Source organism: Perna viridis, chromosome 9, assembly GCF_037379345.1.
Source record: "Perna viridis isolate PV_CMFRI_1.1 ecotype Kerala chromosome 9, ASM3737934v1, whole genome shotgun sequence".
Taxonomy (NCBI): Eukaryota; Metazoa; Mollusca; class Bivalvia; order Mytilida; family Mytilidae; genus Perna; species Perna viridis.
The window spans coordinates 13547389-13665921 of NC_142453.1; the positions used below are offsets into that span (position 1 = coordinate 13547389).

Consider the following 118533-nt stretch of genomic DNA (forward strand, 5'->3'; position numbering starts at 1 on the left):
CCAAGACGTTGATATCTAATCAAGGATGGCCCATGAAAGCTAAATAGCTTATTTACGATGGGGTCCTCATAGAGTAAATATCTTAGAGGTGAACAAAAAGTATAACAATTCAAAACTTTGGCAGGGTATCTTGAAAGGAAACAAATCACTAGTATTATAAATAAAATCTAAAAACTTTAAGTGTCCAAGGAAGAGTTCATGGCTGTTGACCAAAGGTAGTGTCCAGGCGGCAAGCGCCACTCTGCAACAGTAACAATGGTCCTCATCCAGTACTCATCTTCAAACATTCAAAGTACTGACGTACAGTAAAATCCACTGTATTACAATATAATAATGAAACTATTTATGCCGAGCTTGCTTCAATTGATCAAATAAAAAATCTTTTACTCCTAGTTTGAACGCATCTGAATTTTTTAAACTCTTTAAATTTGCTGGTAAATTGTTCCAGTCTTTAATTGCATTATAATAAAAAGATTGAACAGTTGGCCCCTTTATAATTGGAACATAAAAATTATTTTCACTAGATCTAGTAAAATGGTTATGACAATCTCGAATTCTTTTGAAATTACAATTCATATAAGATGGTGATTTTCTATTTTAAATATTTTATAAACATGGTTTAACCTCATTTGTCGTACCCTGTTTTCCACATTAAGAATACCAACGTCTTTAAATATATTAAAATCTATGCTATGTCTAGAGTCCAGGTTTTTAATAAATCGAATGACTTTGTTTTGAACAACCTGAAGTTTATTTTTTAATTTTTTATTGAGAACAGCATACCAAGATGAACATGCATAGTCGAAGTGGCACTGAATAAGTGCCACACTCAGTGACTTCCTGGACTGCTCTGATAGACATTTAGCATTTCGGTACAGGAACCCCAGTCTTGAGCTAGACTTTTGGACAATATTTTTAACTATAGACCCCCCAGACAAGTATTGATCTATGTTTAAACCCAAATATTTTAGGCTTGTCTGTGAATCTATTGTATGGTCGTTGCATTTTACACTAAACCGGGTAAGTTTCTTTAACTTTCTTTTGGAGCCAAACATAATGCATTCTGTCTTACCCAAATGCAACGACAGTTTATTGTCCACCAGCCATCGACTACAAGACTGGAGTTCCTGACCCAGTCTGGATGATATAATACCGGGATCTCTATGTGAGTATAAGATTGCACTGTCATCAGCGTATAATAAAAGTTTGCATTGTGAGCTGATACTGGTTGTCATATCATTGACATAGCACAGAAATAAAAGAGGGCCTAATATACTACCCTGAGGTACGCCACAGGTTACATTCAAAAATTCAGATTCTGTTCTGTTTATGACGACTTTTTGTTTTCGATCTGATAAGTACGATTGAAACCATTTTGTGGAAGAGACACCAAAAGATTTTAATTTGTGGCATAGAATGTTGTGGTCCACTGTGTCGAATGCTTTTTGTAGGTCGAGCATAATCATTCCTGTGTATAAACCATGAGATGTTTGTGTTTTTATATGGTCTAGTAGGTGTATTAGACATGTGTCGGTTGAGTAGTTAGATCTGAAGCCTGACTGTAGGTCGTATAATAGGTTATGTTTTACCAAATATCTCTCCAGTTGTGAATATATGGATTTTTCTAGTATTTTTGATATCACAACTAGTATGCTTACAGGCCTGTAATTACCGACCTCCAACCTGCTGTTTTTCTTATAGATTGGACAGACACGTGCTTGTTTCATGTCATCAGGGACAATGCCACTGGTAATAGATAAGTTTATAATAAATGTAATAGGTTTATTCAAAACGTGTGCTCCGTCTTTAAGAAATCGTGAGGGAATACCATCCAGACCCGTACTCTTTGTAATATTCAGAGATTGTAGTTCTTTAAAAACAAATTCCTCCGTAACAGGAGACAGTTCTAAACATAAATTATTCATGAAAACCTTTCTATAAAAAATTTGGAAAATATTTGAGCTGTAATTGTAAAACCCTTTAGCTGCTGGCAGTTTTGCAACTAGTTTTTTCAGCTACAGTAGTGAAGAAGTTGTTAAAATGATTGGCAATTGTGCGAGAATCATGACAGCTACTGTTTTCAATATTTAAAACAATTTTTGAAGTATCTTTTTGCTTATTACTATAACCCAGATTTCTAAATTGTTCCCATAATTTTTTGGGGTTATTTTTATTCTCTTCTATCTTATTTTCAAAATAACAAGATTTTACACTGTTTATCATTCTTTGCACCTTGTTCCTCAGTTTACAGTAATTTGAGTAGTCCTGATCACAACCTGATCTTTTAAAAATAGAAAAATACTGATCTCTCTCTGATATTAACTCAAGTATTTCTGATGTTATCCAAGGTTCAGTTTTCTTTTTAACCTTTATTTCTCTTATCGAAGCTACCTCATCTAATGTAGATAAAAATAAATCTTTGAAAATGCCCCAAGCTTTGTTAACATTTCTACAAAGATATGATTTTGACCAGTCTACTTTGGTCAGCAACTCTGTGAAAATATCTTTATCACGATGTTTTGTAGATCTAATCTTAATTGAGTTGTCAACAAAAGTAATGTCACTTTTTTTTATATATCTTTCTTGTACAATATGTCAATAAATGATCACTTAAACCAATGGGAAAGACACCAGATTGGCTTATATTTTCTTTTATATTACAGATAATGTGATCTAACAATGATGAATGTTTGTCTGTTATTCTAGTAGGTTCATCAATAATCTGTTTCATATTATGTAGGCTGAGGACACTGTTATAGTTTTTGTACCCATTGGAGTTATTTTGCAACCAGCATATATTGAAATCTCCAAATATGTAAATTTCATGTTGTGGGTTAAGTTTATTTAGGATTGCATCAAATTGTTCCAAAAAATCATTCTGCTTTGGAGGTCTATAAACACAGCCGATAACAATTGGCTTAGATCGTGGAAGGAGGATATCAACCCAGATGGCCTCAATATTGTCGGAATGTAAGTCATTTCTACCAGAAAAGGCAAGGTCTGACCTGATGTAAATGCAAACGCCACCGCCATTTCTACCCTTACACACACCATGACATTTTCCATCACTAGAATCATGCTATTAATTCACGTTATGATTTTATGTTAAGTGTACAAGTGTGGACACAGACTGGTATTGCCCGAGCGGCAATTATGGACGCAGACTGCTATTGCCCTAGCGGCAAGTATGGAAGCAGACTGGTATTGCCCGAGCGCAAGTATGGACGCAGACTGGTATTACCCAAAGAGCAAATTTGAACATACATACGTTTTGTGTTGAATTAAGAATAACCAATGGAACCAAAATTCTAGCGGAAATCAAAGGAATGTAATCCAGGGACAAAGATCAGACATGGAAAACAAACACAACAATTAACATAAAGTAACTAAAATGATACGAAAGTAAATGAGAAACTCGAACTCCACTTAAAACTGGGAGCATGGCCCAGATGCGCCGGTAGATTGAATGTGTTTTGTTTTTTGTTTTTGCATCGTCCAGAAAACTCGGCAAAGTCGGAATTTGGACATGCTCTATTTTCAATTCCCTAAAAAGCCTGTCAATTACTCTTCCTTAGGACCAAATTAGTAGTGTATGATTTGCTAAGAATTTACATCTTGAATGTCTTTGTTTTTTACATTAGTCCTAGTTAAACAGTTCTCTAGCAAAGGAGAATGAAACTGCATAATGAAAATTTTTCCCACATGCAGTCATGTACTCAACGAAAAACATTCGAAATTCTTATGAAACAAAAATAAAATACCGGCATATAAAGGACTTTAAGGCTAAACCCATCGGTACTGGTTCAAAATTGACACTTCAAAATCAATATTTCAACTAAATCTTGTAACAAACAATTTTATCAAATTCTAAATAGTTACATATATTTGTAGCCTGAAAAATGTTTCCTTGGACGAAAACCGTATCGTTGTTTTGCAATTGCATAAAAATATATCAAGAGGCACTGCCAGTATCATTTTGTTTCAGAACATGAGTGTGCTCTTGGTCGTGGATAATCCCTTTTCGGAATTCGGCACTTGAGATATTTTTTTGCATTTACCACCTCTGTCAAAACAATACTCATGCGCCGAATCCCAAAAGGGATTAGGCTGTGGACTAAGTCTATTACGTGTTTAGTCTTTCCATATTTGGTTTTCATCGTACCTTTATGACTTATTTCATGTAAAAAATATCAAATGAAAATAAAAATCTCTACCTACCGACCATACAAAATTTAAGAATAGTGCTCGAAACATAACATTTTTGTTTGGCCTTGGAAATATCTCATCAATTGACTGGGATGCACCAATAACTGTCTTACATGCACTTGAAAGTGTTGATTTTATCCCAAAAAGTATTTTGCTGGGTCAAAGATTCAGCAAATGCTGCTGTAGGTTATACAACACTGTATATAGCGTGCATATTACGAATTGAATCACTAGGTCACCGATCGACATTAAATCACGTTATAATACATTAATTTTAATGAATGTAATCAATGAGCGTGGTCACATGACAACTAATTTCCCAGAATACACAATGACCCACATTCACGGGTTCGACTATGCCCGGGGACTGTGTAAACGCTTTGATGCTTTACGCCGTCCGTGAGAGACCCCAAACGATATTGAGTATATACATGTATGTTAACACGACAACGAAAATTAAACCAAGTATAGGAACAGTCAGCTGATTGTCAGCGCCACTCCTACCGTGCAAATGATTGGCTACGAAAGATTTTTATGGATTTTAGTGGTTTCTATCCACATAGGAAGTCAATTATCTCCTATAAGCAACGATGTTCTAGCTTTATAATGCACGAAATAAAGGATGTAACGGATATACGGAAAGGGCTATCATTTTCAACTTTATTGTTATAGTGTTATTTAATAAAGTTACAGTTCTCATTTGTAGGGTATTCAGATTCAGATTTATCAACATGTCAAGGGTGTGCCATTCTGAATGTCTACCTCAAATGAGGGATGCAATGCTCTGTTTTTTTTTTTTTTTTATAGAATCAAATTATCTGCTATTGATTTTTACATTAGTTTAGGAGTGTTGTACCCTGAGTTGTCTATATTCTGTTTAGATATGCTTTGTGCAATATTTCAGGTGGTCTTTTGCCTAAACAGATATGTTCTGACAAACATTGGTAGGGGTAAGACTTTAGTAAAGTGGTCCAAAAAGGTAAAATTTCATATTTGCTGCAAAATCATACAGAAAAATCTGGTCGAAAAAATGAAAGTATCCTTATAAGTCCTGTGCAGAAGGTATTATAATTTCATTGACATCACTCAGATTGTACTAATTACATCTAGATAAACACTTTGAATCAAATGATGTAATTTTAAACAAACATATCATTAATAATGAAATATTGAAAGGAGTAAATCCCTTATACACAAAACTCTGTGCTTAGATAATTTTCGCTCTACTGGTTAGGTGAGGTTCTTTCGGCTATTTGTTCTCCATCAGTTCTTGACATATTTGGTCGTTCGGAAAATACATCTCACAATCATCTAGATACTTTTCGAAACTATCTGGATACTTCTCACAAGCATCTAGATGCTCACCACAACTATCAAGATACTTCTCAGAAGCATCTAGATGCTTCTCACAACTATCTAGATATTTCTCACTTTTCAAGGCTTCAAGACGCTTCTCAAAACTATCTAGATACTTTTCACGAGCACCTGGACACTTCTCACAAGTATCTAGATGCTTGCCTATCCACATGTATCAAAATACTTCATACAACTATCTAGACACTGCTAAAAATTTAATCAAATTACGCAAAACGGATAAAAAATTGGAATAATATTGACGTCTCTGCCAATATAATTCGCTGTTTCCTTATTCCGAAAAATAAGCTGATGTAACTTGGCTGTGATGTCGTTAATCTAACATGCCATGATCGCCATCACGAACTTATTGATAAATGCAGGATCATGTAGCGTTATCATATCTGCTTTGAGGACATACTTATTTGTTTCCTGTACCATAGTTTTCCACTTTGGATCACTAACGGACTTGACATACGAGCGACTCAGCGAATGATGCAAAAGAGCAACCCAGTAACACCAACCCCGGGATTCACAACTGTCTCCAAGACTGTCATTATCTGTAGAAGATCGTAGAGGAATCGTGGTAAGACAATGATTTTAGAGAGCTACATGTGCGCTGAGGCCAACAAAATACGATCGCAAACCTGTAAATTGGGGGCGAAGTCGGATACTCTATTATATTTTACGCATATTGAAAATGGACCTCTTAGGCACAGACCATTTTTTATCCTGGGGGTGGGATTTGGGTTAGGACTTGATGTCGGATAAGATTTTTTTTTCACGTGAATGCAAAATTGTTAAGGTTGCACTATACAGTTACATTAAGGCGCACTGTTTCGCAAATCAAGTTACCCCGGTCAAATTTTGTAAAACTTAAAGTTAAAAGTTGTAATTTGGTGGATATATTGTTTAAATGTAGTTAAGCATTTATACATAGACAGATGTAATATATGTTATGGTTAACAGATGTAATTTAAAGAAAGAATGGTATCCGGAACGTTTCAGTCCCCTGCCGTATTATGTTCCGTCCTCAGCATCAGATGGCTGATTTTCAAAATACCTTATTTCGCACAAACGTTTGGGACTAAAATTGTGAGAGAATGAATCGAAAAGGGTCTTATCATTTTTACCTTTTTTTCCACCTACTCCATGCATGCTTTCATCCTGTGGTAGTGTCTAAGTGACTGATATTTTATAAAACATAGTAATTGGCTGTTAGTTTTGGAAAGGCACCCCTGATTTGTAACTAAAACTCAGTAATATTTTTTTCAGTATGTTACCATGGCTACTGGATTTTATAAGAATAATCACTAAATTACTTATAAATGACTTGAACCTCCACACATCAAGGATTTCAAAAATATGCACTTTTTTATGACAAAACACTAGAAATTTCTGTGCGGACTGCCTCAAAACAGCTTTATTTCAACAAAATGTGACCAAATTTTCAGAAATGACCTAACTGTATTGTACTACCTAAGCAGTGGCTATTTGACCGGAACCGGTTGAATAGCCTGTCGTTTATGGACAGACAATTCAACCGAGGACTAAAAAAACAAACAAGTAGTATAATTAAGACATACGTATACAGCAACAAAAATACATTGCTGATACAATTTAGCTGTATCGTATTCATGTGAAGTACACGTACATTTACCAATATAATTGTGAGGATTATCTATATATGTGTGAGAAATATTAAGATAGTTGTGAGAAACATTTAGATGATTTTGCAAAGTATCTAGATACATGTGAGAAGTTTCTAGATACTTTTGATAAGTATGTAGACAGTTGTGAGAAGCATCTAGATGCTTTTGTGAAGTATCTAGATACTTAGCAAAACATGTAAATGCTTCTCCCAAGTATCTAAATATTTTTCACACATATAGAGATGATCGTCACAATTATACTGGTACATTTTACTTCATATGAATACGATACAACCAAATAATATCATCGATGTATCTTTGATAAACATCTTCATAATTGTGATAGGCATTTAGATGCTTTTTCAACTACTTAGATATTTTTTATAAGTATCTAGATGCTTTTGCGAAGTATCTAGATAGTTATGAGAGGCATCTATATTCTTCCACATTCAGAAGCATCTAAATGCCGTTGAAAAGTATCTAGATAGTTGTGCAACACATCTAGATGCTTTTGTGAAATTCTAGATAGTTGTTAGATGCATCTAAATGCTTTTGCGAGGTATCCAGATATTTGTGGGAAGAATCTAGATACTTGAAAGAAGTGTTTAGATACTTTTGATTTGTACATATGTATCTTGATATTTGTGAGAAGCATCTAGATTCTTTTGCGAAGTATCTAGATATTTTTGGAAGCATCTAGATGCTTTTGCAAAGTATGTAGATATCAGTAAGAAGTATCTAAATTTATAATTTGTTATAAGCATCTAGATAGTGGTGGGAAGTATCTATATAGTGTGAGAAGCATTTAGATGTTTTCACGAAGTATCTAAATACTTTTGATAAGTATCTAGATATTTGTGAGAAGCATCTAGATGCTTTTTGAAGTATCAAGATACTCGTGAGAATTTTTTGTGTATCTAGATACTTGAAAAAGCAGCTAGATACTAGATACTAGTTAGAAGTATCTAGATGTTAGTGCGAAGTATCTAGATAGTTTAGAGAAGTATCTATATGTATGTTCCTATAGGGGACCAATGGTCACCCAATGTTATATCTGTATATGTATGTTCCTATGGGTGTCCATGGGTAATCCAATGCTATATCTATATATGTATGTTCCTATGGGTGTCCATGGGTAACCCAGTGTTATATCTATATATGTTTGTTCCTAAAAGGGGCCATGGGTAACCCAGTGTTATATCTACATGTATGTTCCTATGGGGGACCATGGGCAACCCGATGTTATTTCTATATAATTATGTTCCTATAGGAGACCATGGGTAACTCAATGTTATATCCATATGTATGTTCCCATAGGGGATCAATGGTCACCCAATGTTATATCTGTATATGTTTGTTCCTGTAGGGGACCATGGGTAACCCAATATTATATCTATAAGTATATTCTTATAGGGGACCATGGGTAACCCTGTGTTATATATCTATATATGTTTGTTCATATAGGGTACCAAAGGTCAACCAATGTTATATGTATATATGTATGTTCCTATAGGGGACCATGGGTAACCCAACGTTATATAAATATGTATGTTCCTGTAGGGGACTATTGGTAACCCATTGTTTCCTTTAGATGTATGTTTCTATAGGGTACCATGGGTAACCAATGTTATATCTATATGTATGTTGCTATAGGGGACCATTGATAACCCAATGTTATATCAATATGTATGTTTCAATAGGGTACCATGGGTAACCCAATGTTATATATGTATGTATTTTCAAATGGATCATTGGTAAATAAATGTAAAATCTATTTGTATATTTTTATAGTCAATTGAGAAAGTTGAAAATTAACAAGGTATGTTATAAAAGTCAAATAAAATCCAACTGTGGAGCTGCACTTAACAGGCTAATCTTGCGTAATCAGCCAACAAATGATATTATCATTCAGTAATATATTTCAGGTTGAGCTACAAGCACAGCTTCTGTTTGTCTCTAAAAACTATATTGTTTTTCTTTTTTTTTATTATCTGCATGTTTTGTTGTTATTGCTATTATTGTATACAGTGTATACTGTTATGTTTATCTTTTCCCTACTTTCATTATCATTTGCACCGAACTATATTTTGCGTATTAAAAGAGGTCGTGATTAGGCGGAGGACGTCTGGTCACCGTTGAGCAAGAGAAATATCCTCCTGCAGACCCAACGGCTAACCGGAAGTAAGTAGACATGCGGAATATCTCGGGGTAAAAGCACTTACCTTCGGCGGAGCTCCATCCATTAATCCGGGCATTTTCAAGATGGACGACAAAGGTACGACATTCGAATTTTTTGAAAGTTTATTTCACAATGTCTTTGCATTTCACTCAGCTTTTTGAACAGTAAAACGGAATCTCTTTAAACTTTTGAAATTTTACCATTAATTACAAAAAAAAACATAAGCTCTGTAGAGCTTTTATTCCGACTTGCATAACAAAACAACACATAGAAGTACACAGAAGTCGTGCATACATACAGATATACAGATACATAATTCTGTCTGTTTATCTTCAGATTTCCGCACTCCGTCATTATACTGACAATTATTTGCCGTTTGCATGCGTGGCTACCGCTTAAATTTAAAAAAGAACTTATAATGTAAGTGATGGAAAATATATTGTCAAGTGTACCTAGCGTTTTAGCTGCAAAATCGTAGCTCTTGATCTTTTTTTTTTTTTGATTTTGTGATGTAGAGCTACGAATTTTACTCCTAAAAAAATTGCGATTACGATGACCTTGATCTATCGCACCTATTTTCCCTTCGTATCGTGGCTATGTGCTTCGCAGGCTGTCAACACACAGTTGTTTCGTTTTGTTAAACATTTTTCAACCACATTACCTGAATAAGCATATATGAATAGTCATATTTTTCTTATTGTAGCTCAAAATAACAGATAATACGTAGGGGCCGCCTCTTTATCGCCGTCATATTGGTTTAAGCGAGATCCTGTTTTTCGGTCACGTGACGAATAAAAATAGACCGCATTTCGACAAAACATGTGTTATTGTTTACAACTAAGATGCCGCCGGTTTTTCATTGTAATCGTTGTTTTTAACGGACTTCTAGTATTTACAATAAAAATATAATTATATACGACCATATTTCATCAATGTAATGAAAATAAGTTGTAGTTTCATTCATAAAAAAACATTTCATCTTGCATGTAATTCACCCCCCTCTTTATTGTCATGACATTGTGTCTATAATGGATATGGATTCCAAAAGGGTCAAAGCTTGGTACAGTGATAAATTTAAAAATGATTTTAAGGTAGAACTGAAAGAAGAACAAGCTAATGTAATCTCAAAAGTTCTTAATGGAGAAAGCTGTGTTGAAATTTTCCCAACAGGGTTTGGTAAAAGCATTTACTTTTATTTGTTGCGTTTGTTTTTTAATGACCTTCAACATTCAACAACAAAAATATGCATAGTTAAATTGATGAGTGTAAGCTAATGAGAACTTGCCAAAATATACATCTACTCGTATTTGGTGAGCTGGCGAGCGGTGGTTTCCCACACTGTGATTATAGCATACTTATTGACTGATTCAGCAGACAAAACGAGCAGACGTGATAATCTAGGGGTTTTCATTAAGAGAGGATGAAGTCCGAACGTTCCGAATAAATATACAACTTTTGTCCAATCCGATGACGGAACTAAAAATCCGCAAAAGCGGTTGACATTGCCGGTCAATAGTCTGAAAACTATGGACTGCTCAATAGTCAAACAGTGAAAAAGGAGAAAAATAGCAATTTTACTGTAGAAAATTTTGTATTGTTGTTAATATACTGAGGTATAATAATTATTCCTAGGTATTTAGTTGATGTTTCTGTTTTCAGTGTATGCCCATGAAGGATGTAATCATGGTCAACTGGTTTCTTTTTTGATGAAATTCTAATGATTGAACATTTGTCAGGGTGAAACAACATTAACCAGTCTTTTTCCCATTTCACGTTTAGATCTAGTTAAAGTTTACGTGCATCTTTAAGATTTTTGTAGATGATGCTATCGTCTGCAAATAGTCTTAATGTACTGTGTTGTAAGTATTCTGGGAAGTCATTTATATATATTTGGAATAATATATATCCCAAAAGGGATTATATATATTTATTATAATTAGACGCATGCAATACATATATCATTTAAAATTCTGACAAATTTAAGCACATGCACTGTTAAAGCACTACATAAAAAGCACATTGATGAACTAAAACAAGCAAGCTTAAAGCTTAATGTAATGAACACTGGCTAGTGGTTATATTAATAAATAACTGAGTAAAATAACTGTGAAAAATAAATATTAAGAACATACTAGAGATAAAGCTAAGCTATAGGGATACAGATGATTGAGCCAAGTTAACAAGATCTGCAGGAGCCACACTTGCATAAGCTGCCATTCCAGTTATTAATTAAACTCTTGAATTGTACAACTTGTTAAGGCTGGTTTTTTTTTTTTTTCAGACATTGTCAGGCAGCTCATTCCATAATGTGGCTCCTCCTTATCTGAATAAGTGTAGTCTAAATTTTGTTGTTTTTACCTGTGGTATTTCTTTTGTACATGTATGTAGTTAGCCTTCCCAATTTTGTTAAATGTTTTCCAATATGTTTCAGTACATTTGGCTTTTTTTTACATATTTCAGATACATGTTTATCATATATAAGTTGATAGTCTATTGTCACACCCAGGAGTTTGACCTCATATTTAATTTTATTATTGTCTAGATTGAATTTTATATCCCCATTTTTAGTCTTTTTCCCTATGGCATTTGCCTGAAATTTGTCAGGATTAGCTTTCATTTGATTATCTCCAAACCATTTATCAACATTTTACTTTCCTTTTCAAGAGTTTTGACTAATCCTTCTAGGTCTATTCCTAATTGTGACAAAGTATTATCATCTGCATAATTATATAAGGTACTTTCATTCACAAAGTTAAAAATGTCATTTAAAAATATATTGAATAATACTGGTCCTAGTATAGACCCTTGGGGTACTCCTTTATAGATATCTTTCCATGTACTAAAATTTACACCAAGTTTTACATGTACACATTGTTTTTGTTCTGATACATGTAAGAAACTTGAAACCAGCCTTAAAGCACTTGAAGACAGCCCATACGCTTGTAGTTTTAATAACAAAAGATCATGTGGTAGGCAATCAAAGGCTTTCCGCAGATCCATAAGCACAGGAGCAACATAGAGGTTTTTATCGACTGCTTGTTTCTAGTCCTCAATTATTTAGAGTGTTGTATTACAGCCATACCCCAGTCTAAAGGCAGACAATGACTTATGAAAAATGTTTTCAAAATGTCTGAGCTTCTGGTATATGGCCCTCTTGAAGAACTTCGATACCACTGGCAGTATACTATACAGTTCTTTTTATGTAGGGGACTACCTGAGCTTCCTTTAACTTATTTGGAAAAAAAGCTTCTTCAAAAGATTTATCTATCATAACTGTAATGGGTTCCACAATAACAGACTTACATATGTAACTAATTTTAAAACATGTACTGAAATACCATCTTCGCCAGTGGCTTTGTTGACATTGATTTTATTTATTTGTTTCTCTACAAAATCATTACTAATATCATGAAAGTACAATTTACATGTACCTTCTTGTTTACAATTTTCATATATACTACTGACACTTGGATGATCTTGATCTACCTTACAGCTGCTATTTCCTATATCTTTTCACATTTCCAAAAAAATCATTAAAATTTGCTGCTACATGTACCATGGTCTGATCTTTAATAATATTCTCATTACTATCACACAGCACAAACTGATTTATTCATCATGTCATAGTTTTCCTTTCCTCTTTCGTCTACCCTGGACTTGACTTTTTATGAGCAACTCAGCGGGTGTTTCTAGAAAAGCAGAGGATGCTTACCCCCATCGGTGCACTTGGTCCATGCTCCCAGTTTTTGGTTGAGTTTGTGTAGCTCATTTGCTTTTTTTACTTTGTACATGTATGTATTATTTTAGTTACTTAATGTTCTTTGTCCGCTAGAACCTTGGTTGCCTTGATTACTGTTTAAAACAAATTGGAAAAAGATATAAAAAATATCTTTTTTTTTTTTTCATATCAAACAAACCTTTTAAAGTTAGTACTTAACTATACTATAGCACATTGGGGTGTGTGACACTATATTTTATGTTTCTATACAATATCCCATCTGTCTGTTGATATTACGGGGAATCTAATCCCTTTTGGAATCCCAAAAAGGAATTCAGGGAAACCTGCTAAGACCACCTTTGCATTAAGTTAGGCTCTTATGAAAAATCATACCCGTGGAAACAAAAATAAATAACCTTTAATGCAAAATGCGCTTTTTATCAATGTAGATCGAAGATCAGAATTGATATAGCAGTCGCCAGAGCCTTCAGATTTGTAAACCTGATAACATCTGAAGTTATCATACACTACCGCAGGAAAATAGTTCCATTGGCATACCCCACTAAAGTTCAGATGCAGATAGTAAGGTCCACTTTATAGGTATTTCTAATATATGAAATTTAATTCTATGTTATTAATGCCAAGAAACAAACCTAATAAACAACTTTATCTGCGAACCTAATATACTGATTACTTTGGTTTGTATTAACCATGATTCAATGGAAAATAGTTTACCTCTATCCTCTTATTAGTACCTGTTTATTTCTATGCATTTATCCAAATAAACAAGTCATTCATTGTTGATATATTCAAGTTTATTTTTAGAAGCATAAAAACCATATTATCCTTAGCTAGAAATGAAAACCCTGCAAGATTATAAATAGTTATCAATTATATAATGGAAATATGTGAGCTGAGTACCAATTGGAATAACTATCTTCAGATACCTTGTGACATCAGAAGCTGTGATCAGACAAGTAAAAATAAAATTTTGCATAGACGATGCCATAGAAATTTCGATTATGCCTTTCTTGGGAATTGTGTCATTTTTTTGTGGTCTGGTGTTGTTGGTTTTTGCAATAATCATTCTATCTGGCTATTTTAGCCATGTGTATGTTATAATAAAGCTGTAGGTGCTCCAGGGCCTTAAAAGTGCATGGCAAATGTTTCCTGCACCAAACACGATTGGTGAAAATATACATGTATTCTAAGACTTTATTGTTAATGTTAATGTATGTGTGTCTGGAACTAGGTATCCAGCGTTTTTACATGACACATAGGCATCTGTGGAATAACTTGTAGCACTTGAGCTATAAAGCTAATCAACTGAGAAATGTAGCTAGTTTAGAGGAACATGTAATTAAGAATAATATGATTTATTTCAGTGATTGTGGCTTAATTTTGAATGATTATACAGACAGTTTTGACCTGGAGGTTGATAAATTGAATTTTTGTCACCTTCCCTCTTTGAATAACATCTGCTTTGTTTGGTGTTCATAAAAAGACACAACACAAAATATGAATTGAAAAAGGCCATTTATTATAAAATGACGAAAACTAAGTATCAAAAGGACATCAGCAAAACACAACTATATATACATTGATTTACAATACAATAGACAATAGACAGTATTTATCAACACAAACACATTTACATTAAACGGTTATGGAATAATGCAACACAAAACAAAGTGCAAATAAAAGTAATATGACATATTAATATGAACAATAATTTGATCAAGGTGCAACAGTGGTATACAGTTTAATAAATTTATGTATTTATTCTGATTTCAAAACATTCTTTCATAAATTTTGTAATTAGTTTGATTACATTGAATAGGCGACTGTTTAATAGGGAAACTATTTCTTTCATTGTAAAAAATGAATTGGAGAATACAAGATTATCAACTTTATTTAGTTTTTCTATTAATTTGTTTCTTTGTACATGTAGGTTATAGTGGGAACATATTGAGAAAAAGTGGTGTTCATCTTCAATATCACCATTTTTACATGAATTAGTTTTATTATTTTTATCTATTTTGCAATATCTCCCCATTTCTATTGCTAAAGAATGGGCACTAATACGGAATTTACAAAGAATGGATCTATCAGATTTATTTTTACAAATGTCTACATATTCAGGTCATTTAAATGGTAAATGTGTTTTTCGGAAAAATGTTAGTTTTTCACTTGCTGATATGACATTAATGATATTTTGTTTAGTTTGGTCAAGCATTCTTTGCTCAATTCTGTTAATGTGAGATTCAATGATTTTTATGTTTAGATTTAGGTAGCTGAATCCTAAATTATTCAACATATTTTTGATGTGAGACATCCATACACTACTTTCTTTAACTTTGTTAAAAATAGTATGAACCAGGGATTTGGGAGAGTTAAGTATGTGTACTAAAAACTTCAGAATATTTTATTTAACTTTGAGGTGTAAAGGTATCCTATTTAGTTCAGATAAACAGGCGATATCTGTTGCCTTGCAGTGAACCCCGAGAATTATTTTACAAATTTTAGGTGTAAATGTTCATTTGGGTCTGAGTCTTTGTAATTTTTAGCAGCTCCCAGACCTCACTTCCATATAAAATAACAGGAACTATTAAAATATCAAATAATTTCTCCATTAACTTACAGGGGTTGTCTAATGACAAAGACTTTATTTTTTTATTTCTTTCCCTTTTCCATTAAATGTGTTTTAGATAGGTTGAGGTTAACAGTATAATTAAATAAAATACCAAGGTAACAATAAGACTTAACTGTTTCAAGTGTCTCTGTATCTATTTTGAAATGGTTATGGAATGTTTTACCATTTGAATTAAAAACTATTATCTTGGACTTCTCTTTGTTGATTTTGAGTTTCCAATCTATTCAAAAGTTATTAACAGCATTAATAGATTTTTGTAGACCCTCAGGTGTTTGACCCTCAGGTGTTTCTGATAACACTATTATATCATCTGCATACATCAGAGCATCAGAGAAGTTATTTTTAAGTCAGAAATTGAAATTGGATCAGTACAACTTTTATCTAGTTCATCAGAAAGCCCATTTATAAAAAGATTAAATAAGGTAGGACTAAGTACATCGCCTTGTTTTACATCATAAGTGGAAGGGAAATATTTACTAAGACCATCTGGAAATTTTATTCTGCATCTTGTATTTGGATACATTGAATATATAATTTAAAAAATCATATATGCGATTTCATGTTTAAGTAAAATGTAGAAGAGACCCTCTCTCCAAACTGTATCGAAGGCCTTTCTATGGTAATAAAGGCTGCAAACATGTAAGTCTAGAATAAACTGAATTGTAAAAAATACTGAAAGTACATAACTAGCCCATGAATAATATCTGAGCTGAAAATCAAAGGTGAGGGGCAGATAAATTGAATAAAGATCTGAAAACTTAAAAACTGGGAGTGGCCAACTAGCAGTTTGTAGTTCTAATATGCACTATGTTGTAGAGTTTTGTGTTCATTCATCTAGGTGTTCCATGGAAACCGATATAGAACTTAAATATTACATGAACTGGCACACTGCTACGATGCATCAAGAATTTTGGTGTGTGTTTTTTAAATGTCCTTTGTAATCAGAATGGTGAAATTAAAATTAAAAACAGAGAGTTCAATAATAAATATTTATTACAATAAGCTTGTGTCACATTTGAATTCGATCTCTGTACTATCCATGTATTCCATGTATTTGCAATTTGACTATTATTTTAGGTGTAAAAATTTGAACAATCGATACAAATTGATATAGTACATGAGTACTATGATTTTAAAAAATCTTTGAATTATATGTGGATAGCAATCTTTCTGAAGGAAGGTTATAAGCAGACTATTTTTTTTTCTGAAAGCTTCCGATTAGCTTGTGATGTCACTAAGTTGGTTTGGTACTGATGCAAATACTGCATATTAATATGTAAACAAAGAATATTCTGTAAATACAATTTATCAATTAGTGAGTTGCATTACAAATAACAGAACCAATTTGGAAGGATTCATACCTGGCATACCACGTATTGGAGGTACGCCAGGTATTTATCAGACTACGCTGCGAGCTGTACTGTATTTCTGCGATCGTCTTTTTCTGATCACCAGAACATGTCAAGCTTATGATTGCACAAATGATCAAAGAGAAATATTTAACAATTTTTTTTTCCAGCAACACATACACTCTTCAGAAGTACACATTAGTCTTCTAGCTGCAAATTCCCCTGTTTGTCAGTGTTGTCTAACATTTGCTTACGCTTTGTGCCTCAACCTCCTGTATATTATGGGTTGAAATTATAGAGGAAAAGTCCCAATTAAAATTTGCACTTTCTTCTGGCATAGAATCAATTACCTACATGTATTTACAAAATGTACTTTCACTTAACAAACAGACTGTCACTTTAAATGTGACATCACAGTTAAAACAATCATGGTAGCGCCCATAGGCGCTGTAAATTTATATCTCTAATTACAAAATAGCGATTAAGTAGGTAAGAAAAGGAAATTCCTTTTTTAAAATTTAATTTTCATGAACATTTAACAGATTAGTTTAGATATTTATGACTTGCACAATAACATAATCTTTCAGTATATACACTGTACTTGTACATGTACATGTAGATACATTTTTTTGTGTATACACTGAATAATTAAAAAAAAATATTACATTTTGTATATGCAGGTAAATGAAAACAGCGAAAAAATTCAGAAATATCTACAAATTTTCAGGATGTGGAATGAATAAAACATGATTACACTATATCTTGATCAATTTTGAAATCTTTAAGTTCAATAATAATGAATATCTGTTGAAAATGTGATTTGGGTACTGGAGAAAACTTGGTATGATTAATGCAATTGATAACCAATCCTGTTCATGTTATACTTGTGAACTGTAATGAATTAAAGTTTTACACTGATGGCAGCTACATTTGTACATATACAGTTTGTAGGTACATGTAAATGTAGCTACATTTTCAATATCAAATACTACATATTGTCATATGGAAAAAGTCAAATAAATGAAGAAATAAAATTACTGCAGAAGTCCTGAAATACAATTTGGCAAACATTTGTTTTGTCATGATTTTATGATTGAGTAATAATTGGTCCCCTTGTATCCACTTCCCAAGTAAAGTCAAAATGTGGTTGTTCTCTACTACGAGAGTTCTTCCTGATGTTATCACTTACAATGTACCTGTGCTTTGGTTTTGGTTTTCAAAAAATCAGTGAGTGCCTCAGTGGCATGGGGCATCAACATTAAATCCGCAACTTTTTCATTTTTTAAGATACAAGAGATTTTGACAAGAGATTTTATTGATAGCCTTGGACACAGTAGGTGTACAAGAGGACAACAAAAACAAATAAAAACATGTACATACATGAAAATAAGAACAATACACAGAACAGTCAATATCATAAACTATGTGAATACATACAGATTCACATTTATATTTTAACACATTCACTTTCATATGATATTAGCAACTTTTTCGTAAAAAAGCACACTCTTTTGTATAATTGAACATTACAGATGATACTAGCAATTTTTCGTAAAAAAGCATACACTCTTTTGTATAATTAAACATTACAGATACACAATGACCCACCAAATTTACTCATATTCAGTTGCTTTGTATGGTAATCTGGGATATAACAAGATCTTAAATACTTAACTGTTGGATTATTACACTGGAAGAATATGTGAAATTCATCTCCCACCCCTTCTTTACAAAGATTACATATTCTTTGACTCCGTGGGACTCTAGACCACCTCCCAGTTTCTACGGGTAGTTTTTAAGTTGAACATCTTAATTTTGTCAAATGAATATGTTCTGCTGGGGACAATAGAAGAAGATATGTTTCAATTCTGAATTCATGATTAAAAGTGGAATAGTGTTCACCACGAGATATGTTGTCCATTTATGAAAACCAAGATTGATAGAATTGATCACATAATGTCTGTTTAACTGTGACCTTAAACCAGTTAATATTTACTTTAACATGTTTGTTTCATAAGTAACTAAGACCCGTATCATCCAAAATAGATTTAACCTAGTTTACCCATCTAAATTTGGTTGGATTATTGTCAAGCAAACTTATCATAAGCCGAAGCATTAGATTTGACAGTTTTGTTCTTTTTTGCATAGTTCTTGCCCAAAAGCTAACCATTCTTACTTTAACAAATATTTCATGTGGAATTCTACCCAAATCTCCATAAACATAAAATTTGGAGTGCTGTTTCTCAGCTTAAGGATATTTTTACCAAATTTAAGATGCACCTTTTCAATGTTTTGCTTATTTTCAAAACCCCAGACCTCAGAGGAATATAACAGTATTGGTGATATCAAAGTATCAAATAACTTCAACTGTAAATCTAGTGGCAGTGGAATGTTTCTTAGTTTCCTATAGAGAGCAAAAAGAGCTTTTTGGGCTTGATCTACTATACACTTTCTTGCAATATTGAAATTGCTGTTGTAATTGAAAACTGTGCCTAGATATGTTTATGACTGTTTTTCTATATTTTTGCTATACATTTGAAATTTACATGTACATGTGAACAATTCTTTTGGTTCCCTATTCAACACTTTTTATCCATGGAACTTTAAAATTTATGTTCAAAAATTAAACTAAATGAGTATAAAATTATAATTACAATTTTAAATGCAAATAAAGGTTTACATATGATTATCATTACAAATTTATTTTCCAAGTAAAAGTGATTTCACATACAAAATATGAATTATATGTATTGTATCTAAATTGAAACAATCTAGAGAGCCTAAATAACATACACATGTATGTTAAATGAGTATAATGATAATTATGTACATGTAATTATCATTATAAATTTATATTTCAAGTAAAAGAGTTTTAAAATTTGTAAATACATGTAAATGTACAAAATACAGGTACAAATGTACATTTATGAATTATTTTGTCCATAAGAAACATTTTACAGGACCAAATTTGATATAAAATAATAAAGTTATAAAGTTTTGAAAATTGTGAATCTATCATTAAATTGTCGATTGTTCATTTAGTTGTTTATTTGCCAACAAATTTGGCCCCGTGCAGGTCCGGGTGTTAAAAGAACAGGCCTGCAGCAGCGCTAAGCTTGTCGTAAAAGGCGACTAAATAGTGCTCAGAACCTTAGCCGGGAGCTAGGGCGCTCTGCCCACAGAGCAACTGGGATGTGTGCCCCAGGTGGTGGAATAGGGAACCCCTGGCGTGTTACATGCTGGGGTTGTCAGGCTATAATATGGAAAACCTGACCGCAAACCATAGTGGTGCACCATGTTGGGAAAGATGCCACGTTCCTCGCACGTTAAAGAACCCTACTGTGGTATTCTCCCGGAGTAGGAACCATAGGGTTCCGCCACAGGAGGCTAAATTGCCCGACCCTACCCACCTTTCCCTATTTCCAGTGGCAATCAAAATTTGTCGACCCCATTGTCCTTTTGTCCCATCACTTTTTTGTTTCATCATCATTTCATGTTCATTTTATCATCAATTTCATTTTCATCGTCTGAATATAGCTGAAATATTGCTGCTCGGACGTTAAACCCCAAAAACAAACAAACAAACAAAGCCAACAAATTTGACACTTAATGATATGCAAATTAGTGAATATGGCATCATTAATGAGATTGGGCGAACTCTCCTATATGAGAAAGGGATTTGCCTTAAGTGTGAAGCATTTTTAAAGTAGGTTCCTTTTTATATAAAATGGATTTCATGTCATTTACCATTTGTACAAAATTTCATGTACATGTGTGTGTGTGTGTGTGTGTGTGGTAGCTGGCAAAAGATATTCCAGATATTTGTAATTTAATTGTTAAAACAGTTCTGGTTTGGCAAAAAATACCTGAAGTAAAGTTTTTTTTATGATGTCAGAGGAGGTATGATCAAATAACATGTGGGTCTTTGAGTGAAATATTTTGTTTAGCAGATGTTTTGACTACATTTTAAAGCTTAAGTTATAAGGTAGAGATGTAGCGTTTTGCTTTGACAAAAGTTCCTGAAGTGGTCAGTATAAAAAAATAAACTTTTTTTCTTTCTAGATACATGTACTGTACTCTTCAGAGTCCATTAATAGATATCTGCATAAGGCTGTTTAGTATCTTCTGGCTCAGTCTGTTCCTTAAAACAGATTTAACCCTGCTGAGTGTAGGAAATGACTGTTCACAGTCAGCTGTTGATACAGGTGGCACTCTACATATACTAAGTTTAGCACATAATGGATACAGGTCTGTCAGCTTGATAATTTTCTTCATTGCAACAGTGTGGGTGTCTTGCTGCATTTCTGTTGCCATCAAGTGCCTAAGTCAGGTAAACTCTGTCTTGAGTGTCTCTAGGTCACCAACTGATGTAAAATGGTCAGAAAGCCTCTGTAAAAAGAAAGAACAACATAAGCTAGCTTGAATATTGAAATAGGAATTAAGACGATTAAAAATGCTTGAAATTGAACAATTGAAATCATTCTTGCATTGATTTATTTCAATTCATAATGAAAAAAATTTATCTACTTAAAAAAACAAAATTGTGATATAGAAAGTAAATAAAGTAAGTCTTTTTTTTGTCAGATTTTTTTTTTTTTTTGTAAAGATTTTTTTCTAATGAGCAATGTTCAAAGTGTATGTATAAGTACCTTTAGCTTTTCATGTTGAATGAATTCCTTCCTTCCTGGGTCAGTCTTGTTTATCAGGTCAGGATCAAAAACTGAGAAGGCATCCAGAAGGCTGGTGTCTGGGAACCTCTGATGAAGGTTGTCAATGACATTCTGGATGTACCTTTGATAAATCTGAATGAATGAAGGAAATGGTAAATGGAAACATAAAACATTTAAAATAGAAAAAAAGGTCCTGGGAATCAATTTGAATTTATTATTTTTTCAATGTAAATTAAGTTCTTTTATTAGGCATCTTTTTGTTACTACAACATGTCTTCTCGATATACACTTGTTGACATTAATCTATCATTATCACAATAAACATTATTGAACTTACTGTGTCTGCGAAAGTAGAGATGTCAGTCTCACTGCCTTTGACATCATACTTGACTAGTTGTTGGAACCTGCTGAGGGGCTTAGTCATGTTATTTGCAGGTTGATCAAGCAGACAGTGCGGTGTCATTTGAGTGTTGGATACCATGGGGTCTAACATACTAAAGTCAATGTTGGCTTTCTTGAAGACTTTAGATAATCTTGATAGGTGTAGCTTTGTCAAATATCTTTTCCTCTAAAACTGCTTGATCAATTGGAATGAACTTTGGCATGGTTGTTCCTCAGGGTATCCTGACTGTTTAAAGGAGATGTGACACAAAAATATAATTTTATAAAGGGTTTTATTTATGAAAACTACCAGTATCATATGTTTAGATACGACTGTAACAAATGTTTTCTCATCGGGTTAGCACTAAAAGTTAGGATGCTTTATTTGTATTTTCAATACTACCTATTTAATATGCATAAATGAAAACTGGAAGTAACTCAATTACCATATATTGAAGTGCTACGTCATTGGTTTGCTATCTCCATTTGGGTACATTGAAAATGTATACACATGCCAGAAAAAATTAATAAATCTTTAAAAAAAGCTTGTATATATGATGCAGACTGGTTCACTGATTTGTGTTACACAGCTTGAGTACACAGTGTATGGGTGCAATAATTGTGTTTAGAAAGTAAGTAGACAGAAGTTCTTGTTTTCTGTTAGCTTTTTATTTTCATTGGGCATACAATGTACATCCCCGCATGGCAAATACACAATTAACTACAAAAATAGTGACACTCTTTGTATCATTTTTTCTTTGCCGCTGGGTTATACATGTATTAATAACAAGCCCAGTAGACTTTATTAAGACCGAGCTTCTTTTATCTTTAAATTGTTCGGCTACCCATGACATAAGTGTCGATGAACGTGGATGACTTCGATAATTGAATTTCTTTTGTTTTACGGAATTTGAAATAAAAAATTTACATGGAGACTATTTGACACAATACACAGTATATAATAGGTGACCCTAGGTGAGCTTAAGGGAGCTTTTCTGGTACGGACAATATTATTTTATAGGTCAGTTAAAATATTGAATTTTAGCAAAAAAAAAAGATTTAGATTAAGAGGAAGCTTCAGCAAGAAACCCTTATGGGTTATCAAATAAAATTATCAAAAACCAATAAAAAACTAGTTTGTCAATCGTTTGTTAAACAATTGAAAGGTCTTTCCCTTGAAAACTATCTCTGTGTAATACATGTATACACGTAAAGATACACAAGTGTAATTGGTTTGACACATAACATGTTAACTTCTACTAAGGTTTTTTTTGCACTTGGTAACCTAGTCCAATGAAATTGTCGATGTTTTCATCGTGATTTTATAATGTAAACTTGACAACCTTTCATTAGATATTCAACAACCCTACTTTCTGTGAACTTACGCATTTTGAACTTGTTAACCCCAACTGGGTTCTTTTTCTGTATAAAAAAACTGATATTTGACATGTACATGTTGTGACCTTTTATTTGATATGCGACAATCGTAACTATATAAAAAACTGAAGTTTTGCACTCATTGAACTCATTCAACTCATTTATTTCTAGACAAAACATCGATATTTCGGATGAAGGCTTTAAGACCTTTCATTTGATATGCAACAACCTTATCCTTTAAGAACTTTAATTTTTTGCACTTAATGACTGTACTCTTCGAACATGTATCATTATAGGGTTAAGTGGTACCAGGAAAAAAAAATATAATGAGAATTCCAATAGAATGTCACTGCCTGAAATTTTGTATTCCAGTGCTGCCAAAAGAAGACAAATCAATATGACAATGCTTGGCAAGAAATTTTGACTTAATCAATCATATATTAATTTTGTTGTAATAAATTTGGGGCAGGGATAGAGGTATAGATTAGAAATTCAGTTTTATGAATATATAATACAGCCAATCATTCAGTCAGCAGGCTGATTTCATATTGTCCGAAATATTTAGTTACTTACACATGTAGCTCAAAGAAATCTCAATAAAAGAAAATAATCATATAAAATGCCTGCTTAAATTGTGAGCATGTACATGTAAGTTATATTTATAGCATAGTATTCCGAGTTAGACAAATAAACTTTCGAACGCGCAGCGTGAGAAGTTTATTTGGCTAACGAGGAAGGCGTTGCTATAAATGATTTGTAACATGAATGACACGCCCATGACAGTCAGTGCAGAAAAAAATAACAATTGGCGGGAAAATCTAATAACCCGCACAGTAGGCAGTATGGCAGACGCATTCTCCTTACCAGATTGGCTTGACATTGAAAATGTAGAAAGCGATGATTTGGTTCTCTCTCAGGTGTGTATTTTTTAATTGAATTAGACTGATTTATGCTAATTGTCTTTTTGAAGGCTTTTAAACACAACTATTCGGGGCATGGACCCTCTTTTTTGGCCCAAATGTAAAAAAAATCTATTTATTTTTCCATATTTACAATTTTCTACAATATGTAGGCATATAACAAGTCTCAAAACTCCATAACCAGTCGATTACAATACCTTTTCTACTATCCACACGATCCGTAAGTGAAAAGATTTTATTGTTTTACCTTGGGACCCAAAAAAGGGGGGTCCATGCCCAAAATACCTGTGCTTTTGATCGGAAATCGGTAAAATTTTTCTCCGATGTGATGTCATTTATATGCCCTATATTGGCCCTTAATTTTTGGAAATATAGATATTTCATTTTGTTAAAACGATTGTTTACTGTTTTGCAGGTTCTTCAAGATGTCGAGGAAGATATATCATTAGCAGATGCGTCGGCAACAATAGAGGAGAATATTAGATTGTCGCAAATTCATCAAAATATTGAACCATTTTATGACATGAGTGTTTAAAGATTTGTATTTTATATATGAAACCTAATAAAATTTACATTTGTATGTGTGCTTTTTTGTAGGCGTAATCTTTTCCCAAAGAGGCGGAGCTTACCCATGCAATATTGGTTTTAGTGTTTTGGTTATTTCATGGCTGTTTCCTCATTGCATTATATAGGCCCATGTGACCTTTCATGCAATATTATTTGGTTGCTTCAATTTAGAGCATACATTTTGGTACATGCTTGTCGTCTCTATGTTATTCCATAAAAAGATCAAAGGAAAAAAGAAGATTCATGTTACAAGTAACATATAACCCATATAAGTAGAAAAAGGCGTTCATAAATGATGCACATACACATTCACTTCTCCCTGATCACTCCCCACTTCTCTCTAGTTTTGAAAGAGAAGTCACTTCTCCCTGTATTTCTAAAGTAGTTTTAGCCCTGCTTCAGTTTTCATGTCCATGTTGTCTAAAGATGCATTTTGAAATATAAAAGCACAGTGTAAACTTTGCACAACTGCTGTTATTTCTGAACATACAAAGACAACATTCAAATCAAATCTGGGGGGTATAATGTATGTCACCAATGAAGTTTACCTACTGAACTCATCAGTCAGTGGGCTGTCTACCATACATGTATGAAAAATATTATGGCATCTATATGCTATGTATATGTTGTTTGGTTCAACTTTCTGAAAATTATTAACATAAATTGGCAGCTAGTGATCTTTCCAGAGCAGCCCTGAATATCATGATAACCTCTTTATTTATATTTACATGTTCTTAATGTATAATTTTAGGTACACCATCTGCATCTGTTTAGGGAGATAATTTGAAATGGCCACTAAAAGGTCTGCAGAGGACCAAGGAACTGGTTCAGGTGAACCTCCCACTAAAAAGAAACATGCCACTTTACAACCTGTCAACATAGGAACTATTGGAAATTTGGTAAGTGTATATCTCATATGCACATTTTTACCTGCGCCAAAAGCTGGAAGCAGGTCTAGGAGTTAGGTCACTCTGTCCCTCTGTCTCTCTGTCTCTCCGTCTGCAACACAATAAGATATCAGCTTGTCATCGCAACTCCTCTGAAACCACTCTATAGAAATTCCTGAAACTTAGTATGTAGCAAGAACATCATAAAATGTACATATATGTGCAAATGTAGTCGTGCATATTATCAGGAAATTTTGATTCTCTATTTTTTATGGGAGTTATACCCTTTTGAATTTAGAAATTTACCATAAACTCACCTTCATATGTTATCAGTTATACATTGTGCATGTTTCGTTTTTTTTTTTTTTTTTTACTAAAGGGAGACTAAGCATCATATAATGAGAATAGATATGATGTATATGTCAAAGAGACAACAACCCCACCAGGATGAAAATGGCAGCCCACACATTGGTCTTCAATGAACCTTGAGGAAATCCTCATACCACAGGGTAGGCCGCTGCTGGCCCCAAAACATCATTATACACAGGTACAGAAAAGGAGTTGCCCCTATATACTCAAGTAACACAAAAATTAACTAAAGGTGGAAACAAAACAAGACATACAGAAGCTAGAAATTCCTGACTTGGGACAGGTGCAAAAAAATGTGATTGGTTAAAAGCACTTTGGCATCATCACAACCCTCCCCCTTTAAAATCTGACCACTGTGGAAAAAATATGACACAATTAAACACATCTAAACTTCAGTTCAAAAAGGTCAGAGTCCCTTGTTACAACAGAAATTAGAAACTGAATATAAATTACACAAATGTGCAAACTAAGGATGGCATGGCAGTTGACTGACATGCCAGCTCCTGACCAGTTTAAACCTACTAGAAGTTATGTCTCCATCGTATGTAATCATATCAGCATTTTTTATCAATATTAAAGATAATATAAGTTATGTCAGTGAGAGTAATACAGGTGTGTATGGTCCCTAATTAAAAATATAATAGTATGAAGGGAGTTCCATTTTGATGATTAAAGGCTACATGTAGTTCTTTTTGAATTGAAGCTCTGCTCATGAAGTTCCTATTTGAATTGTCTGGGAAAACATTATGCTTAACATTTGACAAAAAGTATTGTGCTTTATTCATATACCATGTCATATAGTTTCATTTACAGCAGGTTGAATATGACAGGATATGAAGTTAACATTTTATGAATCTTGTCCAATCAGGCAAGTTTATGAAAATTCTTCATGCTCTAATTGAAATCTAAGTGTCCTTAAGTATATACATGTTTAAAAGTAAATATGTTTTGGTTGTCTTCAGGACAAGTATAATTAAACTTTTACTTGTCTGAATGGTAGTTTCACTTGTCCCTGGCAATAGGACAATCTTGTATGAGTGATTCCAATTTCAATATAAATTAATGTAGGCTACTGAGTAATTAAAATAGCTCTCTAGTTTCTACATAGAAATCTAAGTGTGTCCTACTTACTTACTACTGAATACTTGTGTGATCTTTTGGACACTGTCTTTTAAATTGAAATTTTTGAAAATCTTGTGTTCATCAAGGAAAATATTTTCTTAAGCTGAAATTGGTTTTATTTGAGTATAATTACAGTGTAAGATAATACTTTGTTCATATACATGTAGTTTTTGAATGTGAATGCCCATTAACTTTTGGACTGGTTTAACAATTTTTGGAAAAAATATGAAATGGAACAAAATTAGTACATGTGTGTGAAGTTAAATACAATTATCAATCAAAATCCTCATCCTTTCATCAATATTTTTTTTTATTAATAAACAGAAATTAACCAAGTAAAATTATTTGAAAAATTCAAATTGATGAAAAGTGTAGTTTTGAAAATCTTATATTGATCACAGAAATTATTTTTTAAGCTGAAATTAGTACCTTTTGAGTATAATTACAGTGTAGGATAATACTCTATTGAAATACATTTGAATGTGATTGCAAATTAACTTTTGGACAGGTTTAAAAAAAAAATGGGAAAAAGGTTAAACAAAACAAAATTTAATACATATAAGGAAAACAGTTCTAAATAATACGGGAAATGTAGATTTATGATAATTATATTTCACATCATGTTATCTTAAGTTTTGTTTATCCTACAGTTTTCACAAGAATAAAAATAACCCAGTGCTAACAGCACTTTGATTTACCTTTGGAACATGTAGAAAGCATGGTAAAGGAATACAAAACAAACACTTTGTACTATGTTATAACCAAGAACCAGGTGATGATTATCATTATATTCTCGAATGTTCCTCCTTTTTCGGAGAAATGCTTTCAAATTTTACCAAGATTGCAATACATTAAATTTTTGGAACTTGATGTCAACAAAAAACCCATGACTTCTTCTTAAGCTTCGTTACTTGCGAAAAGAAATATATTCCCACGGTACTCCTGTCTAAGAACCCACCCCTTCTGTCTGTGTCCTTATTTTTTTTGTATGACTGCAAAAAATTGCTATCGTATAATGGTATGGTGCTGTTATCTTTGCCTGTAGACACTTGAATATTAGTTTGTTGATCTTTTTGAAATATTACAACAAGGTTTCAAACAACAAAAGGAAGGTTGGTATTGATTTTAGGGGTTGTGGCCCCAACCAGTTTAGAATTAGGGACCAAAAAGGGTAATGAAAACAAGCATTTCATAGATTTCAACTACCGGCATATAACCCCAGTAATAGCATAGGAATGTCTATGATGTTGTTCCACAATATTCTAAGCCACAATGGTCTGGCTGGTATTGATTTTGGGGGTAATAAGACTTGGAACATTTTAAAAATAAGGGGCCAAAACAGGGAGGCCAGAAACGTGTATTTACCGATGTCCAGACAATAACTTGAATGTTAGTGAATGGATTGCCTTTAAATTGTATAACAGTGTGCCATAACCAATGAAAGACTGGTATTGATTTTGGTGGTTATGACCCAGTCCATTTTAGAATTAGGGGCAAATAAAGGACCAAAAACAAGCATTTCATAGAATTTAACTACATTTAGATAAGTATTGTTTAAGTTGTTTAATTAAAAGATTATATTAAATTAAAACTTAGATTATTATCAAAATATTGTTTGGGCTGTTTGTGGTTAATTTAGCTAGCTCAAGCAATCAAGTTTTACATGCATACACTATTGTAACTGTTGATTCTGAAACTTTTCTTTTGCAGGAAGAACTGGATAAAAAAGTCTTAGTTTTCCAAAATAAAAAGCTTGCAGAGAGAATAGAACAAAGGAAAAGAGCTGAAGAAGAGTTAAGAAAGCGTATAGAGCAATTAGAATTCAGGCAAAGAACTGATGATGCTGTGTTAATGATAGTTAACAGATACTGGAATCAGGTTTGATCAGCATGATCTTGATTAAACTAAAGCAACATTAAAATTGATGGTTAGAAGTTCGGTCATGATCACCATGACCTATTGCAATTTTTTTTAGCTACCAGATGTTTGGCAAAAATAAAAGGCTGCAGGCTGCAGGTCTTGTTTATCATTACTGAATAAAAAAAAGTCAGGACTTACATGTACTAACAGAATTAAGGGAGACATCATTTTGTGATTCATTAGACATTATTAAAAAGTTCAATGTACTTGCAAATCTCGAAATCTGTTTACTAGTAGTTCAATTGTATACATGTAATACTTTTAATGTGACATCAATTAAAGTTCTTGTCCATTTATGGTACATGCCAAATTTGAAAATAAATTGAAGAACTCATCTCTAAGCTGACTTGTCAAAAACTAAAATTTTACATAAAAACATGTTTACATTTAAACAGCTCAGACAATAATTCTCACTAACAGTGACTTTCAGGTGTACATGCCTACTCAATATGTAAATTATGTCATTGATATATAGATTTATTTTATCATTTGCTTATGTCACTAATAACTTACATGTTTGGCTTGAATTAGAAATTTTCTTTTTATCAAATTCTAAAGCCATGTTCATATTGAATGTTTATACCTAGGGTATATAAATTTCATACCTACAAGTAATGTTAACTGCTGTTATGTGAATTTTCACTACTTTGAATATAGCCAAACATTTACCAAAACTTAATTAGTATATATAGAGTTATACACTTTTCTTGATTTCAATTTTTGTTTGTACAATTCTTTGTAGTTGGATGAAGATGTTAGAGTATTGTTGCAGAGGTTTGATGCTGAGACAGCTGATGAAGATGAGACAAAAAGTAAGAAAGGTTTTTAAGACGCTAATATTATTAGCAACTTCTTGCACTCATAATTTTAGTACTGTACATTTGTATATCATTTGCATAATTATATATTACTACACCACATTATGGTGCAGATAGGACAAAAAAAATGTGTTTACGGTACCCCAACCAACCCTATTTTTCAACCCCATCCTAAAACATTTTTATTCGAAAAATGGGCAGAAAATAAAAAATTTCGGAAATTTTGGCACATCCGCATCCGCGTTTGTCAATTATTAATTCAAACAAACATGACAACCTCAGAATCTAATCATGGCCGGTTAGTTCTGTAACATAAAAACACTCATTTTATGTTTATCTTCCATGTTTCATCAGATATCAATAGGATAATTAATTAGAAAGAGTAAATAACCAAAATATTATCATGATTGCCAAAGAATGCCTATATTTAAAGAGTGTGCAGAACTTGTTCCATGCACGAATTAAATTCTCATGCATCATTCTCAATAAACAATTGATTATCCTTTTATTATAAAGATTTTCTTCATAATTTATCGATATTTTCAATATGAAGTTTAAATTCTGTGATTGGTGGATAGATATCAAAGTTGTGACATTTTGGCAGGAGAGTCTTGAGAGTGAAGGTACCGAATTTATATCACAGTGTGTATTTTCAAAAATTATTTACACCGGGAACATTTGATAAAACACTGTTATCTATATAATAATTTCATTTGTTGCTAAAGGCCAAAATGTGACTTTAATATGCATAAAACATCTGTTAAAGGGAAAGACCACCTTTGCATTAAGTTGGGCTCGTAAATCATAACCACGTAAACAAAAATAAATAACCTTTAATGCAAAATGCACTTTTATAAAATGCTCAAGGCTATGCAAAGTTCAAAATCTTTGAAATATATGTAGATAGCCATCATGCAGAACTCTCCAATCTGAAGGAAGATCATCAGCAGACTTCATTGATTTTTACCGATAGCTTCCGTTTGGCTTGTGTTGTTGGTTTGGTACTGATGCAAGTACTGCAAATAATATGTAAACAAAGAATTCCATAAATATTTCTACGTTTTTTGATGGGAACACGAACATTCTTTGGAAGTAGCCATTAGATTTTCCTTTGACATACTAGTCTTCTGGTTGCAAATCCAGTTGTTTGTCAATGTTGTCTGACATTTGCTTACTCTTCTTCTGTTTATTTTGGGTTGAAATTATAGGGCAAAAGCCCCAAATTTGCGATTTCTTCGGATATCATAATCAATTACCTATTTACTTTCACTTTACAAACTAACTTTGTGACATCACAGCTCAACCCATTCACTGTTTGTCGTTACACATTCATACGTGGCTCAAATTATAATCAGTTCAAGTGTTATCTTAACGGCTAATTGCAACCAAATTTAAAGGTAATAATTTTTTTATTGTATTTTGAAATACCAGGTAATATTGTTTATTAATTACTGCTCATAATTATGACCTATTCATCAAACTAATTTACCCACTAATTTCACATCTTGGTACCCAGGCTTGACATGTTTACAATTTCGTACACCTGAAAATAAAAAAATAATTGAACTGGTGGACAAAATACTCTTAAAAATACAGATGTTAAATTAATTCAGAAATACTGTACAAAGTAACATCACTGGACTAACATGCTGTGAAAAACAAACCATTCAACTTAAATAAATTCTTTAGAAATGGTAGAAAAAGGCAAAAAAACAAGAACCATAGGACAAAAACAGAACAAATCTTCGTACAAAAATGGCTAGAATATCTATACGCACGAGATATTGTTTTTGATGAAAATTGAGTATAAACCCAGCATATCCTCACAGAAAGTTGATTTATTTCTTTTGATTTTACATTTTAGATGAAAGTGATGAAACGAAAGCCTTTTTAACCCTCTTATCAACATGGGATAAACAAGAGCTAGAACAGAGGCTTGGGCAAAGAGTTGAATTTTCAAAAAGGGCTATTGGAAAATTACTACAGGCATTTGACAGACTTCTACAGAGAAATGAAAAACTCCATAAGTCTATACAGGAAAAGGTTGAAAAAGAAGCAGAAGAGGTGTTAGAATTAGGGACACTAAAAAAAGATGGTGAGACGAAGAAAGAGTTAGATGGAAAGAAGGAGATTAATGTAGATGTGAAGAAGGAAGGAGAAAGTAAGCCTGATACAGATGAACAGAAAGATGCAGAAGAGAAGAAAGCAGACGTTCCTGAAGGAGAAATTAAACAAGAATCTGAAAATACTGGTAAAGATACTTAAAAACACAAGATTTATTTCTGTTTTCAAATAACCTATGTCAGCTCACTTGACATCCATTGTCTTTTTTTTTCAAAACTCTTCTCTGATACTACTGGACCAATAACAACCAAACTTAGTATGAAGGTTTTTTTTAGGGTATTCTGCATAGAACTGATGTGGGGATTTTTTAACTGTCGATAACCATGGCAGCTGATACTTAGAGTAGAACACAGGGTCAGACAGCAGTCATCGAATATATCTCCAAACCTTAAGGTTTAAGCAAAGTCTGATATGGTTAAAATGTTCAGCATGATGAGATCTATCTGAGGTGAAATTTGCATGTAAATCTGTATATCCACAGACTTTTTAGCTTGCCTATCTGAAAGGGCCATGTGAGCTAATGCCATTACTTGGTGTCCATTGTCGTTGTCTTTGTTAACAATTTTGCAAAACTCTTCTCCTCAAAACTATGTGTACAAGACTAAATTGTCTGTTGCCATCATTGTTTGTAGTAGTCGCTGTTGTTAACAATTTTTCGAAACTTGTCTCCTCTGACAATACCAGACCAATTACAACCGAACTTGGTATGAATGTTTCTCATAAACTGTTCTGGGGATTTTTGATCTGTCAAAATACATGGTTGCTGTTACTAAATTAGAAAATAAGGTTCAGACAGAAGTTTTATTGCATATATCTCCAAAACTGTTAGATTTAGCCAAATTCTGATATGTTTAAAGTTATTAGCATCATGAGATCTATCAGTGGTAAAATTTTCATGTAAATCTGTTAAGCTATGTTTGAGTTATTGCATTTTTTAATGTTTTTCCATACTTTTAATGTTATTTCTTTCAAAAATCTTCTCCTCTAACGTTACCTGACTAATCAGAATCGAACTTGGCATGGATATACCTTAGGGCATAGAACTGATATGGGGATTTTTGATCAGTTGAAGAATGGCCCTTTACTAAAAATAGAACATACATGTAGGGGTCGAACAGAAATTTTCTGCCAACTTCTTGTTGAAGTTAATGTCCTAGAAATGCAAAATATGTTAGTTTTTGCAGTTTTCAGCCATTGAAAACTATTAAAGAAAGGAAAGAACTTTCATTTGATAAAATAATCCTTATGATAAGGCCTACAAATCTCTACATGGTTTGAAGTTGTTGGACGTTTCATTGTTAGAGTTGTTGCCCTTGAAAGGTTTATGGTCTCACTGACCACTTCTAACGTTTCCATTACTTTACATGTTAAAAAAGTAATTTTCAAAGTCTCACAGTGAATTCCCAAAGTTGCATACCGTTGTGGAGCTTGGAAAGTAAGGCTTCCAAAATCATTATGCTAATGGTACGATGATTGTAGAAATTTTTCACAAAATTTACTTGAATAAATAATACTGAAAATCCACATTTTTACCTGTTCTGGTAGCTGACAGCATGGAGGCAAATTACTCACACATGTAAACAATATTCATACACTTTTGTAGTTAATTACATATATGATTTTAAAGTACACATTCTCAGCTTTATTTTGACCACTTTTAATCATAATACACACAAATAATGCACTTACAATGCATATGTCCAGGTTCAGTGTGTTGACCTCATCACTGTGCTTTCTTGCTACCAGCACTGTGCTATAAAGTTTAATATGAGGATTAAAAATCAATCACGACAGGAAACATGTGTGCCCTGAGGTCATTAGCTCTCGAAACCGATAGCAGTAAACAAGCAATGGTCTTTCAATCTCCGCATGACCGTGCAGGATGCTTAAGGCAATTGCCGACAAGATTCTTTATCAGTCACCCCACCCGGCCACAAATTAATTGGGTTTTTGATCCAGGATCAAAATACCTTATGTAGCCGGCCCTTCAGTGGAACTTCTCAACTATTTCTGAACACTACATAAAAATATAGTCCAAATGTAATTCCTTTTTATATCATTCAATACCTCTTTTATAACAAGTAAATATGTTTCTTGCAATTAATCAGATCAGTAATATTCTATTATTTCTGCAAATAAAATTAAGATCTAGTCTTCATATCGACTCAAGATTTGAGGGACTCCTTTTTGGCCTTGAAAGATATTTAGTATTAAATTTGTATTTAGGGAATTTATTTCCTGCAGTAATGTGTCTGGAAGCATAAGATGTGTGAAGTACTTCTATTTTAACACACTTACAAGTCAAATTTTCAATCCTATCATTAATATTTTACCTTTTATAAATGGAAGTGAAGAGCATTGATTTTAACCAAGTGAAATTGGCAGGAAAATTCATAAAAGTGTCTTTTGAAAATTTTGTGTTATGGAAATGATTTTCTTAAATTGATATTGGTTTTATTTAAGTTTAATTATAGTAATAGGATAATTAATTGGAAAGAGTGAATAACCCAAATTTTATCAAAAGTGCCAGAGAACACATGAGTTAAATCTTATTGCGTTCTTGGCACGAGTGATCATATTTTGGTTATTCACGATAACCAAATGATTATCCTATTTATTATGTAGATTCCTGCATTATTCATTGTAATTTTCAACATAAATTTAAAATTTTGTGAACGGCGAATTGACATTCGTGTTGTGATGTTTTGGTGGGAGAAAGTGCGAGAGTGAAATTACCAAATTTATTTCACAGTGTGAATTATCGAAAAAAATTACACTTTGAACATTCAGCAAATCACTGCTATCTATATAATAATGTAGGATAAATACTGTGTTAATATAGCTTTTGAATGTTAATGCACCTTAACTTTTGGATTTAAAAATGGAGAAAAAGGTGAAATGGAATGAAATTTAAAAATATTAAAAAGTTGGTTCAATATACGTGGTATGGATTGACTTTCAGAATATTTTAAAGGACTGTTCTTAATAGTATTTAAAATGCAATGTATGACCACAATTTTATTTAACATCATATAATCTTTGAAATTTTGTTCATGCTACAATTTTCACAAGAACCAAAAATCATCAGTGTTATCAGCACTTTGATTTTAAGGAAGAAGTCAGTCAGATACACATATCCTATACTGAACTAATTAAAACTGACTATGGTCAAAGGTAACTCAACCCTGGCCAAAAGCACAGGACTATTTATAAATGCAAATCAGTTAAGAAATGGATCATAAAATCCCTAAGCCTAAAAATAGTATCAGAGGTGTGGTGAACCAAAAAGATGTGGACTTTTTTTGTAAGTCATGATATGGGGTTTCTGTAATGAATAAACTTCATTTTAACATAACAATAATTAAAAAAAAAATAGAAAAAAAAACCAAAACAATTAGTTTGTCAACTTTAAATAACAAGAATTAAGATCCCTGTTTATTCCTGGTAACTATTTTAGCTCCACACTACTGACTTCCTGAAAATTTTTGGCAACATGAATTTTAAAGACCAGAGTGATCTATTACATGTATGATTAGATAGTTCTAAATCTATAAATATACTGAAAGTTACAAAGACTAGAAAAAAGAGTTTAATAGTGAATAGTGATAATCAATTGAATATCAAATATATACACATTCAAATGAGCCTTTAAGGCCCCAAAACAAATGAAAAATTGTAATTTCCAATGGGTCTGCAGGCAGCAAACATTTGCAGGTAAAACATCAATGAAGAACTCTGGGTGTGTAGGAATAAGAGGAAATATTTATGAAGAATCACTTATCATAATTTGATAAAATATCTTTTTGTGTTAAATATAAAAAGGAAAAATAAAAAATGGTATGAAAGCTATGATTAATGCAATTAAAAAAATTTATATCTACCTATGAATATTTCATATAAACATAAACAGCAATGTACATTTTGAATACACAGATCAATTTTGAAATAATACATTATATAGGAAGTGGCATGTTTTGACATGGACCTATTAATGTTGTGTCCGCACACCGAATATGGCGCTATCCAAAAATCTTGGGGAGAACACTGGTTGAGGTGAAAGTACCAATTTATTATCAAGATTATGAAATATTTTCCAGCAGAAGCTCAGGACCTGCAGCCAAAAAAGGAAACTTCAACTGAGGAATCTGTAGAAGTGAAAGATGAAGTGACTGAGGCAGAAGAGAAAATTTCTTTAAGAGATACAGTGCGGGAAGAAATGACTGCATTGCAAAAAGAGAATAAACGTCTTCACAAAATTGTTACAGACTTGCATAAAAAGCACCATGAACATTCTCTTAAGGTATACTCTATTTAAATTCATTCAAAGCCATCACCTCAGTTCATTTTATTGAGTGATAAACAAAATTTACAACTACCCCAGCTTACATGTTGTACGAATTGTAAAACTTTGAAAAGATTATAGGATCGTAATTGCAAAGGTCATCAAGTTTTTTTAATTAACAGATCTTCTAGATAGGATTACAAGTACAGGAAAAACAACTTTTTCATGACCAGACAACATGTATGAGGATTCTGGTGTCTTGAGTTATCAAGCTTAAAATTTGGGTTTTTTTGCAACTTTATTTTTTAGCATATGTCATTATAATATTTGGGAGTGTCCATGTATTGTACATGTAATTGATTTTGTCAAATAAATGTTTATCCATATTGTTTAGATACCTGTTTGGTCTATCATGTTGACCTACCATTTGTGTATGGTCTGGAATATACATGTATCTTGCATGTACAAAAAATGTATGAATGCAGTAAATCCATTTTTTTCCCTTATAATCTGAGAATTTCTAAACTAAAATACACATGTATATACTAGTACTATGTAAGTTGTGTTGATAGGTAATTGAGTCTCAGGACCAGCTGACTTCAGCTGAAACTGAAATAGCTGAGCTGAAGAATAAAATGGATGATTTAGAATATAATTTTGAAAAAGCTGATGAAAGAGCATTAAAGTTAGACAGACATCTAGCTGAAGCTTTACAGAAGTTACAGAGTTATGAAGATACTGGTGTAATACAAGAGGAAGGGGGTAGAAAGATCACTGGTGTCTCAAAGAAAAAGGTAAATCAATGTTCTCAGAAGGCCATAAAAAACAATATGCCTGTTTACGTTTAAATTAATAACCAAACAAAAATAGGATTGAAAGGTTGACATTTCATTTTCATTTTATTTTTTCTGCACAAGTTTAACCTTTACTATAACCAAATCATTAGTCTTGGAGTTACATTTTGCAGTCCCCTTTCCCTTTGTGCCATTCCTGTACATCCTTGAAATAACAGACTAGCTGTCCATATGACATGTACTTCATTTCATTGCTGGTCAACAGTCAGTGTCATGCTGACTTTTTGATACGACTGGGTGTCCAATATGCTTTGATGAACATTGAAACACCCAGTTAACTCAAATGTGAGAATGACTTAGCTGAATCGTACTGTTGTTTTAAACAGAAATCACTGATTTTTTAGCTCGCCTGGCCGATTGCTGAAATGATCCTTATGATAAGGTCAACAAAAGTTTGCATTGGATCAAAATTGTCAGACCATTTCAGAGTTATAGCCCTTGAAAGGCAAAAAATTATGTTTTTAGCAGTTTTCAGCCAAAGTCTTGAAACCTATAATAGAAACTTTGAATTGATGGAATGATCTTTATGCTTGGTCCTACCAAAGTCTTCGTGAGTCAAAATTGATGGACATCTCCCTGTTAGAGTTATTGCCCTTGAACGGCAAAAATTAAACCAGGTGAGCGATTCATCTTGCAATTTTTTTTTACTTTCATTATACTCCACTTAATGAAGTTGTGGATGGTTTAATGTTTTTGACCTGTCTGTCAGTCCATCAGTCTATCTTCTGTTTTCCGGACTTTTTCAAATTTCGTTCTGCTTCAATGATTTTTACAGAAATAATATGCTTTGAACTTAGCAAAATTCACAGAAATAACAGTTTTCATCTTTTTTTCTAAATGCTTGCAGATATTGACATGACTTTTGGTGTATAAGTTCACCATGATAAGTAAGAAGTCAAGTTAATGTTTCGTTCCGCTCCGATGATTTTTACCAAAATTACAGGCCTTGAACTTAGCAAAATTAACAGAAATAACAGTTTTCCGGACTTTTTTTCTAATCGCTTGCAGATTATGACATGATTTTTGGTATATAAGTTCACCATTAGAATTACATGTACAGGTCGAGTGTGGATTTTGTTTCACTAAGATGATATTTACTTTGTATTAATTAAAACTAAAAGAAATCACAGTCTGGAGTTCGAAACTAACATTCTGATTGCAGAATTTAGTTAGAAGAAGAAAAAAATCATTGTCAAAAAGCCATGTGAGCTATTGCTATCACTTGGTGTCCGTCATCATCGTCATTAACATTTTTTTAAAAATCTCCTCTGACACTACTTGACCAATTGGAACCAAACTTGGTATGAATGTTCGTTAGGGTATCCTTCATAGAACTCATATGGGGATTTTTGATCTGTCGAAAAACTTGGCCGCCTTTACTGAAAATAGAACATAGGGGTCAGACAGTAGTTTTTCGCATGTATTTCCATAACCGTTAGGTTTAGCTGAATTCTGACATGGATAAAAGTGTGCAACACCATGAGATCTATGTGTGGTGAAATTTTCGTTTTAAACCATCCTGCCATTATTGCCTTTTTTCAATGTTTTTTTTTTTTTTTTTTTAATGTAATTTCTTTCAAAAATCTCCTCCTCTAACACTACTGCACCAATTGGAACCAAACTTGGTATGAATTTTTAAGGGTATCCTGCAAAGAACTGATGTAGGGATTTTTGATCTGTCAAAAAACATGGATGCCATTACTAAAAATAGAACATATGGGTTAGATAATAGTTTTTCGCATATATATCTCCAAAACCATTAGGTTTAGCTAAATTCTGTGGGGGGGTTTAAGTGTTCAGCATGAGAACTATGTGTGGTTAAATTTTCGTTTTAATCCATTAAGCCATGTTGGAGTTATTGCCCTTTTTCAACGTTTTTTGCTATTTTTAATGTTATTTCTTTAAAAAATCTTCTCCTCTGACACTACTTGACCAATTGAAACCAAACTTGGTATGAATGTTCCTTAGGGTATTCTGCATAGAACTGATGTGAGGATTTTGGATCCGTCAAAAAAACATGAGTGCCATAACAATTTTTCAAAAATCTCCTCTGACACTACTTGACCCACTGAAACAAAACTTGGTATGAATGTACCTTAGGGTATCCTTCATAGAACTCATATGGGGATTTTTGATCTGTCGAAAAGATTGGCCACCTTTACTAAAAATAGAACATAGGGGTCAGACAGTAGCTTTTTGAATATTTTATCTCCAAAACAGTTAGGTTTAGCCAAATTCTTTCAATTGCTAAAATGATCCTTATTGTAAGGCCTAAGATAAACATTTTTCAGGAATAAAAGTTGTCAGACGACTCTTTGTAAGAGCTATTGCACTAGAATGGTGAAAAATTACCAGGTGAGGGATTCAGAATCCTGGGAGACTTGTTTAAATTTTATTTTGTTGCTATCTTTTCTAATGCCTGAAAAAAAACCACTAATTCCTTTTTTATCGGGTCCTTCTATATGTATTTCTCTTATGAACAAATGTCCTTGAGTATCCAACATGGGGACACATGGGGTATGTGAGCGTGCTCAGAAAGGTTCTTTAATTTTTCGGATAAATTGGCTTAGGGTTGGGGTAAAAAATAGGGTTGGTCTGGTAACTAATTAGCACATATATACCCCCACCTAAGCCTTAGGCTAAGGTATATTGATTTCTGGTTCGTCAGCTTACTGTTCATCCATCCATCATCACTGCTGATATTTGGGTACAGCCTTTATTTCTGTCAGATTTTTTTCAAACTGTGATAAAGGGGTGTCAACCATAAAATCTTACGTGATATGAAGAGTAATGAGAAACATGATTTGCTTGTAATGTTTACTTACTGAGAAAAAAAAATGAATGGCAGAATCCCGCATACAAAAATATGTCACAGATATAGTGTAAATTGCACAAGTACCAGTATTGAATTAAACTGAAAGTGTACAACAGGCCACACTCCAAGCTTGCAAAATTGCAGCAAAAATGAACTTGTCAATTAAATTTTATAAATTTTGTAACTTAGAGACTAATCCAACTTAGGATTTTTTAATGTTAATATCTGATATGCTCAACTAATCTTAAACCACTGAATGATGAAATTTTATAGGAAGGTTTGGCATCATATGTGGATGAGTTTACACTTGGAGGACTTCAAAGGGAGATAATCCAACTTTGTTACAATTAACATTTAATATAACAAGAATAGGTATGGTGTATTTGTCAAAGAGACAATAACCTCACCGGGATGAAAATGTCTGCCCAAGGCCACCCATTGGTCTTCAATGAAGGATGAGGAAACCTTCATACTGCATGGCAGGCTGCAGATGGCCCCAAAACATCATTATACATAGTTACAGTGAAAGAGTTGCCCCTATATACTCAAGTCTCATAAAAATAAAGGCCAGAAATTCCTTATTTGGGACAGTCACAAAAATGTGGCAGGGTTTGTACTTTGGTGTGATCACAACCCTCCCTATTTAAAATCTGGTAACAGCAGAAAAAATATTACACTACTAAACACACCTAAATCCAGTTCAAAAAGATCTGAGTCCCTTTTCACAATGGAAATGAAGCTGCATAAAAATTGCACAAATGTACAAACTAAGGGCTACTAGCATTTAACTGACTTGCCAGCTCTAGACCAGTCTAAACCTACAAAAAGTTACCTCTCTATTGTATGTTGTTTTGATCCCAATTCTTCCCATTTAGGGGGGGGGAGTTGAGAATCATGGTACATCATCCATCATCAGTGCTTTCATTAAGAGCTGGTACCCGGTACTTTTACCCGGCTATGGTAGTGTCTGGTACCAGCAGAATAAAATAAACGCAAAAAAAAATCATGTGGACAAATCTAGTAAATAGATATCTAAGATCGTTCCATCTGTAGGCTACTGGTATGTCTCCAAAATCGTCTTTATTATTGTTTATATCAGTTGGTGTCTTCATTGAGGTCGGCGTCGGATTCTGATCGCTAAAGCGCTTTAACCTACGACATTTTAACGTAGTGTCTATTTATAGAAAACATGTGGTGACTTCACAATGTCAAAGCAGTCACGGAATATTTTCTTCTGAACAAAAAGCTAAACACTGGTGAAGATTCTATGAAAACGTCAAAAAATGCAGTTCGTATTTGGAATTGCCCCTTACTGGTCATTTTCCCCGATATTTGTTGTGATTTGTGCAGATGAATGCAGGAATTTTTAGTGCTGACGAGGCAACACATGAAACAAACTTTTACAGACTATGATTTAAGGGACGACCATGTGAATCGGCGGGGAGGGGGAGTTTTGGTAAAAATATTCTGGCAACCCTAAGTTTGAAAAGAACATGTCTGGCCTTTGCTGACAAGAATATAAAAAAAATATTGGATCCAAAATTCAACACTGCTATAAATAATAATAGAAAATAAATACATTATAATGTTTAAAAAATTCTGTCCGTCAAAAAGTCAACCAGACTAAAACTGCCAGACTTGTTCTTTTTCAGAAGCATAGAATTTCTTATCAGTCTGATTTTTAGACCAACATTTCACACTAAGACAGATGTATGGCAAGTCAAAGTGGACAAAAATAAGTATTTTCTAATATTAAAAAATGATTTTTTGTTTATTGACCTTCTTTACGTTGTGTGTATTTATAAGTAAAACCATGTGTTTCTCATCTATAAATAGTCAAGTAATTTCCTGACCTTTCTACGAAAGCAAATCCCATATTTCATATTTCAGGCAGGATTCAGTGTAATATTCATCAATGTTTGCAGTTTTTGGGCTTTTGAAATGGTCTGTGTGTTTTTATTCCTCTGTTCATTGTACATTGATAGTCTTGTATTATACGCGTCATTGACCTCGATATATTCCTATGAAGTGTGGATAGTATGGGGCACCTTAGGGTAGTTGAATTTCATTAGACATTGTACTGAATGAATGACTTTTAATTTTCGTATGATATTTATGCCTAGTAACCCAAGCTCACTCAAAACTGTTCAGCTCATGAAAGAAAATTAAATTTACATTGATAATCATTTGTAGTCGGAAGAATTTAAATAGGGACAAAAAATACCCCAAGCCGAACCTCAAACCGCATCATAAGGTGATGTTCGGCATGTCGTCAGAAGTCATTGTTCACCTAGGTGCTTGTTTATTTTAATGTAATTAGAAATCATTTATATTGTCTTTTATGTCCATGATTTTTTTAATCCATTATTAACACCTCCTGATTGATGATAATCTGGTTTTTACAACAATAAATATGATTGACATATTTATGACCTGAAGGCTTAAAATAGAATTTGGGAAAACCTGTCTTTACCTGGACGAGGCAAAATTCTCTATGCAATAAACCAAAATGCACCTCCAAGGCCTATGCAAATAAGCGATTTTTTCCCTAATAGAATAATTGGAAATGGTTTTGTGCAGGAGAAAATTATGCTAATAACCGAAATATGCAATAAAGCGATATGCAATTAAGTGGAGTCGACTGTATTACAAATTCATTTTCTAATATTACAAATTAGATTTCTTATATCACAAATCACTTTTTAATTGAATTTCTTATATTAAAAAACGATCTTTTAATATTAGGAATAGATTTTCTAATATAAGAAATAATATAAGAAAATGGATTTGATGTATTCAATTACAATTTTTTAATATTAGAAAATTATTTTGTGATGTTAAAAAATGTGACTGATTTTGCAATATTACAAAGTGATTTTCTAATATTACAGATTCAATTTTTAATATTACATTATGAATGTTTAATATTTAAAAATCTTTTGTAATATTAAAAAAAAAGATTTTGTAATTTTAAAATTCATTTTCTAATATTACAAAATATTGATTTTTGTCTCCTTTGGCTTGCCATACACATGCAATTGCTCTACATGTCACAGTAATAATTAGGCAATAAACAACAAGTTTTATTATGAAAATAATCAGCACTTGGAACCACCACATGTTATGGAATTTCATTTAATAAATGTTAAGTTTTGTTCCTATGCTTTTATTTCCATGTGTAAGTGTTCAAATTTTGTAACAAGTAAATAAAAGCCTAAGAACAAAATATGACATTTATCAAAATAAAAAAAATAAACAGTGAACAAAGTTTATCAGCAGTAGTCTAGAAATGGATCTGGTGGGAATCATGGGGAGCTTCTGGATTTCAGGATTTTGTGACTAAATCAGCTATGAAGCAAATATTGCAGACTTAATCCCATATCTTCAAGTCAAAATTTAAATCTCAAAAAGGCTAACATCCAGGAGCTTTCAGGAGGCTTGCCCCCCTCCCCCCCGGTCAGACCCCCAACCAAGGTGTTGCCCTGGACCCACTGTGGGCCTTAGGTGGTCCCAAGATCCCTTACCTCCTACTTTCTGTAAAGTACCTTCCTGTCTGAAAAATTAATGTAACTCCTGCATCATAAGTCATACAATGAGGACACAACCTATGTCATGCCAGAAACTGCTTTTGAATATACAATGTAGTGTTTTACAATGTAATTTCTATGTTAAAACCCTGTGAGCGAATTTATGATAGTACCACAAAATGCTATCCTTAATGATCTGACGGTAATATCATCACTATATCCTTTTCAAATATTAGCCTATTCAACGGTTTGTTAACTTATTGGATGAGTTTTGAGCTTTCCATGCTTTGTGTAGAATATTACTGTAAAACAAAGGGTTAGAGATATCCACACATGTTAATTCCTGACAAGTACATCTGTACTTGAGAATAATTTCCTTGTATAGGTTGAATGTTTTTTTGTCCTTGTGATATACTCCATTTGAAACAGGGTTATATATTTATTTTGAGCTTGGTCACTGTATTTCTAGTTCATTTTGTCCCTCTTGTAGTTCGATGAGATGTTTGCAGAGTTAGAGGAGTATAAGGAGATATCAACTAATCGTCTAACAGAACTGGAGAAACTGACATCTGAACATCAAGATGCTCTTACAGAAGTTGAGAAACTCAAAATGGATGTATGTTTTTATTCATATAAAATTTTAATAGCTATTTTTAGCTCACTGGCCTAAAAGCCGTGTGAACTTTTGCCAACACTTTATGTCCAAGTAATCTGAAATTTCATTCATTGAAAAATTGTTTAAAACAGACCATTAGGTATGACTGTCGACTAATAAATATAAAAGATGTGTATTAAATAGTTAGAAATGTATGGGTGAAAAATCAAGACAACACACTTATTTGAAACTGAGGTAGCCTTGATTGTGCCAAATTTTTTTCTTTTCTTTTTTTTTTAGGGGAAAGGGTATTCACATTATTTCTAGTTGATCATATAAATTTATTAAAAGCATAAGGACAAGTAAAAAGAGCAACGGGTATATCATGCGCTTAAAGCACAGCTCTTTATTTTAAATACTGTTCCGCCTGGAAGGTATTTTTAAAAACGATCTGAACCACAATTCGGTGCGTCCAAACACCGCTCAGGAGTCCTGGATACACACAGAATCAGTTGAAAACAATCTATTGACTAGGTACCTGTATGCGATGTCCATCATTATACTGGAAAAATGTATACAAATATTAATGCTATTTAGACAGTATTCCGTGCAACCGGCCCGGTATGTGGCAGTTATTATTACGATCGGCGAAGGAAAATCCGTACCTTAGCTCGTTAAATTTTAATGAAGTTTCACTTAATACATGTACATTGTAATTTGTATAGCATTTTTTAAATCAAAACATGACTTTTGATACATTTATAATGGTGTACCAGAGATGCAAACAATTTTAAACTTCTGTCAGACATTGGGGCCGACAGAGAAGCAAGTTCTCATGTTAAACTAAATTTAGACACACTGTCTAATTTTGTCATAACATAGAGAGAATTGTCTCATTGTCCTAGTTCAACAATGCAATGCTAGTAAAAAAAAATATTTATCTAATTGGCCATGACATATTTCCTGACCTTCAATTATAAAAATTATACCTACTTCCTGAAGAGCGTGAAAAAAAAACTGGATAAGAAATTGTTTTGGTTGAAAAGGATTTGTTATGAAATGACTAGATTATGAAAATACCGATTCCCAGTGTCAGAATAAAGCTAAGGCAACAATAAAGTTTACTTCTTAAAATTTATCATGATTTTTTCTATGATGAGGACTGACAAAATTTTAGTTTTGAAGGACTCTTGCAGACAAAATTTTGTCAACTATTAGGTCCTGCACAACAATTGTTTTTGTCGGACCTGCATCAAATCTGCATGTTAGGTTTGACAGGTCCGACAATTAGTTGCATCTCTGGTGTACATTATTTTGTCATGTAATTTGTCTTGCTGTGAAAGTACTGTTGTTCATGGGATACCAATTTTTGTGGTTTTGGTGGGTAGATCAAACCACAAAAATTTGGTTCCCAAGGAAATGTTGTAGCTCTTTTCCAAAGATGTGATACTGTGGTTTCATTTTTATTTGTTGGGTACTTATTCTCGGCTTTTGTCTTCTTCCCACTGATAGCAGTATAAGTGACTCAGGGTGTTACCACCTTCTGTTTATCATACAACTAGCCTGAAGTTTTCATTTACAACAATTTAGTCTTACCTGAACTTTTACTGATAATCTGGAAAATAAAAACAGGAGTCTTGATTCCCTGATACATGTATACATATGTATACAGTGTACATATGATATTCATTCAGGATCAAAGTAACTTATGCATCAAGGCACTTATGCATTTCAATGCCAGTGTGGGAAAATGAGCATCCTCAAAACAACTTTTAGGTTAAAATTTTATGCAAAAGTAGCATTTCTACAGTGATGATTTGCTGGAATTGCAGAAAAATGTGTTGATTTTTTTTATTTATTGACCCAGGAACCACAAATTCAAGTATCCAGTAAAACCACAGTAGTGAACAAAGTTTAAAGAAGTTTGCTGTCAGTTTTGTCTAATTCTTATTCTACAGTGCCTCCCAAAAAGTTTGCAGTGCCAGCAACTGATATCAAATGTCTGCAGTCATACATTTAAACAAAGTCAGAGCTGTATAAAGCTAGAAAAATTTGTCTGTAATTGCCCAAACTGTTCTGGGTTTTCTGTAGTTGTGTCATACTATGGCATATGAAGCATTTTATTTTCAATGAACATTCCAGAAAGTATGGTATTTGTCACAGTGAAGTACAAATATCTACTTTCCACTATTACCCATTTCTGTTTTTAAATTTTCATCTACACCTTTACAAGAATGTGTGATAGTTGACACAACAGACTGACAGAGTACAAATGTCTGCTGTCACCCATCTCTTTTTAATGATTTTCAGTTACAACTCCTTCCAGAAAGTGTGATGACACAATAAAACACTAATATCTACATTCACTCATCAGTTATGTGATTTTCAGTTACAGCACCTTCCAGAAAGTGTGATAGTTGACACAACAGAATACAAATGTTTACAGTCACAGTTCTCAGTCTTATACAATGATGCTTTACAAATTAGAACGTCACTGAATGAAACAAGGAATCTGCTGATGACTAGTAAAAATACACATTTACGTCATATAGAACAATTAGAGGTATAACAGTACACATGATCAGTTGTTATTTGCACTGTCTACTTTTAAAATAAGCATGAGTACATAACATCCAAGTAAATCCTTTGCCATAACGTGTTAAATGCTAACACAAGACAATCATATTTCCTTCCTCTTATGGCCCATAAAGTCTAAAGGTCTCACTAACCACTTCTAACGTTTCCATTACTTTACATGTTAAAAAAGTAATTTTCAAAGTCTCACTGTGAATTCCCAGGACAAATGACATCTTAAAGCTGCATACCGTTGCGAAGCTTGGAAAATAAGGCTTCCAAAATCATTATGCTAATGGTACGATGATAGTAGAAATTCTTCACAAAATTTACTTGAATAAATAATACTGAAAATCCACATTTTTACCTGTTCTGCTAACTGACAGCATGGAGGCAAATTACTCACACATGTAAACTATATTCATACACTTTTGTAGTTAAGTACATATATGATTTTAAAGTACACATTCTCAGCTTTATTTTGACTACTCTTAATCATAATACGTCTAGGTTCAGTGTGTTTTTGGTACTACATAGGGGGGTGGCCATTTGACCCAGAAGTGGTTAGTGAGACCAAATCTAGGGTGTAATTTTACCTGGTTATTTTTCTGTAATGTCAATAATGCACTTAGTATATCCCTGAAACTTTGCTAAATGCTTCTGAATACAGTATTCTACTTTCATCATAATATTTTTTAGTTAAATATATTATTACATTTTTTGTAAACTCCTTTGCATGTGATTTAACAATTTCATTAAGTTGATGTTTATTTTGTTTGTAGAGTGATGAACTTGATGCACAGAAAAGGCTGAGGGCAGAATGCATACAATTAGAAGATGCTTTGGCGCAAGTCAGAAAGGAGTATGAGATGTTGAGGATAGAATTTGAGCAGACACTTGCTCAAAATGAACAAACAGGTTTGAAGTACAGTAGTCCCTCTTTGAAACAGCCCCCCTGACCAAGGGCTACCTGTCTTATGTGACCACATTTCACTTTCTTTAACGACTTGTAGTGCTGACCCCTTATAAACAGCCACTCCACTGGTGGACAAGCCGCCATAACTTTGAATGAAAAACAAAAAACTAACCTCTCGTATCCGGCCATGTTCATCTTCTGGTATATAAACCATAGGTGTCAGCAGAGATCAAGTTGAGTGTTTTTCCCAAGTTTGCTTTCAATAAAGTTATTTAATTGATTGTCAGTTACTCTAAAGCCCTTAGATCAGGTGTACAAAATTGTTAACTGTCAAGCATGGGGCACCAAAGTGTGAAATTAGTTTGATAAATCAGTCAATCTTATACAATTGGTAATTAATAGTAAAAACTTTACCAAGTATTTCTAATTACAAACAAGAGTTGTTACCTTTTTAAGTAGCACTCCAGTTAAGAATCATGCAAAATGTGATTCATGGGTAAAAAGCCTGCATACTTTTATTTTTGATGTTTTGTTTGAATTGGCATAGTAAACAGAAATTAACATTTTCATATAACCTGTGATCTTAGAAGAAAAAAAATATTTAGAATGAACTGTAGATTTCCAAATTAAGGGAGATAACTCTGTAAATGACACTCAAATACAATATAATCTTTTGGATTTTCAATGTTGATTATCTCATATTTTCATAATATAGACTCATAAAACAACTTAAAAAATTAAAAATATGTAGCCTTTTTATGGGTTTATCACATTTTTCAGATTTTGCATGATTCTTACTAAGACAGCTTCCTAATCATTTTGAAATTAGCCATTTAGATCACAACTTTATTTGATTTTAGTTAGTGCCATGTGCAAATGTTTTACAATATACCATAAGGCCACAGTTTTTTTATTTGTTGGTTTACAGATATTTGACTGGATGAATTCAGGTTGGTTGGTCAAAAAAAAAAAAAAAGAAAATAAAATGGGAGAAAATATTTATCTTCTTCTTATTTTGAATAAAAACAATTTTTTATTTTCAAAGATTCCATTATCTAACCTGACATAGTTTAGAATGGGGATTCTAATTTACTGTACACTACACTCAGCGACTTTTGTTTAACTAACACTTAAATCAGAGTTTTAAATCTGGGTTGGTTGTTGAAACTCTGTGTCAGTTGGATTTTTTCATGGTGAAATGTAAGTGTTACACCCACCCATCTGGGACTTCGTATATTCAGGTTGTTAATTGTGTATGGAGAATTGCTGACCTGGGTGTGAAATCACCCAGCACAGTGAAGTTAATCTCAATGATCTTCGCTGACAATATAGACATTAGTACCCAAACTCCCAGGTCACTGACCTCCAAAATTCATTGGGGACCCCAAAAAATCCAGAGGATATGTGAAAATTCTTAATCCAATTGCCTAAATCTCTACTAATTGATTTGTCCAGCTTTAAACCAAGGGGTCAGCACAGTAACACAGTTGTTGAGACAATTAGTATGTGGTACCTGTATTTAAGATTGACAAATGTTATCGTGAAATGTCTGCTATTGAGTTATAATTAATTGCAGTCAATTTGATGACCAGACAAACATTGTAGACATTGTAAACAATGTGCTCATTTAAAATTCTAATAATAGACAACTATGTTTGAGGTCCTTCAATGGATTATTTTTATACAGGGGTAAAAATTGGTAGGCAACATTGAAAGTTCGAAACCATTTAAAATACAAATCATTAAAGTAAAGATATATGTAGGTTGTATTTGAATCATACTTTAAAAAAGAAATATCTCAGAGTAAAGTATAATTAGCGTTTGAAAACAACCCGCTGAGGATGCCATCTTGTTCTTGTTTTGGACAACGTCTTGTAACTTATATGATTATTACTGACAATGTTTGCCGTCCTGATTAAGGGCTTCTACTTTACAATTCTTATGTACACATTATGTTTGGACCTGTTATATGTTTCTTTTATTTCTGGAAAAGCTGTTCAATTATTAAAACTATCAGAAGCTAAAAGCGTCACCAGACTGTTTTACAAAATATAAAAAAAAAAAAAAAAAGATGATGCCGAATTTTTAATGATATGACTAATTTTTTCATCTGAATTGGAGTGCTCCGAATTACATGAGAAACAGAAACAGAATATACATCATATCTTACAATGAATTCCCAGTTAAGACTCATTGATTTTTAAGACTATTGCAGTACACAAACGGTCGGTGTTGGCTTGGTGGAATCTGGGTGTTAAACACTCAAATGTCAGTGTAACACCGAGATCACTAAGGTCGGACTTAAGTGTTAGATAACCTTTTTTCTCTGAGTGTAGTGTATGTACCTGCTCATAAATACAAATTCTCATTCCAATTTTTTAACTGTCCTATAAATTCAATGGCAATACTTAAACAATGTTAATTTCCTCTAATTTTGTGGGTTTTTGATCCTTCAGAATACCTTTTGCCGTCAGTCTATCACTGGAACTTCCCTACTATTTCTGAACTCTACACAAAAATATAGTCCAAATGTAATTCCTTTTATATCATTCAATACCTCTTTTATAACAAGTAAATATGTTTCTTGCAATTTATCAACTCAATAGTATTCTATTATTTATGCAAAAACTAAGATCTAGTCTTTATATCAGCTCAAGATTTGAGGGACTCCTTTTTGGCCTCGAAAGATATTTAGTAATAAATTTACATTTAGGGGATTTATTTCTTACAATAATATGTCTTGAAGGATAAAATGTGTTTAATATTTTCAATTTTAACACACTTATAAGTCAAATTATCCATCCTATCATTAATATTTTACCATACATAAACAGGAAGGGAAGAGTTGTGTTTTTAACCAAGCAAAATTGGCAGGTAAATTCAAATTGATAAAACTGTCTAGTTTTTAAAAAATTTTCTATTGGGAAATTCTTTTCTTAAGCTGATATTGGTTTTATTTAAGTATAATTGTTATGAAGGATAAATACTCTGTTAATAAAGCTTTTGTATGTAAATGCACATTAACTTTTTGATAGATTTAAAATTGGGGAAAAAGATGAAATGGAACAAAATATGTAAATGTGGTGTGAAGTTGGATCAGTAGTATAGATTGACTTCCAGTTTAAAAAAAGAACAGTTCTTAATAGTATTAAAATGCAATTTATGATCACAATTTTATTTAACATCACATAATCTTTGAAATTTTGTTAATGTTACAATTTTCACAAGAATCAAAAATGGCCAGTGCTATCAGCACTTTGATTTTTTGTACCTATAGCCTTCCTTACTGTAAAATATAGTTAGGTTAAAATAAAGTGACTAAAAAGTTAAGTGATAATCAAAGTGGAAATTCAAGTTTTAAAACAGGGTTACTGGTAGTCAAAAACATGTACTGTTAAATTTGTCATTGATCATTGTTTTGGTGTAAACAAAGTGTGTTACAGTAGTGCTGAATGAAATGTCAATACAAAAAAACAAGTACTGTCTTTAAAAAAGATAGCTGACACAGTGAATTTTTTTTCTTTTTACTGACAATTTTCTATATTTCATTCAGGAAATAATACAAAGCACGCAATCTCAATTTATCAGTATTTGGCCAATCGGGAAACAGAATTGTGATCAGGTGACTTGCGTTTCCATTAAAGAGCGTCTTCAAGGTCAAAGGGTAAAAAACAATTCTATACCGACTGCGTCAGAAAAGCTTACTAAGTACAGGAAGAATCAAGGGACAAAAAAATGAGTATGCAGGCGGATTTCATTAAAGTGGAAAAAAAAAAAACAAAAAAAAACCAAACTTTTACATTTGTCTTCTATTTTCATATAACAATTACACTAACAGACTACATAACCTTTTTAAAAAAAATTTGAAAGTGTTATGTATTGTCGTATGTTTTGTTTTTAATCTAAAAAAATACATGAAAAACTAGTAATTGGTATTCATTGGAAGACAATGAAACTTGTCTTTTTTTCACTATGATTTCCCTTTGAAATTTTCCTGTGATTCAAAAATTGTTATTATGGTTGGTGAAATAGTCTTAAAAAAAAAGAAGGTAACAAATTATGTTTTAAACTGAATTTTCTCAATTGTTTTATAAGCTCCTTGCATATTTCCACACATTTTCATGGGTGTGATTCAATCGGAACTACTTGGCCATTTCTGCTACACTAAAAAATAACCTCAGATGCAGAAAGGAGAATTTCTTCCTGAAAAATTTGTCGGAATTGTAGTTATTCACGAATCAAAGTAGTTCTATCCACCAGGTGGTGCTAAAAATTTTGGTTGGATACCACTAGAAATAAAAAACAACTTTTCCAAGAATTGTGTAACTAGAAAGGCTGAGGTGTTCCTATTGGGGTTTGATTTTCCTGCCAATTATCTCCCTTTTATTTATCTATTTCCAGTTGTGGTTAAAAACAAACTTACGAGGTTTTTAAACTCTTAAATTATCTACAGGTACTGTTTACATTATTTTCAATTAAAGGTATTGTGATTTTATCATCTCTAGCCAGTGTTAACTTGTTTTCCAAACTACCCAAACCCTTTAAGTTGTATTGAAGTGGTGAAATTTATGCAGCAATTTTCATTAGATCTTCTCATTAACTTGGCTTTGTCAAGTTGTAGAATGAAAAAAACTAGGAGCAGGCATTATCTGTAACTTTATTTTTTATAAATAGATGTTACAATTTAGCACTTTCAAATTTTTTGTGGTCAGTGGCCCTAAAAGTAATAATGAAAACTGAAATTCCAATTTTATTCTCTCCTAACTGGAAAAATCGGGTCAGCGGATTCGTAAACAACATATTAAAAAACTGGCTGCAGTGGGCATAAATTTGCATATTAAAGGACCGATAAATGGGAATGATCAATTTGATAATGAGGCTGACTTCACAGTGTCTGTAGTATCCTTTATCTTGAGTTTTTTGGGGTAGATGCGATGTATCAAATCCCTGAAATTAGGATTGTTTAAAGATAATACGTCATCTATATACCTATAAAGAATCATTTATAGTTTGTTTATATACTGTAAACGTATTAATTTTGGCAGATTCTGTCAAGTTAACATATTCATGGTTATCAATATTTGCAATATAAGAAATGATTAGCATTGTATAGGGTTCAGGTTCAATATCCTGGGTATTATTTTTCATGTTTTTCTGTCCACCAAGAAAATTAGTATATTTACAGTATTCTGACGGTTTTAAAATTGTGTATTCCAATATCAGTGATTTTGCTAGCACTCACCACTTTCGTAATTTAAGAAATGCTTTCCGTAGTGACAAAAGTTTTTTGAGTCACTTTCGTCACTTAAAATTTTGAAAGTCTTAGTAAAAAAAGTTTCGTTAAAAACCTTCCTTCATTACCTGTTGGGGTAATCATGACAAGTTTACGACCCCACGCCAATCAACAGTCACTTCAGGTGGCCAACAGGTGTAAAAAGTTGTTTTACAGGTAATCAAATTATCCAATAATTGGGTCAATAATTGGATCATCAATCAACCATGATCATAAGCATTCAATCAGCAGTTATTATCTTTGTTGATATTCTATGTTTGTGTTATTGAGTAGATGACTCATTTTACTCAAAATGCCGTTATTAGTTATAAAACCCATAGAATGTCATCCTCAAAATTATATTCGTTTGTATGACGCCATGATTACAAACTTCTTCAACACTTCACACGCTACAGGGTCAAAGGCCAAAAGTCTACCCAGTAAGAAAGCCAAGGCCAATCACATTCAAAACGCTAAGTTCAAACAAGAATGAGCAAAGCTATGTTTTGCAAAGATTGTAAACTCTTTCACGATAGGATGTCAAATCATGATAGTAGAAACATCCAGAAGCACTGACCACAAGAATGTGCTACAGATTAAACAACTGAAAACAGACTGGAACCAAGGCTTAGCGACAGCAAACAAGCAACATCAGACAGATGTTACAGGCGCCATGGCCAGGATATACTGGATGGCGAAGAATAACCAGCCATCGTCACTCTACACAGACACCAACGACTTACTTGAATACCATGTATGTGATGAAATAATATTTGTTTAATATATACTTGAAAATAAAAAAGAAATAGCCCATTTCTCCCTGTGCAATAAATAAATATCAATACTCTCCCGATTGGTCATCAGCCTATATTTCTTTTGATTTTTCTGATATGTTTTCTATTTTCACTTCAAATGATGTTGGTGTATGTGTATTGTTAAATGTTAGCCGTATCTTTATTTATCTCTGTGTTGGTATTTATTTCCATTTTTGTACAAATGGAAAGCCACTTCCACTTAAATCTTAAACATGTTACATTGTCCGTTTATATTTGACTGGATACCGAGTGTCTACAATACAACAAAGACATTGATCTTTATCTTGAACTCATAATATTTTCTTATTCAATTGTTCTATATCTATTATAGTTCATAACAAAAAAAATACAACAAATATTCTATCTTTTTTTAGGAAGTTGAGTTCGTAGCCAACTTGCATAATGCAAAGAATGCCAAACATGTCAATTCAGACTCTGTTCATGACATGCAAACTGCAATGGCCAAAGCTGTTGATGAGGAGCTTATAGAAGATATCAGACAATCCAACTTCTTCTCAATAATGCTTTACGAGTCAACTGATAGAAGCACAGAAAAAACTGGAATGTTATATGTCAGTTATATGAAATGTAATGAGAATGTTACTAAATTTTTGTCTGTCGTAGAACATAATGGTGGTAATGCAGAATGTATTTTTAAAGCTGTACAAACGCTTTTTGAATGTTATGAGTTAAATTTTTCTTTATGTATTTTCACCTCTAATGATGGTGCAAGTGTAATGACAGGTATACGCTCGGGTGTTATTACCAGGTTTTCTGAGCTAAATCCCTTCATCATTAAGACATTGTATAGCCCACAGGTTGGCCCTAGCTGCTTCTCAAGCAGCCAATTCAATTCCTTCTTTGAAGAAGTATCAAGGTGTTGTCATTTAGGTTTATAAGTACTGTCACTACTCTTGTGAACGCGTCTGAGTTGAAGGCTATGGCAGTAATATTAGACAAGGTTGAGAAAAAGTTTCAGGAGGTTTTTAGTACTAGGTGGTTGTCCTTTGAGGGAGCAGTTAGTGCACTTCTCCATAATTTTGATATCATGGTTGACTGGCTTAACTACATGTACCTAATGTTTGAATGATTGAATTTGATAATTTGTGATATTCTGTTACATGTATAAGTCAGGATGTTAGTAGTCTTGTAAAAGGTGTCTTGAACAAAATAATTTGATATTTATTTTTCTTACTTTCTGTTTTATTTATAGGTCCTATTAATCAGGAAATGAGGAATTTAATTCAAAGTTTACAAAAACACAACCAGCAACTGAAGGCAGAATCAAGCAGGAACAGAAGACGATACAAGGAGACATTGGCAGAACTGAATAAGGTCTGTCCAGCTTAATGTCATTGGAAGATATTGTTTGCACATTTCATATTTATTCTTCCTTTGTCAATATAGTTGTAATTCAACCATCCATCCAGCTACTGTAAATTCAGATATAATTGCTCTTATTATTTGTGAATATGAAATAGTGTAACTGACTGAAAATCACAATATCACTTGTACTATGATACATATAGTGTCTCTATATATCTTTTCCTGACAAGCACCCCAAAAGTTGGTGTATACTTACTGTAAACATATTAATTTTCACAGTTGCTAATTTTTTTTGGATTCTATCAAGTGAACATATTCGCATGTATCAATTTTGATGGTTTCAAAACAATGTTTGGTGTTATATAGTGTTAAAATCAATTTTGCGGTATTATTTTTCCCTGCCCATAGTAAAAATTAGTATGTTTACAGTAGTCTATAGGAAAGTCTACAAATTTATAATTTTTTTGTGAGGTCAAAGTCACAATTAGTAGGTGATGCCTTAATTACTTGATTTTTGGTATATAAGTTCACCATAATAAGTTTCATGTCAAGATTAACTTTCATTCCACTCCGATGATTTTATCTGAAAATTTGGGCCTTGAACTTAGCAAAATTCACAGAAACAACAGTTTTTCAGATATTTTTTCTAAATATTTGCAGATATTGACATGATTTTTGATATTTAAGTTCACCATGAGAAGTTACAGGTCCAGTTTATGTTTCATTCTGCTCTGATGATTTTTACTGAAATTATGGGCCTTGAGCTTAGCAAAATTCACAGAAATAACTGTTTTCCACTCTTTTTTTCAAAACACTTGCAGATATTGGCATGATTTTAAGTATATGAATTCTCTGTGATAAGTTGCAGGAAGAGTGTGTGATTGGTTCCGCTCTGATGATTTATCGAAATTATGGGGCTTGAACTTAGCTGATTCACAGAAATAACCTTCTTTTTTTCTAAATGCTTGCAGATTATGTCATGATTTTAGGTATATAAGTTCACCAAGATAAGTTAAAGGTCAAGTATACGTTTTGTTCCGCTACCATTATATTTACTTTGGATTAATGAAAACTCAAAGAAATCACAGTGTGGAGTTTGAAATTTACTTGAGTATCCAAGATAGGGACACAGGGTATATGTATGTGACCACGTTCATTATGGTTCTTTAATTTATATTGCCATTGTCCCTGCAATGTATAAAATATCTGCACCAATCAGCTTGATAGGTTGTACTTGTACCTCTTCTTCTCAGTTGCATATCCTTTTTTGCAGGAAGAAGTTGTGTTGCTTAATGCTTGTCAATCCTTCATTGGATTGACAGAAATTTGATATTGAAAATTTATTGGTAAAATTTTAAACTTGGTCTGAAGGTAATGTGGTTAATTGTGTACAGGAAATTTGGATCAGTGCCATATTTATCTCCTGTTTAATGATCCTTTGCATACCCTGAAAGTGCTATTGTTGGTAGGGTACCAATTTTTATGGTTTTTTTTGTAACCCAGACCATGAAATTTGGTTCCCAACGAAAAGAAGATTTCCAATAATGTGTATATTGAAAATTCCAAAATGACGAATATGAGAATCCACAAATTTATTTATCTTTTATAATCCACAAAAATTGGTATCAACAAATTAAAATACGTTCACAGTATTAGGAATGACATGGTATTTAGGTCATATAGTAATGCATCTTGTAATTGCTTAAATTGGAAAAGACTGTAAAATCAAACAAGAAATTCATGTGGTATTCATTGTTTGACATAAATTGCTAACAAAAGCATGAATTATTTTTCAGTTGAAGGCTGAGACAACAGCCGCAGAACAAAAAACATCTGAAAGCAGTGTGAAAGCCTCCCAGAATGCACCAGTTAATAAGGAGGGGGAAGGAGGTAGTGGAGTGTCATCTGCTCCTAAGACTCCATTAACACCTACTAAGACTGATGCACCTGAACTATCTTCCACATCCTCAGTAGATAAAGATGAGGATAAGGAAGACTATGAATATAGAGAAAAGGGCAAATCTGATATTGAAGTTATTAAAGAATTACGGAATCAGCTGAAGTAAGACACATGTAATATTGACAGTTGATATAAGCCCCTAAATCATTTTTTTAGCTCACCTGGCCCTATGCCAAGTGAGCTGTTGACATCACTTGGTGTCTGCCATCATTGTTGTTGAGATTAACATTTTTTCAAACATCGTCTTCTCTGCAACTACTGGACAGAGCACAATGAAACTATGATTGTTCCTTAGGGTATCCTGCACAAACTGTGTGCTTCGAAATTTATGATCCCTGAAAAATTTTGCCACCATTACTTAAAATAGACCATAGGAGTCAGACAACAGTCTTTCGCATATTTCTGAAACCATTAGGTTTAGCCAAGTTCTGACATGGGCAAAAGTGCCTAACATGAAGGCCAGCCTGAGACTTTTTTTTTTGGGATGAGGGGGTGGGGGGTGCTATGACAATTCTGAGCCACTGGCCCTAATTGCATGATGCTGGCCCCAGTGGATGGATTGATTTTAAATTTTGGATGTAGCTTCATATAGATGGCGCATACATCATAAGTTATTTTGGGTGCTGTCAGATATCAACTTCCTGTTTTGTGAGACTTTGCCACTTTTCACTTTATGGAATGATAGAGAAAATTTACTGACTCACAATGGATGGATTTATTTCAAATTTCATGTGTCAGAAACTTTGAACCACAAAACAAAGTGGAGAGTTTTTTCAAGCTTGACTGTTGTGTCCATTCTTATCTCAACTGTTCAGGGTTCTAAAGTCGTATTAAGCTTTATCCTGTAGAACATTTTCTTAGCTTTTGTATATAATGTTTATTTTTGTTTATTGCGTTTTTTTTTATCGTAATGATGTTTAATGACAGTTGAAAACTAAAGGTAGACAACACACTGGAAGACATGATGATGGTGAAGATCTTCATTTATAAGTACTGTGCTTTTATTTTTATTCGTTGGTTACTTATTTTCTTGATTTTTGTGGGTATAGTTAAACTACGAAATTATGATTCCTAAGAACAATAATTTACATTGATGAATGTTTACTCAGTTTAATCTACATGCATATATTGATCAAATGACAAGGGGTAGAAGCCATGTCAAGCAGTCAACCTGTCACCCATAATTGTTTAAACAGAATATCATCTGTTTTATTGCCCAATATGGCATTTTGCCTACCTGTAACTGTGTTGTGTAATATCATCATAAAGGTGACGCTAGGTAGTATCAACTTTTCTTGTCTCTCCACTGATTGTCATATAAGTGACATTTCTTTAACTCAAGGTTTTACCACTTCCTGTTTATCATACAGCTTGCAATTGTGCCTCCAGGTTTCATTTGCAAGAATTTGACTTACCAGAACTTTTACATAAAATCTGGAAAATGGAAATGAGAATCTTAATTCCCTGACTGATGTATCTTTCATATTTCATTTGAAAATAAAATACCTATGCATCAATGCTTTAATGAATTTTCAATGCCAGTGTGGTAAAATATGTGGCCTAAAAAATAATTCAACAATGAAAGTTTAAATGCTTCGAATGCTTACAAAATTTTGAGCAATAGTAGCTTTGCTTCAGTGAAAATTTGTGGGATAGGCAGGGAAATTTGTTGATTTTTTTTATTTAATAGACCCAAGAACCATAAATTTAAGTATCAAAAGAAATGTTGATTTTCTTCTAACCATGAAAATTGATACACATGAAAATAAATGAAACCACAGTATGTGATTTTTTCTAAATATTGTTCTTCTTTCAGAAAATCTCAAGATAGCCAAAGAGAGCTGAAGTTATTACTTGATATGTACAAAAGTGCCCCTAAAGAGCAGAGAGACAAAGTACAGGTAACAGTGTAAATATATTTTTAAAAAAATTGATCAAAATGGCTACTTAACAACCACCAATATTCAGCAATGAACTGTCCAAAAAGACTGTGATTAAAATATTTCTATTTAGTGCATTATATTACCACCTGTCTTATGAGACCCTGATTTGCTTACCCTTATAAGCTCACTTAAGACAGGTTTGACTGTAAGAAGCATGAAGGGTAAAGTCTTTTTTAGCTCACCTGGCCTTAGGCCATGTGAGCTATTGCCATCACTTGGTGTCCGTCGTCGTCGTTAACAATTTCTTCAAACACCTTCTCCTCTGAAACTACTTAATGGATTTGGATGAAACTTAAGATGGTTGTTCCTTAGAGTATCCTGCTCAAAATGACTGTTTGGATTTTTGATCTGTTAAAAAACATGGCGGTCATTACTAAAAATAGAACTTAGGGGTCATACAGCATTTTTTTGCATATATATCTCCAAAACCGTTAGGTTTAACCAAATTCTGACAGGGGTTTAAACAAATTCTGACAGGGGTTTAAGTATTCAGCATGATGAGATCTATCTGCGGTGAAAATTTGGTGAAAATCTGTTGACCCATGTTGGAGATATTGCCCTTTCTGGACATTTTTTGCTGTTTTTAATGTTATTATTTTTAAAAAATCTTCTTTTCAGAAACTACTTTACAGAATTCAATGAAAGTTGGTATTTTTGTTTTATAGAGTATCCTTAACAAAATGACCGTTTGGATTTTTGACCTGTTAAAAAACATGGCTGCTGTTACTAAAAATAGAACAATGGTGTCAGACGGGTCAGACAGCAGATTTTTGCATATATCTCTAAAACGGTTAGGTTTAACCAATTCTGACATGGGGTAAAAGTATTCAGCATGATGGGATCTATCTGTGGTCGAATTTTGGTGAAAAACTATTGAACTTTGTTGGAGTTATTGCCCTTTTTGGACGTTTTTTGCTGTTTTTGATGTTATTACTTTCAAAAGTCTTCTCCTCAAAATTACTCTACAGAATTCAATGAAAGTTGGCACTTTTGTTTTTATAGGATATCCTTAACAAAATGAACGTTTGGATTTATAAATTATTAAGTTATAAACATGGCTGTTGTTACCAAAAAATAGAACATTAGGGTCAGACAGCAGATTTTTGCATATATCTCAAAAGTGGGTAGGTTCAAACCAAATTTTGACAATGGTAAAAGTATTCAGCATGATGAGATCTATCTGTGGTTAAATTTTGGTGAAAATCTGTTGACCCATGTTAGAGTTATTGCCCTTTTTGAATGTTTTTTTGCTGTTTTTGATGTTATTACTTAAAAAAAATTCTTCTCCTCAGAAACTATTCTGCAAAATTCAATGAAAGTTGACATTTTTGTTTATAGGGTATCCATAGCCAGCACTCCACAGTATTGTAGAACTGCCTAATTTTGGTCTTGTAATCTGATGCTTTATAACATTTATCACTTTAAAAAATTGCCAAGCATCTGTTAATCTATATATCTAGAAATAGCTCAAGCCAAGGGTTTCAGGATGCAGTAAAAATTTTCTGGAAAAAAATTACCCACAGCATATAGGGTTACCATAGAAACCATGCAAAAGTATGCGAAAATTTGCAAAAAAGTTAATAAAATCAGGTTTAAAAATATCAAATTTCCCGCAAAATATCTGAAATTTTTATTTCAATCCCTGAAACTGTTCAAACTTTTCCCTTCAAAAACCCCTTCCTCATATGGGCATCGCCAGTTAGATTTTGAGCTATTTCACTTTGTAATCCACTTATTAAATTTAGCATGGTAAAAAAATTGACTTACTTTCACTTTCACAATGAAGTCAAATTGTCATTGAAAAAAGCCCCTTCAACATTGAAAATATATAAAACATTGCAAAATACTTTTAAAAGTCCCCCTTTTTCAGAAAATGTTTTATCAACAATAGATTCTTCATTTTTAATCACTATAGCAACCACCGGTTTCCATTTATGTCATTTTTCATCCCTAGCCTAAAGTGCGAAACTAAACTAAACTGTGGAGTGCTGGCATAACTAAATTATTGATTTTTGATCGCTGAAAAAACATGGCTGCCATTTCTAAAAGTAGAACAATGGGGTCAGACATCAGATTTTTGCATACATCTCCAAATCTGTTAGGTTTAGCCAATAGCTTGCAATTGCTGAAATGATCTTTTTTATAAAGCTTCTTATAGCCTCTTGTTTCTTTTTTTTTACTTTCATAAATGCTTCTTAAATTTCACAACTATGAAATGGTGTCAAGCAGCATGATAGAAAAGAAGGGATAACTTATTTTCTGATGTTAAGGTAGGAGATACGTAAATATCGCGTCCTAGAATTTTTCTGAAATTTTGCATATGGAAAGATAGACTGGAAAGCAATCATATGACAGAAAAAAAATGACTTGGTTTCGGAATTTGTTTTCTAAGTACATAGATTTGAAATATACTAGAACAATGATGAAAATACATAGGATATGTAGGGAAATTGTTAAAAAAACGGCAGGTATTTAATTATATCTTAGTATTGTGAAATTATGGTGCCGAGAATTTTCTTTAAAAAATAGTATAGGTTTGATTTCTTGCTCATTTACTTTTGTTACTTTGTATGTATGATTTTAGTTACTTTATGTTCTTCGTTGTGTATTTCTGTTTTCCTTGTCTGGTCTTTGTCTCTGGATTACATTCTTTTGATTACCGCTATAACCTTGGTTCCCTTGATTACTCTTTTACCAGTGGTGGACCAAAAGTCGGATAAAAAATTTCACACAGTATTTTGTCAAGAGTGATCAGCAAATATTACCATGTAACCCCTCTGGAACCCACTTTTCAATAACTGTAAATCCGCCATGGTCTCATATATCGTGTGGTTTTCTGTCTCCTATTCTCAGAGCTCCCAAACTCAATGAATGGCCTTTGGCCGTCCATGTAATGTTTTGGAGTGGAGAGATCCATTCATATATGCTTGAATGACTGAAAATAGTTGTTTAATCCTACAATATTTTGTAAACCGTACTTATTCAGGGATATTTTTGGATGGCTCTTTGGCAAGATATATGAGCGTAGCTTTCAATCCTTTTTCCTATTTCTTTTTCTCTTTTTTTTTTTTTTTATATTACGCGCATTTGTTGTATGTTCACAAAAATGTAACACACTCATCCCATATTATCGTTCGTCTATCTTGTTTTCATATATATTTTATTCATCGAAACTTGACTGGTCATTTATTTTTAATTGGAGGAAATTTCCAAATTTCTCTTTTTTTCATAAAGAGTGCTCCCAAGACCATATCTTCACTCAGATTTGCAATTATGCAAGAACAGAGGAGAATTATATACAGTTTTTACACCGTTTCAGCATATCTGTCAGATGTCTACTACTCTTCTATCATGGCCTGTCTCCATTCCAAATTGTCGTTATTACTTTCACGTTCATTCATTTTTTTCTTTCTCCTGAACATCTTCTGGTCTATCTTATCCGCGAAGGTTATGTTATTCAGTATAATACAATTTACGAACGAAATATTCACGGGAATTTCGATTGCTGTCAAACATTTTTTAGTCTGTGGTCAAAGGGAAATAACTCGCATAGTAACGGCAACAACGTTTTTCCCGTAATCTGCTAGGGGCATTCATTTACGTAATCCTACCTTAATGAAAAACAATTACCTCACTCAATAAAATACATTTTATAGCATACCTCATAGAAACAGAGTAAAAGGTACCAGTCTTGCATTTCATATCCCTGAGCAGGTGTAAATCAAAACATATAAGGTATTTAAGTAGTGCCTTATCTTTTTGTCTCTTTTAAAATAAATCATTAGTCAAAAAATATGAACCATTACTTGTAGAATAGAGCAACCATAACACTATAACATGCCAAACATTTTGTTAAGAAAATTAAACATTACAACATAATAATGTTTCTCTGAAGAGGTAGCTTTGATGAGTCAAAAATGAAAGAGAAAGTAGAAAAAAATGGCTCTTTATAGTTAATGACTATTTTTCGATTTTTGTGGACTCTCCCTAATTTTTTTTGCTGAAAGCTAATCTGGGATAATTTATGCAAGACTAATTGACGAATGATTGTTATATCTTTTCGGTCTACGAAGAAATAACCTCAATCATGTGGTGCACACTAAACTACCTGCATAGCAGGTTATTTCAAATAGACCGAAAAAAATAAAATAGTCATTCCTTATAAATTAATCATTAAAAAAGATTGATGACGTTACAGCCATTACAAAATATGGTCTATAAGACCATGATATTTTCGTTCCAATAAGAAAATGTGTTGCTCTGAAATTAAATTATTTCCTAGTAGACCAGTTTTTTAAGTAAAGTTGAATATTTAGCAAGTGTTCTTAACCTGCTGAAATGTAGTACCCCACAGCAGGTAACACTTTATGATGAATTTTCCAACTTTTGAACCTGATTTTTTATGCTTGGCTCTGATATTTTGCATTTATGATTTACCAGATTTGGAAATACACTTTGTTTTCATGAATATGAAGAGTAACAGTTGAATAAAGTAAATATCTTCATTTTTTCTGATTAGCATATCTATATTAAAGTAATCAAAAGCAAGTAATACTCCTGCATAAAGGATAGTTTTCAAGTTATATTACATTTTAGGTTTGTGGTTAGGGCTTAAAAATAGTTATTTTCCTTACATTGACTTATAAAAATAGTGCAAACATAGCTTTATATTGTTAATCACTATACATGTATGAATTCTGTGGTATTAATGTCTCATGGCAATGTTAAGTGGTATCATTGTCTGATGGCAAAATGTTTTCCTTGATCCAATACTTTTTGAAACTCCCTCTTGTAAATAATCTAATAATCTTAGACGCTTTGAAGTAGATCCTTGTTTCTTTTTAATGCCTACTAAAGTGGTTTTAAGGCATTCTAAAGTTTTTCCATCTTTAACAAGATGATTAAAGAGGCTATATTTTATATAGTAAAATCTAACACCACACAAATAAAGCTTAATAGTAGAATGATGCAATTGCATTTGAGAATCACAGTATGCAGCAAATCTCATTAAAAGTCTTTCTAATACTGAAGGTAAATCAAGAATGTCCGTCTATAAAAGAAAGGTTTTATAACATGTATAAGTTTGTATGCACTGGAAGTAGCTGAGGAAATAGCATGGTTCCATGTACAATTTAATTCACTGTCCAGATTATCTTGTGCATGGGAGGGGTTGGAGTTTTTCTTCTGCCGCTGGCGCTAACTGTTTGAATCTGTCTATCTGAAAACAAGACAAAGTGTCAGCTTTACAGTTTGTATATTCTGAAACATGTTCACAAAAAATGGCGAAGTTATTAGTGGCTTCACACATAGTTAATTGTCGCATTAGTTTCATTATAAATGGTTCTTACAACTGACCTTTTCTTATAATTTGCACTATTGCCATATTGTCACAATAAAAGTGGATTTTCTTACCTGACCACTGGTTGCCCCACAATACAGTGGACTACAATAGGGTAGAGATATAAAAGGCCATAGATTCAGAATAGTCACTAATAGTTTTCAACTCCTGAGGCCATGCTCCATAAAACCATTTTTTTGCGAAAAACACCTCTGAAGCCAAGAGTGGCTGAGGCATCTGTGTATAATGATATACGGTACTAGAAGCTGATATCACTTTCTCCTCATAGAACAAATTAATTCCATTCCACTGATTTAAAAATGTTAACCATGTATTCCAATTGGCTTTACATTCCGTATTTAAGTGTACATGGTGATAGCTTTCTATCACTGTAGTCATTAGTGTGTATTTATAAGTTACAAATTGCTCTTCCAGGCAGTATGACATGACTGGCAAAACTGGATCATGACCTAATAATTGTTCTAGTTCTTTTCTAGTATAGGAATTTTTTCCTAATATGAACTTAACTAAGTTAATAATACGATAGATTTTCGCCTGGGTTAACCAAGCTTGCATATTGACTGTATCCAATATAACTCCTAGGTATTCTAATTCAAAGAAAGGGCCAACTGTTTTCTTAGCTGACAAAGGAGTATTTAGCTTATTGAAAATCAAAGATAACAAAGCCATTGTCCTTTCACCACAACTACCGGGCTTATTTATAGTAAAAAATCATCAAGCAAATAAAAAATTACATCAAGTTTATAATTATGCTTTGCTATCCCACAAATTCTTTATGATAACATGTCAAAAAGTCTAGGACTTGATTTACAACCAAAAGGTTATCATACTTAGTTGTAGTGTTCATTATTCCATTTGAAACAAAAAAGATGCCACTGGCTGAGAGAAATAGGCAACTGTTTAAAGGCATCTGATATATCAACTTTGCAACAAGTACTTTTTTTACAAAACTCTTAAATTACTTGGATTGTATCATCAAGTTTAATATAACTTAAGGAACAAAGCTCTTTATCAATCATATCATTCACACCAAAGAGATCTATTTTATCGTGCGGCGGGGAGAGATCAAGTATCAAACACTTTTTGAGGGGATGTTTATGAGTAGCTATGCCTATTGGGCTAACTCTATACAAGGAAAAAGAAGCAGAATCAAGTGGCCCATTTACAAAACCTTTCTTAACTTCATCATCAATGAGCTTTTGAACTGATTCTGGATTCTGGCCGACAAAGTATTTTTACATTCAAGATTTTTAATATTACAATCAGAAATAAGCATATCGAAACCAAACTCTTCACTACTGCATAAAACATGTGTAAACTCCTTATCCGGATGTTCTTTTTTGAGCTGCTCACAGTTAAGATGAGAAGTAGCTAGTCAGGATTGCTTGGAAGAAGAGTTTTTTAGCTGCTGTTTTGGTTTTGAAACTGGACGGATTAGACTCCTGGCCCTTAGCTGAACAATTAAATTTTCCATGAGCTCTGGACTTACACGACTTGCATATGTGTAAATATTTGCAATACGGTTTAACACATCCTTGTGACCAATTGTAATTGTTGCATTTTTGATGACCATCGTGATACATAACATCACGCCCAAATGAATCTGAAGACTTAATACTTTGCTGTTTGAATGGAATGGGACACATAGCATGGTTGAACTACACTTTCCCCAGGAATTAACCCTAGATCCAGCACATACTTTTTGTCTCAAGTCAGTATCCCCTTTTGACCAGTCAATCTTTACATTGTGCTGCAACAGCATAGAAGCACACTTAGCTGGAAACAATCTGTGATACTCAAAAAACTTATGAGGCCAAATGTGGGCAGTCTCAACAATGCAAGCAAGTTATGAATCCAGTTCTTCTGCAAAGGAAGGGAAAACTGAACACATAATCCTTTTATACTGACCAAAGACCAAAAGAATTACTGGAATTGTTTATATTGTAGAGTGGAACTGCTCTTGAAGTAGAACTGATTGATTCAGAAGACACTGTCAAAACAGGTTAAATGGGAATTGATGAAGGTTGTTGGCTGCTTCTGATTACTGACATTGCAGTTTGTAAGTTGAAATTGTTCGTGGAGTGATATGTCACTAGTTGATGAAGTGTCTGTTGGCATAACTGCAGCGTGTTTACAAATACGTTCTCCATTTTGGTGGACGATGCATGGACTGGATGCACAGTAGACGATGTTGACTATTCCCTGGTGCGGTTCAGTTATTACACAGTTAGTTGTGGATTGTGAAACTTGTATATCCTGAATAACTTTGTTGTGGCTTATAGAATCCACTCTTGTTGCAGTAGAACAAGCACTTGTGGCAATCAGTCTGTTTGATTTATAGGTTCGCATTGTGTAATCACTTCTTGAAATGTATCTGAATTTCCACAAGTTTATCCCACAGTTATTTAGTGGGATCGATATATTAATTCACAGATTTAAGCTGAGAATTAGCCAATTAGCAGGATTAGATCTTCTGGTAGCCATTATTGTCTGAGATCATAGTCCAAACTTGTGAAATTTGTTTCTTTGACACTAAATCTACTGGCAAAGAGTAAAGATTATACAGCCTTTCTCCATAATATCAAAGAACCTGATAAAATTTGTGTTAAGAAAAATGACGAAAATACTACCAGTAAACTAAATGACAAGAAATGAAAAAACTAGATCCTACTTGAATGCAAATACATGATGTAACTGATACTGAAACACACAATGACGTATGATATGAAAACAAGGCTTCACCTGTTATAAGAGGATCTGAAGGGGGAGGCTACTGTAATTTTTTAGGAGACAATGCATTTAACAAATAAACTATAATTAATCTATGATTATCACACTATAAGATGACAAACTTTTTATGCGGAAAATTTAACATTATAACAAAAAATGTTCCTCTGAAAAGGTTGGTTTGATGAGTCTAAAATGAAAGTGCAAGTAATTATAGAGTTCAAGACTACCATATTTTGGTGTGTATAGTGCGCATTTATGTATAATGCGCGTGCTGGTTTTTCCATTAAAAGTTGATGTAAAAAAACTTTTTTTGTATGTATTGTACACGGTGAAAATAGCGTAACTTGTTAGAACCAGAAACATTTCTGGCTTTAATTTATTTGTAAATAGAAGGGGCCATTTCATCTGTTTGTATATTTATTTCAATGAAGAATATTGTTTTTGTTACTTTTTGTATTTATCTGTTTATGTGTGTTCATTTACTATTTGGGTAAGAAATGCGTAACGTAGACAATAGCTAAAATTGTCAGCTTGGACATATGTTTTGATTACCTTTGAAAGGTTTCTATTCAGAGTAATAAATTTTTGAAGATTGATAATTCTAGAAGAACTGTTTTTACTACAATCAATTAAGGGGTCTGAGCAAACAATGCAGACGGTCATCAAATAGGGCATATGTGTGTTGATAGCTCAGCCAAGCGTGATAATGAGATGCAGAATTTTCTCTCATGTGTATCAGGGATACATAAAGGGTTTATGTTTAAAATTAATAGTTTTTATGTTGGGTAAGGATTTGATATTTGTTCACTGAGAAAAGAAAGCCAATAATTTCAAAAAGTAGAATATCCAATAACTATGAAGTAGAGTTCAATATGATGCGTAAATAACGATATTTTTTTTTAAACAAACTACTTTGTCCAATGGAAATATATTAGGGCTCTATGACCAATGTGCCCAAGATTTCGTTATTCAGTAATTAAATTGTTTAAACTTGTGAGTATTTTAATTACTTCTTTCAAATCATTAACAAGTTGTATACATCATAAAGACATAATAATTATATACACATCGCAAAACAATTTACAATCTCCTTTGATAATACCAGTAACTAATTGTCTTGTGTCCTCGTCATGATTAATTAATCCCCTCAATAAACATGTCAATTGCTTGTTAGATATAAAATTAACAGGTGAAACCATAATCAGTGACATCTGAATACCCTTTGCAACGCCTCAGTAATTATGTGACAACATTAGTTAATTGATACACAAAAACGAAAGTATGACGGTTGTAAACATAATCTTCCGTGTTCTTTTGGGAGGAAATAAATCAAAACCAAATTCTGTTCAAGAAGATTTTATTGACAATCTATGCTTACAAAGGAAATAAGTCAACAAAAAAACTCATGAAAAATCCATTAATATGCTTTGGCAGCTTATAAGTGGTCTCTGATTTGATGTTGACTCCCTCAAGGTCGTTAATTTTTTACTGATCTTAGGTCTGTAAACTTGTGTTGAAACGACGTATGGGTGAATTATACACTCTCCATGTTCTGAAATTAGTTTTCTGGTAAAAATGTGCACAATACACACCAAAATACAGTACTTTTCTTTTTGATCTTGGAATCTTTATTTTTTTTGCAGGAAATTAATTTTCTACATGTCCTTAGAAATATTACATAAGTGAAAATTTTATTGAATAAATTTATATATTGTTTTAACAATCCTGAAAATATGCACTTCACAATAGAAGTTTATGGGAAAATTAATGCAAGACTAATACCTACTCATTTAATTTTGCTTATTATAAATATGTGTAAATAACATGTGGATAGAAATTGTATATCAACTGACTAATATCTATACTTTCTTCTTCTCTTATTTTCTTCCCAGTTAATGGGGGCAGAGAAGAAGTTGCGGCATGAGAATGAAGAGCTGAAATCTCAGATAAAAAAGATGCAAGAAAATGAAAAAAGAGATCGGAGAAAACTTGCTGAAGATGAAGCAATACTCAAAATACAAAAAATGGAAAAGACTATTTCAGAACTGTCTAAAAGTCTATCTACTCAAAAACAGGTACTTGCAATTTAAACCATTAGAGCTTGTGGCATAGTCTGATTTTATCTTTTATCAAAATCATGATGTGACCTTAATGTTTGTTTATATTCATCTGATTAGTAAGTATGGAGTGAGATATGCTGGAAATTTTTACCTGTGTCACCAGTAATTTATTTACAGCAAGTCCAGTAACCTTTTATTTTGAGAAACTTGTCTATTCATTTTAGGAATTTTTGTATAATATTTGAATAAAAGGTATTGAACCAATATTACTCAAATTTTGTATAGTGTTTAAATACATTTTTGAGGATTCCCACCTATTGCAGAGAAATTTGACAAATATTTAATACAAGTTTTATATACTGCGTTATGTGTAGTACTGAAGTGGCTTGGTATTATACTCTCTATAAATTGTAGTTGAGGGTCAGTTTATCCTTCCCCTGATGATATTTTCAGAAGATAATGAAGGATCTTTTTTTGTCCCCTTCAACACATTGCGAAGGGACATGGAAATACTGGGCGTCTGTCCGTCCATGTTTTCCGCTTTTTTTTTTTTTTTTTTGTAATCCTTTTACCAAATAAGTTTGCTTTTTGGTATGTGGCATTATTGTGAAGACAGATTAAGTTTGGTTACGGTTGAATGATTTTTATGGAATTATGCCCTTGGACTTAGAAATTTCAGGGAATTTACAGTTTTCCACACTTTTTTGTAATGCTTTCACAAATTGAATTTATCTTTTGTATGTAGTCAAACTATGAGAAGTTACAGATTAAGTTTGACTTTGGTTACAGTTACGGTGCCATCACTTGGTGTCTGTTGTCGTCGTCAGGAAAAAATGTCTTTGAACATCTTCTCCTCTGAAACTATTGAATAGATTTGCATGAAATGTATCATGACTGTTCCTTAGAGCATCCTGCTCACATTTACCGTTTGGATTTTTGATCGGTTAAAAAACATGACTGCAATTACTAAAAATAGAACATAGGGGTCAGACAGGAGATTTTTGCATATATCCAGGCCTTTCATTAAGAGGCGGTACCAGGTACTTTTACCCTTCTAAACTAATGAAAGGTACCTCCAGAATTTTTAAATTTTATACAGTTTTATTAAACAAAATGATGAAAAGTATCTCCTTCAAAACCAAAGGTACCCTGTTAGGTTTAGCCAAAGTCTGACACGGGTTAAAGTATTCAGCATGATGAGATCTATTTGTAGTTAAATTTTGGTGAAAATCTGTTGACCCATGTTGTAGTTATTGCCCTTTTTGGACGTTTTTTGCTTTTTTTGATGTTATTACTTTCAAAAATCTTCTTGTCAAAAACCACTCTACAGAATTCAATGAACATTGGTATTTTTGTTTTTTAGGGTATCCTTAACAAAATGAGTATTTTGATTTATGATCAGTTAAAAAACATGGCTGCTGTTACTAAAAATAGAACATAGGGTTCAGCAGATTTTTGCATATATCTCCAAAACCGTTGAGTTATTGTTTAGCTGAATTCTGACTTTGATGAAAGTATTCAGCATGATGAGATCTATCTGTGGTCAAATTTTGGTGAAAATCTGTTGACTGATGTTGTAGTTATTGCCCTTTTTTGGACGTTTTTTGCTGTTTTTGATGTTATTACTTTCAAAAATCTTCTTCTCAAAAACTGCTAGGTAAAATTAAATGAAAGTTGGTATTTTTGTTTTTTAGGGTATCCTTAACAAAGTGATCTTTTGAATTTTTGATCGGTTAAAAAACATGGCCGCCTTTACTAAAAATAGAACATAGGGGTCATTCAGTAGTTTTTTGCATATATCTCCAAGACTGTTAGGTTTGGCCAATATCTTTCTATTGCTGAAATGATTCTTGATAAAAGGCCTACAAACGTCTCCAGGGATCAAAGTTGTAAGACATCTCCATATAAGAGATATTGCCCTTGAAAGGCAAAAAATTATATTTTTGCAGTTTTCAGTCAATATCTTGAAAACTATAATAGATAGAATGAAACTTCAATATCTTGAAAACTATAATAGATAAAATGAAACTTTTGTTGATGAAATGATCTTCATGATAAGTACTTCCAAAGTCTTCATGGAGTCAAAATTGTCGGACAACTTCTTGTTGAGTTATTGCTCTTGAAAGCTAAGGCAATAATTTAACAAGGTGAGAGTTTCAGGCTCCTGGGAGCCTCTTGTTTTTGTAATGCTTTTACCAATTGATTTTATCTTTTGTATGTAGTCTTGCTATGAGAAGTTCCAGATTAAATTTGACTTCAGTTACAGTTGATGATTTTTATAGAAGTTATGGCCCTTGGACTTAGAAAATTTCAGTGAATTTAGTTTTCAGATTTTTTTTTCAGCACTAAATTTAATGTATTATTAAAACTGTAAATGAAATCATTTAATTAAGGAATGTCCTAGATATTTACTTAAGATGAACTTTAAGTTGTTTTTACCCCAAAAATATTTTGATGAATTTGAGTTAAATTTTTTGGAATATTAAAAAAATTTGAAAGTTAGTTTTTACCTGCATCACCAACGGAAACCGCTCTACTCTGCCCCTACATAAGTCCATACATATAGGCGGCATACTCAAAAAGTATATGAGCAATATTATTTAAACTTTGCACAGTGATTGTATACATATTAAACATGTGCACCTTGTATTATGGAGAAGTTTGATAAACTTTTTTTTAACTTTTTTATCATGTTTTACCATATAATCCATACTGTAGTTTTTTTCAACTGAATTAGTGTTTATATAGATAATGAAGACACTTATGTGCTGACAGATATATTACTGTGACACAGGTCCAAGCATACTGGTCTTGTTTTTTATTACAAAGCCAAAATAAAGTTTCAATTTCATTTTCAGTTATTTTTTCCCTCCCATTTTTTCTTTGGATTAATTGGAGTTACCTTTCTTGGAATACTGAAAAAAGGAAAAATTTTTTCCTTTTAGATTGTGGAAAAAGGACAAAGTTGGAATTTAAGTAAGATCTATTGATCCTATGTGATGATTTTTAATCAAGCATTTGTTCATGGATATCTGCACAATCTGGCAGAGTATCGTTAAATGTCCTATTAGATGCTCTATTTTAGTTGATGAACTTTTTTCAGCAGTATATGCTATCATAAGTATATATTTTAGGTAATTTGTAATCCACAATATAGTTTTTTTTAAATCACTTATGTTTATGCATATATTAAAGATATTTATGTGCTGAAAAGTAAATGATATTGACACAGGTGTAGACATTTTTGTTCTTGTTGTTATAAAAACCTGAATTTTATTGGTCACATATACAGTATTATTTTTAAAACCCTAGGTTTGTCATTGTCTGGGACAAGCAAATTTTGTTTTGGACAAGTGAAAATGGTATCTTACTTGTCCAATCTGGCAAGTGAAAAAAAGTGTTGTTTATTGATTATAAGAAGAAAAACGTTTTGGTTTGTTTATCCATCGTTATCATTTTAGCAGAACTGTCAGTAAACATGGTTTCCTTTCCTCCCAAACTACAGCATCGATATATATTATTAACTACCAAAATACCCTTATCCCAAATTAAAGATAATGTTATCTTTAACTGCCAATCATGAGTGTCAGACAGCGTTGTGATGCTCTGTTCACAATCTGGTTAATTTTGTCGGCCAATGAAAATATTAGAGCTTTTTTTACGTTCAGCTAGGGAAAGTGTATTGCTTTTGAGATCAAAACATTGAAACAGTGTCAAAATACTGAAATATAATTTCATCAAAGTTTGTAGTTATTTTTTGGTGCATTAAAATGCTCATTTACAAATAAAATTTCAAAGATGAATATTTTTTTGCGATCAGTGTTCCCTGTGAAAATCATACGTCTCATAGAAATGATTTTCGCAAAAAAAAGATAGGTCTGCCATTGCCTGGCAGTTGGTGCCATCAATATACACAATTAAAGTTGGCAGAATTTTTTAACAGAGTTAATGAACAAAAGAAATCTGTCAGAAACTATGTCAAAATGGATGAAAAGGGAAGAGAGAGTATTAAGACTCTAGGAGTAAAGAATTTGAAGGACTGTATGACACTCTGGATGGGATGATTTGCAGTTACTGTAACAAATTTCCACTAATTGCTAGACCCACCAAGTTCACAACTGGGAGCACATCCTACAGAATTGATGGCCTTTGTTTCTGTTTTAATACTGAAAAACATTAACTGAATGCAGAGGCTTATTTTGCAGATGAAAAGAGGGAACAAAATGACAATAACTTTCTAGGATCAGTATTTTAGAAAACCAAACACTTTTAGTTTATATGTTCAGTACAGCTTATGCATTCACTTTGCATATTTTTTCCTTGAAACCAATTGTCATGAGCTTATGGAGTAAATATTCATCCCAACAAGTAGTGTAACAATAAAATCAAACATAAGTAGGTCAAACTATCTTACAAGGTACAAATAATTTTGATGCACAGCATAATTCATATACATTTTGAATTTTTTTTTAAATCTTAAATATTGAAGAATTTATGAACTTTCAAATGGTAGCAAGTAACAAACAAAAGTTCACACATCTAAAGACTATGACAAACATTCAACAAGAGCTTATCATTAATAAGCCATTGATTATTTAATAGTACTCCATAGTTGAAATATGTGATTATTAATGGTTGATAATTTACCTACAACACTAATACAGCACGTAAAATAATTTGGGCTAGTAGTATTGACTTTTGGACAAGTTAGTGCAAAAGTTAATGTCTAACACTGCAACCACAAGGAAATTGTGTTTAAATTATATCATGCTGTTGTTGTCGTCATTAGCTCATTAGCGTTCTCATTGATAATTTTGTTTCCAAGCGATAACCAGTTTAAGCTAACCAAATGTCAATTTTATTAATTGTTACTGGGTCATACCTGCCAACTTACACGATTTAATCGTGTTTTCACGATTCTGACCATTTGTCCTGCTAGCACGATTTTTCAGATCAAATTTGTCCTAAAACCTGATTTTGTCAAATTTACCTAAGAAAAATTCTGAATTCAAAACCCTAAATTCGTGTTTCAGTTTCATTTCTTTGAATTGAAGAGTCATAATTCTGACAAAAGGTATTAATTGCTGTCTAAACAGGTAAGGGTACATTTCATGATAGGTAAATAATCTCTGAGATGCAATCAGCTGGTCAGGGTTTGATAATTAAAAAATGGATCCCGATTGGATCTACCACTGTTTTATGAATAGCCAATCATTTTCTTAAGAATAATTTCTACTCCACAAGTAACTTGACAAATACAGTCGTAAACAAATTATAAAATTATTTTTGTTTTAACAAAAAGAGTTCTCCCCTGCAGTCTTCACATTTCCTGTAATTTCAAGAAGTGCAGTATTTTTCCCAAAAGTTTATTTTGCAATAGAAAAAAAATACCATTATTTTCAAATAGTGAAGATATTGAAAATTAGATAGTAACATTCTTGAATATTTGTTACATTTTCTCAAATACTGCACCTCATGATACGCATTTAATCAAAAGAACGAACATGCCTAAGTTCCCAACCATCATTTAATGAGATTTTGAAGCATCATTCTGTCACCTAGACTAAGGTGGGGCTGTTACAGCCAGAAACCTTTTTGGACTATATTTTTTCTTGTTCAAAAATGAAAACTAACTCATTCAAAAGAAATTAATGGAAAGAAGGTAATATATGCTCAATGTATTCTTAAATTGTAGAAATACATCTGAATGTAAATAAATTTTCTCATTTATTTTTTGTTTTACCCCTGTCCAACCATCCGTAATTCCGTCCATCTGTAGCGCCTTCCGTCTGTAATTCCGTCCATCTGTAATTCTGTACGTCCCATAAGTTTCCCACACTTTTTTTTTGAAAATCCTTGAAGATATTGAACTGATTTTTTGTATGTGAGTCTTTCATGATTAGTTACAGATCAAGATAAAGTTTCGTTCCGCTACGCTGAGTTTTACCAAATTATTGGCCCTGGACTTAAAAAAATTCCATGGAAATAAGTTTTCCGCACTTTTTTTGTAAACCCTTGAGGGTATTGAACTGCTTTTTGTTATGTGAGTCTGTCATGATTAGTTACAAATTGAGTATAAGTTTCATTCTTCTATGCTGAGTTTTACCAAAATAATGGGCCCTGCATTGTATTGAAATAATAGTTTTTCACTTTTTTTTTTTAATTCTTGAAGATATTTGACTGGTTTATGGTATGTGAGTCTGTCATGATTAGTTATATATTGAGTTTAAGTTTCGTTCAACTATGCTGAGTTTTACACAAAACCACATGCGGGGGCATCATTTGTGTCTCACAAACACAATAACACATCTGACAAAGTGCTATTTACAATTGTGAGTTATGATATAGCTGTATGAAGGTTAAATGCGGGGACTTCACTTTATCTAGTTTTAATTAAATGTTCAGAATTTCAATTAGATTTGGGGGAAACCACCACAAGAAATAAAGGGGCTTACAAACTTCAATCTATTACAGTGCATGCATATTTTGTTCAACTGAAAAAGGCACTTAAATGCTATAGTGGTTGTCTCATTCATACATTACTACAATAAAACACATGTAGTTTGCAAAATATGTCCCAAAAATATTGGCATACCTGCCAACTTTTGAAAATCCCCATGGAGGTTTTATGTGGGATGACGTGTGAACCAACATTTATGGGACAAAACTGCAAACTTTTATTTACTTTCAAATGCATCTCTGCTAATTTAAATCATATTGAGCGCACATTTCCTTCTTGCCAGTATTGTCATTTGAAGGGGAGTTAAGTATTAAAGATTTGATCTTCATGAATACAGACCTAATAAATTTCAGACCCAAACAACCCTAACTTCGGCAGTAGGTCAGAATTATGCTTTATAATAGCATTTAAGGCTAAAAACCACTAATTCCACTTCCCATAGGCTTCTATGCTAATTTCACAGTATTCAATGGCTTCTCTGGACTTTACCTTAACTTTAACCTGCAGAGGACTTTATATCAGCATGATTCTACATATGTCAGCTCACAATCCTCAGAATGGCATTTGGGGTTAGCAGACTTGCAGTGCAGTACTGGTCTCTGGAAGTGAAGTGTCTATAAATAGCATGGGAAATCCCAGTGTTTTCACAAGATAGGGGTATATTTAGAAATCATTATGGAGATTAGGCTTCACATCACAAGAAGCAAAATGCACCTATAAAATGTACAGAAATGTTTTTTCCTTTCAGAAACTGTTTAAATTTTTTAAATGAGATGAGAACTTTTTTTCAGCACTATGAGGAACAGGGGTAATTTCTGCGTAGGACTATTTTTGCATAGGTTCCAAATGCTCATTGGTTGAATTGGTGGTCTGTAACCTGAAAGGGTTAGGAAACTTTGGTTACACTTACTTTTCATTAAATGCATACCATGAGGTGCAGTATATGAGGAAATGTAACAAATATTCAAGAATGTTGCTGCCAAATTTCCAAAAGTCATCACTATTTAAAAGGAAAAGTATTGCAAACAAAACTTTTGGGAAAAATACTTCACTGTTAAAATTACAGGAAATGTAAAGACTACAGGGGAGGCAACTCATTTTGTATAAACAATAATTTTAAATCTTGTATACATATGTGGTTCTACAACTGTTAGACCTGTTGAAATGACAGTATTGTCAAATTAATTGTGGAGTAGAAATTACTCTTTAGAAAATGATTGGCAGTTCATAAATTAGTGATAGACCCAATTGGGATTCATTTTCTAATTGTCAAACCCTGATCAGCTGATTGCTCCTGGGAGATAATTTACCTGTTATAAAATGTACCCTTACCTGTTTAGATAGCAATTAACACCTTTTGTCAGATTTAGGACTCTTCAATTCAAAGAAATGAGATCGAAACATGAATTTAGGGGCTTATTTTGGTTTTTTTTAGGTGATTTTGACAAAATCATGTATTGGGTCAAATTTGACCTGAAAAATCGTGTTGGGGGGGACAAATGGTCAAAATCTTGAAAACATGATTAAATCATGTAAGTTGGCAGGACAGTCAGTTCTTATGTGACCCACGTAAAAAAAAAAAACCATGAGGATTTTCAAAAGTTGGCAGGTATACTTCGTGCAAGATATAGTGGTGTCACTTGCCCCTAATACTCTGAAAAAAAGTAACTAGAAGGGTAAAATTTGTGTTTATTGAAAAATTGAAGTATAATGTTAATTTTTAGTCCTCTACCAGCAACTTATGCTGAAGAGCAAAATACATGTATTGTGCACTATTATATCCAAACCAGTTGTTGTTTAAGTGTGTCACAAACTACTATTTTGTCTACATTTTCCTCTTAGTAAACCTAGTTCAAGCGTCTGCAATCTTATCATCCTGTGTTTGTCAAAGCTTTTTATTATACCCTGTGCAACCACAGTCCCCCCCCCCCAATCAAACTTTGTTTGTATGAAATATGTAGGAATCCTCTCGTCTGTTTGTTTGTCCGTCCATCTGTCAACAAAACTAGTCAGCACAACTCCAATAGGAGAAAATCTAACTTAAGGGTTTTACATGTTAAAACCTCGTAAGCCCAACTCCTCCTACACTTCTCAAAGAAATGAAATAAACTTTTGTTGGAAAGCTAGCCATTATATGTTGAGGTGCATGAAGGAATATAGTTACTGTTTTAGGACCATAAAGGGAGGTAATTGAACTTTACGGGTTATAAATTTAACTTCATTTGAAGCAGGGGGTATTCTCTTTGTTAACTTGCTTACAATATTTGTAGTGTCTTTATATTATAGAGTACATTGTTTCTTTTCTTGGCAACTTTCCTTTCATCTGTGGCATCATCCCTTCAGCACCTGTGTAGGAGTTTTCAAATCACAACTCAAACATTCTGCCATACTTTGTCATAATTACACATGCTTTTTTTATCACGCTAATTTCTTACAGTTAGGTTTCTGGAACAGGGTTATGTTACCACAAGATTGTAGTAATCTCTGCAGAAGTTCTATGGTCGTCTTCATGAACTTATGGATAGTTATGGTGTATACATCTGCACCATGAAAACTGATTTGTTCAAGGTTTCATTGTTTTCTTTTCCTCTTTGTTCTATACTGGACATGATTTTTTATGAGCAACTTGGCAGGTGTTGCTAGAAAAGAAGAGTATGCTAAGCCTACTGGTACACCTGGTCCATGCTCCCAGTTTTTGGTGGAGTCTGAGTTGCTCATTTACTTTTGTTACTTTGTATGTGTTATTTTGGTTATTTTATGTTCTTTGTTGTGTATGTCTGTTTTCCATGTCTGGTCTTTGTCCATGGATTAGATTGTTTTGCTAGAATCTTGGTTCCCTTAATTACTCTTGGCAATTGGAGTGGTCTTATTTGGCAAAGTACAAATCAATGTAGGTTGACTTTATCGTCATTGAATCTGTCTATTATAAATTATGGATCAGTAAAATAGTGGTCTGTTAGGCTATATATGGGTATGGGTGAGAGGATTTATTAGGTGTTAATATATCAGTACATATTTTTCCAGAGAGAAGAAGCTTTGTTAAATGAAATGGAAGTTACTGGTCAAGCATTTGAGGACATGCAGGAACAAAATCTAAGGCTGATGCAACAACTCAAGGAAAAAGATGATGCTAATTTTAAACTGATGTCTGAGGTATTTTCATGTTTTTATTACTTAATTTGTAGAACAAAGAAAATTGATAAGATGCTATCTTGATGTATTTTTACTGTACAATGCACATAATTGTATACTCTAAAAGCAAGCAGTAACATTAGTTGTATGTTTCTTTTAAAAACCAAATTAAACACTGGTAAGCATTGCTTTACTAAATACAATGAATGAGTTGAACAAGGATTTTTTTAATTAAATGTGTATCTTACAGAGAATAAAGTCAAACCAAATACAAAAGTTACTAAGAGAAGAGAAAGAGGTTCTGGCAGAGCAGGTAGCAACTCTACAGACTCAGGTAGAGGCTCAGATGTTGGTGGTTAGGAACCTGGAAGAGAAAGAACAGGTTCTACAAAATGCATTGTCTACAGCAGAGAAGGAATTAGGGTAAGCAATTTTCATCTTTATTATCCATACAATCTAAATTAAAAAAATAAATGTTAACTGTCCTTTAATTACAATAACTTGAGTAAAACTTATCTGTTCTGATTTGCTTTTTATTTTTGCACATTGTTCTAGGGTCATGGCAGAGACCCCTATGGTTTTCTGTTTTTTTAGGCCCCACTCCTTTTAAAAAATAAGAGGCTTCAGTTCATCGTCAATCCAATTTTGATGATTCTGATTTATAATGATAAATTCTGTTTTAAAAGATTTTAGCTCATTTTGTGTCCATCACAGTCACCATTGCATAGTCCCTTGTCGTTGTTAACAATTTTTCAAAACTCTTCTCCACAAACAGGACTGTACAAATTAGAACCAAACTTGGTATGAGCAATCCTTACAATATTTTGCCTCCATAGAACTGATGCGTAGATTTTATATCTGTAGACAAACATGGCCCCAGATACTAAAAATAGAACATAGGGGTCAAGCAGCTGTATACCCATATATCTCCAACACTGTTAGGTTTAGCCAAATTCTGACAGGGTTAAAATGTTCATCATGATGATTTCTATCTGAAATGGGGGATATGTCATGATATAGGGCACTGGGATATCTCTGAAATCTAGGTAACTTGAAAATTTATGTGATGATAGAGTTTGATGGTCTCTATAATATTATACAAAAGAAAGCGAATCAATATTTCATGTGTTGCCTTGGTAATGAGAAATTTGGCGGATTATTGTGATTTTTTCCAGATGTTCTTCCCTTATGTAGGAAAATTGACTTGAGATATCTTTACCAAACTTAATAGATATATAAAAGCATCTAAGTGTGATTGAATTCATACTTTTGATTATTGTTGACAGCTGTTAATTTATAATGGCTGCCATCCAAAATTATGAAATTTGGTATTTAGGCTTAAAATTGTATGCTAAATTCAAAGTTTTGGATTCTGTGATCATTTTGGGGAACGTTAAGGGGACTTATATGTGAATTGCAAGCAAGTACAACTAAAACTTGTTCTTATTATTTTTCATCATCTGCTTCCTATAGAAATAATCGATGAACTTTTCTGGAGAAATTCTCAGAAACCGTATGACTGACTCTTATAAAACTTTGCACACATATCCAGTACCATCTGAGGTTGTATCTAAAGTTCATTTGGGTTTACATTCATATGTTAGTATGGTGTTGTTGTTGTCATCCATAGACACATGATTTTCCTGTCGTAGTTTTGAATATTAGTACAATGTGTAGTTGATTTTTATGAAATGTTATAACAAGGTTTCAAACCATAAAAGGTATGTTATTATTAATTTTGGGGATTATAGCCCAAATGGTTTTAGAATTAGAGACCAAAAAGGGGACTAAAACAAGCATTTGTATAACTTAGAGACCAAAAAGGGGACTAAAACAAGCATTTGTATAACAATTTGAGCAAAGTGAATGGATCTGATCTGTATTTTACAAAAAGGTGCCAAAGGAAGACGGATTGATTTTGGGGATTGTGACTTGAACCAACCAAGAATCAAGGCCACATTGAGGGGCCAGAAACAAGTATTATTTTCTGATTTATGGATGATAACTTGAGTGAAATAGAATGGATCGCTTTGAAATTGTACCATAAGGTGCCATATCCACACACAAAGTTGGGGATTTATTTGCAGGTTTTTACTGGAACCATTTAGGAATAAGGGCCAAATTTTTATCCTGTACCAAGTGTCTAATCCATGTCAAAATTTGAAGCTGTGTCAAATTTGAATGGTGTGTTCATACATGTGTACTTGCCCCAATTATTCAGGGTTGGATCTTTACTGTTGTATCAGGCTGAACCCTGCAAAGCATTTTATTAAAGTGATTGTATTATGAAGTAGAAGAATTTAAACATAAGTTTTTGATTATGTTGAAATGGTGTGAAACACAGCAAGCATTATTATTTTTAGAGCCCAGGTGTTACATCACCAGTTTCAACTTGTGTCTCCAAAACTATTTTAAAGATAAAGGAAAAAAATGCCAAAATTTTCCTGCTTGAACAGATGTAGAAAGCAATCTTATACCAAACTTTATAGACAACTATTTAAAACAGGTATTACTGTTTTGATTTTGGCTTCTTTTTTGTTGATAAGTTAAAAATTAATGAAGCTTTCAATTAATGAAGGGATCCCTATGCCAATAGAAAAAGGAACAGATATGGTGAAATTCAACTAATGTACCTAAAACATGCATCATTTATCAATAATTTGTCGAAAAGTTTAATTATGATATTGAACTTTATATCACAAAGCAATAAAAGACCTACAACACTATTAAAAGGTTTTATTAATGATAAGTTACTTAATAATGCCATCAAGAAACCATTTTTGTCATATTCCATACAGATAATTGATAATATCCAGGCCAAAAAAAATATGTATGTTTACGGTCACCCGACCGACCCTTATTTTATTGCCATGACCCTAACTTTTTTATCACCAATTTTCTGAAATTCCAGAAATACCTGCTTTTTCCGTCACAGGCACATATATATACTATATTAAACAATAATGGCAGCCAAAAACAAAAAAACAACAACAACAAGACCTTCTGAGCCTATTTTTTTCTTAGCATGTGACAGTATACACATATTTTTTTTTCCCTATTGTTGCTGAACAATGCAGAATTGTTTACCTTAACAAGTTGTCCATATTTTCTCTGTATTTTGACTGCATATTACACTTTAAGGATGGTCACTTTTTCCATAGTGCCTATACTTAATATGAAAATTACTGCTAATTCTTGTAACATATAGACAAAAATAGATCGTCATTTAGTAACATTTAGAGGTCTGATGATATCAAGTCTCCTTTAAAGAATCACTGCCTTTGGATGGTAGAAGTGTGATTTGGGCCTCTAGAGCCTCTAGTTATTCATTTAAATTGTTGCATGTTGAATCAAAACTTGGATTGTCCTAGTTAAAAGGCCAGGTCAGCTATTGCCATCACTGTATCTGTCCTTGTTGTCCATTAACTTTATCAAATATCTTTTCCTCTAAAACTACTCGATGGATTGAAACAAAACTTACCACAGATGTTATATAGAACAACTTTAACAATCTGTAAGTGGGGATTTTTTGTCTTGCGTAAACATGGCCATTTCTCAAAATAGATCATAGGTCAAATTTCAGAATTTTGGAAATAACTCAAATGAAAATGAGTTTAGCTAAAATCTGGCAGCATGTTAAATTGTTCAGCATGATGGGATGGACCTATGCCAAAATTTTCAGAAAGATCCATTAAGAATGAATTAGTTCTGGGTACTAAATGGATTTTTTTCCCGAATTATAACTTTGAAAATCTTCTCTAAATCTACTAGATGGATTGAAACAAAACTTAGCAAAGATGTTTTCTTAGAACATCTTTAACAGTCTGTGGATGGGAATTTTTGATCTTGTGAAAAACATGGCAGCCTTTAATAAAAATGGACCTTAGAGGTCAAATTGCAAAATTTTGCACATAATAACAGTTCGGTTAAGTTAAAATCTGGCAGTATGTAGAATTGTTTAGCAGGGCGAGTTGGACCTGTGCTGAAATTTTCAGAAAGATATATTGACAGATGAATGAGTTATGGGTCCAGGAAATTGATTTTTTTCCCAGAATTTTTGTATTTTCAATTTTGAAAAAATATTTTCCTAAACTAATTGATGAATTGTAACCAAACTTGGCTTGAATGTACCTTAAGATTTCCTTAACAATCTGTGTATTGGTATTTTTGATCTGGCAAAAACCATGGCCAATGTTACTAAAATAGACCGTAGCAGGTCAAATTGAAATTTTTTTAGAAATAACTCATAAACAAATACATGTAGGTTGAACTAAGGTCAGGAGTCCAGCTTTAGAATGCTAAAAAGACTATTTTTGACCATGTGAGCGATTCAGGCTCTCTAGATCCTCTAGTTATTTTGCCTTGTCATCTTCCTGTTAGTGGGGCATAAATGTCAGATTAACAAAATACTATGAATGTCATGATTCTCTGGACTAGGATTGTCTTCATAGTTGAAACATCAGTCAATTATCAGAGGACTTGTACTTAATGAACGGCTCAATTCAATGGAGAAAACAAATGTACTGTTTGCATGACTAATTGATATGTGACCAATGTCTTATATTTTGTGACTTTGGACATTTAATTAAAAGGCTTTAACTTTATGTTAATTTTACAGTTTCACTCAGCAGTCTATGGAGATGCACAAACGAAAGGCTGTAGAGAGCTCCCAGACAGCTGCTGATCTCAAACTCCATCTAGATAAATACCAGGCTCAGTTAAAAGAGGCTCAAGTTTCTGTTGCAGAGAAAACAGGGGCTCTTGAACAACAGTCATTTAAACGTAACAGGATGCAGGTTTGTATCAGAGAAAAATCTTAAACAAATCTATTTTATAGTGCAGTGGTTAAAAAAATATAGGATTACTTTTCCATGACCAAAAGTAAAAATGCATTTTTGTTGACAAATCAAAAACCATGAATTAATGCATGTTGTAATATATGGTTTTACAGTAATTTATACCCCAATTTTGATTAAAAAATATATAATGTGTGGTAGTCAGAAAAGGTTGGAGCAATGTCACATATTAGAGTCTCTCTTCATTCAGTCATGTATTAGAGAGACATCAAATGGTTACAGAACAATTTATCAGGTTGCAGTTATAATAATAGGATAATTTATTGGAATTAGTGAATAATCATAATATGATCATGAGAGCCAAAGAACACCTTGATTTAACATTTGTTTCACATGCGAGTTCATTCTGGACACAAGTGAATCATATTTTGGTTATTTGATCATTCAGTTGATTATTACATAGATTTCCTCTGTTATTTGTTGCTACTTTCAACATAAATTTTGTGAACCGCAGATTGATATTTGTGTTGTGATGTTTTAGCCAGAGAAAGTGTGAAAGTGAAATTACTGAATTTAATTCACAGTGTGAATTATCGATATTTTTACAATGCCAATGGGAACATTCCGTAAATCACTGCTATCTATATAATAAAAATGTATAAAATTTCCCACATTTTATTTCACATTCATTATTAGGTTTGGCTTCTTTCGTCAATAAATTTCAGGAAGAGATAGCTAAATTACAGAGGAAGTTAGAGAGGAGTAAGAAGATAGAGATGGCAGGTGCTGCAGATGAAGTTTTGATGGCTGAAATAGCAGAATATAAGGTATTGACCGGAAAGTACTAGTTAAAAATTACAACCAGTGTTCTAGAATTTTCATTTCCTAGCACCCAGGTCAAGTGAAGTTTTGATTTTGGAAAGTTAGTTCTATTCCACTTTTTCTTTTGTAAGTTTCCAAAATAATCATGAGTTCTGATTCATTTGGAGCTTTCCTGTGAAAAGCTAAAATTTACGAAAATCCAAGAACAACTCTGCAATATGTTGCATTACTGAGTTATGATTGTAATACAAATTTGTTGTGAAAATACATGTTAACAAGGTTATGTAAAAAATGGGAATGGTTTAAAACAACAACAAACAGTGTTAAGGAAAATTACAGTAAAACAGAATTTTAGTATTTTATCTATGAAACAACAACTCCATCAACTAAAGTAAAAATATTACTGAAGGACACTGTCAAGTCTTCAAAAGGGAGTCTGGTGTAGTCTTAAGCCAAAGGAAAAATCAGCCTCTATACAAAAACAAAAAAAATAAACATAAAAGGTGGTCACAGTAAGCACCTTAGTTTGAAAATGTGACTGGGGTATTAAAAAAAACAGAAAGATTATGTTACATGAATTCATCCTCTGAATGTGTGATCATATAGCAGAGAGAGACAATTAGAATGATAAAAAAAAAAGGTAATTAAAAATGGGAATAAATTAATAAATTTGCCATTTCAATTCAATAAAAATTCAAAGTGCAATATTTACCGATATTTTACTCTTTTTCATATATTGCAGGAAAAATAAGGAAACCTTCTGAATGTTGATTTTCAAAATTGCACACTGGTCATTTTGTAAACAAGTATAGCAAGTACATATTGTCACTTTAAACTTTTTTAACCTGTCTTATTTTGTGTTTTAAATGTACGTTATGGACACAATCGTCATTACCCCAATGATGTATATATATAAAAACAAAATAAAATGGCGGAACAGGTCATTGCATAAAAGAATTAGTCAAACCCTAGAAAAAGAATGAGCCAAGTCAGTTAAATAGTATATAATAGACAGTAAAAGATTTGTGAACACCTAAATACAACCATTGTACCTATAATGCTTTTCAATCTTCTGTTTCTTTTTTTTTTCTCCAAATACCATATTCTGTATGAAAGCATATTTTTCCAAAGAACGTACTTGTTTTAAGGAGACAGACTTTGTATAAGCTCTTCTTGTCTCTGAATCCTTGATTGTATAATTATTACTGAGTAAAATATATTTGAACTTATTAAATAGTTGACAAAAGCAAAGTGAAGGTTTTATAGATCAGCAGAAAAAGTAAATTACAATAAACTGCACAAGAAGGGATTTAAACATGAACAAATGGCCGGTATCAAACTTAAAATGACTAATTCTAGCAAGGATCATATTGAATAACACTACTTTTAACTTGAATGTCAATGTTCTGTCAATGTCCCAGCTATGTAGTGATTGTAACAGACAGAGAAAGTATAGGAACATTTTGCCAATCAACTCATCTGATGATTTACCTGACTGAGTGAAAATAAAAAATTATTGATCATGTTTCAGAAAAAAAGAATAAAATGAAATGATTTTAAAAATTTCTACATATTTATCGCATATATACATTGTCAAAAGAAAACTAGTCATATTGCACCATAGTATATTGCTTATATAACTATAACGGACCTAGTGCATTATGAGAACAGTGTGTAAAAATCACACCCCACAAAAAAAAATTCTTTAGGAACACTAGCAAACTTATTATACCCTACTTAACGTAGTTCAAGATGGTAGTGTATTTGACCCGTCTGTCAGTCCTCATTAGATTTCGGGACTTTTTTCTTAATGCTTGCAGATATTGAGCTGATTTTTGTTGTGTGTGTCTACCATGATAATTACAGATCAAGTTTATGTTTTGTTCTGATTTTTTTTTTGCCAAAATTGTGGGCCTAGGACTTGGCAGTTTTTTTATGAAAAATAAGAGTCTTCAGGAATTTTTTCCTAAATGCTTGCAGATATTGTGATGATTTTTTATGTGTTTCTACCATGATGAGTTGCAGATTAAGTTTTAAGTTTTCTTCCTCATTGCTGATTATTTGTTTCAGAAATAAAAAGAAAAAAAAATAAACAGTTTTTCTAATATTTTTCTCAATGCTCTCAGAGCTGACTTTTGGTATGCGAGTCTACAATGTAGCATGATGAGTTACAGATAAAGTTTATGTTTCATTCAGATTTTCTATGAGTTAAAGCCAACTGAATTTTTTTTTTCAAATGCTTTTTAATTGAGAGTCCAATAAGTGTACTTGTTTTGTATGTGAGGTTCTTTAATTACTACATAAGAAAAGAGTTATTACATGAATATTGGTGATTACTGGCCCTCACAGAGTATCATACTTTGACAGAGTTTGAGTTCGTGGATACCAATTTTTCTTGATTATGGAAGAAGCAGGGGCAGATTCAGGATTTTAGATTGGGGGGGCACAGTTAAAATATTCAAGGTTAAATTTTTGAAATATTCTTCTAGTGTGGATGCAATGTAGATATCTTTTGTGTTAAAATTAGTGAGAAATTAAAGTTTCAACCTAAAACCGCCAAAGTCTACCCCTAACATGCCACGCCCCCACTTGAATCCGCCCCTGAGAAGGACAAGTTTGAGGATTATTAAGTTCATGGTTTTAAGGTTTTCAGTATCAATGAAAATCTTCTTTTAGTTGGGAATGTTATTTTGTGGTTTAGCCCACCCACAAACACCAATAAAATTGATATTCCACTAACAATAGTACTTTTAAACTATTGCACTACTAAAAAAAGTACTTTAGGAACACTAGAAAACTTATTACTGTATAATAAAAGGGTTATTTCATAAATTTATGACTATTAACTAACGTTCGAATATTACCCTAAATATGATATAAACTGCCAATACAATACAAAATTGTGCCAATATAGGATTTAGCCGTTGAATGTGGCTTTTACCTGTCCGATATGGCATATTGGCCCGATTAAAATCCATATTGACCTTACTGACATGCTGGACTAGCAAGCCTGAGGTCTGAGGCTAGCCATATTGGACTGATGCATAGTACTGTATTATTGGCCCTCGCAGAGTATCGTATTGCACTCACATGCTTCTGCAATATGTAACTGTTCAGGCTGATATTCACCAATATTCATGCAATAACATTGTATTATTAACCTCAGTTCATAAAGAAATAATATCTCTAAATCACATAGATGATCTCTTTGCTATGAATGTGTACTATTGAATAAGGCACAGTGTTTTATTTTAATCCATTTTTGTTTTTTTTTCAGGAACAATTAACTTGTCCTTCTTGTAAAGTGAATAGGAAGGATGCTGTGTTGACGAAGTGTTTCCATGTTTTCTGTTTAGAATGTCTTAAGACCAGATATGAAACTAGACAGAGAAAGTGTCCCAAATGCAATGCTGGCTTTGGTGCTAAGGAATATCACAGACTTTATATAAGCTGATAAACAGTGAAAGATTAAGAATTAGTCTAGTGAAGATAACCTGTATAGAAACATTGTGTAGATACAAAAATTTCATATGAATAACAGTAAATGCTAAATTTTCAATTTTTTCTTGAAATTTGGTTTGACAGATGAAATTTCTGTTCTTTCTGGACCAAATGATATTTTCCTGATCAATTCTTGGTGGAAATCAACAATGCTAGAATTTTGGTCCATATCTTCAAGTGGCATTTCCAGACTTGAGTACTGTTACTGGAAGGGATTGATGGTTGCTTAGACTGAATGTAAACTAGGGCAACTGTTGTTTCATTGAATCCAGAGAATCCAAAGTTTTCAAATGTCAATTACTTGTTTTTTAATTCAATATACAAGTAGAACTGGTATTGTAATGTAATTGGTTTATCAATACTAATTTGTAGATGATAAAGAATTGTGTCATGAATTGTCAATTAATTAAAGCATTTTGCAGAATCATAAAAGACACTGTATAGCAATCAATTTGTGATCACCTGTCCACATTAGGACTCAGTAAGTATTGGTAAACTGCTCACATTCATTTCATTAACCCTTATTTATCTCTAAGAAAAGTCTCCCATGTATTTTGTACAAATTCATATTTGTATTAATGCAAATTAATTTTCATTTACCATTTCAGGTTATATAAATTGTTTTAGTCTCATTATTTTTATAAGTCATTGTAAAATATCTAGTTCATTAGCTGCAGTACATTTTTTAACCTGTCCAATATTGTTAAGTGAACATGTTGTATTGATGTATAAATATGACTGAATAAGTAAATTTCTTAAAATAGCATTTTTAGTATACTTATTCTTTTTTTGCTTGATGAGTTACACATGATGACTTTCAACTTTTCTTTCATTTGTGGCAACATCCCTTCAGCACCTGCATATGGAATTTTCATATCACAACCCATACGTTATCCCAGAGCTTGCCCTAACTACACAGACTTTTTGTATCATTCTAGACTTCCTACAATTAGGCTTCTGGAAAAGGGTTATGTTGCTTCAAGATTGAAGTCATCAGTACAGAAATTTTATGGTCATCATCATGAACTTGTGGATCATTACTGTGTATCCATCTGCATCATGAAAACTGATTTTTTCAACTTGTCTTAATTTTCCTTTCCTCTTTCGTATACCTAGGACTTGACTTTTTATGAAGAATTTGGCAGGTGTTACTAGAAAAGCAGAGGACCCTTACACTACTGATGCACCTGGTCCATGCTCCCAGTTTTTGTTTTCCATGTCTGGTTTTGTCCCTGGATTGCATTCTTTTGATTTCCGCGAGAATCTTGGTTCCTTGATTACTTTAACAAATCAATTTACATTTATGTACCAAAATTATGGGCCTTGGAACATATTGCTCATTTGTTTATATTTGCAGTTGTATATTTGTATAGAGCTGTCAACGTCATACGAGACACTTGGTTTTTGTGTTATGACTTGACTATTAGTTGATTTTTATGAAATGTTATAACAAGACTTTAAACCACAAAAGGAAGTTTGGTATTGATTTTTTTTTATTATAGATCCAAGCGTTCAAGCATTAGGGGCCAAAAACAAACATTTCATTGAATTCAACTAATAAAACCAAAAAAATGTCAATTATATTGCTTCACAATATTCTTTTCTACAATGGTCAGACTTGGATTGATTTTGGTGGGAAAGACTTGAACTTGACCAAAAAGGGGTCATAAGCATGCATATTTTTCTGATGTGGAGACAATAACTTGTTTATTTTTGGTCTGAATTCGAGATTTTTTGTGTATTGGATTCCAAATGAAAATCCCTGACCACATTAATTTATCAATCAGATTTCAGATTTTTCTTATGGTTTTTAAGTATAAGGGCTCAAAGGGGCCACCCCCCCCCAAAAAAAAAAATCGACTTTTTTATTAGCTCAACTAGCCGTTGGCCATTTGAGCTATTGCCATCAATTTGGCATCCCTTGTTGTCATTGTTAGCTTATTTTCAAACATTTTCTCCTCTGAAACTACTGGATCTGGATGAAACTTAGCATGGTTGTTCTTTAGGGTATCTTGCACAAACTGTTTGCTTTGATTTTTGATCTGTCGAAAAACATGGCCACCGTTACTGAAAATAGTGCATAGCATAGCCATATTTTGCAAATATCTCAAAATCATTAGGTGAAGGCAAGTTTTGTCAGGTTTAAAAGTGTTCAGCATATTTAGAGCTACCTAGCTGTGTGCTGATTTTCCTGAAAATCTGTAAACTGATGCTTGAGTTATTGCCCTTTGGTCATTTTTGGCTATTTTTGATGTTATCATTTCATAAATCTTCTCTAAAACTACTTTTCAGAATCTAACGAAACTTGGTAAGTTTATTCCTTAGGGTATCCTGGAAAAAGTTGGTATTTGGATTTTTGATCGCTAGAAATACATGTCCGTCGTTACTGAAAATAAAACAGGGGTCAAAATGCTGATTAATGCAATTTTTTCCTGGATTATAGAAAGAAAATGAAGATGAAAGCTGTATAGAAGGTAAACACGGTATCCTGAGTTGAATGGTGATGATGAAAATCTGTTTTGACGGCTATTTTTAAAATGGCTGCCGTTTTCCCGCCAATTTTTACACTTGCACCGATTTTGATTATATTTGGTTTAAATAGTAATAATCAGGTATCCTGAATTGGATGGCGATGAGAAAATATTATTCTGGGTGGTCGTTTTTCAGCCAGATTTTACACTTGTCGGATTTCAACGATATTTGATTTTTAAATATTATATTTAAAGGAAGCATGACATCATAAAATTTGAAAATATCCGATGAATAAAAAATCTACTGAGACTAAATTACATGAAACTTTAAAAATAACATCTCTGAGACATAAAATCAAGATACCTCTTTATCACAAAAGTAGTACATATGAAGCACGGATTTCTTGATTAAGTACAACTAAGAATACTAAGTAATTGATTATAATTAGTCATATCGTAATAAAATTAAGCTCGATATTTGTCTACCCATACAGTTTAGTGCTCACAACCTTAAGAAAACTATATAAAGCCGAACATTCATTTACTACATCGTTTTCGCCAGCAATAAGTACGTCAATTGCTATTTCCATTTTCAACATTATTTACAGTTGTCATGGTTATATAATGTCCAAAGTGAAAACTTATTTGGGATAGGTTTTATTTGGACTCATCCATGAAGGGCGTATGCAATAACGGAGTAGTCCATTAACGATTATATATATATACAGATGTTTCATTAAATTTGGTCCGCCATGTTAACAGTACGTGGTTATATCATGTGCCATTCACAATGAACATGTGTGTTTTCTGTGCTTAAAATTGCATTTGTGACAAATCAAAGAGCGTTAGGTTTGGTTTTTTTTTTAATCTCAACTTAATATTTTTTTATAGGTACCTTACAATCTCCTTCACAAAAAAGGGGAAGGCAAGTCTGCTTTAAGGTTTACCCTTGTCTGAATATGTGTAGCAAAAAATTGTTCCGCTGTGAAATTTATTCTGATAGAAAGTATTTCACAGAAAATTTGTTCCAGAAAATTTTTTTTCATATGAAAGTTCTTGGAACAAATTTCATAGGAAAATTTGTTCTGTAACAGTTAATTCTTTCCACCAGTGTATTATTTCATTCTGGTTAAAATACACTAGATATTCCAGGATATGAATACACTAGGCCTAGGGTATTTCTTCCGACGGCACTAGTGCAAGGTATAAATACAGTATAGCGTATTTATGCATCCAGACATTCTGTACCCAGAAAGAAAGTATGCTTACAGTTCCACTCCTGTGAAAATTTATTCTGCTACAAATTTCACATAACAACTATGAAAAATGTTCTGGCACGATTTTCACAGAAAAAATATGTTCCTGCTGCAAAGTTTTATAACAAGAAATTATTTAAAGATAAAATTAAGCACACTAAGAGCCTTCACAATTTTTTACAAAAGCTTTGACGATGCTGGGGCCCTCTTATCAATTCCCATGCTCCCAAGTACTATTGTGTCTAAGTTCAGGGTCATCTGAACTAGTGGTTTTAAAGAATTGTATAGTGTCTTACACATTCCATGCAGCTACATGTATTTTATACAAAAATTGAATTGGCTTATTAATACCAAACATAGATCAAGTATGAATTTCGGTGTTGTCATTTTTTTTTATTCAACCTTGGTCCTATTATGTTATATCCATGTAGTCGTCGGCGGCTTCCTCTATCTGTGGACACATAGGTTTTCTTCTACAGAAAACCACTTGAAATTTGGTCAGAAATCTGCAAAATTCACTGGGAATGAGATGTCAGACTGAGGTGTACATACAATATTTTGGATAACTTATGATTGTTATAAAAATAAGTTACACATTTTAGTTACTTTATGAAGTACATGTCAATATCTGATTGCACAATTAATTTTTTTTCTCAGTACGTTACCAAATATAGGCCTTAAAGCCCCTACTCCTTTAGTATAAAAGTTTTGGATAAGGATATATGCTGATGTGCTCCTAGTATATACGTTTATTGTGAATACTAGCTGACCTTTTGGTTTTTGTGTTCACAGGTTGTGACAAATTTGGATACCAAATGGTCCAGTGTATCGTATTGGAAGAAGATGGAACAGAAATAGAGGAAGACTACTTCCGAACACTCCCTGATAACTGCAAGCTAATGGCTTTGCAAGTTGGGGAGAGGTGGACTAGTGCTTCTGATGCCAGTAGTGGCACTAACAGTGGTGAAGGTAAGTTAAAAGCTTTGAAATATTCCAACTGTTAGTTAAACTAGAAACTGTAAGCCATTGATGTCCCTCCAGTAATTCATTAGTGAAAGTAAGAAAATTAACTTTTCGGGAGCTCAGTCAGGTCAAAATTATAAGATTTCTGATTTAAGAATTATCTCTCTTCGAATAATGATCGAAATTCACTTTGAACCATTCAAACAGGTGAGTGAAAAAAGGGAATAATGTGTTACTGACTGTCAAGTTCCTGACTTTGTACAGGCTCTTTGGCCCCTAGGAGCCTCTAGTTTTAGGAGCAGTTATACTATTTTGAACTATCATTCATTTCATACTTTATTTAGTATTTTAGACTTTTTCTTGCCATATATTTTAGGGGATGACCATTCGATTCTGAGGGGGCTGGCAGTTTATGATGGGTCAGACTATTTATTTTTAACTATTTGCAGGCCAGAAATATTTCATTCATCAAACTTCCGGACATATTATTTACCTTATGCTATAGCAATGTTGAAACTGGAAGAACGCTAAATTATTTATTTATTTTCTTGGAGGATCAGGCCAGATTATTTAATTTAAAAAAAACTGCCGGGATCCCCCCTCCCTCAGAATCAAATGGTCGTCCCCTTAGTGTCTAAATTCCTAAGACAATATATTCATGTTGATTACTAATTTGTCCCAAAAGCAACAAAAATTCTGCCATATGTTTAGTATATTTTAGGAAGCAGAGTTTACATTTTCTTAGGTATTTTTTTTTCTTGACAGGTATACCATCTCGTGTAATGGCAATGATTGAAAAATATAAGGGCAAAAAAAATGGCGGTGAAGAGGTAAGAGAAATAAGAACATGCAAATGAAATTCAAACAATTGTAATACAGTGTATTTTTCTTTACTTGCATAGTTTTCATACCTGCGATTTAAAGCTCTTTGATTTTGTGGCAGTCTCTCAGAATTGAACCCCTAAAAAATTATCTCCGCAGGTTAACAAGCAAAACATTTATTGATACAGAACATTTGGATCAAATGTGTATTGCATGCCTAATATGAATGTACCTTATCTGTCATTGATCACATCTGGACAAATCAATCAGAGACTGTCCACCTTGAGTATCCATTATGGTTGTATAGTTGCATGAATTACTCCACATAGACATAGAACTTTTATTTATATTACAAACAACATGAATTCTTTCACTGCAAGGCTGAAGATTTTAGTGATTTATGTTTATTGCGCTTGATGTTTTAAATAAGCCCAAAGACACAATTTCTTTACATATTGTCACTGAATTAAGGTAGATAAAAATCTTCTTGATTTGACACTAAAAAATGGCAAAACTTCTTGAATTTGAATGCATTTTTGATTGCTTTGACCTTGAATTCATTTCCATTGTTTGAAGACTGTTAATTTTACCTCTAGTTTTTGTGAGTAGTTCAGTTTCTCTCAGAAAGTGAAAAAATCACGATGTACATGTATGGTTAATAGACCCCTTAGGATGTGCCCAGTCTGACAAGTCACTAAACCTTGACCTTGTTTTCATGGATGACTTGGATATTTTTGCTACCAGTTTTTGTCTCACCTGCGAAACAAAAGCGAGACATACACCTGTAGGTATCGTTTTACCAGTGGCCCCAATGGCACTGTTAATGTTGCCATCAAGTTTTATGCTCAATTCCATATCTCGTGAAGTATAAGTGATAGGCTTTCAATATTTGGTACATGACTTTCCCAGGGCCTTTTCCATGATCTGGTTGGAATTACAAAAATTGCTATGTTACTGGTCCCCTTCCAATGATGAGCAAACGGACGAAGGGTACCAGGGTTTTGGTACAAAACAGTTGAACCTGCATAAAAGAAAGCACCTCTATTCTTTTATGCCTCCATGACTTTAGTCAGGGCATATTAATTTAACCCTGTCCGTTCGTTCGTTTTCCCGTCCATTCACCCAAATACATATGCATGCATGGCTGTCTGCCGAACTCCTGACATACAGCTTTAGTTTAGAGATACAACTGTATTATTTTGTAGGATGGTTATTATACCCTCGGAAACGATGTTTGGGAGGTATATAGGTTTCATCATGTCTATCCATAATAGATTGTCCACAACTCCTCCTAAAAGACATGCCGGATTTTGATAAAACTTGGTGGATTGTTAGAATACATAAATGGAGATGTGCATTTGGTCAGGAATTTCATTTTGGGCAATTTATATGGATGTTTGGACTTGATTGTTTTTTTACAAATATATGGGTCAATGAGTTGTCCGCAACTCCTCCTAAACGATCTGAGAAGTTTTGATAAAACTTTGTCAATTGTTAGATTACATAAAGGAGATGTGCATATTGTGAAGAATTTAATTTTCGACAATTTATATCTACGATATGGTGTTTGGACTTGGTTGTTTTTCACCAATATCATGAATATATGAGTCAATGCGTTGTCCGCAACGCCAATTAAATAATTTGAAGGATTTTGATAAAACTTCATAGATTGTTAAATTACATAATGGAGATGTGCATGTGGTGAGGAATTTTATTTCTGAAAATTTATGTGGAAGATATGGATGTTTGAACTTAGTCATTTTTGGCAATATAAATATGGTCAATGGCATTGTCCGCAACTTCTTCTAAACCACTCGCAGGATTTTGATAAAATTGAATGGGTTGCTAGATTACATAATGGAGATGTGACTGTGATGAGAAATTTCTTTTTGGACAATTTAGATTACCTATCGCATATTGGCAGGAGTTTAATTTCACACAATTTCTATACAATATATTAACTTTTCAACATTTTTCTGAAATTGTCCATAATTGCTATTAATAAGATCAACAGTCTAATTTAAAACTCCTTGTGGTGGCAGTTATTAGGAATCATTATCTCCTTTGTCTTCATGTTGGCCATATATTCAGGCTGAACACCAGTTTCTAGTTCACCGTGTGCCTTGGATTAAGATTTTTCACCAAAATTCTCAAAATTGCAGGTAGTTGGTCATACAAGTTGCATTGAGGGAACATGGTTTGTCTGTTGAACTCCTCATACAGCTTTAGAAATATAGCTTTAATATTTTGTATGGTGCTTAGGCATGGACAATTTGATTTTCGGGGTGGGGGGTGGCTGTGATTTTTTTTTTTTTAAAAACTTTCCTGACCCAGATTTTTTGTAAAAACAAATTTTGTGACTAGCACCTTGGTTGAAAAAAATAATTTGACCAGTTTTGACAATCAAATAAAAAGAAATATTCCGACAATTTTCTTGCATTGTTTGTAGCGGGAAAAAAAATTATCTGGCTCAAGGTAAAATCCCAACCCCCCACCCCCGCACCCCCACCCAGAATATCGAATGGTCCGTGCCTTATATACATTGTTGAGGTGTGCATGTGTAACAAAAAATAAGTTCTCTCATGAAATATGTTCCTCCAGAATTTATGTCACAGTAAATTTGTTCTTTTGGAACATTTTATATGGGAAAAAGGTTCTAGGAACTAATTACACTGGTAAATTAGTTCCTAGAACATTTTTAATCATGTAAAATGTTTAAAATGGAAGAAATTTACTGTGACATAAGTTCTGGAGGAACGTGCATGTATTTCTGATTTCTGAATATTCTTACAAGACAAGGCAATCCACTTTTCAATGAAAAAATTAATCATTTTGAATAGAATATTCCACGAATCTTATATCAGTTTGAAAGTGTACTTTTAAATTCACATAATATATGTGTTTAAATAATGTATAAATATTTGGATTAGCAGTTGATATCTTTAGAGACATAAAAAACAAGATCATGAAATAGTTTAAATTTTTAATATACAACTCATTTTATTTGCAACAACAAGTCTCTGCATCATTTGCCCACTAATTTTGTCCTTTTCAATATAAAGCATTTCATTATTATTTACAATGAATTTTGGAACAAGTTTCCGTATTCTATGTTTTCTCTGTTAAAACAATATCTTTGTCAAAATCTGAAGATGATGCAAAGTTTTGTCTTAAAATTATTTATTGAAAATTATTAAATTCTCCCTACACAAATATCTATTTATATGCAGGGTTCCCCATTAACAATTAGTTTGGAGTTCATTCGACATGCCTTGTTAATTCTAACATGTTACTTCAATAACTTTATATAATCAATGGCAGATTATGACAAATTACCTTTAGAGTATTCATATATACTTTTTAATATGTACAAATAAAAGACAAAGAAGCTGGCGCGCATGTTTATACCTATTCGGACACACCGCTTTATGTTTTATTTTTGCACCAGTAACTAAGTTGAAAACTGTAACAATAAATGTTGGACTAAAATTAAAATACTTCAGTCAAATAAAGGATTACTGTATTCACATCTTTTCTGAAGTTTTGAGAAAAAATCGTAGATGGCACAATTTTGGTGACCAAATTATTTAATACTGGTACAACTGTGAAAATTTTGCCTGTTTGCATTATTTTTTGCATATTCAAAAAAACTTTTTTGATTCTAGTTAGCTAATGTTTGTTATTTCAATGATATCAACTAAAAATTAAAGAAAAAAATGGTTTAAATTACACTTTTATTACACATAGCAAGGTGTATAAACAACCAGGTGAACAATATTTACTCACCTGGCCTAAAGGCCATGTGAGCTATTGTCATCACTTAACTAGTATCCGTTGTCTGTCTGTCCACAATTCACATTTTAATCTTCTTCTGAAACCGCAGTGTGTCAATTTTCAAGAAACATTGGTAGAATGGTCCTTGGGTAGTCCTCTTTCAAATTTATATATCCTGGGCCCTGATTGGCATCCAATATGACTGCCGTTACTAAAAATAGAAAAAGGGGGTGGTAATAAAAAACATCCTCTCCTCTGAAATCGCAGAGCCAATTTCAAACAAACTTTGGTGTATTATGATCCTCTTTCAGAATTGTATCCGATGACCCTGGCTGCTAACCAAGATGGCTGCCACAGCCGAACTAACAGGACTCTGTGGGAAATCATTTAAAAATCTTACTGTCTGGAACCTCTTGCTCAGTTGCAACCAAAGTTTGATAGAATGTTTCTTGGGTGTTCCTCTTACAGAATTATATCAATTAACCCAGATCGCAAACCAAGATGGCTGCCACCACGGAACTTAGTTTAACATAGGACCCTTTGGAAATTTATATAAAAAGCTTCTTGTCTAGAACCACTTTCTCAGTTGTAACCAAATATTAAGGGAATTTTCACTGGTTGGGTCTCTTCCAGAATGGTAACTGATAAGATGGTGGCCAAAGCCATACTTAGTTTTACATAGGATTGAAATCAAACCAAACTTTTGTTGAATGATCACTTGGTCCCTGCAGAAATGTACCAGATGGCCCTGCCTTAAAGCCTAAAAAGTTGCCATTGCCAAACTTAGTTTAACACCATACACTTTTGGAAATTTATTTCAAAATATTGCTTATTCAATACCAAACTTTGATCGATTGTTGGAATACCAGCTTTGTTTTGGGAACTGTTAACCAGATGAAAATTACGGGCTCTCCAGGGATCCTACAGTTTAATACTCGAAGACTATCTGGAATGGGAAGTAAGCATTGTTAAAAAGATTTCTTCCTGGTTATGCTAAGCTATATTTAGACTATTTAGCCAAGTACCGGTCCTTATATGTATTTAATATTACATGACATTCTTGGATTGTTAGAATTTGTGTTAAATTATCTGTTAGGCTGAAATGGAGACTTGCAAGTTTTCCAGGCGTGTTTCATACAGACATTACCGATTAATCGATATTCATTTATCCCAATACGATTAGTTAATCATACTTTTTTTTTAAATCTCAAGTATCTGTTATTTCATTATTTTTGCTGCTTTTATTTATATAAAGAAATGGACAAGGCTTTGAAAAATCTTCTTAAATAAAGATATTAGAAATGTTACCATAAATTCTATATCTTAACTGGTATTGAGTCTAATGTTTCATGTTTACTGAATTTAAATGTTGTAATTTCATCTTTTCAGGAACCTTCTATTGAAAGTCAATCAAGTTCTGATAGTGAACAAAGTGATTTTCTACCCAAATTATCATCACCTGCTCCAAGAGCTGCTACACAGACTGATACTCCAAAATCCAGGCCAGAATCTAAACAATGGATCAATCTAGGGACACCAACAACATCCATCAATACTGATTTCCTTGCATCAGCTTATAGTACAGACCCCTCTTGTAATGTAAGCAGTCTATAGGCAAAGTGAGGAATGATAATAGAAATCTAGATGGACTTATAAGGCCTGCAAGATCATAATTTTGTCTTTTCATAAAACAAAGTTACCTCACATTAACATGAGTTGTCTTTTCTAATAGAAGGTTTCTTGAAATTAGCGCTAGGTAAAAAAAAATCACTTAAATTCATTTTTAGCTCACCTGACTGAAAGTCTGGGGTCAAGACCGGAAGTTGGGTATATCATGGCCATTATGGAGAGTAAAAAGAACCATTTAGGTTGTGATAGTGGGCCAAAAAAAATTGCGAGTGGAAATTCTTCCACACCTTCCATGGGATTGAAATAAAACTTGTCACACTTAATTATCATGATGTGAAGATGTGTATCTTATTTTTATATTTTTTTCAACGATCCACAAATTTGTCCAAGACTTATGGTCCTTTATGACTTAGAAAATTCAGTTCAATATAGGGTATATGGTTTGCAAGTGTAAATTCTTCCACATCTTACATTGGATTGACATAAAACTTGACACACTTAATTATCATGATGTGAAGATGTGCATCTCATTTCTTTTCTGACGATTCACAATTTATTCTCGCAGTTACGGCCCTTAATGACTTAGAAAACTAAGTTCAGTATACAGTATATAGAGTATATGGCTTTCGAGCTTGAATTCTTCGACACCATACATTGGATTAAGATAAAACTTGTACTTTGGATTGAGATAAAACTTGACACATTTAATTATCATGACAATGAAGATATGCATATCACTCATTTTTTGTGCATGAATAGAACTATCAAGCAGCATTCAAAAGCATTCATGACAGTATTTAGATGTGCATATCACTGGGATACTTATTTGGGGGCGTGACCCAATCTGACTGCAAGTTTCCATCCCAGCACACCTGGAACCTTTTTAAACAGCCCTTGTGGAATAAACAATCCAATCTCAACTGGTATGAACAACCCTGTAACAAGTGGAATAAACAACCCAATCTCAACTGGTATGAACAACCCTGGAACAAGTGGAACACGCAACCTCATCATAACTGATATGAACAACCCTGAAATCAGTGGAACAAGCAACCTTATCACCACTGGTCTGAACAACACTGGAGCAAGTGGAACAAGCAACCTGATCACAACTGGTATGAACAATCCTGGAACAAGTGGAATAAACAACCCAATCTCAACTGGTATGAACAACCGTGGAACAAGCAACTTCATCATAACTGATATGAACAACCCTGAAATCAGTGGAACAAGCAACCTTATCACAACTGGTATGAACAACCCTGGAACAAGTGGAACGACAAACCAGAACTCAAGTGGTAATAATCTATGTTCAGTCTGTTATGACAGGGAAATCAATGCTGTACTGGATCCTTGTTATCACGCCTTCTGCTTACCATGTGGTATGCATTTGGAGTTGAACAAAATTGACTGTCCAAGATGTAGATCAAGAATAGACCAAGTTAAAAGAGCTTACTTTGGTTAAAGTCCAAAGATTATCTTACAATTTACAATCACATTGCACAAATAAAGTGTAGAAATGTTACATTCATTTTTGATCATTAACAGAAGTAAGTTATGCTGATAAGAGATTCTCAATTTAAAGAATTCTTCGTATTAACATAATTTTACTTTTAAGCTCACCTGTTCATGATTTTAATTGACATTGAGTTAATGGTCAGTAACCATTGGGACATTGATTAAGCATGTGTAATTTGGTTCAAGTCAAAATGGTATCTCACATTTGACAATCACATTGCACAAATAAAGTGTGAAAGAATTTTACATTCATTTTTTATCATGAACAAAAGCAAGTTATGCTTAGAAGAGATTCTCCATTTAAAGAATTCTGTGTATTAATGTAATTTTACTTTTTAGCTCACTTGTTCAATTGAGATTGAGTTAATTCAGTAACCATTGATTATGCATGTGTAGTTTTGGATTTTAGCTATGTTTTATTTCATCAGTGACCTGTGGAGGTCATTAATTTTGATGGTTTAGAAAATATTACTATTGATTTTATTATATGTTATGCAATAACCTTTTTAAGACAGTTTATTGTTTTATAAATATCACTTTGTCCATTGTGTAATAATTTGAGTATTCAAGTTTACATAGTTGTTGCTTTGAATTTTTGTTGCCCCCAAGTGATCAAAAAAGTTTTTGTCTACATAATATTATGCCATATCCTTTATTTTAAATAAAGGAGTGGTGTTCACATGTTGTCTTATCCAATTGCTGAAAATTTCAAACCGTTAAATTTTTTTTGATAAGTCTTTTTATGTAGGGATTGTTTGAACTTGCATGACATTTATTACTTCTTTTTAGGGTATCTTTTGCATTTGCCAGTGGAGGTGTTAGTGCATATAATGAAACATATTCCAGTGGATGAATTATTGACTGTTTTCTCAAGAGTTCACTCGTCCTTCTATAAAATAATCATGTGCTTATATAGGGTGGTGGAATTTGAAGACTGCTACGACATTGATGAAACCGTTCTTAAACTTATCTTGACAAATGTGAGATGGATCAAATGTATGCAGTTGTTTTTTCAGAATGTCATTATTCCAATAAATAAGTTTAATTGGATGATCTCAAGATTATCAGATGCAACAATATTGAATACCTTACAGTTGGCAGAAACTCCTTTAAATGATTTATCATTTTTATCAAAAATGTCAAATAAAAGTATAAACACATTAGATTTGTCAAGTACTTGTATTGACAATAACCAGATTCAAAACATCAAATTCTTAGAAAATCTCAAGTACTTGCATATATCATTTACTCTTGTATCACCAAATGTCATTGTTCAAGTTATACGGACAAACTAGAGAGTTTTGATGCCTGTAAGATTTTATTTAAATTGAAGCACATCAAGGTAATGATGATATATTGTGCAAACTTAAAATATGTACACGCCTCTATTGAACCTTCTGATAAATATATTGTAGAGGACACTCAGTGGCAAAAGGTCCAGTTTAAAATTTTCTAAACACCGTTTGTAATGGCAAGGGCTGTTTTAGCAAAACATACATTGCAAAGGTACTTGAAAATTTGGGTAACCAACCAAAAAGGCAAATCTAGATTCTTAATAGCAAATTAAAGTTCCTTCCCCCTGTCCCATATATGTTTTGCTGAAACAACCATAAGACTTTGTATTTATTTAATAAAGATATTATTTTCAATTTGAAATAGCTTACCTCTTGCCCTATATTTTATGATTAGGACAATTTGTTCTGATAGGGCACAGTAATCATATGGAATTTTAGCTTATTCACAAGGAAGTTAAACTCCCTTATTCCTTTTGGGCTTGATAGTTTTCCAAAATAAATGGTTTCCAAACAACTCAGAGAGTTCAAATAAACTTGGGTAAATAGCTATATGTCTGATGGCTAGAAGCTGATTTGTGTCAGGCCTTACAAAGGTCAAGGTCACATGACATATAGTAACAATCTGGTACCATAACATAATATTATCTCAAATGACCTAAATGTTGGGGAACTATTCCCATCACATTGCATCCATTGTCTGCCTGTATGTAATTTTTTGCTCCGCTCACGAATGTGGAGGGGCATATAGTGTTACCCTTTTCTGTCCGTATGTACATCTGAACTATCAAGTTAAGTTTTGCATTGAAGTCTATTTCTTTGGAACTATGCATAGTGTATCAATGAATCTTCATCAGCAGATGTGTCATGGATAGTACTAAGCAGTCATACAATAATTGGGTCATTATGACCTACATTTTGTTTGAAGGACTGTGGTTAAGTTTTGCGTTAAACTTCATTTCTTTAGAACTAAGCATAGAAACTTTATCAGTAGATGTGTCTTGGATAGTACTGAGCAGTCATAAAATAATTAGGTCATCATGACCTACATTTTACACTTTGTTAACTACTCTGGTTAAGTTTCGGGTTTATGTGTATTTTATGGCGGGGCATCCGTGTCTTACAGTCACAATTTCTAATTTTATTGTCATCACTTGGCGTCCGTCCGTAAACTTTTTAAATAATCTGCTCAAAAACTACAAGGCCAATCATTACCAAACTTTACCACAACCATCCTTTTCAAAATTGTGTCGATTATTTTCGCCGATGAAAAAACATGGCCGCCAGGGCTAAAACACAAAATTGACTTGTATCTCAAACACCATTAAAGATAGAGAAAATCTGACAAGGACAATGATCAGAATGACGAGATCTCCCTTTGGTTTATTATGATCAAAGCCGTCAGACGATGTCTTATAGGAGTTATTGCCCTTAATAGATGATTTTTCACAATTTTTTCCGTTTTTTGGCTATTACTTCAGAAACTATAATAGAAAGAAAGAAACTTTTAATTGCTAAAATGTTCACCAATATTAGATCTGCAAAAAAGTCAATATGGCCAAAATCGTCTGATGATGTCTTATAGGAGTTATTGCCCTTTATTGACAAGTTTTCACAAATTTTTCCATTTTTTTGGCTATTTTTTCAAAAACTATAATATTTAGAAAGAAACATTAAATTGCAAAATGTTTAACAATATTAGATCTAAAAAAAGATAATAAGACCGAAATGGTCCAATGATGTCTAGGAGTTGTTGCCCTTTAATAACAATTTTTTTCACAAATTTTACTGCTTTTTTTTGCAACTGTTGCAGATAGAAAGAAACTTTTAATTGCAGAAATGTTCAGAGCGAAAATATTTACAAGGCTTATATTTCAGGTGAGCGGTTCAGGCTCCTTGGAGCCTCTTGTTACAAATATCATCTGAACATACTGTTTTCAGCCCACCTGACCAAAGGTCTATTGCTACCACTGAGCGTCCGTCAGTTCTGGTTGTCAGAACTGTTTAAGTCAGGTGTTTGATACAGGCTCACCTGAGCCTCTCGTGTAATTTTGATTCACACATCTTCGTCATTTTTTGTCTCCTGCGCAACGTGACTGCGGACATAGAAATTCCGGGCGTCCGTCCATGTTCCAATCAATCCCACACTCTCATTTCTACAATTCTCAACAGATTCCTATGAAATTTATACCAAAGGTTACTACCACTAAAACCTTGTACAATTTCGAAAATCAGCGATATTTAATAATTTGTGTGGGAGTCGTGACCCTTTGACCATCAAAACTGGGTCAGTTTGGGGACATTGAAAACCATTCTTTTATCTGTATAGATAATAACTAGAGGCTCAGGTGAGCCTGTATCGCTCACCTGACTTAAATAAGCCCTTTTAGAAATGTCTGCATAATGATTTATCCATTGATTATGGCCATCTTGGATGCAGGTCAGGTCACAGCGCTCTGAAAGTCATCATGACCATCCATGATTTAAATTGGTTAACTGGTTTTAGAGGAGAAAATTTTATTAAGCTCCGGTCGTATTGTTTCGAATGATACTTCGACAGGTCCAAAATCTTATGCCAGTGTCGCTAAACGCTCTTTTTGCAGTACTGAAACGCAAACTATGTATACCTGGCCTTTGGATGCAGATAAACCATCTAGGTTTTCTGTTCTAGTTGTCCCTTATGGAAAAATGATTACAAACCGTAAGCAAAATTCTTCACAATCTTCTAAAAGATTAGTCTTCCAAAAAAAACCAAAGTGATAAAAACAATAAAGAGCTACGCTGGGCGCAGCATGATACAACCGTAGTGGTCGAACAAGTGAAGGTTGAGAAAGCATGGACACAATGATATTCTGGATACAATAATGTGTTGGACATAGTAATATGCTTGACACAGTGATGTACTGGACACTTTAAAGTACTTGATTAAATAACCACTTACGAAATATCCTTTAATACACAATTTTAGTCTTTAATGTTCTGAATCCACAAGAAATGGCACAAACCTGATGGTAATAATTAATATGGAAATTTCATAAGGAATCTATAGAAACAAACCCCATCAAAATCGGACCAGAAACAAAAAAGTTACATTTTTGGGCGTTGACCCCACTTTGGCGCCTTGTAGCTCAGAAACGGTAAATAATACAAAAAAACTGCTGCAATCAAACAGATACAGAATTTCCAACACATCTGGCGGCGTGGATGCAATAAGCTGTCCCGCGTGGGAGCTCCTAATAGAAGCTCGACTGTTACCCCTCAGAACAACAAGCAGGAAATGGGAAACAGGGATCCTAGTGGATCAGGGTCGAAGTCGGTAGTGAAACCAGCGTGCACCACCCGACCTACCAATGGGGTCGACAGAGGACCCAGTCCAACAAAAACTCAAAACTGATTTGAAAGTGATAGCGACAGTGAGATGGAATTAGTCCATTACATTCTCGTCGTCCAAAATCACAATCACCGGTTACTGGACCAAAAAGTGCTAAAAAGCTCATTTCTTTACCTTCTACATGAAAACGCACGCTATGAACAAAATTATACAATGAAATTGCTGAGATTTTAACATTAATTTTCTAGAGATAACTCTTTTAGTTCAATCATTCCTTCCTATCGAACTTTTTTTCAAGAAACTCATTTGAAGGAGTCCGACATGTCACTAAAAGGTTACAATATTTACAGTACATATGCTTAAGAAGACGAGCGGACTGCCGGTGGTAAAAGACGGCGTGCTTCACAGTGCTGTCGACTTTGACACCAATCTGCAGGAAGTTGCCGTTCTTCTATCACTTGATCAAACAATAACACTATGATCAATTTACATTCCTCTAAACACATCGAATCATACCTCAGATTTGAAAAAAAAATTAGAGACCAGTTACCAACACCCTTTATGTTATTGGGAGATTTCAACGCTCATAATCCAAGGTGGGGCAGTAAATCTCTCAATGACAAAGGTAAAAAACATAGAAGACTTTTTTCTTCAGTTCAAGAGCGACATCCTTGTTGGAAATTAGAAAAGCTGACTCGCCTTCTTTTCAACCTCTTTGGACAGAAGAACTGTCACCCGAAAAGTTTACTGATCAAGAAAATCCTACCTCTGAAAACTTTTTCGAGAAGCGCGCAGGACATGCAAACAGGCAAGACGCACTTCTCTGAAAAGATTTGTGTCAAACATCAAATCCACCACTCCAATGAACAAGGTTTGGAATTTCATTCAAAAATAAAAGGCAGAAACACCAAAACTTCAGTAAAACATCTTAAACACGGCAATACAACCCTTTCATTAGAAGATGAAATCGCTAACAAATTAGCAGAAACATTCGCTAAGCATTCATCCTCTAACAATTATACTAAGGAATTCCATTGACCAAAAATGTTAAAATAAAACCGAAAAAAAAACTAAACTGAACATGAAGTAAAATAAAATATTTTTGCATTCCTGGATTTTTATTAAATAGTCACCTCTGTCCTGACTTTATTTATCACTGGATTAGGTCCAGGGTTTTGGAAATTATTATATATATATATAAAGGGAGCTTACTCCAATAGATATGAACAATTCACCAAAGTGTCATGAAAATTGCTAGAAGCATTTTTTGAGTTGACGGACAACATTACTATAATACGTCCTGTCTAAAAGATGGGTGTATACAAATGCAATAAGGGGTCTAGACTGGTTCCCGATCGCAATATTCAGTATGTTACACATATACAAATATAACGACCGGTACGGGCTTGACGTTACCTTGAACTTGCTTACAGCGCTCTTCGAAATCGGAGGTATTTCTATACCGAACGTCAGTTGGCGGACTTATACAAAAAGACGCTCCTTCATCCGATATTTAACAAATTAAACCGCATCCCATTGACAAAAAAATAAAGTCATAAAACTTAAACTCAAACTTTTTTTCTAAAGCCTGCGACAAGACATAACAATTAGAAGGCACGATAATGAATAAGTGATGAAGCCACGTGGATTAAGCTATGCAAATCTCGATATGGTATATTTTAGCATTTCTGCCGTCTGCCATGGTCTGGATATATGCATATGAATCAGAATTAGAATGTTATTAGTATAAATATCGAAACAAGTGGATTTTCACTTTAAAACATATATGCAATGTAACAATACAGATTACAATATTTAAAGTACATGTGAACATAAATTTATTAACTGCATTTAAGGATTCTGTAAGTCCAAAGAAATCTTGGTTTGGATGGTTGAGTCGGGTACCGTTATTATACATGTAATACATAACAAGAACACAATTAAGGTTCTTTATTTCACAACACTTATTTCTTGCCTTTTTCTGTAAAATTGAAGCTAAACTGTAATATTATAACAATATCTAATAAAATAATTTCTAATATTTGTCTCTTGATAATGGAAAGAGTAGCATGTAGTTTAAACTTTACTGTTGTTACTGTTCGTTACACGTGTTGTCATTTTGCTTAGGTAAGGCAATTTTGAATTGGAAACTCCCAGAATCGGAATTTCATATTATTACGGAAGCGTATTGGGGACTTTTCATGGTTGGTTCTTTTTGTAAATCAGCAAGCACCTGCACAGTGTCCTAGCTTGATGGCTTATATCATGTTTTAATTTTGTATCTCAGTGCACATTTTTTGTCATTGATCGCAAGGGTAGGAAACTCACCAATGTGATTAACATCAGCTGTTAGGATACGCTACGATGCCTTACGCTCCCTACGTAGGAGATTAAACACTAAACTTTAGATGTTTAGCTACAAAATGTATTATTTGATATATTAGTGTTTGATATAAAAAAAATAAATAAATAGGCATTTGAAGAAGCAAATAAATTTTTGGAGAAATGTGAGTGTTTGACCTTTGACCCAATTTTCGTCGTCCCCTAACAATGATGGATAGTGACGACATCGATATTCCGATTGGTCATCGTCTGCTTTATCCAACAATAAATAATATCCCTGTGGGTCATACTATTAAGGCTAATCGACGAAAATCTATACCCTTCTACAATACTATAAGGACACTCCATTGATTTATTTTTCTACTTTTCTATATAAAATCAAACTTGTACAATATCATGATGGCGACAGGGAATGGGAATCCTCCAATTCTGCTTAAGAGACACCAACATGTGGATAAGACATAAGGTTTTTTTTTAAAAGTACATGTAAACAAGGGTATTTTGTAATTATTTTATTTTATTATTGATTACTTATTATTTTTTTCCATTTTATTTCAAGTTGTTTTAATGATTATAAACAACTAACGATTGCTACTTTGGCGTCACAACTGCATGCACACTACGATCTCTCAGACAAACCTGAGCCATCTTACAAATTATTTTCTTTATAAAAAAAAGTTCACAATAATTGAAAAAAAAAAAGATTTTTAAAATTTTTTTTTTCAGTTCAATATGTACAAATTATTGTTTTACATGTAATAAACTATTTCCACATTAGTTCTCAACATTTGTTTCAATATGCTGTCACATAACTGAATTTTCATCTAAAGGTATGCATGAATTATAATTTGCAAATAACAGGTTAGATTTTATCCCACGTCAGACTTGAACTGACATCTCCCTAAATGTTGGGTGCACTACATTGTACTACTGGGAATTGATACCTCTAATATGCTGAAAGTGAAAAAAACCTAAGGGAACTTTCAATGATTTTTATGAGGGGGTGGAATTGGGCCAGGATCAAATTTGAAATAAACAGGAAGGCTTGAAATTTTCAAGAAATAATAAGCCAGGACATAAAAAAAGTAAAAAGGCAAGATCTATTATTGCCCTCAAAATTGTTTTTATTCAACAACAAAACATTTTGGTGCTAAGCACCAAAGAAAAAAACAGGACCTAAATTTTATCAAAATAAAAAGACAGGACAGAAAGTTAGATCCAAGCCCCCCCCCCCCTAAAAATAAAATAGTTGCTCCCTAATACATCTACAAATAAAAATATATGTTGTGTCGTCTCCGGTATTGAAAGTGTAAAACCACTCATTTCAAGAACACATCGAAGAATTAAGGCTTTTAATTAAACATAGCTTCAGGGACATGCATGTGATGTTTGCATTATTGAAATTAAATATTACAATGTATGATTATCATGAATAAAATAAAGTATCTTGACAGGTAATGTTCTATATTTTGACTTTAGCTTGCGATATCAAAATATTTAAAAATGGAGTTTTTTCTTATAAAATACAAGAAATATTTCCACTTTTAATAACTAACACTGGCTCGTTCTCAACAGGGTCGTTAGGGGTGTGAGATTCAAAGCCGTGCACATTTATCATTTGTAGCTAAAAATATTCAAATTATCACTCAAATCAAAATAAACACTCGAAAGCAAAAGTGTGCAATTTCACTGAGTTATTTTCTGACACAAGTCTCAAGAATTTAGAACATTTGTTACCTTGAAGCGGCTTTCCATCCACCTACTTCCGGTCCATTTTGAACATTGAAAACAACCCCGTACCGGGACCTCGTGAGAGAGTATTGCTAGTAGCTAATACCTGGAACGTAGTCCCGGGAACCAGGATATAAAGGGTCCAACTGCAATTTCTGCCAAATAACTAAAAAATAGGGAATACCAATGTCGTGTAAATATTGTGAATTTTGATACGCTGTACACGTGTTTCAAGGAGTATCCAAACAGTAAAGAAAAATATTCATATTCAAACAAACTGAAATAAGTAGCTAAATACAGCGGAAAAAATTATATCTGTCATGTGTAAACAAAAAATGAAGCCTACTCCATAATTTCGAGGGTTTAGAATTTAAATAAATATTGCAAAGGGGTAGGTGTCATAAGCACTGATTTAAGGCCCGTATTTTAGCTAAAAATTTTAAATTGTAAATGCAATCTGTTTTATAGTTATAAATTATCAAAAAAGATCTGTATAAAAGAGATTTATCAGTAACTTGAGACTTGTGGTTAATGTAATGTTGAAATGACCATATAAAGATACTATCTTTTGTTAAAACGCCGAAATTACATACAAATCACGAATTTTTGTAGGTTTTTCTCAAATTTGAAATCGTCCGCATTAAAATTACAAAACTGAACTTTGTATGATGACAGATACATACGAATCGAATGTACACTTAAAATACCTTATTGTAAGTTGCATGCGGACACATTCATTTTCTCCCAAAAACATGGAAAATATGTCATTTTATTGCACTTTTCACAAATTTCTTTAAAGTGATAAATTTTTGCACTGTTGTTACTACGAAATCGTTAAATGTATATTATGTTAAGGTGTGCCTTATTAAAAGGCATTTACTTAAAGACGTTTTCACAACAGTTCATGACTGTAATATAATTTCAATTTTGGGCCAATTAAGGGCTTAATACACCTACTCCTTTTTATAAAACAATTTCTAGTAAAATTAATGTGAGACGAGTCTGATAACTGGGCTTGAGAATACCCTCGGGGACTTCTGGTCCACCAGCAGTGTCATCGACCCAGTTGTTTCAAAAAACAAGATTACCAATGTCGTATAAATATTGTGAATTTTGATATGCTGTACACGTGTTTCAAGGAGTAATCTCTAATCAGCAGCATCACAACCAATACAAAGGAAGACCGAGATCCAAACATAGTAAAAAGAGGTACTCATATTCATACAAACCGAAATAAGTAGCCAAAGGCTAAAAACCACTAATTCCACTTCCCATAGGCTTCTATGCTAATTTCACAATATTCAATGGCTTCTCTGGACTTTACCTGAACTTTAACCTGCAGAGGACTATATATCAGCATGATTCTACATATGTCAGCTCACAATCCTCAGAATGGCATGTGGGGTTAGCAGACTTGCAGTGCAGTACTGGTCACCAGAAGTGAAGTGTCTATAAATAGCATGGGAAATCCCAGTGTTTTCACAAGATAGGGGTATACTTAGAAATCATTATGGAGATTAGGCTTCACGTCACAAGAAGCAAAATGCACCTATAAAATGTACCGAAATGTTTTTCCTTTCAGAAACTGTTTAAATTTTTAAAATGAGATGAGAACTTTTTTCACAGCACTATGAGGAACGGGGTAATTTCTGCGTAGGACTATTTTTGCGCACGTTCCAAATGCTCATTGGTTGAATTGGTGGTCTGTAACCTAAATAGGGGAAAGTACATCTACCATGTTCAATACGAGAAATGAAGCCTACTCCGTATTTCCAAGAGTTTAAAATTCAAATCAGAGGCTTCCAAGGAGCCTGAGTCGTTCACCTGGATTTCATATAGGGTCCTATGTAAAACAGTTTGGCTGTGGTAGAAATCTTGGTAAGCGCTCAGGAAAGCCTGGCATTACTTCTATAGGAGACAAACTGGACAAAACTGGTTCTATACAAAATAAGAACTTTGTACAAATATCCCAATAGGTGCCAATTTCAAATGTGATGGCTATCTTGTTTTCTGATCAGCAAGAATTGAATGCATTTTTTCGAATAGTTTTATAGGCATGATAAAGTGTTGACCGAAGCACATTTTCATCATGACGCGCTTTTCAATGAACCGTAAATAGAGAATAAAAAGAACGAGGAGACAACACTTTTTTGCTTTCTCGGAACACTAACAACGGTTGCTTTTGTCCCCTTAGATCCCCATCCAACTGCTAACTTTACAGCGACACAACTCAAACTTGATACTTAAGGTTTTTGAAGTCTAAACTTAATTTTCAGCGACGGAAAAGATGATCTGTTTGCTATCCTTACTGAGTGATAAAGGACTCACAAACATCTATATACAGTTTTACATATATATGCCTTCGGTATGTGCAACATTAACTCTAAATTCTACGGATACATTCGGAAGTTCTGGAAAGTTTCTTGTGTAAATTTATTGTTACATCGCTCTGTAATCCAAGCTTGAACCTAAATTTTGTATCTTTAAATAGAGAAATACAAACGAATTTGTATTAAATGTATTTATTGCTAAATCTATGTCAATACACTCTGTTGGCATTAATTAAGCTCTATGTGTGAACACATCGCAATCATATATTAAGGTAAAAATATTTCTATAGCCTTTTCCATATTTCTTGGAAGAAGAGTGTCTTGCGGCGGCTGATTTGTGAGAAACCAAATAAATTCCAAAAAGTCGTAACTGCAACCCTAACCGGCATATCATCTGAATAATCCCTGCTAAGAGTATCTATAGATTGTAAATTACATGGAAGAACAAACGAATAGTCTGCACAGTTATACATCTGTGGTTGATAGTAAAGTACATTTAGAATGCCCACAGGCGTTCCTTCTAGTCTTCTTTGTGGTGTTATTCGGTGAGTATTCCAAATACCAATAAATGTCTGTAATTGAGATTGTATGAGGGGAAGAAAACAAGAACGAACACATTCTATATGGAGTGAGTTGCTAGGAGAAAAACCACCAGCATCATGCATATCCTTCAATGTATTTTTCCAGAAATTGCTAACGCTTTTTGAAAGATTTCTCAACAATCGTTCAATTCTTTGGTTTGCAGTAGATCTTCCAAATAAAAAGCTTCGAAATCCAGACATGTCATCGTGATGATTAAATCTCAACGCCATCTGTAGATCTCTAATCAATACATTCTCGGTACCATGATCGGAGCGTATTACACGCGGCAAACACCTCCTTTCTTTGATAAAATCTAAAAAATACTTTGCAATATACCTTGGATTGTTATTAGAAGGTCCAGCGTGTAGCCATAATATTTTGCGGGAAAATCCATCAATAGCACCGTGACTTGCAATTCCATACGGTTTTAATTTGTCAAAACCGTCTATGTGTATAAGAAAATTTGGTCCTCTGTTGAAGTAAGTCTTCCTGTGTAATAGATGTCTTGTTCTTAAATTAACACCTTCTCCGTTTATCATTCGCAACAAATGCCTCACGGTTTTCTGACTGACAGGGAGGTCGTGGCGTGTATTCAAAAGTCTCCATAAAACCTATATCTAAGATTTATATGACCTTTTCTCCGGACTTCATATATTTTCTGAGCGACTAATACGAGATCGTTGCGGTTTTGTCGTTGTCCCAATCTGTTTCGTCGTTTAATTCTACCAACCGTTGAAGCGCTTTCTGATATACCATGACGGATCATTAAGAAACCACAGATTTCCGAGGTCGTGAACGAATTGCTAAAATCGTAACTAACTAGTTCTTCAATATCTCCGTTGTCACCTGGATATGGTATCATGGCTCTTACATCGTATAAAAATGCTAAGAAAAGCGACCAGTAATTAAAAAGTTAAAATCATGAATAAAATGTTTCGATCGTATAATGTCACAATAGGGACAGGCAAACTAACCCACTGTATGGAATCCGTATTAGTAGCCGAGCGTTTGGATTTAGGCACGGACCATTTGATTTTCCGGGGGGGTATTTGTATGCGGGTTAGAAAATTGTTTTCGCCCGCTTCGCGGTCAGATTACTTTTTCTCCTTTATGGTTACTGTGAGACAATTTCTTTGGAAAATTTAATCAAATGGTCCGTGTCTTATCTAACAGGCAATATAAAAATAATCCGTGAAATCATTTGTAACTGTGTTAAACTACTCGCAAAATTTACTCCAATATCCAAACGCTCGGCTATCGATGTAGGTTCCATACAGTGTAACCTACAATAACCTACATGTAGCTAAAAGCTTCGATTATTCTTCACAAATATGCCGCTCCCTATATGTCAAGAAAGGGCTCTGTTCATGAAGCATAATAGCATATGAGTTTCTGGATCATTGTTCTAAAATAAAGGTTGTTTAATCAAATGCAACACTACGTGTCTACGAAGTCCAAGATAAGTAGAATTAGTTTTGAAGAGTTGTTGCCCTAAAAATGTCCAAACTTTTCGGGTCATGGCTAACGTTGAAACTATAGCAGACAGCTGATTAATGTAAATTATGAACATGAAAAGCATGACGAGCTCCACTAACAAATTAAGGTAGAAATATATTTGAACTAATATTAATCTTTAAAACTTCAGTATTTTTTCGTTATTGGTTTTTATCTTGAAAACAGCTGATCAATGTTAATTATAAGACAGATGAGCATAAAGCGCTCAACCAAAATTGAAAGAAAACAATCTAATATTTTTGTTGTGGTCCTGGAAATGTTCTGAATTTCCCGGGCTTTTTTGGATTTTATCGTGGAAATAAAAAAGAAAGCTGATTAATGAAATGAACTCTACCTTCCTACTAAGTTTTTTTGTAGGAGTTATGACCCCTGAAATATTGTTTGGTATACATACTTCATTTCCTCTTTAATTAAGGGCATGGTTCCCAGGCAATGATTTTGTTACTTTTCAAGTTTCCCTTCCTTGAAATTAGAAAAGTTTATCAGTACCTTTTGGCTTAATTGGGAAAAACTACATAAACGTTCAGTTTTCCTTTTTAAACAAAGGCCCCCCTCCCTATAGGATTTAGGTAAAACGTTGTGCCGATAATTTTAGGTAATTCTGAAATGATTTTGAAATAATTTTGCTACCTAGGAAAAATGCATGTATTTAGGGGTAAACAGTAGGTAACAAAATCACTGCCAGGTGAGCGATTCCGGTTTTCAAACACAACATGGAAAAGATAAGTCAAATATTTAATAGTCATCAATCTGTTTCATTTTTGACTGAACGTTAACGGACAACAACTGCAACCATATGATCACTATTTATTTATAAATTAAAACTCCAGAAGGATCAACCAATTATTTTACACATTACATTGGAGATACTTTTGTCATACGAATCACATTTTGGCAAATTAAAACTAAATTTCTTAATACTCTATATAGCTATTTATAGTTCATTTATTATTGCGAATTATTTGAGTCCGATGCACGAAATGTTGATTGCGCCACATGAAATATGGTATGGCAGGAGTCAAAACCCGGAGGTCGAAATAAAAATGAATGAAGAAAAACACAAGAATTCATAATGAACGGGGTACAATCTATGATAAATTAAGCATAGATACCTTAAAAGAAATCTATCCCCGTAAACTGCCATGCTTCTAGCTGAAATAATCACGTGGTGTGTGTAGAAACATTTTCCGAGCGATATCAACTTGAAAAAGTCGTAAAGAAAAGAAATTAACCAAACAAGTCAACAAACGCAAGTCGACTTGTTCCATACGCTTCTCATTTCAACTGAACAAGAGCACTTTAGACAAGTTGATTTGGCCTGTTCCAACGCAAAAAGTCAACTTAAAAAAGGCGAAATGTCCACTTAATAACTGAACAAGTAAACATCATTAAGTTTATTTCTTCGTTGTTTGTACAAATGCAACAGCACAGCCCCGTGCAGGTCCGGGTGTTAAAAGAATAGGCCTGCAGCAGCGCTAAGCTTGTCGTAAAAGGCGACTACATAGTGCTCAGAACCCTAGCCGGGGGCTAGGGCGCTCTGCCCACAGAGCAACTGGGATGTGTGCCCCAGGTGGTGGAATGGGGTACCCCTGGCGTGTTACATGCTGGGGTTGTCAGGCTATAATACGGAAAACCTGACCGCAAACCATAGTGGTGCACCGTGTTGGGAAAGATGCCACGTTCCTTGCACGTTAAAGAACCCTGCTGTGGTATTCGATAGGAGTAGGAACCTTTGCGCTCCGCCACAGGAGGCTAAATTGCCCGACCTTACCCATGCCCCTTTTTCCAGTGGCAATCAAAATTTGTCGACCCTATCATCCTTGTGTCCCATCCTTTTTTTTCATTTCATGTTCATTTTATCATCCATTTCATGTTCATCGTCTGAATATAGCTGGAATATTGCTGCTCGGACGTTAAATCCCAACAAACAAACAAACAAACAGCAACAGCACAAGTATACTTGCGACATGTAGACTTGTTCAAAGATGTTGTCATGTTCACATTTTACAAATAGGAAAGTAAAGAAAATAAGTAAACAAGTGAACAAATTTAAGTCGACAAGTTGAAATTTAATGCATCTTTCCTACTTGTTTATGTTTACTTGATAACAAAACAACTCGGCAACTCGTGACTAATATACGCTTCCATATTATGCAGTTGGAAAGTGCTACAGCACTGAACGCGTATTAATACTACCTATATTCTTACACATTGTATCAATTTTACAGCACAGAAAGCTCATGAATACGAATGAATTTATTTTCTACTAGATTAATACCCTTTCAGCGTATGAATATCATTTTAAAAACTTACTTGCCGGACTACTTAGTCTAATTTTTAACTTGAGCCCATGTTTCTCCAGAACGTGGTAAAGTAAGGACATAAAAAACTCCAGAGCATCTCAATCCTTTGATTCCCAGTTGATCGACCCTCAGAAAAACTTCTGTATCCTTATATGTTGTCATTGTGAACAGATCGTAAAGCTTTTGTATCGACCTAATAATGACGTTCTTTGTTCCAGCATCTGACCGAACTAATCGTGGAACGCGCTTGGATTGTCTAAGGAATTCGACAAAATTTAGCGCAACATGACGAGGGTTTTTATTTGTATGACTTGCAGTTAGCCAAATGATTTTTCTAGAAATACCATCGCTTGCTCCATGCACTGAAATTCCAAATAGTTTGAGTTTATCATATCCATGTACGTGAATACAAAAATTTGGTCCTAGATTACAATACCTTCTTCTTACAAGACGGCGTCGGGATCTCGTCACTATACCACCATAATGCAATTCTTACCGTTTCTTGAGTAGCATTTATTCCACAGCAAGAATTAAGTATTTTTCACATTGCTGTATACCCAATATCAGAATATCCTTGTTTGTGAAGTTGAATTATTTTTTGAACAATACTTATCAAGGGACTCTCAGCACGATATCTTCTCAGTCGAAGTCTTTTTATTGTTCTGTAAACTGTCTTAATACTAACAAATTTACCATGAACGAAAAGTAAAAATCCAGCTATTTCTTTAGCCGTACATGAAAAACTAAAATAATGGTAACTAATCCATCTATCGAGGCCGTGTCACCTGGGTAACGCACAGGGTTTACAGTGTCAGCCATTTTATTTTATGTTCAGAAATATAACTGTTAGAATATACTTTTGGGGCAAAGTCGTAACAAAAAGCATTTCTATAATGTCACAAGCATGACCATGTTCACAAATGGAGATTGAAGCTAATTTCACTTTTTATTTTTTTTCATTCTATTTACATTGAAAATGAAAGCAGAAATGAGTAAGATTTAAATTATGTGATTAAGTTCTAATTCAAATCGAAAAGTGTCCAGTCTAGATTTATATTATGTCTAATCACTGATCTAAATCTATTATGTCTAGCCTAAACTTTGTCGTGTCAACATAATATAGGTTGGCGGGTATCAGGTCTCAAGTGTCAGCTTACCGACCCCTCTGACCCGTCATTAACCCTAAAAGAGAAGATGCCAGGCTGGTAGTCCTTATCTGGCTTCTTCTATTAATGTCCAGTGACTGTATTAGGCTTTCGTGTTCTAGTCAATATTAAATATATGTTAATAAATACGTAATTTCATATTGGCCCTGTTATAGGTTTGAGGTCTGTCATATTGGTCGATGCGGTTGTATAGGTCCCGAGGCATCGGCTAGGGCCTATACGGCTGTCGAGGTCAATATGATTGACTGAAACCTATAACAGGGCCAATATGAAATTACATATTTATTGACAATTTTATTAACCAACTCAACTAGATGATTTGTAGAACAGTTTTTTCGTGTTTTGCCAAAAACATGTGGTTTATTTGCATTAATCAGTCTTAAATATCCTTTTTGTATAAAATGGAAGATTTTTTTGAGTTTCTGCAGCTTTTAGTGCTGATGATCGAAGTTCATGAAATCCAATTCCAACTCAAAATGGCGGTATTAAGCGACCGGAAGTTATGATGCCGTATTGGCCCTTATTTGATCCATTTTGGCCCTCTTTTTTTTCATATTGGCCCCGTATAGATGTCCGGTTGAATTCATATCAATTGGGTAGTTTTTGACATATTTTAACGTATTTTGGGTAGTTGGTTAATAACTAACTATATTATACACTGTAAAACTATATGTCAACCATATGTGTACTGCTGGTGTACCTTTATGTACACGTAAACAGGTGCATGCAACATGATCTTGAGCCCAATGCCCACCAGGGGCGGATACAGGATCTCAGGATGGAGGGGGGGTAATTAGAATTAAAGAAAATTTCGTGAAAAATCTAGATTTTATGCAAAAAATTGTTGCTTTTTATTTAAATCTAGGGAGTACGTTCGGCAGTCCCGTCATTGGATCCACGCTTACCTACGTCAAGTTTCCATGATCTATTCGATTCATACAAGTTAAGCGATATTTTGACTTAAGGTGCATATTAGACCGTCACGTATCACCTGACCTTGTCGTATATGTCACGGTCCAGTGCCTATGTTATGTTTCGTGCAGAAGTTCATATTTCACAACCAAGATTATATTGAAAAATTACCAAGGAAAATTCAATAAGATAGAAAATTCATATACAACTGACAAAATCAAACGCTCGAGTACATCAAGTAACGGAACGTTCGAAAAACAACCGTCATATTCCGAGTTGGTGGTTTGAAACCGATTTCATATCTAGCTTAATATCCCACTTGTATTACAGTACATTAGATCAGTACAAGAAAAACATACAATTGAAAAAGAATCCCGATGTAATTTGTAACAAGCAATTTTGAAATAATAGTGATACACCATAGTTATATATATATATATATATATATAAAACAATTGAACGCCACATACAAGGTTAATCACATTTAATCTAAAATCTCGACAGGTGCATGTCAGACCTTGACCTCAGTGAACTATTATTTGGATACTGTAGTAGCATCTTGATGGGTGATAGATGTCCGACTGATATGGT

The 118533-nt window shown here is 33.2% G+C and overlaps 2 protein-coding genes, 2 long non-coding RNA genes and 2 pseudogenes across 14 annotated transcripts; 3 read left to right on the forward strand and 3 right to left on the reverse strand.

Moving 5' to 3' along the window:
* Window positions 1-9393: 9393 nt before the first annotated feature.
* On the forward strand, window positions 9394-88770 carry LOC148606859 (E3 ubiquitin-protein ligase Bre1-like). 10 transcript variants are annotated; one of them, XM_088545606.1, is made up of 22 exons: window positions 11050-11249; window positions 13558-13708; window positions 25777-25924; window positions 29114-29281; window positions 30066-30135; window positions 32006-32392; window positions 36363-36565; window positions 37120-37341; window positions 44234-44359; window positions 46728-46901; window positions 47695-47830; window positions 53637-53854; window positions 54290-54503; window positions 55129-55250; window positions 57038-57303; window positions 59018-59102; window positions 69126-69308; window positions 78778-78906; window positions 79136-79308; window positions 83504-83681; window positions 84407-84508; window positions 87781-88770. In XM_088545606.1, exons 3-22 carry the CDS (start codon window positions 25814-25816, stop codon window positions 87955-87957), a joined length of 3444 nt encoding a protein of 1147 aa, XP_088401732.1. In that variant the 5' UTR covers window positions 11050-11249; window positions 13558-13708; window positions 25777-25813; the 3' UTR covers window positions 87958-88770. The 10 variants fall into 10 exon arrangements, with proteins under 10 accessions (XP_088401733.1, XP_088401740.1, XP_088401738.1 ...); XM_088545608.1 differs by having other exon boundaries at window positions 13558-13690; XM_088545607.1 differs by lacking the exons at window positions 11050-11249; window positions 13558-13708 and adding an exon at window positions 9394-9486.
* On the reverse strand, window positions 21191-22857 carry LOC148606860 (uncharacterized; annotated as a pseudogene).
* Window positions 21952-25245, forward strand: LOC148606861 (uncharacterized). The gene is made up of 2 exons (XR_015915253.1): window positions 21952-24455; window positions 24874-25245. It is a non-coding gene; the product is annotated as an uncharacterized LOC148606861 (long non-coding RNA).
* A 3275-nt stretch (window positions 88771-92045) lies between the features above and the next one.
* LOC148606862 (uncharacterized) lies at window positions 92046-101991 on the forward strand. Of its 2 annotated transcripts, XM_088545617.1 has the most exons (4): window positions 92046-92700; window positions 93460-93524; window positions 98680-98889; window positions 101227-101991. In XM_088545617.1, the coding sequence occupies exons 1-4, from the start codon at window positions 92547-92549 to the stop codon at window positions 101257-101259; spliced, it is 462 nt and encodes a 153-aa protein (XP_088401743.1). In that variant the 5' UTR covers window positions 92046-92546; the 3' UTR covers window positions 101260-101991. The 2 variants fall into 2 exon arrangements, with proteins under 2 accessions (XP_088401743.1, XP_088401742.1); XM_088545616.1 differs by lacking the exons at window positions 92046-92700; window positions 93460-93524; window positions 98680-98889 and adding an exon at window positions 98900-100217.
* On the reverse strand, window positions 97237-109292 carry LOC148606863 (uncharacterized). The gene is made up of 2 exons (XR_015915254.1): window positions 109141-109292; window positions 97237-97501 (listed from the first exon to the last, which is right to left on the reverse strand). It is a non-coding gene; the product is annotated as an uncharacterized LOC148606863 (long non-coding RNA).
* Window positions 109293-111748: 2456 nt separating this feature from the next.
* LOC148606864 (uncharacterized) lies at window positions 111749-112908 on the reverse strand (annotated as a pseudogene).
* Window positions 112909-118533: the final 5625 nt, after the last annotated feature.

What these genes read in the sequence shown, in the direction of transcription:
- LOC148606862 (XM_088545616.1), top strand. Translation starts at nt 99,845, where the DNA reads ATGAACAACCCTGTAACAAGTGGAATAAACAACCCAATCTCAACTGGT. An exon ending in GACAAACCAGAACTCAAGTG is followed by an intron (nt 100,218 to 101,226) that starts GTAATAATCTAT and finishes ACTTCTTTTTAG; the next exon opens with GGTATCTTTTGCATTTGCCA.
- LOC148606859 (XM_088545607.1), top strand. Translation starts at nt 25,814, where the DNA reads ATGGCCACTAAAAGGTCTGCAGAGGACCAAGGAACTGGTTCAGGTGAA. An exon ending in ACAGCAGAGAAGGAATTAGG is followed by an intron (nt 79,309 to 83,503) that starts GTAAGCAATTTT and finishes TTAATTTTACAG; the next exon opens with TTTCACTCAGCAGTCTATGG. An exon ending in CTGAAATAGCAGAATATAAG is followed by an intron (nt 84,509 to 87,780) that starts GTATTGACCGGA and finishes TTTTTTTTTCAG; the next exon opens with GAACAATTAACTTGTCCTTC.